General features: G+C 41.6%; 4 protein-coding genes across 10 annotated transcripts; 2 read left to right on the forward strand and 2 right to left on the reverse strand.

The window, feature by feature from the left end:
• Positions 1-984: 984 nt before the first annotated feature.
• On the reverse strand, positions 985-30,588 carry RAB22A (RAB22A, member RAS oncogene family). 2 transcript variants are annotated; one of them, XM_075012088.1, is made up of 8 exons: positions 30,458-30,588; positions 28,211-28,290; positions 18,913-18,994; positions 11,969-12,040; positions 11,762-11,868; positions 9,393-9,502; positions 7,629-7,758; positions 985-6,069 (listed from the first exon to the last, which is right to left on the reverse strand). In XM_075012088.1, exons 1-7 carry the CDS (start codon positions 30,491-30,493, stop codon positions 7,661-7,663), a joined length of 585 nt encoding a protein of 194 aa, XP_074868189.1. In that variant the 5' UTR covers positions 30,494-30,588; the 3' UTR covers positions 985-6,069; positions 7,629-7,660. The 2 variants fall into 2 exon arrangements, with proteins under 2 accessions (XP_074868189.1, XP_074868190.1); XM_075012089.1 differs by lacking the exons at positions 985-6,069; positions 28,211-28,290; positions 30,458-30,588 and adding an exon at positions 25,815-25,851.
• LOC142022339 (serine/threonine-protein phosphatase 4 regulatory subunit 1-like) lies at positions 30,527-75,085 on the forward strand. 6 transcript variants are annotated; one of them, XM_075012084.1, is made up of 20 exons: positions 30,527-30,654; positions 31,125-31,169; positions 40,845-40,977; positions 43,198-43,304; positions 45,453-45,595; positions 47,186-47,332; positions 50,458-50,565; positions 51,777-51,842; positions 54,150-54,308; positions 54,703-54,896; positions 55,766-56,220; positions 59,076-59,293; positions 63,433-63,525; positions 64,272-64,457; positions 64,772-64,933; positions 65,806-65,906; positions 68,613-68,733; positions 69,846-69,980; positions 70,997-71,138; positions 72,402-75,085. In XM_075012084.1, exons 3-20 carry the CDS (start codon positions 40,880-40,882, stop codon positions 72,554-72,556), a joined length of 2,790 nt encoding a protein of 929 aa, XP_074868185.1. In that variant the 5' UTR covers positions 30,527-30,654; positions 31,125-31,169; positions 40,845-40,879; the 3' UTR covers positions 72,557-75,085. The 6 variants fall into 6 exon arrangements, with proteins under 6 accessions (XP_074868185.1, XP_074868183.1, XP_074868187.1 ...); XM_075012082.1 differs by lacking the exon at positions 30,527-30,654 and adding an exon at positions 30,720-30,930; XM_075012085.1 differs by lacking the exons at positions 30,527-30,654; positions 31,125-31,169 and adding exons at positions 33,398-33,449; positions 39,722-39,834.
• A 2,087-nt stretch (positions 75,086-77,172) lies between these two features.
• ANKRD60 (ankyrin repeat domain 60) lies at positions 77,173-81,702 on the forward strand. The gene is made up of 4 exons (XM_075012160.1): positions 77,173-77,413; positions 78,530-78,660; positions 80,027-80,192; positions 81,389-81,702. Exons 1-4 carry the CDS (start codon positions 77,173-77,175, stop codon positions 81,700-81,702), a joined length of 852 nt encoding a protein of 283 aa, XP_074868261.1.
• Positions 81,703-121,627: 39,925 nt separating this feature from the next.
• CIMIP1 (ciliary microtubule inner protein 1) lies at positions 121,628-134,211 on the reverse strand. Its single transcript, XM_075012234.1, has 4 exons — positions 134,150-134,211; positions 129,751-129,832; positions 126,551-126,649; positions 121,628-121,783 (listed from the first exon to the last, which is right to left on the reverse strand). Exons 1-4 carry the CDS (start codon positions 134,209-134,211, stop codon positions 121,628-121,630), a joined length of 399 nt encoding a protein of 132 aa, XP_074868335.1.
• Between the last annotated feature and the right edge of the window lie 9,968 nt (positions 134,212-144,179).

Below are 144,179 nucleotides of genomic sequence, written 5' to 3' on the forward strand. Positions count from 1 at the left end.
CACAGATACAGCAGAATTTGCAGGAAAGCTATGTGGTTCTGCCAGAGATGAAACTGCACCAATCCAAAACCTTGAACACAGTCAGATGCCTAATGATGCAATTGTATTTCACCTTCCACATTATTTCCAAGTAAACAAAGGTAGAATCAAAAGAATTTAGCTCTTAACATTCTGACACATTTGAAAACAAGCATGATACTGACACTGATGTTCATGGAAGTATTTTTAGGTCATCTGATAATGAAGACATGGAAATGGTCAAGTTGGGTCTAGCACTGGGGAATTCAGAATCAGAAGAGGGAGAAAAACCTATACTGCTACTTCATTCAAGTGGGTGGAGCTACAGGGAAAGTAGTTTTTAAAAAGAGTTTAGAGAGCGCTACAGGGAAAGTAGGTTTTAAAAAGAGAAAAAAGCGTTTACAAGGCATCAAGATTCAATCCCAGGAGGAAAGATTGTTACAGAAGACATGTATTAATCTATCTTGCCAGCAGCCAAATTTACCATATACCAAACTATGTGGGGGGAAACACAACCAAACTAAAACAAAAACAAATGTTGTTAAAAAAATTTTTTTTTTTTGGAGACTTCTGTTAACTTTTTAAAGATTCACTAAGAGGAGATATGGCTACATGGCTTCATTGGATCCTGATTGTGAACTCTACTCAATTCTAGGTTCAAATATCTTTTAAAGTAATGTATATTTTATAGTTGTAGCAAAGACCGTTATTCTCTAAGGAGCAGCAATGGATTTAAACCTCTATTTTTATGCACATGGACACTCAAATGATACGTTTAGAGGTTAAGTTTGCAGCTCCCTGAATGGATCTTTTGCATAAGAACTGTTCTTAATCTCTCACAGATGTTTTTTAAATAGGCTGTTCAGTGTCTGGAAACGTGTCAGATTTATGATTAAATTCTCATGTGCTTGCTAACAGGAGGGAGTTTTGAGAGGAGCTCTCCTGGTGAAGAAGGGGACAGTTTACAGCACCTTGGGGTAAGTGGCTGTCTGGAGCGTGTGGGTGTTTGTTTGAGGCTTGAGTTTGTTTGTTTGGAGTGCTGAGCTGTGTTTGTTTGAAAGGCCATGTACTTATGCTGATAGTTGGAAACTGTGAGCCTTAATTAGGATTTGAAATCAAAAACTCTCTGCTTATTGGTTGAGCCAGAGCGAGGAACTATCAGGAAGGCCAGAGCTTTATAAACTCTTCCAGTAAGCGACCAAGGCATTTGCTAACAGGAAGGCGTTTTGAGGGGGGAGTTTAGATGGGGTGCTTAGAGGGCGCTAGTTACTTCTGACCACCTTTAGATGTAAAACTTCATAAAACTATATCCCAAACATTTAAATAAAAGCCCTGTATATAATCAAATTTATACTTAAGAGAAAATGCAGGTAGAAGTCCAGCAGAAGAGTGGGGCCTATCCTGTTTATCATGTCAAGTGTAACATGAATGATTACCTGCCGTGTGGGTGGGTGATGTATGTGTGCCCCTAGTGCAAGGAGCTCCTGACTTTCAGAGACCAAGTTTGGGCTTTGGAGGCCAGGCTGGCTGAAATGGAAGAGCGAAGGAAGGCAGAGAGATTTGTTGATGTGGCTTTCTAGGAAACTATAGTACTGTCCCACCTCCAGTCTGACAACCTCAGTGCTGTCAAGGAAGATGAAAGGCTCAACAGAAGAGAGCAGTCAATGGAAGCAGGGGGAAATCCCACAGTTGGGACCCTCCTTCCAAAGGATTTTATGGTATCCTCTCACACTGAGAATACTACTCTGGGGAATGGGACACCAGATGTTAGGAAAAGGCAGGAGTTACTAGTGGGTGATTCAATCATTGGAAACATAGTGGGGTTTGTGATGACCAGGAGAACCATATGGGGACTTGCCTGCCTGGTGCAAAAGTTGCAGATCTCTCCAGGCATCTAGATAGACTCATGTAGTGCTGGGGAGGAGCTGGTGGTCATGGAACATGTAGGTACCAGTGACATACGGAGGGGTAGGATAGAGGTCCTGCAGGTCAAATTTAAGCTGCTAGGAAAGAGACTGAAATCCAGGACATCCATTGTGGCATTCTTGGAAATGCTTCCTGTTCCACGTGCAGGGCCAAGTAGGCAGGCAGAACTTCAGAGCCTCAATGTGAGGATGAGATGATAGTGTAGGGAAGAGAGGTTTATTTTATTAGGAACTGGGGAAACTTTTGGGATAGAGGGAGCAAGCACAGGAGGGATGGGCTCCACCTAAACCAAGATGGGTCCAGACTTCTGGCACTAAACACTAAAAAGGTTGTAGAGCAGTTTTCAAACTATGATGAGGGAAAGCCGATTGGTGTGGAGGAGCATGTGGATCGGACAGAGACTTCTCTTGGAGGACAGTCCATTGATAGAGATTCTCTAGGTCTTAATCAGGAAGAAAGGAAGGGAGATGACATGTGCCAGATCAGACAGGAAACTCTCACATATAGAAAAATCTAATATCAGGGAAGGGCAGACAAACTGTCAGTTTTTTAAAGTGCTTCTACATGAATGCTATTAGTCTAAGATGGGTGAACTAAAGCACCTTGTACTGAAGGAGGAGATTGACATAATAGGCATCACAGAAACCTGGTAGAATGAGGACAATCGGTGGGACATAATCTTGCTGGCATATAAAATATATTGGGAGGACAGACTAGGTTGTGCAGGTGGTGGAGTGGCACTATATGTGAAAGATAATGTAGAATCAAAGGAGTAAAAATCTTAAATGAATCAAAATGTTCCATAGAATCAGTATGGATAGTAATACCATTCTCTAATAATATAGCAGTAGGGATATATTATCAACCACCTGACCAGGACAGTGATAGTGACTTTGAAATGTTAAGGGAGATTAGAGCCGCTATCAAAATTAAAAAACTCAGTAATTAATAGGGGACTTCAGTTATCCCCATATTGACTGGGTACATGTCACCCCAGGACAAGATGCAGAGATAAAGTTTCTCGATGCCTTAAATGACTGCTTCTTGGAGCAGCTAGTACAGGAACCCACCAGGGGAGAGGTAATTCTCAATTTCGTACTGAGTGGAGCACAGGATCTGGTCCAGGAGATAACTATTACAGGACCGCTTGGGAACAGTGATCATAATATAAAAACATTTACCATTCCTGTGGTAGGAAGAACACCTCAGCAGTCCAACACTCAGGCATTAAATTTCAAAAAGGGGAATTACACAAAAATGAGGAGGTTAGTTAAACAAATTAAAAGGTACAGTGACTAGAGTAAAATACCTGCAAGCTGCATGGAAAATGTTCAAGGATACCATAAGAGGCCCAACTTAAATGTATACCCCAAATTAAAAAACATAAGAGACCTAAAAGAGTCACCATGGCTTAACCAGTAGATCTAGTATACTTAGATTTCCCAAAAGCCTTTAACACAGTCCCTTACCAAAGGCTGTTGTGTAAATTAGGTTGTCATGGGCTAAGAGGGAAGATCCCTTTGTGTATTGAGAACTGGTTAAAAGACAGGAAACAAAGGGTAGGAATAAATGGTAAATTTTCTGAACGGAGAAGGGTAATGAGTGGAGTTCCCCAAGGGTCAGTTCTAGGACCAATCCTATTCAATTTATTCATAAATGATCTAGAGAAAGGGGCAAGTACTGAGGTGGTAAAGTTTGTGGACGACACTAAACTGTTCAATAGTCGAGACAAAAGCAGACTATGAAGAACTTCAAAAAGATCTCGCCAAACTGAGAGCTTGAGCAACAAAATGGCACATGAAATGTAATGTGTATAAGTGTAAAGTAATGCACATGGGAAAAAATAACCCCAAGTATGCACACAATATGATGGGGGCTAATTTAGCTGCAACTAATCAGGAAAGAGATCTTGGGGTTATTGTGGATAGTTCTCTGAAAACATCCACTCAGTGTGCAGTGGCAGTCATACAAGCAAATAGGAATTATTAAAGTGATAGAAAAGACAGAATATTTTACTGCCCCTTTATAAAACTATGATATGCCCACATCTTGAATACTGCATACAGATGTGGTCTCATCACCTCAAAAATATATATTGTGGCATTAGAAAAGGTTCAGAAAAGGACAACTAAAATGATTAGGGGTGTGGAACGTCCCATATAAGGAGAGGCTAAAGAGATGGGACTTTTCAGCTTAGAAAAGAGAAGACTGAGGGGGGATATGATAGAAGTATATAAAATCATTTGGGGTGTGGAGAGAGTGAATAAAGAAAAGTTATTTACTTGTTCCCATAATAAAAGAACTAGAGGACACCAAATGAAATTAATGAGTAGCAGGTTTAAAACTAATAAAAGAAAGTTCTTTTTTCACACAGTGCACAGTCTACCTGTGAAACTCCTGGCCAGAGGCGGCTGTGGAGGCTAGGACTATAAGAGTTCAAAGAAGAGCTGGATATATTCATGGAGGTTAGGTCCATAAAAGGCTATTAGCCAGGGTGTAGGAATGGTGTCACTGGCCTCTTTATCAGAGTCTGGAGATGGATGGCAGGACACGAGCTGCTTCATCATTGTCTTTGGTCCACACCCACTAGGGCACCTGGTACTGGCCACTGTTAGCAAATGGGATGCTGGGCTAGCTGGACCTTTGGTCTGACCCAGTAATGGCCATTCTCATGTTCTTATATTCAAAATGCTATTAACAAGCCTGATGAAAACCAAGGCAGGTGAACATACTGTGGTAAAAGATAGTAAGTTAGTGCAATATGGAATGGGGAAGGAGACTTCTGAAGCAGTGCCAACATCAACAGTTTGCTGGTAAAACCATGACACCATCTGGTGGTAAAATTTATGTAGTAGCTGCTCAAAATAATCTACTGTAAATTTTGATCAAATATTATATTTAGAGAAGAAACTAAAACAAAAAGCAATTATTTGAAGGATACAAAATACTTCCAGTGTGGGGTTGCAGTGAAAACACAAGAACACAAAATCAGCATTACAAAATGGTGATCTGATGCTTCCAAGTAAACACCCCATCCCCACCCAAACAGAATAATTTTGTGACCCAGAAATGAAACTCTGCTACAACAGCATACTGAAGTCTCAGAAGAATATACTCCTTGACATCTTTTTTGGATTAGCTTTGAAATAATTTAAAAAAAAATCTGTCTTAATTAAGTGGATAACTACATCCCAGTCTGTTATTTTTCTGAAGTCTGCCAGCTGGCTAACAAAAGACAGAATGAGCATTTCAAACAAGGCTGTGATTCAGTGATTGCCATTGCGAAAGGGCGTTCACTAACTGTATATAGTTAAAGTGGTCAGTTGCAAGCTTGCTTTGATATAACACTATCATAGCTTTTATAAGCAGAAAGTTTTGTAATCTGCCTGCTTCAAATGCCCCACAAGATTTCAACTGCATTATTATATGTCTTAAAGTTGAACCATGCAGCATGCCATTACATAATCATGTTTATTGTAAAATTTTTTGTTAGGGCAATATTTTTCATTGAGGCTTCAAGTCAGCCTCCATTTATGTGTGCACAGCTTTTTTGGCACACACAACAGACAATATATGTTCATAAACCATCTGCACATGCAGGAAGTTTGAGCACATGCTATTGCAGCAAACAAAAGTGCACCATCAAAGGACTGCATATTCACAGATGGTCACATTTTAAAAGCCTGGTCTTAAGAAGTTTTAATGCCAATATTTCCTTAAAAGCACATTATCCCTTTCAGAATATGCTTTCTATCACATCAAGTTACTACAATAAATAGTGAAATAGTTTTATTTAAGGATAACTCTGAAACAAGACTTCTGAATATGATTTAATCTGAAGTAGAAGCTGTTCCATTTCCAACTAAGGGTATGTCTACACTTACGGGAAGATCTAAGTGCTGGCAGCCAATATTCTGGGATTCAATTTAGCGTGCCTACTGAGGATACACTAAGTCGAACTGTCATGGCACCACGGCCAACCCAGTACTCCTGGCAGTTGCCAGGAGAAAGGGAAGTCGACAGCAGAAACTCTTCCGTCAACATTCCAAAGTGTGGACAGCAACAAAAATCAATTATTGATAAGTTGACTCCAGCTACGCAGTTCTTGTTGCTGGATTTGTACATCTTTAAAAAAAAAACAAAAACACAATTTTACCTCTTAGTGTAGACCTGGCCTTATTCTTTGAAATTTCCTTCAGCTAAAATACTTAAGATTGCTGTTTTACAAATTGCAAAATCAGGAACAAATATCACAGCCATGGCTTAACTTCAGTATCAATGCTTAAACTCATATTTAAAATACTTCTATTAGATTTTTCCTTTAAAATATGACATTCCCCATTAGCTCTGGTGGAAATTAAAAATAAATAATGAAAATAGCATAATAGGATATGGTCAATTTACAGTTTAATATAAAATGTAAGAAACAATACACCATAAGCTAAAAGCTGATATGCTTTAAAAATGCCAAGTACTTAAAAAGATAATTTGGGCCAGACCCAGGAGGTAACGATCTACGCTACCATCTGTGACTTGAATTTGCTTTCCTGTTTGTATTTTGTTCCACAGCCAGCAAGGATTGGTTGCAATGCAGAGGTAATAAGCTCAATGAACAATCCACATACTTCACCAACAGTGATATCTACCAGCCATTTCAAGAAGAAATGCAAATGTGATAGGATGGGTGCATCATCCTATCTTCTTCTGGCAGAGGTAACTGACTGCAATGTAAGACCTCACCAACCGGGATAGAATTGTTGGAGATCCCCAGGGACCCTGTCCATAGGTGAGGAATAGAAAGACTGAAGAAAGCTGATTTCTCAACTGCTTTTACATAATTTATAATACTTTAGGCATTGGTCTCAAATATAGTACACAAACACTTTACACATGCATAAAGAGCAACCCCCAGAATATTAAAGGCTTACTAGCACTCTAGACAGTATCTGTTTTCAGTCAGTCATGCTCAAGTTTAAATTTAAAAAGAGTTTCAGCAAGGTTCTTTTCCACCCACCAATTTGAATTGTAAAAATGCTTACTAAAACAAATAGGTGCTTTTAAATGATTAAGCTAGCCAGAAAAAGTAAGATTGTCTATGGTTTAAAATTGTTTGTTTGTTTGTATTACCATTAAATAAAAAGTGCAAGTAGGATCTGGGGACTTGATGGGCTGATTTGCACACTTTTACCAGTAACTTATTTTGTAGCCATCTACAACCAATTACCTCACTATCATTTGGCTTAGCTACATTTTAAATTGTTCATTATAGTAATGGAAGGGGTAGCAGAATAGCCTTATGATTAAAACCACAATTTCAAAATGGCTGTTTCCTTCCCCTTCCCCATCCCTCTGAGCCACAAAAGTGCTTGTTTCCCTTTTAGAAAGCATTACATGTAATCCTGATTACAGATTAAACATTTCAGTCCTACCAGCAATATATAGATATTCCTTTCAAGGAAGACCAAAGAACTGATGATGGATTCCCTTTGAATACAAGAGACTCTATGCATGTTCTGAGTAAATAGGCTGACATTATCATGACTGCAATGTCTTCTGTGAGCATACAGATGCCAGATGAGCTGGTCCATTTTTGTGGGACCTTGAAGTATGAACATCCAGCGGATAAGTATCTAAGACCAATAATATGTACCCAACGTAAACAATTTGCTTTCGATAACACCTACTTTCTAAACCAGTCTGATTTCTAAAGTGTCAGTCAACAACAGCGGGGTTTTGTCACTGAAGGCTGTCTTCTGAGTTTGAAGCCCTTACCACTAGAGGGAGGGTTAGTATCTGTTGATGGAATTCTATGACCTATAAAAAGAAAAAAGGTTATAGTAAGAGTTACATTATTTATTGAAACTACTTTTTATAGAGCATCTGATATTTGCAAAAACATTTACTCAATGGCTCATGCTTGTGAGGAAGCTTCTCAGAAAGGCAGGTTCCCTTCTTTACTGAAGGGATATGGAGCTTTTAGGATTTCTCACCCCTGCTCCGGCCCATTTTCTCTGTGTACAAGTGCCAAGGTATTCTAGCAGGTCTCACCCAATTTCCCTAAGCTTAATGCTTAAACAGTAAGATGTGGTTTGGCATTTTTAAAGTATTCCAAATTTATTACATAAAAAAGGCTAATTTCTTTAAATAATTCCTAAAGAATTTAAGTTGTAGTTAAATATTTTAACTGTTTTCATGGAGCTTTTTTAAACTTTAAAGTGAAACAACAATGGCAGCTTCATAAACATCGACAGCTGTGATGTGTCTATGCAAAGATTTCCTCTAACTTTATATTGTTTACTTGACTCAAAAGACAAAGTTGAGGAAGATATTTGTACATAAGTGCTCACTGCTTATTACAGTCATCTGAATTACAACTCAAATGGCTCACTGTCAGAGGACACTACTGCACTGTATTCCCTTGTATTTCTTGTATGTAAAAATCAATTTGGAATACTGTAAAAGACAGGTATTAGTGGTTTAATTGAGGGATAGGACCATCAAAAATTTCCTAAAGAGACTCCATGCAAAAATGTTTTGTTTTAAATCACATTTAGTAAATTGATGTGTCACAATCACAAGTTGTACCCTCACAACCTGAATGGTCCAGAACAACGGAATTTAACTGGACCCGGGAGGTGAAGCCTCTGAGCTTGCCTGGGGGACTGCCAGCCTGCTGACTGGGCTGCCTTCCTGGCCACCATCCCACTCTCTGCACCCAGACTGCAGGGCTTCCCACCACAGAGCTGCTGTGGGGAGGAGAGGCTTTGCTCCCAGCCCCCTGGCCAGGCTCCCTGCCACCCCTGGACTGCATTCAGAACTGCCAGTACTCCAGCTGGGCTCCCTGCCAGCAGCCCACAGATAGAGCTCCCGCCCACCAGCCAGACCAGCTCCATGCAGCTAGGGCTCTTTGGTCCAGATGCTCTCTGATCTGACTCTGCCAGATCACAGATGTTGCCAGACCTGAGAGGTTCAAGCCGTACTACTTCCCAGTAGTCAATTATGCTTTTGATAATACATTGCCCTAATCAAATGTTAATACACTACTCTGATTGGAAATACTATTTTCCCTTTTGTGTTTGTGTAGGTTTTTGTATCGCTCATGCATTTCCTTTCCTCATCCTTCAGTGACCTTAAACTTACTAATTGAAACATTCATCAACAGGTAAGATAAGATGATACTGACTTTTATGACATCAGTAACCTGCCTGCTATTTATCCAGTGATGTGGAGCATCACAGTAGGCTTACAATCTCCATGCAGAAATTTTTAGAGGTCATAAGAGGACCAGAAACCAGCAGATCATCTTGCTATCTGGTATCCCTACCAAGTGGTGACAAATATGAACCCAGTGTTCTCTCAGCAAAATACAACTACAAACTAATGCAGAAGTCAAGCTTTTCTTTAGGCTTCCTTCAGAGGAAAAAAGTATTAACTAAAGGAGTACTTACTAATTTCTATAAAGAGTTCATTTATGTTAATTGCATTTTTAGCACTGGTCTCTACGAATATGGCATGGATGGAGTCTGCATAGTCTTTCGCATCTTTTTCCATGACTTCTCTAAAAAGGAAAGAAGAGATTGTGAACAAACATTTGTAAAACAAAGAAGCATTAATTATCCCAATTTTAGAAAACTGTTCAGCTACTTAACAGTAGTTTCAAAAAGTGATGATTTAGTGTCAACTGCCTGGCATCCCATTATTTCCTCATGGAGAGGTGAATTCCTATCATCAGCTCTTCTTTTTCTTATTCCCTAGGACCAGACAATAGTGTGTCTTGGACAACAGTATTTGAATAACTCCATCATACTAAATTCAACAGAATCACCCACCACCCTTTTCTTCTCTGGAAGATATGGAAGTGTTTACTTCTTAAAAATACTAGAATGCAGCTCTTAAATGGGGGTGAGTGGGGAAAGGGGATATTACTCTCTGAAAAATGGTTGTTACTTCCAATATCTACATCATTCAATAGGAATCCAGACTTTGCTTACATACCCTAATATCCTGCAACACTATACAGCACAATGCTAGCAGAGTTTAAACCATTAATATTATATAGACAAAAAGATTCTTATAAGAACCTTTTTGTTTTCTAAGCCATACTATGTTGCATATCCTATGTATTTTCTGGTAGATATTTAATGCTAATGTCAAGCTTCACATTTACAATAAATGTGAGTAGAAAATACATATAAATTAACTTTGCTCTGAGAATTCAGGAACTAAAGTTAACTCGGAAAGTATTAATGTTACGTTTTTGCATTCACTTGTTACTGTGCATGCTGTCTTGCCTACTGAGGCTCAAGTCAGCAGTTTAACATGCACACTTCAGGTCAACAGGCATGCCCCCGTCCTCTTGACAGTAAAGAAAATTCTCAGACATAGAAAAACTGTCCATTATCAATACCCAAACAGATAAATAACCTTACTAATTTCTAACAATTATTTTCTCCAAAATTGGTCAATTATGTGTTTCATGAAGGACTCCATGTTCCAAGTTTCACATTCAATTGTTTCCAAGTTGCCAGTATCTTACTGAATATAAAGTGCACAATTGTCCTGCTCCTGCAAAACACCAACACCACCGCAGGCTCTAAAAGACTACTTCTCCTTTGGGCAGATACCAAACAAAATTTCAGACAAAAATGGAATCAAAGCAATTGCAGTTATAATGGAAACTGTTCTGTAACTTTAGTTACAGTGTGACTGGCAGTTAAGTGCTAAAATTCTTTAAGTCACAATGTTGTATTCACATGTAGCTTTAAATAGTTTGTATCTTAAATTTGTGATCCTATGCAATAAAAATTGAAGTCTCTAGAGTAGCACATACACAGCCTATGGGAGCAAAGTCCTAGGTCAGTCTGCCAAAAGTCATACCTAACCATGGATTTAGACATCAACATTTTAGTTACACACATTAAATGTGGGGACCCAAAAACTCAGCCATTTCAATGGGAAGTAGTGTATGTGCAACTTATGGTGTTGTTAATAGGCACCAAATTGTCCGAAGAGAGAGAACTTATGTTTGTCTTCAAGGATAGAGCATTCAGTATTTGTGTAACAAATACTTGGGCTTTTAAATAATTTACTTCATATCAACCTCATCCTTGGAGAATATGGCATGTTTCTAAAATACTTATATTGGCATTTATTAGATAAAAATAAATAACAGCCCCCCCAAATTTCAGTTAAGTGACTGAATTTTGCAGTCCTGTTGCCCTTGGGATCACAATGTCAACCAACTTTTGCAATGGTTCTTTAAAAACATATCTGCCTGTTTCAGCTAAGCCCCAAGCAAACAGAACAAAGGAGAGGCCAGAGACTAGGTAATTTGCCCACATGCTCTGAAAATTTACTATACTATACGGTATCTAAACTCATTCTCTTTTGGGTGTTTGGATTCATCAACCAATACATCAATAATAAAGATGTTGAGTTCAAATCTTTTCAAAGACTGGGCTGCCTCTAGAATTTTCTCCTCAGGATTTTATCCTATGTGTAGATCCATATTCCCCAGAGCAGTTCACACACTCATATTGGTGGTGGTAACAAACACATGAACTAGCAAGTCAGCAAAAATCCACTTAACCTTTCCCAGAAAGATCAACATTTGCTAATAAGAGGAAGCATTGCAAGCAGACATCAGAAGCCTTTGTAAGTGTGCTAGACATCTTGAAGTAGTTTTTAAAGAGACTTGTATTTTTAATTGCTGTATATCCTTCACAGGCTTGGTAAATATCTTATTCTTCCTGAAAAATATTTAGTACCATCACTGTGTATCTCAACTTACACCTGCACTGGACTGCCATCAATTTACCTTACATCATTTAGATCACACTTATTTCCTGCAATAGCAACAACAATGTTTGGAGGTCCATGTTGTCGAAGTTCTTTCACCCAGTTTTTTAATGTTGAGAAAGTTTCCTGGCATGGAGAAGGGAGACAGAATTAAGATTCAAAGCTGGCCAAATAAAACATGAATGAGAATGAATGTAGAACTATATTGCAGACCATCTCCTCTTACCTCTTTTGTGATGTCATAAACTATAATAGCTGCTGCTGAGCCTCGGTAATACATTGGTGCTAAAGCACGGAACTGTAGGGAGAAACATCAAATAGGATGAATTTAATGCTGTGCCCGAAGTCATATGGCTTATTGATTAGTTGATCCAATTTTCACTGCACCCATAGGCTGTGTCTACACCAGCGGGTTCTTTCAGAAAATCAGGCCATTTTTCAAAAGAACACGTGGAGCGCCCACACACAAAATAGGCTCTTTCGATACAAAAAAAAAAAAACACAAACCCAAAAGAATGCAGCTTTTCTTCAGGAAGCTCTCTTCTGCTCCCAGATCAGGAAGAATGCCTCCTTTCAAAAGCTTCTTTCAAAAAAGAGTATGTGTAGATGCTCTGCGGACACTTTTTTCGAAAGAACAGTCCTCCTGGTGCTGGATTTTTTGATCCCTGGCCTGTTCTTTTGAAAGAGAGGGGGTCCTGTGGACACTCTCTATTGAAAGAGTTGATCGCTCTTTTGACCCGTTTTTTTGTGTGTGGATGCACTCTTTTGAAAGATGATCTTCCGGAAGATCATCTTTCAAAACATTGCCATAGTGTAAATGTGGCCATATAGAAAAAGAGTTTAGGTACATAGAAAATGTATCCTTAAATTTACAGAAAGACTGTCAGTAGGATATAAATATTTCATGTGAAAGTCTTCACCAAAAGCTAACCAGTGAATATTTTTGGGTGCTAATAGTACAAGATTACTACAGCACAATGGACTATAATACAAACAAAATTTAAGTTTAGATTAGAGCTAGTAAAAAATAGTATGAATCCCAAAAGAAGGTAGAGTAAAACTTAAAATTTGTAAACTATTTTGTTCCTCCAAGACCACTCAAGTTTAAAAACTCAATTTTATGGTTATTATTCAGGTAGTACATATGAGTTCATTTATATGTGGAATGATGCTTTGAGGGGGAAGAGAACTTTCTATTCTTAACCTCAGTTTTAGGCATAGCAGGACTTACTAACAAGACGACACTGCTTTCATTGAAGGTACTGCTGAGTCTTATAGCAATGACAGATCTTATGTGAGAGGGGTTTCCAAGAAAGAATACAAAGGAAGCAATACCAAATGTCAAAGTCATGAAGCAATATTCTTGGACTTCATGCTATCCTGATCGCTAGTTCATAGTACTCAGAAGAGCCAGGTTGAGAAGGTCAAATTACAGAAGGAAGCCTGATAATTGTTGAAGCATGGGATGGGTTACCCCCATTAAAAATGTCATCTATACACACAGCATATATGCCTAATTTGCAAAATGGAGGGAGACAAAAGGTGGGATGAACTGAATACATTTCCTCCTTTTTGAAGTATTCATGTCCACAGAAGGAAGAGTAAAAAGAAACTGTACATTACCACCAATCCAGCACATCCTGAGAATGGCTTAAAAATAAATAAATAAAAAAAGACACAATGTTGTGGGTTTTTTTTTCATTTTGTGGTAGTTACGCTTAATGTTTTCAAGCATTTCTCCTTCAACCAAAAGAATTAGGGGAAAAAAATGTTGAGTAAGAATAAAATCTGAGTGAGTTTCTCAATCACCTGACCCTTGAAGCAAAGGGTTTAGGAAACACCAAATATCATAAGACATACAAGAAATTTCAGGAATTGGCAACACAATTGCTACAAATCTGAATGAGTCTGCAGTACACAAATCCTTGCATGAATGTTACTTGATGATTCCATAACAAACTGCAGTGATTTAACACATGCTTGGCATTATAAAGTAACTATTGTTTTAAATGAAGTGTTCAGAAATTCTGCTAAGGGAATTAAAAGCATACAGCTCATCTAGCACTCTGAAGTGTCAGTGGAAGAACAGAATAATCAATTGACATGCGGTGTTTTGATGTATGGCTTTATATACATTATTCATTACTTAAGAAATATATAGAAATAAAAATCATGGGCTATGTTTACACTATTACCCCCTTTTCAAAAGGGGGATGCTAACCAGATACTTTGGGATATCCCAAATAGGAATAAGGGGATTTTGAAGTGTGTGGGGTCCTTTTGAAAAGGACCCCATGTAGATGAGCTGTGTGCTGCCATTGTGCTAATGAGGCACTGCATATTCACTGCAGTGCCTCATTAGCATATCCCAAAGTGTCTCATTAGCATCCCCCTTTTGAAAGGGGGGTGCTACTGTAGACACAGCCATGAAGATACTGTATCTTTTCAAAAGACTTACCTGGTAATAATAATATTGTAGTTTTCTTTTGGTTAATATAATTCAAGTGAGAACAGTTCTATACAGCCTAAAAATTTCTATTGTTATAAAACAAAATTCCAACCATTTATATTTGTCTTAAAATTCTTCTGAGAGTAAGCCTTTACACAAAGTTCCCAGAATGAAAAATAAACCTGAGGAGGAGGAAGGGAGGAATTACGGAATACAACAACTCATCCAAGAAGCGTATAATTCCCCTCCTTGCTATAATAAATACCTAGAATGTAGAGGCAAACATTTGATAAACCACTGGTCGGACTATTTAACTACCTTGCTTTTTGATGTTCTATTTATACAGGGAAAAATTTAACATCCACTTGATATCGTATTACTCATTTCCTGCCTGCTAACACTTTGATTCTTTTCTCACATAGGAATAGTCAGCAGTTAAAATATTTTCCCTTTAACAGATATGACCAGAAACTATGTATTTTTTTCAGCTGTCTGTTCAAACAGCTCAGCTTTCTAGCTCTGCAGCCCAACTGTGCTTTGACACAGAATTACCAGTGAGAATCAATATAAACACAAGAATTTGGCAGCATGGACAATAGCCAAATCTCAGACAGTGGTTGAAGGTGATTTCATACTAACTTTAGTCAATGAAACAGTTACTTCTGGCACCTGAGCAGAAGTACCCCTAAATGGACTGTTAAATGTAAACAGGATATAATCCAAGATTAAAGTTCCACTCAGACTGAATATAGGAATAGAAACTGTGTCAGTGAGAGAAATGGAGTAAATAAATATGGATTGGGGGAATGAGGATGCCAGCAAGCCAGCACCACACTAACACAACATTTTCTGCCTTTGGGTTCCAAGATATTAGGCCTTATTGGAAATACAGTTCTAGAATGAATAATTGAAGTAGAGAGTAGGGTGAAGGACAAAGAAGAGAGGAAAAAATTTCTTAACAACCACCAGTACATTTTCATTTTTAAATAGGCCATTATTTGTAAGAATGGAAGCAGATACCCGAGACCCTTAAATTAAGGCATAATTTACATGTAGTCAGTGATATTCTGACTTATTATTTAAATCTCATTTAAAAGTTTGAACTGTTTTTTTATCAAAATACACCCAACGTGACAGTCAGTCAGTCATGGACAAAGTACATTTCCCAAGATCTTGATTCTTTTCCCCTCGTCAAATACAATTCAGGGACAAAGAAGAGGGAGATGTGTGAGAAATAAGTTTACATCAAGGGAAATATTGTGCTCTAGTTTAAAAATGCTTCTGCTGTTAATCAAGGTGTTCATGGTTACAAAGAGCTGTGCAGCTTGCTGCAAAGAGAACTGCTCACTGATGAGCCGTGGAAGGGCACTGTTAAAATACAGCATATGGTGAAACATGGGAATAGCAGATAATGGTTGGGAACTCAGTGGGTCGTATAGACCACTGAACCTGTGTTTTAAACGTGTTCAAATCCTGATGGCTCAGGTCATATGTAGTTTGATGCCAGATCTTGCTAAACGTGAGAAAGCCAAATTATTTATCCAAACTATAACAGTCATTACAAACTTCACAATTTCTGCTACAGAGGCACAGGAACAGAAAACTGTCACAGAATTATCAGGGCAGGAAATTCACTGATGGAAATGATCAGCAGCTCTGACTAGTCCTTTCTGTACTTGATCCAGCCCTAACTAATGTTTTTAACCCCCCCCCCCCCCCCTTTTTTTTTTTTTTTTTTTTTTTTTTTTTAAAGGCACACCAAGTTCCCTTGCTTTACAAAGATTCTGCAATATGATTTTCTCCACACTAATTTTTGACACTTCATAGCATGACACTTGTGTTAAAGTGACAACAAATTACACCTGACATTTTGTAAAGTAAAACAAGAACAAACAATATCAGTACTAGAAAACAAAAACAGAAAAAAAATGTTGCAAGTGCAACTATGCCAGCACATGAATAAATCTTGGTTCCGTGATTCATTACGGCACCACTCACTATCTTTTTAATCCTTACAACATTTAGTTTTCTGAGCCTGTAGGCATTGTCTAAATTAAGTAGTTTTCCAGATTGAATGTGGCCAATTTTCCAGATGGAATGTGGCCAATCAGAGTTATATGATTAATAGGATAGTTTATTGTTATTATTGCTAGATTAGTATTACAATTCCTGAAAGCTCGGTATAAAATGCAATACCACATTCGTTACTTGATATGAAGTCAAATATTGAATTAAAGAACCCTGTAAGTCACACAAAGTTAGGATAAGTAAATTTACCATGGTAGGTGTTCTAGTGGCTGCACAATTTGACTGATGGGCAACTGGAAAAAAAGAAAAAAAATCAAACGGAGCCCTGAGCTTGTGCTCTTACACGTGAAGCCACTATTGAAAATTGGGTTATTAGCAAGTGACCTATGCTATGATGTGGGAGTCTATATTTGACTGAATTGCTATGAAGCATTAATGTTTCCATGTTTAAAACAAAACCTTGTTTGAAAATAAATTTAAAAAAAGACTGAGTGCTTGGAAGCCACTGTAAGGGCTTAAGTATTGTTTGTAAAGGAACATTACGTAACTCTAAACATAAGGTCTGTGTGGTACCAAAGGTGAGGGAAGGGAGAATGAGGATACATAAATACAGGCAAGCTTGTTGATTCATCATTAGCAGTCAGGAGCACTCTGATGAAGAAACTAAGGCAAAGATGGGCAACTTGCAGCAGGCATGTGGCCAATCAGAGTTATATGTGCAGCCCGCATACCCCTTCTCTGCCTCCTTCCTTCACGTATCTTGTGCACTGAGGGCCCTGCACTTACTTACTCCTTTCTCTCTCTCACAGCACATCCAGAGCGCTCATTTGCAGTACTATGTCCCCCATCTTCCCTTTCCCTCCCAGAACTTGAATTTGTGGTGTTCAAGAGGGAGGAGCAAGAATGGGATGCACTTGGGAGAGGAGCATTTCTATTTGTTTTGAAATATTCAGCATGGCATGCATTAATGCATTTAAACTTATGCTTATATAGTCAGTAGACATGACTGATTTAAATCTTGCAGCTCACTGCAAGGAAGGAGGCCATTCATATGGCCCACTCACTGGCGCTGGTTACCCATTGTGAACAAAGGTAACACTAGCACCTTCTTACGAAGCATCAGAGTCCTAACATTTATCTTCTCCCCAAACATAACACTTCACCCTCCAGGTGTAGAGGGAAAAAAATACATATATGAAATCTGCATCTCTGAGTCAAAGGTGGGAGGGAGGATATCTTCATCTCTTCTACTAAGACAAAGTATTGTACAACTTGCAGGGGAAAAAAGAAAAAAGGCATTACTCCAAGAATAAATATAAAAACAGGAAACATGAACTTGATGAAACCTGACAGAACCAACTGTCAGCCATTTACAGATATACTTCCTCATAGATTGCCCCACTTTGGATTAAGCACACTACTTTCTCCTGTTAGTTTCAAACACAATTCAAATGAACAGAATGAAACTAATGTAGCGTGGAAGCCCTTTGCCAAACAGCTTGAGGCATGTTTATAAAGCTTATGTGTAAAGCTTTATACATAGTTGCAGCTACTGTTGTTGCTGTCTGTAGTTCATAAGCAAGGTGATTAGTATGCAGCACAAACATTTCCTCCAACTCCCTTTTTAATTTTGGTTGGTGTGCCTGTAAGTCTTGAATGAGTCTGATAGCAGAAATAGCTGTCAAGGTTCTTCTTCAGGAAAGACAGCCTGGTTAAAATTTGTATTTCAAATAAGAAACTTCAAGGCATGGGCTTCTAACACACTTAGATTAGAAATGGATTTTTTAAAATCAAGGTCCACCAACATTGCTGTTTCACATGGAACATATGAACACCTAGACCCCAATCCTCCACACACTTAAATGTCCACACAATTTTACTCTTATTAGTTAAAATATTGAAGGCAATGGGACTGCTCATATCAGTAAAGCCACACAAGTATGTACATTTGCAGAATCCATGCTTTAGCTTGTGCAATTAAATTGGGATGATCAGCAGTGCAGAGAAATATTCAAAGCCAAATAGAAAAGCTTCATGAAGTAAAACTATTGTGGAAACATACCACCTTGCAAGTCTGTTTTTGCAACCAACACTGTGCATTTGGTGACTATAAACCTGTTTTTCGTAATCACTCTTCATAGTAATAGTCCTGTTCTTACCTATATTTTTCTCAGTTGTCCCTTTTTTGTGGGGGAAAGGATAGCTCAGTGGTTTGCGTGTTGGTGCAGTAAATCCAGGGTTGTGTGTTCAGTCTTTGAGAAGGCCATTTAGGGATTGGGGCAAATAGATGTCAGGGATGGTGCCTGGCCCTGCCAAGAAGGCCGGGGACTGGACCCAATGACCCCCTGAGGTCCCCTCCAATTCTAGGAGATGTGTATCTCCACTTATTTCTTAATTCCTTTCTCATTTGCCAATATCCTTTTCATAATACCCTATTCATATAATATTGTTATAGTAACAGGAAGATCTATTGAGACTTCATTTGGGGTATCTTGACATTTTCTAATGTTGTAGTTCCCTAAGAGAGCTAAATTACCAAGGTGAAAGATGAAATTTGTTTGAATAAGTTATAATGAATTTGAAAAAAAAAATAGTTTGAAAGAGCCATGCATGAAAACATTTACACACCATTTATATAATTTGATCACCCAAGGTCTTTACAAACTAAGGAGGAAAACAACATCTTTACTTACTCGTTCCTGTCCAGCTGTATCCCAGATTAGGAATTTATGCAACTCGTTTTGATACTGCACAGTCTTCGTCATAAAAGATGCTCTGAAAGATTCAGTGCAACATCATCAAAATACCAATACAAAGGAAAAAAACTATTTGAGGTATAATTAGTTTATGTCTCCAAATCGTTATACATAAAGGACAATGACCTGAATTGATTAAATACCATAATTTTTCTTAAAATTGATCTTTCTTAAATAAGTGTAGCGCTTTTTACTCTACCTCTGTGCTTGAGAGTTTTGTTGACAAAAACTCAGAGCAGCTACACACAAAATGCATTTTGTCAACAATGTCTGTATACAAAAAAAGCTATGTAAACACTCAGCAGGGCTCTCTGTTGACAGACAGGGATTCCAGTTCACCTTGCAGTCCTGTTTGCTGAGCTTCCAGTTGGCCTTTCTGTTGACATAGCAGCAAGGCAGCCAGTCTGCTACTTGTTAAGAGAGCGGATTGCTCTTTTGATCCGCTTGTGCATGTGGATGTGATCTGTCGACTGAAGTTTTGCCAGAAGATCTCTTCAGACGGTAAACTTCTGTTGACAGATTGCTGTACTGTACACATAGTCTCCATAAAACTGTTTAAGACCATCACTAATTATTGTGCAAAAGACCCAGACAAGGATACATGCACCAATTTGCTCATATTTACACCACTTAAACATTAGTGAATTCCATACTAACAGATTATGGTACAGGGGCTCAGAGAAGGGGTAAGCCTTATAAATATGTACTTGCCTTCCTCTTACCTTTTGTACTGACTGTGAGAAGATGTAGGTTTTGAACTGTCAAAAGGCAGCTGGCAAGGGGGGGGGGCGTTGGGATAGCATTCCTCGCACCTCCCCCCCAAAAAGAATATTAAAGGATCTAGTGAAGGGATTGCACTTAGAATCTCTGCATTCGGCTCTTCTGGACTTAACATTGACAGGAAATTTCATTTAGGAGCTATCCTTTTCTGGGGAGTTGCTCAGAGCAGAGAGTGAGAGGACAGAAGACAATGCCGATATATTTTAGTAAGATTTTGAAAATGAGTAAGACAGTGGCAATGCTGTCCCCAAACACTCTCCCCATCAGCAATCTTTTTTTTTTTTAGCCAACTCCCTCATCTCTGAATAATATAATTTTTCTGTGCAGCAGAATGGCAATGATGAGCCTTCAAGATCCTTTTTAAAGTAATCTCTTTTACTTATCTGCCACGACCCAGTGCCGATCACTGGTTCTTCATAAGGGAAACAGCTTCCAACTCTGCCTTAAGTGTTACGGCTATTATCTACACTTGCAAAGAAACATTATACTGACTTTGGATCTGCAGAGTAAGAGTACAAGAAGCTGTAACTTTTTCATTTTTGGTGACATGTGTATCTTGTTAATGTATTGAGATCTCAAAGGCTATGTCTACATGGCAGGTCCTATTTTGGGATACAACAGTATCCTGAAATAGCTTCCTGTGTCTAAGAAATGTTATTTCTGGCATGCTATTCTGGCATCCCTGTACAGCACATGGCTGGAGAAGTACAGGGATGTCTCAAAATAGCACTTTATTTTGGTGTGTGGTGCCCTTTAGAAAGGGACACATACCAAAATAGACTATTTCAAAATGGACTTATTTCGAGGTTAGGCTGTTGTGTAGATATAGCCAAACAGTTTCTTTAAATTAGCTTTTGTCTTTCAAAATACTTCATATTTACAAGCTAATTAGCACAGGACTTCAGTGGGTCACACAGCAACTGAAGTTGTTTGCTGAAGTATGCTACCGAATGAAGACCTATATGAATTTACTACCTTAAAAGGAAAAAAAAAGTCTGATGGAGTGACAGAAGGGATGTGAATTTTTCAACTTTCAGATGAAAATCAAGGCCCTGATCCTGCAGTGAATTCTACACAGGACACAGGACCTGCACAGAGCTCCACAGAAATTAGGGGTCCACCCGTCCAAAGTCCATGGCAGAAATGAGACCAAAGCATAAATGTCTAATGTCGAATATTGCATCCTGGGCTAAAGTTCAGTGACCCAGACTTCAGAGTCCTTCTGGGCTCTACAGTATTGTCAGGTCACAGAAGTTCTGACTGAAAGACCTTCATAACTTCAGTTACATATTAATGGCAGCTACAGGAGTATGTCAATACACTGAAACAATAAGGGAGTAAATAGTTAAGATTAATGTATTTGTTTTTAAAAGGAAAGCAGAAAGCTCTGAAGTGGTCTCTGGAAGTTAAAACCTGTTCCTCAGAGGGTTTAGTTAGAGTCTAGCACAATCACAAAGATTTTGAATTTCCTTCATACAACCTGGACAAAAGGTTACAATGACCTTAATATGAGTTAGTGCCAAAGCACAAGAGTAAGAGACACAAACCTCAGTGGATTTAAAACATAACTAATTAATGTACTTTGTCAAAGGACAAAGGAAAGTAGCCATCATGTTAAAACATAAGTGTCTATTGTAGGCATTGCTAGTTTCTTAGATTATAACATGGTTGCACAACATGAATGAGGTGACGCGTGAAGACCAGAAATATGACATCCATTAATGAGGATTGTGTTTAAAATGTGTGGATACACATCTTAATTCAGCATCTGAAAAAGTCTTTTATACACTGCAGTTCAATGCACAAATGGACTAGATTTGCTTTGCACAATCTTAATTTTTTATTCTGCCACTTTTAAGTCTTTAAATCTAGAAAATTACAAATAAAGAAACTGAAAAAGCCCACAAATTTTAGTTGACACCCACATGGTTCATTGGCCAGGTTGGAACTGTTTAAGATACTGGACAACCTCTATCACTTGAGCTTATAGGCTAACTGAAAGTAGTAGTAGGCTGTCATACTGTGTGACCCATAAAAGCGGATGAGATTCACTTTACCAGTGGGTTTTACAAATAGTTGCTGGGAGAAGAGGAATGGTGAAACTCAGGAATTTGGGATGATATTCCAGACTTTAGATGAGAGTGTAGTCTATCAGGTATAGACTCTTCCATGTATTCTGCTTTCATGCATACAGAAACTTTTTCCTGTTTTGTCTGAGCTTGACCCCTTCCATTCCATCTCTGTTTTAATATGGTCTCTGCCCTAATAACATTGTCCAGCCAGCCATAATCTCTTTTCTCCTGAATTTGCAGGCTGAATCCTAGTTTATGCTACCATGGCTACTCTCTCCCCTTCCTCACAGCCAGTACCAGCTTCTGCCCCCTTACCTTAACCCCCTCTTCCAGTGGCACAATTTTAGGTAGCTGGATAGCCACTTATCATAGGTGTGGCCAAGTTTCCTGTGGTCCCATAAAGTTTGTTTACAGCCACCAGTCCCGGCTCTCAGTGTTCTGTGATGTTATTTATCTGTAATTTACCCCAAATGTCTTCTCAGAGCATGCTAACCAGTGAAGGCACAGATAATGCTGCTACACAATACTGACCACCTGTCGTTTGTCACATTCTCTCCTTAGGCACAGGTTAGGACCCTAGGGTGCTGGACTAGAGAGGTTCAATTTGTATTAGGTCAATCCTAGTCCAAAGTTTAAGCTTTATAAAGGATTTTGTAGAATCCACAATCACTTGCAATATTACCAACATTTTTAAAGATTACAACAAATACAATTGCGTTTTGATTTAAATCATCAGATGAAGCATTTGCAATCCAGCCACTGCAGCTCTGTACACTGTGTGAGAACCAGAGAGTAAGTAGTCTGTTTTGATTTGCCACTCTAAATTTACTTGAAATAATAATGAAAAGTAAAACAAGCAACTTAGTTCCTCTTTAGTGATTCTAAGGTGTTTCCCATTCTTTAACAAAAATAAATTTGTCTTTAAGAAAAGTCCACTTTTCTTAACTTTGAGCATTAGCATTGTTTCTGTTATTGAAGCAGCAGACACTGCTGATACCAAGGCAGCCAGGAAAAAGCCATTCTACAACAGCATTGGTGATGATATTCAGAGTCAAATTTATGATTGTTCATTTTTAAAACGTCCATGTTACCAATGATGTTAGACATGTATGGTTAGAAAGCAGTTCACTAAAATCGCCCAAGTCTTCCTGTATAAAAATGACTTCAACTCCCCTTCTATAAAACACCATGTATATTAAACCCTGACCAAAGTGAAAGTGAATTCTGGAACTGCAGAGCTCTACTGAAGACATCCCATTCCCACCCCAGAGCTTCAGATATAGGAACTGTTTGTATGAATGTCTTATCTGACAGTGATGACTACAGTGAAAGAAATGCAAAATGGGAGTGTCTTTTGGGTAGGTAGGCACCAAAACAAATGAGGCTTTACAAATCCAACAACATATAAAAGACTATGTCTACACTACAAAAATAAGTTCAAAGTAGGGCATGGAGTAAGGACTTCGAAGTTGGGAAAATGTGTATAGACTCTCTGTTGGCTACTTCGAAGTTAGTTCCTAGTGTAGACGCACCCAAAGTGTATATGAAGATAGTACTCTCAATGGAACACTGATGTAAAGCATTTTCCACATAAAACTCCTATTCAGTAGCTGCACTGCTGCATTCTGATAGAGTATGTTGTAAAGTCAAAAATAGAGGTCACCAAGTTTTGCATATGAGAAAAATGAAGATTGTCACTGTGGCAAGTGCTGTTAAAAAAGGCAGCTTTCTGTGGCTCAAAGTATTATCTGTGGCTCCAACGACAACCAGCAATCCAAAAATACCTCTGAACTGGAACTACCTTAATTATCCTCAATATTGGGGTAGACAGCAACTCCTGGCTGCTTGCCTCAACCAACCTGCATCACATCCACCTAAACTAGCCTGAGCTACAATTAGCTTGTGTGCTTATCCAAGAAATTATATTAGTTGGGGACTGGACAAGCAGAAATGGTGCACACACTGGAGAAATCTACTGATAAAGAGAAGCAGAATGTTTCCTGATTATTCCAATGGTACTAAAATCTAGCAGGTGGGCTTGTTTGCTGCAACTATTTGTGCATTCAACTGTGAAATTTGTTTGACAACTTTCATGCCAGAAAAATCTTGCTCAGATATTTACAAAAGTCATGCAAAAGGGACATGAATCTGGAATTATATTGTTTTAAAACTCAGAATATTCATGGAAATTCACCAGCTCTAGTTATTACTGCTAAGTACTCTTCTCTTTGATTACTTAAGGACTTGGTATACTACCTACTATCTTGCCCGATAGGCAGGTAATTTTGTTCCACCTCCTGCATTCAGCCAGGAAGTGATGGCACAAACTGCAAAGACAGCTTCAAATGAACTTACTTTAAAAAGGGGGACTATTTTCGGTAGGAGCTTCCAGTAACAAATGTTTGGGCAAATTTTGTTCATCAATACTAGTTTCCCCATAAACTATACTAACCTGTTTTTAAGTCTTGTAACCGTTAAGTATGTAGAGTGCAACACTTTAAAAAAAAATGTTGATGTTGCTATGGGCTTATGTCAGAGAAAGCAAGGTCAAAAAAAATCTTGCTGTTGGAAGGGAAGGTTGCAAGGTTCATATGGTGGTTCTCAGTTTCTATAGGAGTTTATTCAACAATTTCACAACAACCTATGAGAAAGCTTTGTCTACTGCACACACAAGCTTTATGAGAAAATATGGCAGAAAATTCCACTGTGGCCAAGTAGCAGAGTTGTCAGCCATGCCTTCATCCTGGAACTTTAAGCAATCTTTTAGATACTGTCCATCCAGACCATTGCACTTAGTGAACAGAATTCTGTGCTCTAGTAGACCTGAGAGAAAGTACAAAAAAAGATAGACATGGTGCACTCTCAGTAGTTTATGTTGCTGAGGAGACTTGTTGCAGTGTTCTTCTCTACCTGCAGTTCCAGGTATATTTCATTACTGTCATCTAAGTGGGACAAGCAGCTGGATGCTGTGGCCTTGGTTATAATGAAGCAGGATGGAAGAGGTTCTCCAGGCCAAATGGAGATGATAGGAAGTATTATTTGCAAATGCTACTATACAAGCACTTGGGGACAGAAAGGCCATCAGGAGCACTCCTAAACAATGGACTGAATTGACCATTTGTAAGAATGTATACTCAGCCAAAGGAGACTGCATTTTGACTGCAAATTCTGCCCTTCAGCACAATGTAGCTAGCTCAGGTTTATCTTAGACCAGCTGGTCTTCATCCATTAACTGATCTTATCTAAGCACTGGATTATTTTAGCAGTGCTAACATGGCTGAATGTGAGCCAGGATAACTGGCTGCAGAACTTTTCATTTCATCCTTCCAATTTACCTAGTGACTGCAAGTAGATGTTTGGACACACTTGTGCATGGATCCAGTAACAGGATCAGGGTCTTTGTTGCACTAGTTTCACAAGATAGCTATCCAACCATCAGTCCAAATAAGAAGATAGATTTTTAAAAGCATTCATACGTCTAGAGTTTCAGAGAGGTAGGTACCTTCAATGGGATTTGAAAAAAGAATCTGGGAGTTGAAGTGTCCATCTGCATTTTTAGATACCTAGATACCTTTAAATATCTGTCCTGTAATTAACATAGCTGTAGATAATGATTCTCAAACCTTTTTTCATACCAACACAGCTTTTCCATTAACACCCTGCCCTTCCCCCATCTCTAGGTGGGACTTCCCTGCTCCCACTTCATTTAGTAATATAAAAAGGGCAGAATACTCACAACCCCTCCATGAAAAACCTCTGCTATAGATTAAACAAACAGATAAAAACTTGTAGCCTTTACATTTTACCATAAAATTCTCTATGTTCTTACACATAGCTTTTGTTAATAAAAACAGAATTTCTAAGGAATATTCCTGTATTTAATCCAAATTTGTGAACAATAACTACAACGCAGAGAAGGAAAATTAGATATTTCAAATTTGTGGAAAAACACTCTGGATCTTTATTAGGAAGCGTTATTGTACTTACCCCATTTGCTAAGGGAATAAGCATTTTATACTAATCTAATTAATGAAACAGCTGGAAAGGAGAAAGAAAATTGATAAAGACATTTATCATTGTTAATATTTGAATCACTCTAGAAAAACCTAAGTAACTTTGTTTTTATATTACTCTGTAAAACCTTGAGCAGTCTGATACTTTACTCAGTTATTCTGAAGTTCAAGAATGGTACCTCAGTATCAAGTGCCCACAGACTTACAGTCTTCTGTTGATGGATGAGAAATAGCTAATGAAGTCTGCATCAGCAGTAGAATAAACTTGACTGTTCCTAATCAAGAAATTTTTTTTTTTAAATTTAACACTGTCCTATTTTATATTAAAAACATTTTAAACCTGTCCTACAACACAAAAACAAACTTCAGGAAGCCAGAATACTAACACTTAGCATTTTAATCATTTAGAAATATCAATGAGGCTACGATTTCGTAACGGAGGATGCTGAGGTGACAGAATCCATGACTTCAGCCCCAAAAGCTGGGAGCGGAAGGTTAAAAACCACCTCCCACAAGAGCAACAGAGTTGTGAAGTACCCCTGTTATCTGTGGCGGGGGGCCCCTGCAGCTCAGCATCTGCCTGGGAGGGGACAAGGGGACTTCCACAGTACTAATCTCCCATGGGTAAAAGGAGCCCCAGTGCTCCTAATCACCCCACAACTGCCCAGATCCTTTCCATTTTTTATCACCACAGATATTTTTAATAAAAGTTAGGGAGAGGTCATGGGCTTCCTTTTATTACCACAAAAATTCAAGACAAAATTGTAGCCCTAAATATTAGACGTTACAAAGACACTGCCAGGCAGTAAAAGATTATGTTTTTCAAAACTACCTTATTTCCACATGCAGTAGTTGTGACTGAGTATTCCGAAAAATTTTTCTGTATAGTAATCACTCGAACGCAACGGTTGCGTTCCACCTTGAATTTTGCATAAGTTGGGGATGGCTTGTGGCCCTGGGAGGGGCGGGGGGTTAAGCCTGGGGTGGGAGGGTGCAGTTGAGCCAGGGCGTGCAGGGGGTTGAGGCAGGGGTTGAGCCCGGCCAGGGGGTGGTGGGTAGGGGGATTGGAGCTGGAGCCCTGCATGCACACACGCCAAGGGTTGACCATGCCTGGGGGTGTCAACTGTGGCCACGGGGGTGGGTGGGATGAATGGAGTGAACTGGGGCAGGGGGGTTAGCTAGTGGGGGTGTAGAGCCTCATGCGCCTGCAGCAGCTGACAGCTAGAACCCCATGCACACTGGTGGCTGGGAGCCCAGTGAATGCTGGAGGGGGGATATGAGCTGGGGGGTGTTGATGTGGGTTGAGCTGACAAGGGGGTTAGAGCCCCTGCACACACTGGCAATGGCTGACAGCCGGAGCCCCACATGCAGGAGGTTGAATTGGGGCTGCAGCAGGGGAGGGGCTGAACGGGGGCAGTGGGTGCACTGGGGCAGGATGCTTGAGCAGGCAGGTGGAGGGTGTTTGAAGCCCCACGTGTACTGAGCCAGCTGCACTGGTGAGTGAGCTGGGGGCCACATGGAGGTTGGGGAGCAGTTGGCTCTGGGTCTGCAAGGGTTGGGGCCTGGAAGTGCACAGGGGGTTGGGGCACGAGGGTTGGAGCCAGATCCATGGGGGCTGGAGGGGAGCACCACGCATGTGGCTGGAGCACCCCACTGGGGGACGTGAGCCAGGGCACGTGGGAGGGTGAGCTGGGGGCAGAGGGTCTGATGGGGTGAACTGGTGCAGCTTTCAAGCGGCTCTGCTCTGGGAAGTGGGGGAGGAGGGTTTTAGCCTGCCTGGCTGCCCACAGCAGCAAGTATCCAGGTGGGCTAATAGCCTTCCTGCTGCCTTCCCAGAGCGGTGTCTAGTACCGCTCTGGGAAGAGGCTCTGAGAGCCTACCTAGCTGCCTGTGGCTGCAGAAGGCTAGGCAGGCTGAGAGCCCAGTAGCTTGTTGCACAAAACTAATGTTAAAAGTGAGTTTCTCACGACATGAAGCTGTGTAAAGTAGGGGATTGCTGTAAGAATACGGAGTCAGCCACGTACTCTGAGACCTTACTATATAGAGAAATAGAGGGTTATCTGTGTAACTTGATTTGCTTGCAGCTTTTACTACATGCAGTTTTTAAAGTCAAACCACAAGTAATTGGCTTAAGGCTTCACAGCAAGTCCATGTCAGTGCAAAGACTTAATGCAGGAGTTTGTACCTCCCACTTCAGCTTTCAGAACATGTGTTTTTTATGGAACTGCAATGAAATGTGGATAGATTTAACCACTTTACTCAACTTTTGCTACTTCATGCAGAACATGTTTTATATGTGACTCTTACAGATTAAATGATATATTCCTCTAGCTTTTCTATAATTCAAATACATTTTATTCAGTGTCTTACCCTATTGTTGGGTTGATGTTAGGGTCAAAGCTATCTTCTACAAATCTCCACACAATACTTGATTTGCCTACACCAGTGTCCTGAAAAACAACACAGTAGTTACACCAGAGAGAACTTAGTCACCATAACCACTTGGGCATGGATAGACCTCTATCCTGAAATAAGCTACTTACAGAAAGACTGACCCCAGTTCCCCTAAAGAATATCAGTGAAATTAATGGGGGGATCCAGACAAGTGGAACTACTTTTAGGATCAAGGCATTAGGAACAAAAATATTTTAGTGCAGCAAAATTGAAAGAGGGCCATAAAATAATATTGATGTTGAAAATAGTAGGTAATGCTGTTAAAGATACAGTATTCCAAAAACAGATAAAGACATTGCATAACTTGCTATAAGACTAACAAGAAGGTATAATGTTTGCCTCTTGAAACAGATTACTCTGTATGACCCCTCTTACAATGCCTCTCACCAAAAGTCTGCATAACACTTGGGAATTAGGAAATTGAATTAGGGATGTTTGCACAGCAGATAGAGAAAGAGCTGCTGGTTTATAACTTAGCTGCTGAAATGTAAAGTAATTAATACATACATCAAGAGTGTCACGCTATTATAAGCATTAGAAACACTCCAGACTCTGAGTCATTGAGTCCCACCCTATTTAATAAAACATCTTAAACATCTTCCGTGACATACCTGTAACTAACACACTTTTTAATCTTACAGCTACAGATGGAGCAAGAGAGGAGGAAGTCTACTTTGAAGGAGACAAATCAAGGCTAAAGTAGTTTTAAGCACCTCACAAAATGAACACCAGTTTTTGTTTGTTTTGAGTACTAACTACAACAACTAAAGCTTTAAAACATAAAGAAACAAAAGGCATGCTTCTAGTTACATCTACTTGCAGCACTAAGTTAAGATGTCTAATTGCTGCATTGACTTCAAAATGCCTTTCAGATGGTGATTTAGTTAACAAAAGCTGGACCCCTTTATAATCTTCAGATGACAGAATCAAGTATTCTACAGCTCAAATTTACAGCTTTAAGAAAGGTGTTTTATTCAAACATTTATCAATAGCTGGCATGGTAAAATAAGAAACCTGCTTTCATTTAAGCATTTTTTTCTGCAGGATTTGCAGTCCAGGTACAACAACAGTAATTTGTACAAAACTTAAAGTTTGTACTAATTCTCTTGAGGTTTCTCTCTCTCTCTCTCAGAAAAGAGGGAATTCAAAAGTACCTGTTAAACACTAAAATATGTAAGTGACAAAAACAGGATAACAATACAAGTCACAGAATAAAAATCTCCTGGCTGGGGAATTTAGAAGGGGAATTTTATTTTGCTGCTCTCTTCCTCCTGCTTTTCCCACTTCACAAAAGTTTTCACAGGTAAAGTTTGATGAAACAAGGGATCACCCCTCCCCAAAATCAGGTATTTAAAAAAAAAAATCAAGTAGATGCAGATTTCCCAGGGAGAGAGAACACGATTAATTAGAACCAGGAAATACACAGTCTAACCTGTCAAATTTCATTGCTTAGACTGAGTCCAAGATAAGCTTCTATTGACTACAGTTGGATTTGGTTTGGAGGATCCTTGATAAGGAACACTCCGATTTTGGAGTTAAGAATTTTTAAAAAATTTGTCTTTTGAGATGAAGGATTTTGCCACACACATTTCCAAACAAGATTAAAGTTTGACCCATCTGTTTCCAAGTCTTCTTCACCTATTATCTAGTGTTTGGGGAGTGCTTTGAAGCCCGAAAATGGGGCTGGTATCAAGCTACATTAATACAAGGGCTAAATATGATTCAACCGATCAAAGCCTTGGACAGCATAAGGGGGATAGGAGCATTCTGTAAAATAGAGGAGGCTTGAAAATAAAAGTGCGTGTTACTGTATGTCTCTAAGACGGACAAAAATTCTTCCCGGGGAAGAACGTTTTACCAGCTGCTCTGGGGGTCTCAGAGCAGCCCTCAAACACATGCTACAGAAATCAACACCAGAGCACAGGAAGAGAGGAAAATAACCTCTCGCTACAGGAAAACGCACCTTTACAAACCTCCCTCGCTTGAAAGCAGGTATCAGGGGCGTTCATGCCCATCTGCCCTCCCACCCCTTGGGATGATCCCCTCTAGCAGGGAGAAAGGGAAACTCCCCCCTTCCACGCGGCCCCCCAAGACCACCGGGGGCGGGCTCTCCAGCAGACGCCCCTTCCCTATCCACACAGCTACACCCAGTAGGTCACTTACCCCCAGCAAGCAAACTTTCAGCTCCCTCAGAGCCATGGCCAGGGAGTGGTGCCTTAGAGAGAGCCAGAGGCGCAGCCCAGCACCACCATAGCCCCACCCTGCGCGCACCCGCTGAGGAGCTCTCCTGGGCACAGGCCGCGAGCTCGCCACAGGAGACACCTCGCCCCGGCCAGCTCCCCGCCAGTAACGCCTCACAGGTAAGCCCTGCTTCTCAGGCGCCACACGCCAGACGCCATCTTGGGCAGCCCATTGGAGTCACCTGACCACCCCCCTTTCTGCAGGGCCGCACTTTTTTGAAGGCTGTACTTTTCCTGGTTCTCCTGGGCCAGCGGGGCTCTGGGCGGTATTTGCCCCCCTCATCCCAGTCAGTACTTGTTTACTGCATCTTAGGAGGGGGGGTTCAGCCGGGGGTCAGGCCGCGCCGACAGCTCCGCCCCCCTCCCTCCGTTCCCATGTCCATTCCAAGATGGCTGGTAAGCGGCTCTCGCTCCTCTCCTTCCTGCTCCCTGTGGGGGTGTGCGGGTGTGTCGGGGGTGTGCGGGGGCCCCAGGCCAAAGCGCCGTGTCACCTCGTGCGTGGCTGTCTCTCTGTCTCGCCTCGCTCCAGAGAGCCGTGTCAAACCAACCCCCCGTGTCTCTCTCTCTCTCTCTCTTGTTTTTGCTTGTAGGGATCCCTTTGTATTTTGTGGATTTGCAGGATGACTTAGATGATTGTGAGTAACTGTTCTTTTGTTTACTTTTTGTTTGGGTTGGACTCATCCTCTTTTCTGCCCCACCCGCCTCCCGTCTCGCTCCCTTCATCATCAGCCCCGTTTAGGGTGAAAGAAAGAGATTAGTTAGATGCATTTTACTGATGGGGGGCGGGAGATTAGAGGAGTTTAGGGTTAACACTCACACTCTCTCTCATCAAAGTGATGCTTTTGAGTTTTCAGGTTGCTGCTGGCAGAGGAGACTGTAAATGGGGAAGTTTGGGGGCTTTAAGCTAAATTTTTAAGCCGCCTCGTCCCACCCAGCTGTTGTGATTTTATTTTTTTAAAATGCCCGTTGGCCAAGTAAAATCCTTTATTGAAACATTGGAAGGGGATTGGGGGGCTTTAAAACTATTTATAATTATTTCATTTTAAATGGCTCATTAAAACACATTACAGACAGATGCAGGCATAGGAGGAAGGGCATTAACCCTGAAGAAAGGAGGCTTGTCAGATCTGAATTTGTGGGATGGAGACCTGCCTAACAGGGAAAAAGTGGAGGAGTTGGTACAGAACCTTCATAAGCTATGATACTTTCAATGAAGGACGTGTCTGCATTTTTAAAATTAATTCTTGCACGTCTAACTATAACCCCCAAATGGCAATCTGTCATCATACACAGAAGATACAAGGTATTTCCTGCTTATTGAAGACTAGCACATATTTGAGCACTGCAGAAATAATACTTTAAAAATTGTTGCATTGCTCCCAGTGGAGGAACCTACATTCAGGTCTGTGTGCTTATAAAGTTGAGAAAGTGAACAATGTGATATTTTTTTATTGGACTGTTTTGGTAAGAGAGAAGTTTTTAAGCTCATACAACAGAGCTTTTCTTCATGCCAGGTTTATAAATTTCATGTTAGTTCTGTTAAAGGATGTTTGTAGCAGTTGGCCTAATACAAGGACTTCTTGTGGTAATTTGAATGAGATTTTTAACAGATTAATTGAAACGCGCAAGGACTTTTTTTACAATGTGTTTATTTGTTTTGTGTATCTTATGTCATTGTGAATGTTACAGAGATATAGAAAAAGACATTACTTTCTGTGATCTAGAATCAGTCTCAAGTGCTAGTGAGGGATATTAGGGAGTTCATGGTCAACCTGTTAAAACTCTTCCCCTCAATCAGTTTTCTACTAACGTCTCATTATTCTACTGAGGTCTGTCTTGTTGAGGTTGCCGGTCTCATACATTCTCTCTTTAACATCTCACACTGTGACTTTATAAAAAATGTGATTGCAGTGATTTTCAGAACTGCCACTGATTTGTTTGGAAGGAAAATTTAAACATGGATTCATTTCGAGTCTGCTTTTTAAAGCATCTCCTCTAATAATGGCAGATTTTTACAGAATGCTTCCATGTGATATTCAAAATCTCCCTCCAAATTGTTTATATCCTCCCTTATTAGGTCCTGATTATGTATTGAACTCTGCACAGCAGATCCTTGTGCCTATATAAAGCATTGTTGAAGGATCTGAATCCACGATCCCAATCTGGCAAAGGGATGTGGACATCAGAAGCTCTGCTGAACTCAGTAGGACAACTCACATACTTAAAGTTGAGGACTTATGTGTTTAGTGGCTTGACTGCCATAGACTCCTAGGATGTGCTTATATTGCAGTAAAACTCAGCAATAGGACTGTCAGCTGATTCAGACTTGGGGAAGGAGGAGGGGTAGCAGCTCAGTTTCCAGAGCTATAAAATTGAATGTAGATATTTGGGTTGTGGTGGAGCATTGGCTTCAGGGCCCACTGAGGTACTAAGTGGCAATTTGGATGGCAGTTTGGGTTTATCATTTGAAAATAATTGTGTTTTTAAAGTTGTTGCTTTTGGGGGACCTGTTTTGTATTGCTTAGACCAGCATTTGCAACATGTGGCTCTTTAAGGACTTCTTTGTGGCTCCCAAAGTAAAGTTTGTGGCTTACAAAGTTTTGTTTTGTTTTGTTTTGTTTTTTAAATCTTGTGATTATTTTCATTTAAATGGTGAACATCTAAAAGCCAAAAAATGAATAACTCATATCTAAATAGGAAATGGTATGTGATCTCATAATGTTGGATACATCCGCCTTTAATATGTGCAGTACATTGTGGGATATGATACTGTATCTGTGTTTTCATCATTTTGCTAATACAGACTTGATTTTGAAAAGGAAAAGGAGGCGTGCAGCATTCCTGTTGTGAAGGGCAACACACATTTTGAGAAAGAAAACTGAAATTATATGTGAAATAAAATTGGCATAATTAAGGTAGGTTTGGAATGGCTTGAAAGAAAAGGAAAATCGAAGATGAAAACAGAGAATTTCAAACTGAATGGACCCAATTCTTCGCATTTATATCGAGTTGGTCTGAGCTCCCTTTGTATCTCATTTGCAATGAGAAATTCACCACCAACAAAAAATTCAACCTTGAGAGAAAATGTAAACAGTTCGCAAACATCCTGCAGTAAACATTACAAATCATTGTGTGCACTCTTCTTAAAATAGGGGTTGCAAAAAGTATGATTTGACGTTATTTATTAAGGACTGTCTTGCATACATATGCGTTAGAATCATAGAATAGTAGGACTGGAAGGGACCTCGAGAGGCCATCGAGTCCAGCCCCCTGCCCCCACGGCAGAACCAAGCACATCCCTGAAAGCCATCTGTCTAACCTCTACTTAAATATCTCCAGAGATGGAGATTCTACCACCTCCCTTGGCAATTCGTTTCAGTGTTTGATCACCCTGACAGTTAGGAACTTTTTCCTGATGTCCAACCTGAACCTCCCCTGCTGCAATTTAAGTCCATTGCCTCTTGTTCTATCCTCAGAGGCAAGGAAGAACAAGTTCCCTCCCTCTGCCTTATAACACCCTTTTAGATACGTGAAAACTGCTATCATGTCCCCCCTCAATCTTCTCTTTTCCAAACTAAACAAGCCCAATTCTCTCAGCCTTCCTTCATAGGTCGTGTTCTCTAGACCTTTGATCATTCTCGTTGCTCTCCTCTGGACACTCTCCAATTTCTCCACATCCTTCCTGAACTGCGGTGCCCAGAACTGGACACAGTACTCCAGCTGAGGCCTAACCAGCGCAGAGTAGAGCGGGAGAATGACTTCTCATGTTTTTTTCACAACACACCTGTTTATGCATCCTAGAATCATGTTTGCTTTTTTTGCAACAGCATCACACTGTTGACTCATATTTAACTTGTGGTCCACTATAACCTCGAGATCCCTTTCTGCTGTACTCATTCCTAGGCAGTCCTTTCCCATTCTGTATGTGTGACACTGATTGTTCCTTCCTAAGTGGAGCACTTTGCATTTGTCCTTATTAAACTTCATCCTGTTTACCTCAGCCCATTTCTCCAGTTTATCCAGATCCTTTTGAATTATGACCCTATCCTCCAAAGAAGTTGCAACCCCTCTCAGCTTGGTATCATCTGCAAACTTAATAAGTGTACTTTCTATGTCAATATCTAAATCGTCAATGAAGATATTGAACAGAACTGGTCCTAAAACAGACCCCTGCAGAACCCCACTAGTTATACTTTTCCAGCAGGATTGAAAGCCATTAAGAACTACTCTCTGGGTACGGTTATCCAGCCAGTTGTTCACCCACCTTATAGTAGCCCCATCTAAGTTGTATTTGAGTAGTTTATTGATAAGTATATTATGTGAGACCGTGTCAAATGCTTTACATTGTGGCTCTTGAATTACAGTTTTTTTACTGAATTCAAAAAAATGGCTCTTCTTGCTATTTTGGTTGCCGACCCCTGGCTTAGACAATCCTGGCATTTGAGCAGGGAGAGAGAGGGCAGTTCAGAGACTGTAGTATAAAAATTATCTTAAAATGAATTGAAAGTTACATGAAATCACCTTTTAAAGTGGTGAAATTTGGGAGGTTTAGATTTCTAGGGTTATGTTTTTGTTTCCACATCAGCTTATATGAATATTTTTGGGATATTGATTTTAAAGAAATTAAGAGAGGGTTATTGCTTGCTTAAGTCTGTGTCATGACCTCAAACAACACCAAGGACTTTTGCTGATCAGGGGATTTAAATTGGCAGCAGATTGGTAATACATTTGATTGTGCCCATGTGTCCCGGCTGGATTTGCTAGACGTTTCATAAAGCTTGGTGCATCCCACCTTTTAAGTCCCATTAACAGAAAGGGAAGACAAAGCAGCTTGGTCTGCAGTTTAAACTCATCAGTAGAGCAGAAAATTTGTTGTTGTTTTACTTTTCTTTGCAACAATTTAATTCAATAATTAAACCTCAATAATTCAACAAGAAAACAGTCTATTTGCGTCTTTAAACTGATGATGACGGTGCTCACTTGTTGCCAAGTATGATCACCTTTAATGGGAGTTGTGGATCCTCAGGTGGCTGAGATAGCCTACCCTGGAACCATAAATTCTATTACAGTGATGACAGATGTTTCCAGCTACACCAAGAGGCTGTTGACCATGACATTGGAGAGGCCTCTCAAGTACTTCCAAGTGATTTCTGCAGATTGTCCAGGTCTCAGATCAATACAACAGTATTGTGAGAGTAACAGCTTGATAAACAAGAAGCTTGGTGTCTGTTCCAACATCGTGATCTTCGAAAACACTGTGCTGTAAATGAGCAAAGACTGCACTGACACAGCTCAGATGGTGTTGGATTTTTGCATCAATATCTTCTGTCATCAGCTGTGTGCCCCGCCTTCCCTTTGAAGTAAATTAGCTGTATGCCTTTCTTGAGGAAGGATTTGACCCTACATTTATAGGATATCCTGTGTCAGAAACCAACTTTGTTATTTTAAATTTAATTTTATCTCTTCACAGGAAGTCTGCAGTTTGCTCCAAGAGCCCTCATTTATAATGATACTAGAGGAGCATGGGTCACTTTCTGTAACATATAAGTATTCTCTGATATTAGTGATGGATACGTCTTTGTGAGGTTTGGGAAAAAAAGACACCCTTTGATTAATACATATGGGGGTGAAATTTAATCTCTGAAAACAGATATCAGTGTCATATTTTCAGAGTTGTGCTGAAAATAGCTATCTACTTAGTTTTGATATTTGCTGTTTGATGCTCCGAATTCTGTACCCATACCAGTTCAGTCCTTATTTATACTGCAATCTCACCCTAACACTATCATTGGTAGTAGAGAATTTTTGTTTGGTTTATTAGATCAGTGAGGGCATCTCTGGGTGAAATGTTGACCTTTATTAAAACTAATGTGGTAATAAATGAAGGGTGAGAACAGAAGTGAAGGTGAATTAGCCTTATTAAATGCAAGTGTTTGAAACCTATGAAGATTGTGGTATTCGAGAGCTTGGAGAGCATCAATTCCAGCGTAGAAGTAATTTTTTAAATCTACCGGCAATTCCAAATTTGAATATGAATAGAGAGATATATAATGACTATAAAGAAGTGTTGTGCGATTGGTAACATCCCATTTGGAGGGATTTTAGTTGTAGGCATTTCAACTATTGGGAAGGTATTTTAATCTTATTAAACAATAATACTTTTATATAATATAAAGCTTTACTTCTTCAGAGTATTTCGCACAAATCAGTTAATCTTCACAGTGTCCTAATGAAGTAGATTGAGTATTATTCTTCACAATTTATAGAGCTGGAAACCAAGAAGCAATTAAATTCTTTCGGGCTCACTTTGAAGTATGTTGCAGAAGTTCCACTGATTTCACCTGGAGCAGGACAGGGTCCAGTGTGTCTTCCCCCATCCTCCATTCCAGTGATGGAATCTGTCAGAGTTAGGGAATCCTAGATCACAATCTATTAGGTTACACATGCATCAATTTAAAATTGAAGCATAACGTAGTATACCTTATCAATAAATGCAGCAAATAACTGACCACTCAATATGTTTATCATGTTGTCTCAAGAGCTGCTTAATTTTATATGTGCAACAGTAACATTTAGCATTTCTTGATCTTTGAAAGACTGAACATAAGCCTAGCCATAGTGGGTCAGACCAAAGGTCCATCTAGCATGATGTCCTGTTTTCCAGCAGTGGCCAATGGCAGGTGTCCCATAGGGAGTGAACAAAACAGGTAATCGTCAAGTAATCCTCCAATGTCAACTATTTGCAGCTTCTAACAAACGAGCTAGGGACACCATTCCTACCCATCCTTGCTAATAGCCATTGATGGACCTAAGCACCATAAATTTATCTAGTTCTTTTTTGAACCATGTCAAAGTCCTGGTCTTCACAATGTCCTCTGGCAAGGAGTTCCATAGGTTGACTATGCATTGTGTGAAGAACTACTTCCTGTCACTGATTCATTTCATTTGGTTACCCCCTGTTCTTGCATTATGAGACCGAGTATATAACTTTTTCCTTATTCACTTTTTCTACCCTAGTCATGATTTTATAGACCTTTATCATATCCCCCTTTAGTTTTCTCTTTTCTAAGGTGCAAAGTCCTGTTTTTTTTAATCTCTTCTTATGGCAGCTGCTCCACACCCCTAATCATTTTTATTTCCCTTTCTGAACTTTTTCCAGTGCCAAAATATCTTTTTTTTTGAGATGAGGTAACCACATCTGTATGCAGCATTGAAGATGTGGGTGCACCATGGATTTATATAGAGGCACTAAGATATTCTCTGTCTTCTTATTTCTCCCTTTTTGATGATTCCTAACATTCTGTTTGCTTTTTTGGCACATTAAGTGGATGTTTTCAGCAATCTATCCACAAGACTCCAAGATCTCTCTCTGGATTGATAACAACTAATTTAGTCCCCAACATTTTTTACACGTTTTGAACTATGTTTTCCAATATGCATTACTTTCTATTTATCAACATTAAAATTAATCTGTCATTTTGTTGCTGAGTCACCTCGTTTTGTGAGACCCTTTTGAGAATCTTCACAGTCTGCTTTGGACATAACTATCTTGAGCAGTTTTGTATAAAATAGGTTTAAAACTTGAGAGGCATCATTTGAGATATAGTAAGGAGTTCTGGGGCAAACAATAGAAACACTGTAATTATGACCACAGTCATGACATAGATTATATTACATGTGTGGGTCCCATGCATAATTCTTAGTAAAATGGTTTCAACAGGTGCAGAAATTGAAATTCTAAGGACAGAGTAGAAGGTATAGTTGAATAGAGGTAATCTTTAATACACCTTATGCATCTAAATTTGCTGTTCAAGTTTATTTCTCTAAAAAGTAAAGTCAGAAATATTTTATCCAGTGCATCAAATTATACCTATTATTTACATGTGGTGTATAATGTTTACAGAATTAGAAGCCAGTGACAACAGGTGGGGCGAAGGACAAATACTGTCAGAGTATTGTGAGGATTCTCAAATCACAAGATAATCACACTTGCATGGAGATGTTTATAACTTACGTATCTGCAGAGGAAAGCTCCCAAATGTGTCCTCACACTAGGGGAAAATTACTAGTATTTATTACAGAAATTATGATCCAGCCTGTATTGCGTGCCAGAAAATAAATGAAAAATAAGGTGGTGGAGGTAATATCTCTTATTGGATCAACTTCTGTTGGTGAGTCAAGAAGTTGATCCAGTAAAAGATAATACCTCACCCACCTGCTCTCTGTAGTGTGCTGGGACAGACATGGCTACAAGGATACTGCATGCAATAGTGGAAATGAATGGTAACTTTTCCACTGTGTTGTTGTATTAGCTACTGTTTATATGATTTATTTAAAATTATCCAAATTTGTGTTTCAAACCCTCTGCATTCAAAAAGTGCTAAGCTTTAAAAAAATCACAAGATTAATTTTATGATCATGAGGTTTATTTAAAAAATTAATCATGGGTTTTAGTTGCCTTCTGGGTTTGAACCTTTACATTTTCTAAGCTTTTCTCCCCTATAATAAGGGCTAGAAACTTTTTTTTTCAGTGAAAGATGAGTCCCTCAGGTATCTAATTGCATGGGTTGAGGAGCTACAGCTTCAACAGTTACACCACGTAATGCTGAATAGTAACAGGGAGGTAGCTGTGTTAGTCTGTACTCTAACAAAACAAAATAGTAGTCATGTAGCACTTTAAAGACTAACAAAATGATTTTATAGGTGATGAACTTTCATGGGACAGTCCCACTTCTTCAGATCTGTCTCAAGAAAGCTCATCATCTAAGAAATCATTTTGTTTGTCTTTAAAGTGCTACATGACTGCTGTTTTGTCTTGTCACATAATACATGCTTCAGGATGTATTTGTAAGATTTTTTTTTTTCCCCTCCCCAGTAGCTGCTTTTTTGGCTTGGGTTCTAGAGCCAAATCATCAATATTTTTGTAGAAGTGGAATATGCACTCACATTAAAGTTCTTATTTCCTATATGATCAAAACAGTCTGCCAGGTTCTTGTGAGATGTATCCTTAAAATGTCAACACTTGGTTAAAATTTAAACAAACGTTATTTTTTTCCAAGACAAAATCAAGCTTTTAATTATGAAATGTGTTTGAAAGCACTATAAAACCTAACATTAATATGAATATCTTTATGGGTTAAAGAAAAATGAGAAGTATTTTTGTTTGAATCTAAACATTCACTTACAGGGTGTGGGATGTAACTCTGTAGTACTGAGCATGAGAATCTGAAAGTGAAACTGACTAGTCTTCTTTCCTGAAACTGAAGGGCAAATGTAAGCAAACAGCAGAAACTGTGAAAAGTAAGATGATTTTTATAATTTTTAATAACCTAAGGTGGTATTAGTAATAGGTAAAGACAAGTTTCTTGAATAGGATTTTTAATGTTCCAGTATTGACTGAATAGCCTTCAGGAACACATACAAATATTGAGACCTTTAAGGAAGCCCTTTTTCCAAAAAATAAAATAAACCATAAAAAGCTTATAGAAATTAATTCTGGATCTAATTATGAAATCACATTTTTTGTCAAATTGCTATCTCTAAAAGGTGATTATGTAACTTGGGTGTGTCTACACAACAGCACTTTTTGCTGGCATAGCTACTCCAGCGAAGCCCCCTAGTGGATATTCAAGGTGTGTCAGCAAAAGCAGTTCTCAGGGTATAGTTACACAACCTCCCTGTGTGACACTGGGTTCAAACACATTCTTCTGTTGTTACCTTTGAGTATACACCTGCGATTTTGCTGACATGGTTATGTTGATTGGGTGTGCATACCCTTCCTCCTGTCACTTCCAGAGTTAGGGCATATTAAGCCTCAAGAAAGAACTTTACTTATATGGTGGAGTTTTGTGTTTTCCAAATATAGACCAGGTAGTGCCGAGACTTTCAAACCCATCAACAGGTGTTAGATACTATTATTATCTCTCATTAGTTGCAGTGGGAAATAGATGTCTGGGTGGCTTTGGAAATTTCAACCTATATTAAATATATATTGCATATGTAATACATACATATTACATACAAATTGTGGCTCTCTTGCTGTCACTGTTAAAATTCCCATTTACTTCAATCAGACTGACTTCCCTTCAGGATTCATCTCTAAAAACTTAGTTGTTGAAGTCAGTGCAGGTCTGACCACTGACCTTGGTTAAGTGAAGAGTTCTATCTATCTGAGCAGTTCTAAGGACTGTGCTGGTAGGTGGCTCTGCGATGTAGAATATTTCTAAAAGGGATACAGTCTGTGAGTTGTATTTAATGCTGTTGATTTCTTTTCTTGATGATGAGTTTTTTGTTTTGTTTGTTTTTTAAAGTTGGGTTTGAAGACTATGGACCAGACTGTGATAGCATGAGGATAACTGCATTTTTGGACATTCCAGGGCAGGACAACTTGACTCCACTGGCTCGTTTGGAAAAATATGCTTTTAGTGAGAACATATTTAATCGGTAAGGACATGACAATTAGATTGATATTCTTAAAGACAAAGCTAGAAATTTCTACATTGTGATTTTACTCCCCTGAGTTTTGTATTCTGAATATTAATGTGGATTTTAAATTAAGAATAAAATATTATATTATCATACCTCTTGTGCATTTTTAAATATTTGTTTAGTAGTTTTTATTGCACTAGAAACAGGATCATTGTTGTACGTTATTTTTACAAGAGCACAGTTTTCAGTTTTGTTTGCAGTAACATAGCATCTAAATCCCACAGTTCTATACTTGATTTGGGATGTAGCTCATTTTTAAGCCTGGAGATTTATTAAGAAGTTTAGCCATCATTTTAAGATGCTCATTCAGTAAAGACAAAAGCAAAGTACTGCACTTAAGAAGGAACAATCAAATTTGAAATGGGGAATAATTGCTGGAAAGGATGTAGGGTTAATAGTGGACCACAAAGTGAATGTGAGCCAACAATATGATGCATTTGCAAAAACTGGCTAATACCATTCTGGAGTGTATGTACGATCATATGAAGTAATTGTTTTGCTGTACTTGGCACTGGAGGCCTCAGCTCGAGTATTGTATCCAGTTTTGGGTGTCACACTATGGCTACGTCTACACGTGCCCCAAACTTCGAAATGGCCATGCAAATGGCCATTTCGAAGTTTACTAATGAAGCGCTGACATGCATATTCAGCGCTTCATTAGCATGCGGGCGGCAGCGGCGCTTCGAAATTGACGAGCCTTGCCGCCGCGCGGCGCGTCCAGACGGGGCTCCTTTTCGAAAGCACGCCACCTACTTCGAAGTCCCCTTATTCCCGTGAGCTCATGGGAATAAGGGGACTTCGAAGAAGGTGGCGTCCTTTCGAAAAGGAGCCCCGTCTGGACGCGCCGCGCGGCGGCAAGGCTCGTCAATTTTGAAGCGCCACTGCCGCCCGCATGCTAATGAAGCGCTGAATATGCATTTCAGCGCTTCATTAGTAAACTTCGAAATGGCCATTTGCATGGCCATTTCGAAGTTTGGGGCACGTGTAGACACAGCCTTGAAGAAAGATGTGCTCAAATTGGAGAGATTTCAGAAGAGTTAAAAGATTTAGAAAACTTGACATCTAAGGAAAGGCTAAAGCAAACTGGGTACATCTAAAGCCGGGGTGGGGAACCTTTATCGGGTCGGGGCCACTGACCTGTAGATAAATTAATAGGGGGCCACAGAAGTGAGAAGCAAAAAACAGAACAAAACACGTCACTGATGTGCTCCCGACTGTATCGTGACCAGGGCTGTGGTGGGCAGGAGGGGGGATGTAGGAGAGGGTGGGGGTCTGGGTGGGAGGGGATGCAGCAGCAGGCTGGGGGGTGTGGGTCAAGGTGAGAGGAAGGATGCAGGAGGTGTCTGGAAAGGAGAGGTTAGGGTAAAGTATGGGGTCTGGGAGGGAAGAATCAGGATGGGGGTGGGAGTGAGGGTCTGGATGGAAGGGGGGCCATAGGAGCTGTCTGGAGGGATGGGGTATGGGTGGTGGAGGGTGCACTTACTTTTGTGGCACCCCTAAATACATGTGGCTCTGTGCTCCCTCCCCTCTGTTACCAGTCACCACCCCCTGCTGCTCTGATTGGTCTCCCGGCAATGGAGCCCATAGCCACCTCCTGCCTTTTCCCCTCCCCAACCCCAGTGGAGTCCATGGTCTGGATCCAGACCACTGCGTGCCATGAGACTTGGGCCTCCACACTGTCCATCGCACCACAGGCTGGATACCATAGAGGGGAGCCACAAGCTTTGAGGTCCAGATCCAGACAAGCTGTGGGCTGCCTGGGGGTTCCCTTCCCACTCTTTTAAAGAAGACTGAAGAAATACCTGATAAGTTTCCAGTTTTGATAAGGGCTACGGTAAGGAGCATGATGGTCAGTTATTCTCCCTGTTCATTAAAGGTAGTTAGATGTTAGGAAAAACGTTCCAACTATAGGGTTGTTAAGTGCTGAAATGAATTTCCAGGGGAAGTTATGGGCTCCTCATCAGAGATTTTTAAGAAGAGTTTAGACAAGGCTTGTCAGAGAGGGTCTATAAATAATGGCCCTGCCTCAGTGCGTGGGACTGGATGAGATGACCTTTTAAGATTCCTTTCAGTGTTGCATTTTTATAATGTTCTTCCCTTCCCTTCTCACCTCCTCCCTGCCCTGAAAGCTGTCAGCAGGATTCTAAAATGTACATTTATTGTGTCCCTTCACAGACAGATTATTGCCAGAGGTCTGCTTGATGTCTTTCGAGATTTCAGTAGTAATGAAGAAGATTTCTTGACAGTAATGGAGATAGTGGTCAGACTGTCCGAAGATGCAGGTTTGAGATTCAATTTCTTTTTTTTAAACTCCTTATTCAGTATTTGACTTTCCTGCCACTACTTGGTTTGGCTTGACAAATACTGCCTAAGGATTTGTTGAGCTGGAGGGACAGATCTATGTACCTTGAACACATTGCGACCTGCTTTTTAATTCAGCTTTTCACTGTCTCCTTGTGAATGTGATTTATGCTGTCTTTGGAGTGGTATGACATATGTTAGTGACTGACAGACAAACTGTTGCCAGAAGCAACATCACGCAACTCTTCAGCAGCCAGGGTTATCAATGAACTCTTCTCTTCTCTTAGTTTAGAAATATCCTTATTGTGGAATATATGTTTGATCCATCTGACTTTTCTGAGGAGAATGGAGAAGGAACGTGAGTGTGTTTAAAGCACAGAGAAGATGATGCAAAACACACTTGATTAAAGCATGTTATGAATCTTGTGTGACACCTATAGAGTTTGAGTATTTCACAGTGGTTAATGCATTTATCCCATAACATCCCAGAGGTAAAAACATGCTGTTTATCACCATCTTGAACATGGAGAACTAAGACCTAGAGAAGCTAAGTGATTTGGCCAAAGTTACAGAAGAAGTCTTGGGAACAGCTGGAACTTGAACCAAGATTTCCCAAGTTGTAATCCAGTGTTTTAGCCCCTAGACGATTGTTCTCTGGAAGTGGTTAACTGCCATGAAGATTGGAATACTAGATTTGTGGTTTTTGCATATTGTTCTATTGACTCTCTTAAAGTCCACTCCTGACTTAAAATAAGAAGGCAAAGTCTGTAAATAGAAAATGTATAAACTAAAACACTTGAACCAAAAATTTCAAATTTGGTGCCTAGTTAGTCACCAGAGCTACTGAGGGAGTTTAGGTCCCAGATCCCATTAAAATCTGGTGGGTGTTAGTTGCTTGACTCCCTTAGATTCCTTTGAAAATCATGTCCTTAAATCTATATTCCATCATTTAAATTAGCACCCAAGATTGAAAAAAAAATTCTCCTTACATTTCTATGCTTAAGAGTAGCGATGGTAAAAATATGCATGCCCAACCACATTTTGATCATACTGTGTATATTATTGTGGGCAAGTCAACATGAATCAAAGAATTTTGCATTTAAATTTCCTGATGTTGAGGGGAAGTTTACCTTTGGAAATGTAACACTGCATTACTGTATTGTTTTTGATTACACGTAATTTATATACATTTAATATGACAACTTCTGTATAGGATTGTTTTCTTTGTTTTATAGTGTGCTGACTTGACATTTGACATGATTTTACATTTTCTTTTTCTGCTTGTTTCTTTTAAACATGTCTGTCTCTCAAAAATAATAAGAAAATGTTGATTGCAATGAAGATCATGTCGAGGGAGAAATAGCTTTTAAAATACACATCTTTATCTTGTCAGTGATTATGCGATTAATAGGGAGACAAAGTTTAGCTATTAATTAGTGATTGATTACTTTCTCTGTCACTCTGTGAAGAGACTAAAAATGTTGCATGTCAAAGGTCAGAAAGTAAAGCACATGCTCCCTATCTCTGTGCTGTTTGCTGTTGTGGATGCTGGTGCTAAAATGCAGAAAACGTCTAAGTACTCTTCTACACACCAGTTGTGTAGTGACTTTTTTATGGTGCTTTGCAGGTGATATGTGACACTTGTTTTTATTATTAAATTGTAACTGAGAACGTACAGGATGCTTTTCAAAGAATGCAAAAAAAAATCCAATGAATCTTACTAAAAGGAAAACTGTGAAAATGAGCGTGTTCCTTTTCTTTTTGATTGTTAGTTATTTCCTCATGCATTGGCTCATAGGAAAATGAAGTACTGGCATACAAAACTGTAAGAAAGTTTAATTATAATGCACAAAAAGTCCAGCTTCTCCAGGAAGATAGCAATCTGTGTATTTGAAAGTATGGCTTTAAGTCTCTCTGGCTGATGAGAGATTATGTTTGAGACTGAATTCTCAGTTTAGCTTTATGCCCAGGTAATCTAAATGGTGATACTTCAAAAAAGAGGATTATTTTTATTTTATTTTTTTTTTATTGCTCTTCATACTTTTCCAAAAAGAAATGGTATATATTGAATGTATCTGGTTCTAACTTTAAACATACTAAAGCTGTTTTGATTTTCTCTGTGCTGTCAGAGCCTACTGTGCGGACCGAACTGATGGAACAAATACCTCCCATTGCAGTTTTTCTGCAAGAAAATCGACCAAACTTCCCAAAAGCATTTTCTGACTACTTAATGCCCATTTTAGTGAGATACCTCACAGACCCTAACAACCAGGTAGGAAATCTCAGACTGTAAAAGTCAAATACTTAATTCAGACTGGCATGTGGACCTTTCACAATAGATATATTTTAATATCTATTAGTAATAATATGTAGATCTTAAATAGCACTTTGTAGAGCTGAAAAACACTCTAGAAAGGATGTAGTACCATTTTACAGATGGAGAAACTGTAGCATGAAGACAAGAATTACTTTCCCAAGGTTATCCTGCAGGTCAGTGAGAGTCAGGAATAGAATCCAAGTTTCCCTAGGCTGCGTCTACACTATGAGACAAATTTGAATGTATTAATATCGATTTTGTAATTCTGGAATTTGTAAGTTAGAATTTGATCATCCTCACCTCCCATATGCTCCTTACAGAGTAGACTTATTGCTGTCACACTCAATTGGCAAACATCGACTGTTGCAGTAGTGCATTGTGGGAACCTATCCCACAGTTTCCTCATGCCTGTAGCATTCTGGGTATGCTTGCTGGTCTTTGACGTCATCTTCCCATGTTTTATTTTCCTCATTCTGCTCCCTTGGTAAGCAAATATCCATTTTTCCTGCTGAAAGGAAGGAAAAGTAGGGCATCCACAGAGATGGCAAAAATGTTTACAGAAAAGTCTTTCTTCTGTAGCTGAATGCTCAACTGGCTATCCACCGAGCGTCCCCCCTCCCATGATTGCATCTGATCCCTGAGCATGGGAAAGACCCACACTCTGTGGCGCCTGGGGGGAAGGGAAGAGGGTTTGCACAGAAGTGTAAACCACTGAGAAGAAGTTTCTGAGCATATTGTGCAAACACCACCCTCACAACAGCCTTGTTGCCATGTAGTGCGGCAGGGCAGCAGCTGGAACCAGGCAGTGCAGAAAAAGAAAAAGGAAAAAAAAAAACAGGGGTAGAGACAGAGCCAGGAACTGCCTGCAGGTGCTATTTGTAATGGGTAGATGTGTTCACAGCACTTATTGCAAAGAAAGACATTTTTCAGGCTCTCTTACAAACATGAGCACACAGCCAAAGGCTTATTGTTCCTGCTTTGAAATTCATAGTCTTCCTGTTACCTAATTGCGGAGCATCTGTAGAGCAGCAGCCAGTGCTGAGTAGTAAGAGGCATTGTGGGTTACATACGGGACACCTCTGGAGGCTAATAAATTTGATTTTTAAGACGTGATGCTTCCACACTGGCCTTTAATTGAACTTTTGAATTTAAGGTTGACACTATACCCATCAAGTAATGGCGATATTGTTATCTTGATATGAGTGGTCCCAAAATCAAGCTAATGGTATTTAAAGTGAAGACAGTCACATGGTAATATCGAGCTAACTGCCTTAAATTTGAATTTATCTCATACTATAGTTGTGGCCCAAGTCCCAGTCCAGTGCTCCAGCTAGTAGGCTAGTACCCAAAGTTGGGTTAAAAGCGCTCTAATTTTTATGTTTTTGGCTAAGAAAAAGTTTTAATAAAACTAAAATAATTTTTTTTTACTGTTTTCTTGACATTTTACCCTCTCGTCTAGAAGAATAGATATTGACTTCACTTTTATAGTTCTCATAAAATCTTGCATTGGCGGTGTTTTTTTAATCTTATTTTCTGTATTACTAGGTTAGAAAAGCAAGTCAGGAAGCACTGCTGATACTGCTAGAACAAGATCTCATTGCTCAAAATGATATTGAAAATAAGGTGTGCCCAATTCTGTTGGACCTCTCTGCTCCAGACAGTGACGATGAGTACAAAGTGGAAGCAGTGAATGTAAGTGGCAGAGGAAGAAAAATTTTATTTTAAAATTGTATCCCCCGTTTAGACACTTTTAAACTGGTGTATAAATTTGTCAGCGGAAAACTCTGGGAGATGGACCTTATGGTCAAACTTTTAAATTGCTAATTAAGTAAACTACTTAACAGAGAGGTTTGCTTTAGTTTTGCCTTTACTTTCACTTACCTGTTTCTCAGTTGTCCAGAGAAGGTCTCTCAGCTTGTCTCCCAACCCCTTTCTAGAACCTCAGTATGCATGTCTTCATATGAGTTATAAAAACATCCCCCCGAAAACCAACCAACCAGACACAAACCAAAACTAGTGAATGGGAATTACATTAACTTGAATTCTGGAATTTGCTGTCTTCCAGCCTTGGCCAATGGTGTAAAACTTTTCTAGATCGAGGAATATGAATTGATTAAGGTCCTCTTTTGTAAACCTTGGACTAGAATTAAAGTTTGAAATAATGGCCAGGAGGAACCTTAAAAGTATGATTTCCATGTTGTATCTCTGTTTTATTGGCCAGTATTTTGAGACACTAGAAACGAATCCTCTGTAAGCTTGGAATATCAGCTTCAAATGTGGTAAGCCATTTGGGCTTGTACCTATGGGGTCTTTAGTAACTTGTAGTATCAGGCCTTTTGAGGCCCCAAACTTGTATTTATTGTCATCAGTGTGAGTTGTGCCATGACCTTGAATGGAAGCAGGTTTGGGTTCTTAAACACTAATTTTTCTTTCTCATAAGGAATTTTGAGTAGCTCGTAAGAGTTCAGCAGATAAAGTTGAAGGGGTGAAGAAAGCGAGATGTTAATGAGAAGAACAGTGTCACAAAAAGAGGTTTTTTTGGTCTGCCAAAGATAGAAGCAGTTTTGTAAACCAATTTTAATAACATTTCAACTAGAAAGTTTTCTGAGCTCTGTACAAGAGATCAGACAGAAGAAAATTTTGAGCCCTGCATCAGTGAAGTGTTTGAGGAATCCTTTGGACTTCCCTGCTTTTGAGACTGTTATTTTTAGTGACTCTTCTTGGAAAAGTGTTTGTACGTGTGTGTGTGCTTGTAAATGTTGTTGTACCCCCCCTTGTATAGCTTTCAGTCATACAGTTAGTCAGACTCTCCAAATCTTATTTTCTAAGTCATTGTCAAGACTAGGTATCATTAAGGTACGAACAAACAATTATAATTTGAAACCCTGTGAGGCTACATCTACACTACAAACTAGGGAAGTGGCCATTGCGGCAGTTGTGGGCCCCTCCCCCCCCATTGTTTTATGGACATATCCTGTAATATGAGACTGTCAAAAGGCACAGCTTCAAAATCACCTATATAAAAATATAGCTGACTTAACCGTCCATTTAAGGAAATTAATAGTAATCTGTCACAGAGGAATATTTTTTTCTGTATATAAATTTCTTGGTATGTAAAACTGTAAGAAGAATGTTATGAATTTGTGCCCTTTCCTCCGAATGCAACATCAGTTAATTTAAAATCCTAGAGCACTGCTGAAATCAGCTTTTGTTACTCACTTCCTTTTTTGTGCATGAACACCATGTTAACTAGAAGCGCAGTTAAGTTCGTAGGGAAAAATCAGTATTCCTTTATTTGAAACAATCAGAATCATTTTATATTTTCAAGGTGTTAAAAATTTTCTAGAAACTGAGAACAAATAAAATACTTGGCAGAATCCCTTAAGTTGTTACAAAGGTCATTATTTCCCACTATGATCTCTTTCTGACATCTTCAGATTTTTATCCTGGTTCTACCTATGGTTCTTGTTAACTTTAATAGAGAGTACAAATACCGATTAAAGTCTTTGGTCTCAAGCATCTTGATGAAGACACAGATTCTATTAATTTAGAAGAAATCAGACTTAGCTTCAGAAGAGACCTGACACTTGGCCTCTAAAATAGCTTTACCAGCTAAATTCCTCTTCTCTGTTTGGGAGTTGATTATTATTCAGGGAGACTTCCAGCATGGCATCTGAATACCAGATGTCTTTTTGAAGGATGACAATTCCATTTAAAATAGGATTGCACTATATTCTTCCATAGTTCCCAAGTTGATTTTGTGGAGGTAGAAATTACATATTTTTTTGAAAATATTAAAATAAAATGTTGACAAATATTCCATCAACAATATTTGTGTTAATATGTGATTCCTGGCTCTATGAGACACTAACCTAATCAATGGAAAGATACCTGGAAGCCAGTAAGCCCTCTCTCTTTCTCTCTAATCACAAATACTCGACTGAAATATGCTAATGAAAAGATGACTGAAAGTTTACATGGCTAAAGTAATTAAATCCTATTGGTAACATGGTTTGTGGTGATCTTTGAAACTGACAGCTTGAATTGATCAGATTTTAAAATGAAGTTTATAAATTAATAGCTAACTGAATTTGTATTCCATTGAGTTGTTCGCTAGCTAATGTATATAACCATGTAATCATAATTATTGTTACCATTGTCTTTCCTGTACCTACTGTGTCCTGTGGTGGACAAATTCACTTGTATTTTGTCTTCTGTTAGGCCCTTATGCTACTAAGTTAAATTTAAACACAAACTTTAAACTTTGAGCAGACCTATTGAAGCTAAGGAAACTACTTTCATTCCTGAAGTTAAGCATGTTTTAACAGTGTTTTCAGAATTGTGGTTTTGAACAGCACTTACCACAATGGAGAATCAATCATTGTACAGGCCTCCATCACTACTGTCACAAATATTTATGTGTAATCCACACTATGATACAGTTTGAGAACTCTTGGATTAAACCAAATATAAATGGTTGATTTCTAGAAATCATCCTCTTCAATGGAAAAAAAAAGAAATCTCAGTCCTCTAATACAGTAATGTATCACATTGGCACAACCATGTAATAATGTGGTGTCAATTAATTTTGTTGTTTAGTAATTTCTGGCAAGTGGGTTCCTAAACAAGTGCATGAAAATATTCAAGTAACCAAAAGGAAAATTAAAAATAGGATGTAAATTTAAATCATATAATTGTTGTATTGTTACATCGTAGTTTGCTTTTTGCTTTCAAAACAGTTGTTTTTAAAAAGAAAACTTGACCTAAGTGCTTGGTGACTATCACATGAATGTTCCCCCCCCACTTCTGTGTTATAGATAATTTGTAAAATGGCTTCTATGTTGAGCAAAACTACTGTTGAACATATGCTACTTCCCCGTTTTTGTGAGCTGTGCAGTGATGGGAAGCTGTTCCAAGTCCGTAAGGTTAGCATGACTTGTTTCAAAACTGAAACACTTTAAGTGCATTCTACAGTATTTTTTACATCTACATCAAATTATCTTTACGCATAGTATTGATGATAATATGATTTCAAACTAATGGCGCCTCTGATTTGCCTTTTTTCAACATACAGAAATTTCTTGTTTTAATGGAAGTGAGATACCCTGTCTAGAGCTAAATATAGGCCTTGAATCAGCTATACGTGTAAGCATGTGCTTGCAATTGTCAGTCAGGACCATAGTGAAGATAGCTTGGTCAATATAGTCACTGAAGGGATAGCTCAGTGGTTACAGTATTGGACTTGTAAACCCAGGATTGCAAGTTCAGCCCTCTTGAGGGGGGCCCTTCCAGGGTTTGGGGCAGAATAGACTAAAAAAAAAAAAGCATGGTATGCATGGTGATGGGTCCTGCTGTGCATGCAGGGGACTGGATTTGAAGACCTCCTGAGGTCCCTACTAATTCTAAAGGAGGAGGGATAGCTTAGTGGTTAAAGCAATGGGCTTGTAAAACACAGGGTTCTGAGCCCAGTCCTTGTGGGGACCTCCCAGAGGTCTGGGGCAAGTTAGAGTTTGGGGAGAGGGATAGCTCAGTGGTTTGAGCATTGGCCCACTAAACCCAAGAGTTCAGTCCTTGAGGGGGGCCATATAGGGAGTTGGGGCAAATAGATTAAAAAAAAAATCTGTCAGGGATGGTGCTTGGTCCTGCTGTGAGTTCAGGGGACTTGACTCGATGACCTGCCAATGTCCCTTCAAGTTCTATGACATAGGTACCGACTTGTATGCATTATTCGTCTATTCCATTTTTGGCAGCTGCTACTCATGTCTTTAAAACAATTCAGGCGGTGAACTTCTGCAGTCCGTTCGGAATTCACTGAAGTTGATGAGACTTCTGACTGACGTAAATGTCCAACCTATGGTGTCATTGATTTCAACAGTGCTGTTTATGTACCATAGGAGTCTGCCCAAACAAATCTCTGGGCCATGACGGAAGCCTTAGTATTTATAGGATTTAAATTTGTCAGTAGGATTTGTATAGTGAAAGGATATGCAAACTTCAGAATCCAACTATTTGAGGCTTACAAATGAACAATAAGGAGGAAAATTCTTGTCTCCAGTCAGTAGCAAAACTTACATTCATTTCACTGTGGCCAGGCACTCACTCAAAACCTTTTTTTGATACATATATTTTTTTTAAGGTTTGTGCAGCTAGCTTTGGTGATATATGCAATGCAGTTGGACAAGAAGCGACAGAGAGATTTTTGGTAGGTAAATTTTAGAGCTACACAAAAACATTTGTATTTTGCTTGAGCTTTCGTATCTCCCTTTACAACTGAAAAGTCTGTGTGGATTCCTGGAATGCTATGGGCAGGGGCTCTCCAGTCAGTCAGTCAGTCTCTCTCTCTGTCTCTCTCTGTCTCTCTCTGTCTCTCTGTGTGTGTGTGTGTGTGTGTGTGTGTGTGTGTGTGTGTGTGTGTGTGTGTGTGTGTGTGTGTGTGTGTGTGTGTGTGTGTGTGTGTGTGTGAGAGATCACTCCAGCCCACTGGTGGCACTACTCATTTAATCTGACATTTTAAACATAATGGTTAACTTGTTAACTAATTAAATGGGATTTTACGTCCTTATCTTCATGGTTTCAAAAGCTTTTGTTTTTGCAAAAATCCTTTTTGATTTTTTTAAGACTGTGTTTATGCTGTAAGTGAGGGTTCTTTTCAGTAAATTTATTAAATTATCAGGAAACAATAAGGTTGAAATCTCAGCAAACGCAACAAAATTAAGTTAAAAATAATTTTACATTTTATACAGGTTTGTGAGTGCCCTAGCAACTTCTGTGGTTTTATAGTGCAGTACATATATATATTAAATATTTATTTTCTTTTTTGTCCTGATGTATAAAAGATACACACAAACCATAGGATAAATGTGCAATAGTTGTTTCTCTTTATGTAGTAGTGAGTAGTTTTGTCAGTGCACAGGCTAGCTGTACTTACTGTGAGAGTCCTGATAAAATACTGCAGTTTGTGCCAACATTTTGAGTGTGTGTGCTGTACAGAGATGTAGAAAATAGCATTTTAACAGAATCGGAGAGATATTTTCCAATGTCTCATTTGGCAGTAATTTTGACAGCCACTCCAAGAATTTGGCAAGAGGTCAAGGGCTGCTCTCTTCCATGATATTGATGAAGGAGGTGCAGGGTCTGTGATGGAGGCTGAGTGTAGAAGGGAGCTTGGGGTAAGGGATTGGGGTGTAGGAGGAGGTGTTTTGCCTGGGAGAGAGTTGAGTGATTTTGTGACTTGAGGCAGGAGCCTGGGGCATAGGAGGGGATGCAATGTCTGGGAGTGGGTATGGGTACTGGAGAGTATCCTGACATGGAGGAGGAGTACAGGGTCTGGAATAGGCTTGTGCCCTGGGGCAAGGGTGTAGGAGAGGGTGCAGGGTCTTGGAGGATATAGGGGTGTAGGAGAGGGTGGAAGGTTGTGGGGAGTGAGGGGCTCTGGTGCCACAGACAGGCTCTGCTGGGAGGCGCTTACCCTGGCTGCTCCTGGCCAGCAGCCCAGCAGGTTCCTCAGTTAGGCCCCTGCTTTCCATGCTCCTGCACACCACTCAAAGCAGCTGTGGGGCCATGTGCTGCTCTGAACACTGCCAGCATGGATGGTGAGAGAGATTTGTGAGCTGCCTGTCCTGCAAACAGGTAGCTGCCATTGGCCAGAAACTAACCAATGGGAGCTGTGAAATTGTGCTCGGGGTGGGGGCAGTGCATAAAGCCTCTGCATCCCCTCCCTCAGGGCTCTCAGCATTCAGAGAGCTGCTCTAAGTAGCGTGCAGCACTGTGGCAGTCTGGGAGCCTCAGTGAGGCTCCTGCTAGGTCATAGGTCAGATCTGGCAGCTTAGCGGGCTGGATTTGGCCTGCAGGCTGTATTTTGCTAACACCTGGTCTAATTAAAGCAGATTACTTTCTTCTGCATGGAGCCGGCTATTTTCCCTTTGCTAGACTTGTTAAATAAAATCCCAGAAACTTGCGTGAGTGTGAGACAGACAAAAAAAAAACAAAGGTGGTGGTGGGGATGGATTGTTCAGAAGCTAAACGCAGTAGAGGACTTGAATGTTCCTGAGGCAGTATTCCCAAATGAGGAGCTGGTCTGGTCCTGAATAGGAAGATTGTTTTGCAAGTTGACACTTTTATTCTTCATCTCCAACATATTTTCAAGCAATGTTGAAAGCACAAAAGTATTTTTAAAATGAGCTGCCCTGCCCTCAGACTAGAAAGAAATGCATGGGACTAGAAACAAGCTTAAAAAGTGATCCTTATACCAAGATATACTTGCAGAAAAGAGAGTTTGGTACTACGCAACTTAGAATATTGGGGGAGGGAAATTTTGAATACTTCAGTAATTAATATAACTAGAGTTATTTTTCTTTTCAGTCATTACTTTCACTCTTTTCTCACCCATTGTGCATATAAACTGTTACCAACTACTTTTTCCAAATAAATAAACCAACAGAAAGTTGTCTCTTGTACTGCAGCTTCAATACCTGCTTCAATTATCTATGGTTTCATTCATTTTTGGCAGATTCCAAAGTTTTTTGAACTCTGCTCTGATAGTGTTTGGGGAATGCGAAAAGCTTGTGCTGAATGCTTTATGGCGGTGTCTTACACCACTTCTCCAGAAGTTCGCAGAAGCAAGCTGTCCCCTCTCTTTATCAGTCTTATCAGTGACCCTTGCCGATGGGTAAGTAGGTGGTGATGTTCCTCTGACCTAAAAGAAATTATGCATGCAAAATACCTTTTTAAATTACAAGTATTTGTAAGTGGCCTGATTCTCGGCTCCCTGCAGCTTGCAGGACCCAGGAAACTGACCAGGTCATGGCTGGTCAGTTGCCTGGGTCCTCCTGGTGGTGGGGAGCTGGGAACCAAGCGGTAGTCTTGGCAGCTGCAGGCACTTAGGCAGGCTGACAGCCGCAGAGCAGCTTGAAATTGTCCTTATCTTGCATTAAAGCAAGTTACGCACAACCTGAAGCTGCATATTTCGAGGGTTTACTGTAGTGAGAAGTAAATTTGACCCACATTTCATATTTGTAGCATGGCTACAAAATGTCACATCTTTATTTTTGTACTATGTACAGGTTCGTCAAGCTGCTTTTCAGTCCTTGGGCCCATTTATTTCTACCTTTGCAAACCCTTCTAGTGCTGGTCTTTATATTCGGGAGGATGGGACCCTCAGTATCCGAGCATCAGCACAGAATATGATTTCCAGTTCCTGCCAAACAAGCAATATTGCAAATGTCGCACCAGCCAATCTGAACCTTGTATCCTCCAGGTAAAGTTATGGTTGTAGTGCGAAAAGGGAAAAGAAAACTGATTAAAATATTTTTTCCCCACAGTATTTTCTTTGTGTTTAATTTTGTTTGATAGGATTTTGTGCTTAATATATGAGATTAAAATTATGACCTTTAGGCTATGTCTACACTAGCCAAAAACTTCGAAATGGCCATTTCAAAGTTTACTAATGAAGCACTGAAATACATATTCAGCGCCTTATTAGCATGTGGGTGGCTGTGGCACTTCGAAATTGATGCGGCTCGCCACCACACGGCTCGTCCAGATGGGGCTCCTTTTCAAAAGGAGCCTGGCTACTTCGAAGTCCCCTTATTCCTATGAGCAGATGGGAATAAGGGGACTTTGAAACAGCTGGGGTCCTTTCGAAAAGGAGCCCCATCTGGACGAGCTGCGTGGCGGCGAGCCACGTCAATTTTGAAGTGCTGTGGCCGCCTGCATGCCAATGAGGCGCTGAGTATGTATTCCAGCGCTTCATTAGTAAACTTTGCAATGGCCATTTGTATGGCCATTTCGAAATTTTTGGCTAGCGTAGACACAGCCTTAGTCATGTAGATGTAGTTTCAATAATGGTATAAAATGGGAACAATCCATACGTCTAATGTATTGTCAGAAGGTTAAATCTAGCTGCTACTTTAATGTGTCAACAGTAATTTCTTGGAGGGAAAGGGGAAAGAGGAGTGGAAAAAAATGTGTCGAAACTACAGGTGAAACAAATAGTTGTAAAGTAGAACTTGTCTACAAGTAGACAAGCTACGTTGCTTGTAATAGCTGTTTCTGCCTTATTTAGAGTCTGTTACTGTTCTAGGATCTTTACCTTTTGTTTTCCTAACAGTACGTCTCTGTTCTCAGTTCAGAACAACCACTAGAAATTAAACCTGAATCGTTAACTGAAGGGATGTCTGCAGAAGCCAACCCCTTGATCTGTGCTGAAAGCCCAAAAACAGAGCTACTGAAAGAAAGTTTGAACAGTTGTGCTAGTCCTGAAGGGGATCTGACCAGATTGTCCCAGAGTGACATTACCACTGCTTGTATAATCAAAGGTATTAAAGACTGTCACGTGAGCGATTGCCAGAGAGTGAACTCAAGGTTCCAGTCTGCTGAAGATGTCTTTAATAACTTCCTGTACTGGCGCCTTCCACTCCCTGATATCAGCCAGGATTTGGAGCTGTTTCAGTCTCAGACTGAGAAGCATGAAGAAGGCTGCTCTGTGTTGAACTCTCTGCGTAGTAACTGTGTTGCCAGTAGTGAAATAAAAAAAGTGCTGGAAAGCTTGCAGGAGCACATGGATGATCCAGATGTTCAAGGTAAAAGCCTACAATAGTAGTGATGTGTGGAGATATAGTTTCTGATGCTTCATGTAGGGAAGACTTGAACACTCTTCAAAGCCACTTATTGCAGCAGCCTTCTCTTGCCTAGGGCAGAGTTTCTGAACCCGAGGTTTGGGACCTAAAAGTGGGTTGACAGAATGTTTTGAAGAGTTGTGTAATGGTAGTTCCTATGTTTCCTGGCCCTGAGGTTGGCTGGGCTTCCTTGCCTTCTCCTTCTGTAGTCCCTACGCCATTCAGGTTTGGCCTAGACATTGTGATGGCAGAAGTCTGAGTAAGCCAAATGTGAGTGAGTGGCATTGCAACCTTGTGAGCCAGGGCACAGCCCAAATCTGAACAATTGAATCCAGTCTGTCAGGGAGAGGAAAACAGAGTGATTCTGTAACATGGAGGATACTGTGCTCAGAGCAGAGAGCCAGCTCCAGCCAGCCCCACAGTACAAGAGCCACCACTGTGGAGGAAGTGCTGAGCAGGACCCAGTTACCGTGGCAGGAGGTATCTGACCAAAACCACCACAAGACCTCCATTCCCAGACTGTTTACTGGCTTGTAGCTTGCCATAAACATTTTCAAATGGACTGATAGGTACTGACACCATGGGTGCTCTGGGATTGGAACACCTGTGGGGAAAAATTGGTGGGTGCTGAGCACTCATCAATGATCAGACTTCCTCCTCTTCCCCTGCCCTTCCAGGACTTCTGGAATGCCATGAGCAGCTGATTCATGGCACTCAGGAGCTCCAGGAGGGCAGGGGAAGCGTGGGGGCATAGGCTTGGACCAAAGGATGGAATGAGCAAGAGGAAGGGGTGAGGTCTGGGGCTCAGTGTGTGTTGAGGGGGAAGGATGTAGCACCCCCTGCTAGAGAGAGAGGCAGTGCCTTTGAATGGAGCCCAGAATTGTAGAGAACCACTGGTAAAAGTGAGTGGCAAGGACAGAAGACAAAATAAGAAATGTAAGAACAGAGAAAAGAGAGAGCTTCATGATGAAGGAAAGAGCAAGAAGTAATGTGAAACTGGAGAATAAGAGTTGATAGCAGGGTGGGGAGTTGCATGGCTGCTACATATGCCTATGCAATATGAAATAAAGAAAAGGGTTTGGAGTTACTAACAACAGAGGAAGACTTAGACAATTAAGTCTGTATCTTTTCTATTATCCTGTAACATCCTTGTTTTTCCACCATTTCTCAGCCAAGCTTTCCGAACAAAAAGATGTCTGGGTGCTTCCGAGCAAAGCTGCCAAACCCATCTTAGATACCTCTACCTGATCTGATCCTCTCTTTTCTTTTGCTACCATCTCATCTCCTCACATCTGCCCTGAAATGGCTGTTGGTTTTGGACCTAGTGTATGCTATGATGTTTCAGTGTTAATATCTGTCACCAGGGGTTGGAGCAATGTGAATATTTTGAAAGCTATTTGAAAATCTGAGTTCTGGGAGCATTTTTTTGTTCATATGTTTACAGAATGTTGCATTACAGAGAAATGGAGCTGTGTTCAAAACTACATTAGATGAATCCTGGCAAAACATTTTTGCTGTTGTTTTGATTCAGTCCTGACAGTTTGAGATACTTTAGCTAAATATTGCCTCTTGCTTACAGTTGATGAGAAATTGTTTAATCTGTCTGTGTGATGTTTTGCAGCTCACCCACATCAATAGTAGGTTCAGTCACTGCCTGCCTTGTAACTTTTGGGGTCTGAATGTTGTGCTGCAGGATGACACCAACAGCCCTTTCAGTCCCAAGTCTCCCTTAATCCATCCTCCTCAACTTCTTAATTATGAGAGGCTCAGGCTTTTCCTCTGGTTCATCACCCCCAATGATGTGAAACTAGCCCCCTTCTACCCTCCCTCCAGCTATCAGCTCATTTTGATGCACATACGCACCATACAGGTTATGTAAAAGAGATCTGCTCAGGGTAAAAGAGTGAAAGATGAAATAGTAAGGGAGAACAAACATATACAAGGTATACAGTAAATAAACACATACCACAACTTCTGCCATTTACACTTGTATATTAGATACAATTCCTTTTCTGTTATAAGTTACTGTTGTCTTTAAACAGTTTCCTAGAATACCCCCTACCTGCAGGGGGGATCCAGAGTTTCACAGGCAGCCTCTTCCCTAGAGACTGACCCTCAGGTTCTGGATGAAGGCCTACATTTCAAGTTTCCTTCCTAAAAATGTTTCCCCCAGAACCCAGTCTCCTCCATGGTAAGTTGTTTTAAGGATGGGGAAATATGACCTCTCCAACAACAAGAAACTCTGGGTCATGAGAAATCTGTCTAGAGGGTGGAAACAGATCCTTATATGTTTCTGTTGGAAATGGTAATACTAATTCTAAGTGTGTGCTCCCAGCTTATTTGAGAGCTTTTGCTGAAGAGTTAATACTAGACCTTTTTTTGCACAGGTAAATATTTCCTCTCATTTCTATACATTTCATTTTGTGTATGAGTGTTTTTAAATCTCCTGATATAAGTAATTACAGTTTTAATACTCTTAGAGCACAGAAAGGAAATTAAGAATCTGTATACACTGTGCTTGTGAAGCATACTAGAACGATGTGTTTTGTAGAAAGCTCTAATGTGTTTTGCTGTAGCTGCCCTGTGTAGAAAGCCTGTTGGTGTGCTCTAAAAGATACCTGCTTCAGGTGGATGTCATCCCATTTCACACAGAACCACATTAATGTGAACTATTTACCATTTGGAGGGTACCAGTAGGTGCTACACAGGGCAGTTAGAGAGCAACCTCCTAATGCTCGTTATAAATCACATCTATGTGGTGCACTTTGCCAAGTGTAGACAAGCCCTAAATGTGCTCCAAATCTCTTATCTTTATACAGCCCAAGTTCAAGTGTTGTCTGCTGCACTCCGAGCTGCTCAGTTTGAGTCCATCAATGATTATGCAGCCAAGCATGCAGATGAGAGCAGTGGCAAGGTTCAGAATGAATTGTCCACTTTTGAAACCAGCCATACTATTGTGGAGAAGAAGACTTTGTCCTCTTCATCATTCCAGGAGGATGTGAGCAACCAATCCACTACCAGTATACTGAAAAGCACAGTAAGTATACACTCATTCTGTGCAGATAGAAAAGTAAGTCCTTAGTGCCTGACAATGTCTATGTCTCTTTGCAGAAGACTCAGCAGGACAGTAGCTGTTCCTGATTGCGAGCTGTAGACATTTTTATAATATAATTTACTGTATCTCTCTTACAATATAAAACAAAATGTAAAGGAGCTTATTATTTCCAGGAGCTTATTTTTGTGTAGGTTCAGTAGCATTGTTAAAGTGGTCTTGAGATCTTCATGGAAAACAAAATAGGAATATTTTCTGTTTCTGAAGCAAATATGTCATTTATTTACTTACTTACTTAAAATATGTTAATCTGACCTTTCTATTTAAAATATTCGACGCAGCTTACAAATTATTTAAAAAATACAATATATCGAAAGATTTAAAGTACAAATATCCAAAAGGACACAAAGCCTACTAAAACACTTCAAAAGAAGGAGTGCACACAAACTCAAACACCAAAAAAGCACCAGTAAAAAGTGTGGCAGTTAGCCTGGCACTGAAACAATGTTAATGTTGGCTCCATGTGAATATCTCAGGGGAGGTAATTCCACAGCCTGCGAGCAAAGGCTGTGAAGGCCCTGTTCTGCATAGATGTTAGTCTTATCACTCTAAGGCTACGTCTACACGTGCACCCAACTTCGAAATAGCTTATTTCGATGTTGCGACATCGAAATAGGCTATTTCGATGAATAACGTCTACACGTCCTCCAGGGCTGGCAACGTCGATGTTCAACTTCGACGTTGCTCAGCCCAACATCGAAATAGGCACAGCGAGGGAACGTCTACACGGCAAAGTAGCACACATCGAAATAAGGGAGCCAGGCACAGCTGCAGACAGGGTCACGGGGCGGACTCAACAGCAAGTCGCTCCCTTAAAGGGCCCCTCCCAGACACACTTTCATTAAACAGTGCAAGATACACAGAGCCAACAACTAGTTGCAGACCCTGTGCATGCAGCACGGACCCCCAGCTGCAGCAGCAGCAGCCAGAAGCCCTGGGCTAAGGGCTGCTGCCCATGGTGACCACAGAGCCCCACAAGGGCTGGAGAGAGAGTATCTCTCAACCCCCCAGCTGATGGCCGCCATGGAGGACCACGCTATTTCGATGTTGCGGGACGCGGATCGTCTACACGTCCCTACTTCGATGTTGAACGTCGAAGTAGGGCGCTATTCCCATCCGCTCATGGGGGTTAGCGACTTCGACGTCTCGCCGCCTAACGTCGATTTCAACTTCGAAATAGCGCCCAACACGTGTAGACGTGACGGGCGCTATTTCGAAGTTACTGCCGCTACTTCGAAGTAGCGTGCACGTGTAGACGCAGCCCATGTGGGGGAAGAGTGAGCAGAGCCCCCCCACAGCTGACTTCAATCCCAATCAATTTTCAGTGCTCGTAATTTTTTCATTAAAATTGAGGTAGTCATAGGAAGGTGCCAGAATCTTGCTTGTCCCCTAAAATAACATATTGAACACTACCATGTGTTTTGTAACTACAACTTAATGTAGTCTTTAATTCCTCCACAGTGCAGAAGTAAATATTTTACCATCAGCTTTTTATTAGTAATTCACAAGAGCATATGCTTCACAAATTTAGGAACTGATCTTGGGTTGATGATCTCCAGAAATGTTTTCCTACAAACCAGTGAAGAAACCAAAAGCAATATCTTGAGGGAAAGACAGGAGAATAAGGCTCCAGCCACACAGCAAAGTTATTTCAAGATAATAGTCGTTGTTTCTAAATGACTTTGTGAGCATCTACACTACACACACACTATTTTGAAATAAATTTGAAATAGCAGGCATGTTATTTTGAATTCCGTAAGCCTCGCTGCAGGAGGAATAACACCTATTTTGAAATAAGCACTATGCATCTGGACACAGAACAGCGCTGTTTTGATATAAGCCATAATGACATCCAACGGCACTATTTTGAAATAGGCACTATGCATCTGGACATACTATTTTGAAATAGCTGGGTGCTATTTTGAAATGCATCCTTGTGGCTGCATCTACACTACAAAGTAAATTGGAATTTATTAAAATCGATTTTATAATGCCTTTTTTTTTAAATTTGATTTTGAGTATCCTCACTTCCCACAGGCTCCCAACAAATTTGACATATTGCTTCCACACTGAAATCACCAAACATCAACTGTTGCAGCAGTGCATTGTGGGAATCTATCCCACAATTCCCTCAGCCCTGCATTCTGAGCCAGGAGCAGCAGTGTTGTCCGTTTCCCAGGTCCCCGCAGCTTGGGGGACCCAGGAACCTGACAGTGCAGCAACCCTGGTCAGTTTCCCTTCCCAGGGGTATTGAGGAGCTGGGAGCTAGTTGCAGCAGTGCTGTCAGTTTCCTGGGTCCCTGCAGCCTGGGGGACCCAGGAGACTGACAGTGCAGCAGCCTTGGTCAATTTCCCAGATCCCCCCCAAGCTGTCAGATCTGGGAGCCGGGTCCAGCACATAGCTTTGTGGGATGCATATGGAACACTTGTGAAGGCTAATAAATTCAATTTTAAGACATGGCACTTCCACACTGGCCTTCAGTTGAACATCTGAATTCAAGCTTCATGCTATACTCCTCAGGTAACTGCAATATCATAATCTCGATATTAGTGCTCCCAAAATCAAAATCACGGTACTTACAGTGAAGACAGTCAGATGATAATATTGAGCTAACGGCCTTAAATTCGAATGTATCTCATACTGTACATGCTGCCTGTGTGTAGCTGTGTTATTTCGAAATAAGCTGTTTTGGAATAGCTATTCTACAATGCATTATTTTCAAAATAATACTGCTTTGTAGATGTAGCCTAAGAGTTTCCAGGAGTGTACTCCAAAATGAGTAAATCTTCTATTAGTGTATTATTTTTTCTGATGTAAATATTGAGCTGTTTTGTCAATGTCTGCTAAATTTGCAGAGAAAGAACAACCTTTTGCGTATAAATGAGAACTTATTTTCCAGTATCTGAAGGATATTGGGTTGATTACAATTAAAATTAATTCTTAATTACACCTTTTAAGTGTGTTGAAAATATTCATCAGTTGCGCGATCTGAGTATGGTTCTGAATTCACACAATAGCCGCATCTACGCTGTAGAGTTTTCTCAACAAAACTGGGGTTTTGTCAACAAAACTCATGGAGGGATAGCTCAGTGTTTAAACCCAGGCTTGTGAGCTTAATCCTTGAGGGGGGGGCATTTAGGGATCTGGGACAAATAGATTAAAAAAAAAATCTCTCCGGGACCGTGGTAGGTCCTGCTGTGAGTGCAGGGGACTGGACTAGATGACCTCTGAAGATCCCTTCCAGTTCTATGAGAGGGGATAGATACTTAAAATATATCTTGTTGAGAAACTGTCAACAGAACACACCAGTTTTCTCAGGAGAGTTCTGTTGCTTCCATATGGGGTGGAACACCTCTGTCAACAGAATTATAGTGCAGATGCTCTGTAGGGCCTTCTGTTGACAGAGTTTCTAGGGAGCCCTCTGTCTGCAGAGCTTCTGGTTGGCCATTTTATTGAGAGAGGGCCAGGCAGCCTGGCCGCTCTCTGTCAACAGAGCAGATTGCTCTTTCGAGCTGCTTTTATTTGTAGACACAATCTGTCTACAGAGGTTTGTCGGAAGATCTCTTCCTACAGTAACTTCTGTCAACAGATAGCTGTAATGTAGATGTAGCCATTGTGAATATTAAGATAGAGGAGTTATTTCAACATTCATCTTCTCACTGAAGTAAAAATAATCTGGTGAGTGTCCCATGGACATTTTAACAGTAATTATTGCTTTAGTGGGTCAATAATTAGATGAGTAGTATCTGTTAATTGTTTGGTCTTGATTTGAGCTGCTTTCGTGATGCTGAAAATTTGCGTTTTCTTGATTAAGAGATTGAATCGAATCTGTTTGGAGAGGGTGACTTTCATATGGCCAAATTCTTCTTGCATTACTCTCCTGAGTAATCGTCTTGACTACTTACATTGGTAGATTCATCATGATTTGGCCCTTACAGACCTGCTGTGCACCTGAATTCTGTTACTCTTCAGCTTAATGTTCTTTCATTACAAAAATACTGTTCAGTGTATCTGAAAAGCGTTATGCTATCTAGTTTCATCATAAGTACTATGTCCTTTTACAGGAATCAGAGGAACAATACAATGGGACCTTTGAATTTTTAAAGAAAGAACGACATAATAATCCGCCTACTGAAGACAATAAATCAAAATTACAGGTGATTTAAAATATTTTTGAGGCCTTTCACTCAACTCTATGACATTTCTTTGTTTGTAATGTGATAAGTTGTAAACACTTCAGCCAATCATTTCCAAAATTTCAGAAAATATTCTGTGTTAATGAGCAGAATCCTATGGATCCCCAGAAAAATGAATGGAAATTTTCTCCAGTCAAGCCTGCAGAGTACACAGTTGATGCTGAAAACAGTGATCTCTCTCTGGTGTCCCATCTGGTGCCTGTATATCCCAAGCAGCAGCTTGATATGCTGCATGGACTGTGTGTACAGATTGACCTGCAAGCAACCAAGTGTTTTTCATTTTTATATTGCCAGAGAAATTTGTATGAACTGTGACTGAAAATCTAGCTGTTAGGTCTAGCTGTATCAAAGAACTGCATGAGGCACCCAGAATGATATTATTCAGTAATAAAAGACATTTGCTGTCTTCATGATTTCATACAAAATGTCAGTAACGTAGCACAGATTATTGCCTGTTGCATAATCCACCCAAGGCATAACAATAAAATCCAGCCAAGCCAAATTTGTTGTGCTAGGCCTGACATAGGGTGTGGAATATTCAGTCATCTCTTATTTTGCCCTGGTGTTTGCCTGTTGTGCACCTGCCATCTCTTTGGAGGCAAGAGAGAATGTTGTGATAGAGTAGATGTCTTTTCATACTGATGGTATCTTCCTATTTATAAAAAAAAAAAACAGTAATGTTAATAATTTCCTATCTTTGTCTGTAGGATATCATTCCTCAACCTTTGTTAGACCAGTACTTGTCAATGACTGACCCAGCTCGAGCCCAGACTGTTGACACTGAAATAGCAAAACACTGTGCATATAGTCTCCCTGGGGTGGCCTTAACTCTGGGCAGACAGAACTGGCACTGTTTGAAAGATACATATGAGACCTTGGCAGCAGATGTCCAGGTAAAACTGCATTTTCAAATATGCGTTCAGAATTCTAAGCAAATTGTATAATTTAGAAATAGAGGCAAAGTATTCTGTGGCTTACGAGAAATAATATCCAAAATGGACTGAATAAAATTTTATGACCAATTTGGAATGTTGTGCCAGTTGCACTTTTTTATTTAAGAAAGGAATCTTTACAGTACAGCACCTGGCTTTTGTGAAGTGAATGCTGCTGCTTCTGCCCCTGCCCTTCATAACTGGACTTACTGGACTTCTATTCAAGAATTGCCTATCTAGCATTTAATTTAGATTTTATTCTTAACTATTGACAGTGGAAGGTCCGTCGGACACTAGCTTTCTCCATACATGAGCTAGCTGTTATACTGGGAGATCAACTAACAGCAGCTGATCTGGTGCCGATCTTCAATGGATTCTTAAAAGATCTGGATGAAGTACGCATTGGAGTTCTTAAACATCTCTATGATTTTCTGAAGGTAGGAAATTCTGAAGTTATTAAAATTTCTGTTTCGTTTTGTTAAGCAAGTGGATACCTACATTTTTCTTGCAGCCTGCGAAGCTTTTTTTCTGGATTTAAATGTGCAGTTTAATTGTTTGGGGTTTTAGATTTTTTGCAGAGAAATTAAGTTTTTAATTAAAGATCTTCCACTTTCTCTTCTGAGATTCAAACTAAATTATTCTGACAACCTGACTTGGTTTGCTTGCTTTTGTAAACTGTTGGAATGGGTATGATTTCAGAGCACTGTAAGTGCCTAGCAAATAGGCCTATGATAAATTGAGAAATGAATAACGGGATCACTCCCTTTCCAAGGTAGGCCCTGTGATGTTTTTTTGTTTAAAACAAAGTTTTTGCCCAGTCTTGTTTAAAATGTCTTTTGGTTTACTTGAAAAAATAAAATGTTGTGCACTCAGTTGATGGCCGGTCTGAATTTGTGTTCTCTATTGACCTAAGCTGATAGAAGAAAATGTGATTAAAATAAATCATTTTAAGGATTTTGTGACTGTTGGGCAAAATGTTTGTGCACTCTTTGAGTAACTGTACAGGCAGAAAAATCTAAGTAGACCTTGTTTATGCAGCGACCACCCCCCACCCCACCAGGTGGCCATGAGAGACTCTGGAGTTTAGTTTTCTGGAGGAAAAGCAGGTTTCCTGTGAATGGCAGTCTGATATAAAGAATTCTTTATAGCAAGAAAATGGAAATAAGCTGGTGGGAAAGGAAATGAAAAATAGAAGAATGACCATGAAAGAAGTGAAGAGTTTTTGTAAATTTCTAACCATAACTTTGAACTGCTGGATTAATCGATTGTATTTACTAATCAGTTGTTTGTGGAACAACATTTTCTGTAGTTGCTTCATGCAGACAAAAGGCGTGAGTACCTTTACCAGCTTCAAGAATTTGTTGTGACTGATAACAGCAGGAACTGGAGGTTTCGTTATGAGCTGGCAGAGTAAGTAAAACTCATTAATGTGTGGGTTCCATTACCTTTCATGGTAATATTTAGAATTGTATTACACCCTAATGTGAGTAAATGGCAGTAACTTTCTATTTAAAGGAACATGAAGACTATTTTTAGGTTAAAAATTTTAACTTCGCTAGTGCCAGGAGATCTTGTACAGTAACAACAATTTAGATTACAAGATTGGTGAAACATTATGAGCCTTAGCCCATTCTTTAGGGATCATCTGTTCGGTAAGAGGGTAGGTCAATATCCATTATTATTTGTCTCAGCTGAGCCAGCCAAAGGTGCTAGTTACAGTTATGGATTTATGATGGGGACTCTCTCCATTAGAAAAACTGCATCACCAGCATATTTCACATAGGTTCGTATCTTGCTGAGCCATGCTCTGACAGCATTTCTCATTGTTGACACAACAATGGGAGTAGTGAATATGAGTAAGGAAGTAATTTTACATCTGTATACAGCATTGGTAGACATTTTAGAATACTGCATGAAGTCTAGTGTTTGCACTTTAAAGAGGATGCTGAAAATTTAAATGGGTGTAGGAAAGAGCCACAAAAGTGATATAAGGCAGAAGAAAATGTGTTACAGTGAGAGTTCAGTCTGTTTAAATTTTCAAAAAGAAGATCAAGAAGTGATTTGACCCCAGCGTGAAAGTATCTTCACAAGGAGAAAATAACAGTTAATAAAGGAGCTTTTTATCTAGTGGAGAAAGGCATCACAAGAACAAGTACTAGAGTACTGAAGCTAAACAAATTCAAATTAGAAATAAGAAATATATTTTTATCAATGAGGGTGATTAACCATTGCAGCGAATTACCAAAGCAGGTGGTTAGTTTTCCCTCTCTTGTTGCCTTGAGTCAAGGCTGGATGCTCTTCTGGAAGATACTCTGTATTAATCCATGTTTATTTTGGTCGGGCCAACCAAGAATGGTCCCTTTTAATGATAGACGTGTACAAGTAGAGTAGTAGCAGATGGAGTCAGGTTATAGGCTTGTTATGAAAAATAACTTGAGCAAAACGTAATGGTCTATTGTATACAGGAGGTTAGACTAGATAGTCATAATGTTCATTAAATTAGTTGTGTGTCAGCAGCAATAGCTAGTGACAGGTCTGGTCCTTTTCAGTTCTAGGCTTTATGTATAAATCAACACTATGTGGGGGTGTGTGTGCTTCTATAAAATCATCTTTCAGCAAATTTTTTTTACTAGTGTTGTTTTGTTTTCCCCCATTGTATTAGTTGATTCATTTTTGGTGTTTTCACACAAGTGGGAGTGGAATGAGGACGGAATAGGGTCTAGTAATGTTTCTATTAATGAGGGTTTTGTTTCAATGTGATTTTAGGATCTGAATGGCTGGCCTGTCGGTTTTTTCTAGCTACTTAGATGCTTTTCATAAACTATTTTAATTCATAGACTTCAAATACTTTCCTTCATAAGAAACTTAATTCAGTATGCTCTGTTTGGCTTGTTGAGGTTTTAACCCCAATATCATGCTGCTGGTGTAGAATTATTCTTGTAATAGAAATTCAGCAAGGAAACCAGCAGTGAGAATGTTCTGTATGTTCTCTGACATCTAGTGGGAGAACTTTGTAATTTTGGTATAGGGGTTTGTTTGTTTATTTGTTTTTTTGCTGTGATTGGCAAACCTTCACCAATTGCTTGTTGTTCCTATGCCTATGGTAAGTTCCCAAGAATGATGCCACTGTAAGTAGGATTTTTGCATATTCTCTGCAGTAATTCAAATACTTCTCATCGTAACTTCCTAAGAGTGTGTGTGATTATGTTCTGCAAGTAGGAAGAAATTTCCCTTCATATCATAAAAATTTCAAATTCCTCAACATTTTCATCTAATGAATCATCTTAAAGTATTAGTGAGGAAGAGATGAGGGAAAGAAAGATAAGGAAGCTGAGAATCCGTAAGTAACTTAATGGCTACGTCTACACTAGCCCCAAACTTCGAAATGGCCACGCAAATGGCCATTTCGAGCTTTACTAATGAAGCGCTGAAATGCATATTCAGCGCTTCATTAGCATGCGGGCGGCTGCGGCACTTCGAAATTGACGCGCCTCGCTGCCGTGCGTCTTGTCCCGATGGGGCTTCTTTTCAAAAGGACCCCACCTACTTCGAAGTCCCCTTATTCCCATCTGCTCATGGGAATAAGGGGACTTCGAAGTAGGCGGGGTCCTTTCCAAAAGAAGCTATGTTGGGACAAGCCGCGCTGCAGCGAGGCACGTCAATTTTGAAGTGCCGCGGCCGCCCGCATGCTAATGAAGCGCTGAATATGCATTTCAGCGCTTCATTAGTAAACTTTGAAATGGCCATTTGCGTGGCCATTTCGAAGTTTGGGCTAGTGTAGACATGGCCAATGTGCAGTTTCTGATAAATTGCTAGTGCATAAGAAAATTATGTGAAGTTGCATCATTAGTGCTGCATTTGTGTGTATGTGTGTATATAATATAGTTTTGAAATGTAATAGTTCTGCAATGTGCATGCCATGTATAAATTTTAGTCTGGCTGGGAGACTAAACAGAACAACAAAATCCCAAAGCTTTACATGTTAAAAATGGCTGTTTTCCCTGATTTTTAACAGTTTTGGTCATGAAACCAAAGTGAGCTTCTCCCACCTTTAGCAGGAAGGTTGTAAAGAAAAAGGAGAGGAATGTTTTGACTCAGTGATCCTTTGTGTTCCAGACAGTTGATCCTGGTATTAGAACTCTACAACCCCAGTGACGTGTATGACTACTTAAGGCATATTGCATTAACTCTCTGTTCAGATAAAGTTTCAGAAGTCAGGTGGATCTCCTTCAAACTGGTATGGGATTTTACTTTTTTTTCCAAAAAAAATTATGAAGACTATATTTAATAGCAATCTGATTACTTGAAAAGCTTATTGAAATTATACAGAAACAACAGCTATTATGAACACATACGTTTCAACTAGACTGGTCCAAAATGAAGAGACAATTTTTCATGAAGTATTAGGAAGTAGTTTCTCTTTTCCAAAGGTGTGGGTTTTTTTTCATTTCAGTTGCCCAAAAATGTCTGCAGAGAGGAAAAAGGGAAGTAGAAAGGAATAAGAAGAAAAATCCACCAAATGATAAACTTATTTTTAAAAAAATCTGTTTTGAAAAAAAGTATTGAATTTTTTTTAAATTGTAGATTTTATTTTGGAAAAAAATATAGCTTTATTTTAATTTAAAAAGACGTTCCAAAAACTTGGACCAGATTTAGTTTCAGCATCTTCCCTGTAAAGTAATTTTCTCCTGGCAACGTGTTCACTTTTGCACAGACAAAATGTGAAATTCTGTCCCCCTCTGAAGTCAGTAACAAACCTCCAATTGACCTCAGTAATGGAGGGATTTTGTGCAGACTTTTTCAGATTTTTTTTAACAAAGACCAAATCAGAGGTTTCTAAGCACCATAGTTTAAATAATTCTGGCCCAGAATCTGTTATGTTAGATTTCTGTTTTTAGAATTGTGGCTAAATAAAAGTTTACAGTATGGAGTGGGCTGTAGGTATATTGACTAAATAATAATTTTCTAAATAATGTCAGCCTGCTAAATACATGGTTGACCAAAAGAACTATCAGCAGCTCTGCTAGGGCGCTCTGGTCCAGCAACAGCCATGGTGTCACTGGGAATATTCCAAAGTACTGTTGTACCATCTCCCTTAAAACTAGAGCAAAATGGGACAGTTGGGTCAGGAAGGCAGCTCAAAAATGATTTCATCCCTTCTTGTTCTTCGTTTTTCAGGCCTGTGCTGTCTAAGTAAAACTTACCTCAAAACAAACACCACTATCAATTTTAGTGATGCCTATAGTTCTGCAAAGGTTTTGGTGTTCCCAAGTAATATTCTTCAAGTAAAATGGTGTCACCTACATGCTGGTATTCACTGTATAAATCTTCCCTTGGATCTTTTTGCAGGTTGTGGCAATCCTACAGAAGTTCTATGCAAATAATGCAAATGCATTGGGATTAAATTTCATTAATGAGCTAGTCGCGAGATTCCGTCATTGTTCCAAGTGGATTGGAAGACAGGCTTTTGCTTTCATTTGTCAGGTTGGATCACCTTTTTACATGTATGAGTCTGTATCAACAAATAATTGGGAAGATTTATTATTCTGTCAGGAATTGTGTTCAGAATTGATAAGGAAATATAGAGTCATTCACCTCCAGAGTATTTACGAACTATTCCAAATCAGTAATGCATCTTCTCAGGGTGGTTCAGTGGCTTTTGTGAACTGATGTGTCCGAAAAAAAGCAGTCCTCAGAAGTACCACCCTCCCTTATCAGCATTCTCAGGAAGAAAATCAAATAGAGATGAGATTGAAAACAAGTGTTTTGCAAAACCCACTCAGAGGATTGGCAGAATCTGTTGCTCTTCTGTGTCAGGGAGTACACAGCTCATATGTGCTCTTTGAATTAGTGGTGGTTGTTGGATGCCCAGAGTTGTTGAAGAATGGGTATGTTTCTGAAGTGACTAAACGTGTTTGTTGCAGAAAGGAGGAGGAGAGAAAGTGGTCACTGACTGCCCTACTCTTCAGTTTGGTGGACACTTTTAGTACCAGAAAAGGCCATGCATCATTTTCTTTTAGCCAAGGAAATGATTCGTAGTAATTGGTAGTTGCAAGGCAGTAGGAAGAAGAGAGGCAAAAGTATTCATGATTTCCAGAGTAAATATTGAAAGCAAGTCCGTTTACTTCCTTGGGCCAACTTCAGATGAATCCTGACATCCTAAGTTCATACCTAGACAGGGTAAAGGGACCCAATGATAGTTATCTTTGATTGGGACAATTGGATACTCTGTTTGGGGTGTCCTTCCAGAAATTTGCAGGAGAACGAAAGGCCATTAAAAGAAAACTTTCATCTTGTTGTAAATGTAAAGTTAGGCTGCTTGTTTGGCGCAGTATACATTCCAAGGTGAGGAATAGATCTGATATAGCCAGGTAACTAACATTTTTAAAATACAAACTAAGCTTGAGGCAAGTTGGAAGGAATGGGATATACTTGTTTTTGTTAAAGATAAAGCAAGGTGACTAATCAGTATATCTTATGCTCTGCTCTTCTACCCACAGGCTGTAGTAGAAGAAGAATGTATGCCTATTGACCATTTTGTTGAACACTTACTTCCCAGTCTTCTGAGTCTGGCTTCTGATCCTGTGCCAAATGTAAGGGTTCTGTTAGCCAAAGCTCTCAGGCAAACACTGTTGGAGAAAGGTATGCCAAACTCATTCTTTTGATGTATGAACTAATTTCTCATTAACTCCATCATTTCTGTAAAATCACTGCTTTTCACAAATTGTCTTGCCCAACTGATAAAAAGAATGTTTGGATTTACTGTATAGCAAAGGCAGAAACTAGTATACTGTACTTCTGGGATCCTACTTTTAAACTCAGTTAGAGCAGTGCTTGATATCAGAGAGATAGCCGTGTTAGTGTGTAGCTTCGAGAACAGTAAGAAGTCTTGTGGCACCTTATAGACTGACAGATATTTTGGAGCATAAGCTTTCGTGGGCAAAGACCCGCTTCACCAGATGCAAATTTGACTCCATTAACCATGGATTAAACAGAGACTGGGAGTGGCTCGCAGTTTCTCTGCTCTGGGTGCTGATATATCCCCATTAGACTCTGACAAAGGCTCACATCCCCCTGTCTGATCTGACTTGTTTTTTCCTCTTTTGGTAAGTGCTGTTGATATTGGGCCATTTCCACCTTGCTGAATAGACCTTGTCAGCTCTGGCCCTCACTCTTACTGGGACCCCACTCTTTAAATACCCCTCTGAAACCACCCCCCCCAACTCATGCATCTGATGTAGTGGGTGTTTGCCCACGAAAGCTTATGCTCCAAAATATCTGTTAGTCTATAAGGTGCCACAAGACTTCTTGTTGTGCTTGATATCAGTTTGCGAAAAGAACACTGGTTTTGCTTGTTTTGGTTTTATAAAGAGAGATGCACAGAAGTCTCCTTTCCCTACTCCCCATCAGAATCAAATAGGTCAATGGAAGTATATTGATAGTACTTCAAAAAATGAACATGACAGCCTGCCAGTTTTCCTTTCTTGCTGACACATTTCCACTTGGTGCCAGCAAAAGCAAAGAATCATTTATAGAAATATTGAGTATTCAATAGAGAGCTCTCCCTTTGCCAAGTCCTACGTGAAAGAAGTTAAGAAGTTAAGAAAATCAGAGCCGCCTTTCTCTACTTCGCTGCGCTTACTTCAGCTTCTCAAGGGAGGTTAGCCTCCAAGTTAGACACACTTCTGTGAATGAAGGAAGAAGCTAACACTAATCCCACTATACATGTTGTTTTTGATTGATAACGTCAAAGAATAAAGCTTTAGGGTTTTTGTTTTTGTTTTTTGTTTTTAATTTCACTTCTGGCAAAAGGTAAGAAGAATTTTGTGATATGCTGGAAATGTACATTATAGCACAGCTTTGATTAAAACTGTTTCCCCCCACTTCTTTCCCTACTTGTTCTAGCTTATTTTAAAAGTGTTGGCAACCCTCATCTAGAAGCTGTGGAAGAGACTGTTCTAGCTTTACAGTCTGACAGAGACCAAGATGTATCTTTTTTTGCCACTGTAAAACCAAAACTGAACAATATGGACATAACTTCCCTTGAAGAACAAAATTAAACTATTCATCTATTTACTACGCACCCCGGACATCACAGTGGTGACTCTCTTCATGTTTTTTGAGGAAGCTAGAATCAGGCAATTAATTGCCTCCCTGGTGTAACACAGAGTTCTTGTTGGAAATGCCATTGCCTTCAATCAATGACCACTTCTGTATCTACAGGTGGGCATCAGATGGGATGACTACATTTATACTTTTGTTTTTTATCTTGCAAACATGGATTGTAACTGATACCTACAAAAGATCCAGCATTGTATATATTCTCTTACAAAGTTGCACATGTGCAGCCATTTCAGTATCATCTGTTACAGTAATATATTTTTAAATACTGTATTTAAAAAAATTCCAGTAACAAAACAATTTGTTAGAAACCCCCTCCAAGTTTGTAAGTTTAAAAACTTGAAGTTATTAAGCTTAAGTGTAGATGCTTCACTCATTTTATTGTGGTTTTTATATTTTGTTTATAGTATTGCATTTTATTATTTACCCCAAAAATGTATATATGTAAATAACTCCTGGAACTTGGCAAAAGAATTCAAAAAATTTAATCCCACATTTTACTTTACATAACACAGGTGGCATGTTGGAACTAAAGCATGTCTTACTTCTACTTTTAATATGCCTGTGATATTTTTAAAATCAGAAGGCTTAACTTTGTCTGTATAGTGGTCAGTTTTTATTACTTTGTCTTTTGTAAACTGTAGTATATTTAACATGTTTTCTTTACTTTACTTTCTGCCGTTAATCCTTGGTCTCCTTTTCATAGTGCTAGCACTGATTGGTGTACTGTTAATTCTCCTGGAAGTAGCTAATTCTACTTTAGCAAGGTTAATTTTGTTCAAGGAACTCAAAGATCACAGATTATATTAAATTTCCCCCAAAAGAAGTTAATATTTATAAATTTATAAAAGCTCTGCAAAGTGTTTAAGTAGGGATGCATGGGTGTGGGAATACATTGCAAGCATACACACATCTGTGACTTGAAAAAGACTCTCTAGTTCAGCATTCAGATCCGTTGGAATCTGTCCCTTTGTAATGAAATGAGAGAGAGAGGTTCTTTTGTGGTCTGTTCCACACAATGCTGATTTACCAAAGTACAAAAGTTGACCTATTTTACTTCATAAATTCTGTTTGTTGTATTGTAGCTCTTGTTTTCATTCTTTGGATTGAATGCAAACAAAAAAATGAAATGGGGAAAACCAAGAGTACATTAATTTTTCAGGATATTGAGTTATTCGCATATCTAAATAGGAACTTTAGTAGAAAAGGGTAGGATGATAGTCTCTTCACTTAACCTTGTAGATTTGCAGAATCTTGTTTCAGATATGGTTTTCCCTGTTTGCAAGGCTTGAATGAATATAGGACCTGATCCAAAATCTAGTGAAATCAATGGGCTTTGAATCAGAACCACAGCCTTGGCTGAAGGCAAGTGTTTATATATGGCATTTTTGGGAAATGGATGTCATTTAATGGCAAGTACATTACTGTATTCAGCATTTGCCTAATGTGTAAACAGACCAGTGAAAGAATAGGTCCTTCTATTTTATTTCATTGTTGTTATATGAATTAGTTATATTGTCTGGAAGTTAAAAATACTTTTTCTTTTAAAACTGGATTGTCAGCCTATAGCAAGTAGCTTTCCCAATCTGATTACTGTGGGGTGTTATTTTTTTGAGCATTTCATTTTGTATACATATTTACCTAACTTGTTTTACTTTATAATGTATAAAATGTGTAATAAATAGTTTGCTTGCAAGACCATAAAATGCTTTTAGAAACTCTAGTCATAAATAATATTATTGCTATTTCAGAAAACAGTTTAAACTCTGTAAATTCCACAAGTTCCGCCCTTAATTTTTTAAATATAATTTAAAACAGATGCCTCTTCAGTGCAAACCAATTTTTATGACTGCAGTGTCTCAGCAAAACAATGCAAATTATTTTTTTTGTAGTTTTAATATCTTTTTCTAATGCTAATATTAAAATATGCTAGTATTTTTAAACAGTTCAGATTTTCTAAGATTGTTCTGACCAGCTTTTATTTTTGTTGATAACTAACAGTTTGTTAAATTTCTCAGCACTGATCATACCTTTTTAAACTGTAGATCTGTTTTAAATATACTGTATATAAACTGATTACTTTGAACATTAATACAACCCATATTGCTGCTTCCATAATCATCTTAAAAAGTTAACTTGTCCTGCAATAACTTACTGGAAAACATACACTTCTATGTGTCTGTGGAAAGTTGGGATTGTTTTTCGTGATGGTATTCTTAGACTTGCTTGTAGGTCAACAACTAAGTTCACTAAATATCCAAAACAAAAAAGTGTGTTTTAAATCTTTTTTTGGCACCTTTCTACTCAAGAAATTCACATCCACTTGAAATGATGTGATATTTTGCTTTAGTGGAGCTTTTAAAAAATTGTTAAAACTGTATCGTTGCATGCGCCAGAGGGGAAAAACATAGATTTTCATTTCACTTCAGATAACCTGCAGTTCTATTAAACTAATTCACTTTTTCTAATGTGTGTGTTTTGTTTTCATTTTATACTGGAAATATTACTGCACTTTACCACTCCCCCTAGGCAAAAGAAGATTAAAGCTGTGTATTCATGCAAAAAACTGTATTTTAGAAGCCAGTTGGAGCAAAGTGAAATAGTCAGGCCACTTTCACAAAAGTAGCAAGAATATCACTCTGGTCTGGTATGGCTAAGGTCTGAAGAAGTGGGTCTGTCCCACGAAAGCTCACCGAATAAATTATTTTATTAGTCTTTAAAGTGCTACTTTACTGCTTTTTTCTTTTGATCACTCTAAACAGTTTTGACTAAGGGACATGAGAGTAACATCAGTGGTGCAATATTGCTTAGATGCTATACAAAATTCTCAGGCACTTACAAGCCAAAGCATGATAATCGTGTTGCGTAGAATTGAGATTCACTGGATCCACTATACGTGATATGCACTTGGCAACTAACAGGATACTGCCCTTGTGGCAGTAGAGACACACTGGAAGTGCCACTGATTCACCGGAATATAGACTCTGTGTAACTTTCTATTATATTTATCTCAATAAATCTTATGTCTGTTTTATGCAATGTTTGGCTGTGTCTACACGTGCCCCAAACTTCGAAATGGCCATGCAAATGGCCATTTCGAAGTTTACTAATGAAGCGCTGAAATGCATATTCAGCGCTTCATCAGCATGCGGGCGGCAGCGGCGCTTCGAAATTGACGAGCCTTGCCGCCGCGTGGCGCGTCCAGACGGGGCTCCTTTTCGAAAGCACGCCACCTACTTCGAAGTCCCCTTATTCCCGTGAGCTCATGGGAATAAGGGGACTTCGAAGAAGGTGGCGTCCTTTCGAAAAGGAGCCCCGTCTGGACGCGCCGCGCGGCGGCAAGGCTCGTCAATTTCGAAGCGCCGCTGCCGCCCGCATGCTGATGAAGCGCTGAATATGCATTTCAGCGCTTCATTAGTAAACTTCGAAATGGCCATTTGGATGGCCATTTCGAAGTTTGGGGCACGTGTAGACGTAGCCTTTGTGTGGTAACTGTCTTATGTTATAAATAGCCTGTGCAACTTGTTCTTCTTCACCTACTTAAAATACACGTACAATTTTAGGGGTTATAAAGTGGAAATCATGTGATTAAAAATAAACCACATGCAGCGCGAAACAAGAATATAAAATATCCTGGTACGTATTTGCAATGTTGCAGAGTTACCATTGCTGTAGGAGACTTAACTTAATATTGTAACTTCCTCACTTTTTTTTGTTCTTTTTTTAACGGTTCATCAATGGAAAGTTTTCCATGTAAGAGACTAGGAGACTGAGTCAGAAGGCGAGGTGGGGTGAGGGGAGGGGTGAAGGAAGGTGTCACAGGGTCTGTTCACCTCTAAGGGCACCCCCACTTCCTGGCCCACCTGGGATTTAACTTCTTACAGATGCTGCCCCTACTCTGGTGGTCTCTGCACCCATCTTCTCTCACCCTGCAGCCCCTTTTGCTCCAGGAACTGTCACTTTGTCTTCATGACTTGGCCTTCTGGCCATGTTGCTCTGTGTTTACCTCTTCCAGGGTATCAACATTTTTCCTCAGTGCCAGTCTCAGGCAGTTTTCTCATTCATTTCACAAAGCCATTTCTTCCAGGGTTGACAGGAAACCTGGGCTAGCCCTCTACTCTGGGTTCCATCTCTGGGTCTGTCTAATCAGCAGCGAAACCTTACTACCCTCCTGAACCCTCTTCTACCTTTCTGGCTTCTGCAGTTTGCCTGCTCAAACTCCTTCCTTCCAGGAAGAAGTTGTAGGCTGCTTGCCTCTGCAGTCCCAAACATGCCTCCCTCCTTGCACGGAGTGATTGCAGACTATTCCCCTGCTGCTCCCAGCTGCCCTCAGACTAGTGAGCTTGGTTCAGGCCCCTGTTGTTGCCATTAGAGGAGCTATGATGAAGCACTTATGCTACTGTGATTGAAAAATGACATCACACTTAAGCTGCCTATCTCAATATGATGTCATGTTGTTCATGCTGCCCAGATGTAGTAGGAAAATGCTGATGTTATCCAGCTAACTTCATCTGGTGGGTGTTTAATAGCAACAGCCCATTGGCATGAGGAGAGAATGGCCACCACCAGCTCCAGCCCCAGCTCCAAGTGGGGAAAGGCCCATGAAGTGGGTCTGGGCAGCTCCGGCAGGTTGCCCCACCGGCTCTTCAGCATCAAACTCCACCTAGCTGAAACTAGCGAGACCTTTCCTTTATCTGGGTGCTACAGTGATTTGACTGTGTGGAAGCTGAAACATCATCTGGAACTGCTGACTGGTGTCCCCCTGCATTTCCAGCGTCTCCAGTACTTGGATGAAGGTGTGGACTTCTAACCTTGTGTGGGTCTTCAAGCTGGGCTCCTTGCTATGTCAAGTGTCCCCAGTACTTTCCTTAAGATCAGAGGTCCACCCCACCAATTCCAGTGACAATGCTGTCTGGAGGAAGACCCTTCTTTCCTTTTCCCCACTCCATACCTGGAACCCTTCTTTTGCATCACCCCCTAGCATTCCGTCCTCCAGCTCTGGGATACTATGCTAGGCTTGGAAATTGCAGTCACCTGTAGCTGCTTGGGGAGCTTTTCCCAGTGGGCAAACTCAATTTTGGCAGAATTCAACGTGTTGTTATATTTAATTGCCTAGTTGTTAAGGCTGGGATGAAACCCTTCCACTGTGAACGGAGTGCAAAATGGAGCTGGGACCTCATCTTGAGTCTGCAGACAGGCCAGCCTGCAGCACAGAGAGACTAACAAGATTTTGGATCAGTCTCCATGCTCCTCTTTAGAACCTAGCGAAAAGGATCTGTTATTACTTTTGCTGTCAGACTTCATGTTTTTGGAAGGTTTATGTAAGTGTCAGGGTGTCCTCCCCAGAACCTACCTGTATCTTAACACTTATTTTAAGTCAAAGAGTTCTTTCTCCCTTTTCTGCCCAGGCACTTTGTTTTCAGAATAAAAAACCAATTATGTGCGACACACATGCACCACCACACAGACATGTTCTGTGTATATTTGACTGCATCCTTTACCTCTTGCCCTCCCCACCACCATTCCAACTTTCATATGTCACATGTTATCTTAGGCCCTGATCCTTCAATGAGCTCTCTTTTGAAATGGAGCCTTTTTTGCATTAGCAGGGATTTGGGGTTATAAACTATTCCAGACAGGGAGCGTGTGTGTGCACAGCATGAGCTCAATAGGGCCTCAATCCTGGATGGGGCATCTGGATGCCATTGTAACCTATTTATTAAACAGTAAATGAGCAAACAGCAAAGCCAGATCAAAGTTCTGTTTACTAGAGGGAAACAAAAGAGATTTTCATATGGATGATTCCCTTGCTATGAGATCATTAGATGGTGGGTATCTCTCCAGTTAATGTGCATGTTCCTTTCTGTCTTCATAACCCAGTTTTTTGCAAACGTTTTTTTCATTCCCTCCAGTAGATCTTCCAGATGTGTCTACATTTAAAAACAATGATATTGTCCCTGGTGGAACAATTACGATGCGCATCTGGAGACAAGATGGCTGGGGGCTTCTTGTGGCAGCTGCTGCTGAAGGAGATATTGCCCAGGTTGCTTTCCAGTGCTTTTGTAGATGATGAGTGAGCTGTGTGAGAAACTGAAAAAGGAGGATTGTTATATGTACTAGATGACTGTGTTCAGTCAACCACAGTCCTGGGGAGTCTGTAAATAGTGTTGTAAGTGAAAAAACAACCAGATGATCTAGAACTCCTGCTATTGGTAAAACCCGGTGAAATATTGATCACAGTAGTATTCCAGGATTCAATATGCACATCCATTTCTGGGAGATGCTTATGGACAACTGGGAATCCAAAGAGAATGGTCTATGGCCATACCATTGAGTTGACATCTTTGACTGCCTAAGTAGGCTTTGGCTGGCTCAGTTTTGAGATGAGAGATCTCTGTGGAACACATGGTCACGAGTGATTCGGAATATGGCATTTTTCACTTTGAATGGGAAGATATTTGTGCTGTAAACTCAAGGTCCTGAATAGCTGTGATCCTGAAATATCCCATGGCAAGTCAGGAGAGCTCTTTAACCTAGCTGTTTAGTTGGCTAAACTCCATCTTGGATAATTACATTCTGCTCCTCTACATTTCCCCAACTGTTTGACATGGATACAAAGGTGTTTTCAATTTCCTGTTGTGCATAGCTGTATAATGTCACAATGTACTTGTAAACTGCTATTGTATTTTGACCCAGAGGTGTCCATTTCTCTGTTAGATAAAATGAAATAGTTTGTAATGTCAGTTAATGTGTCCGTTTGAAGGCCTGATCCTATGTTCCTTTTGTATCCAAAATTTGTACTCATTTTGTACCAACAATGCAGGCAAAATAGGAGTGGGTGATAAATGCCATGGTGTCTTTTGATATGAAAGATGCAGTGCATTATTTTATGCATTATAATTTGAGATGGTCAAAAAAAATCAGTGAAAACTTTTTTGGACCAAAAATTGGCTTTTCAACAAAATGCTCCTGTGACTGTCACAAAGTCATGAAATGTTACCTGAGGGATGACAGTGTTACATCATGGGAAATGTAATCTGACCAGGAAACCCAGCTTGTTTAGAAGAATGAGAGCATGAGGCACCATGGGTGTGTTTCGGACTTAAAATATTTGGCTTTTGTTTTTTCACCAAAATCACATTTTTCTATGCATGTGGGTGAGAGGGGAAATTTTTCCCTATCATCTATAATAATAATTCCAACCTGCCAGAAATCTTGACAATCTAAAGTCTCTTCTGGACCTTTTCTTTTTTCTCATTCCACAGCACAGGCAGCTACCTGCCAAAAGTCACTTTAAATTTAGAATGTAAGACCCTGTAGTTTGAGTCTTTATTAGTATCTACACACTTTTAATATGGCAATTGATTGAATAATCAGTATTTGTCTGATATTTTTATTTATTTTGCTAGCTAATAAGTTTAGAAGTTGCAAAGGACTCTGTATGCTGCACTCCAAATTCACAGTTAATGGGACCATCAGAGAAAAAGGAATGGCTTGCACATCGGGCATTCGTGGCGTTGTATGTCACCAGCCACAGAGGTCACGCTGCAGCTGTAGAATTTCTCCTGGAAAATGGTAATATTCATTCATTTTAAGGGGCCATTATGATTGTGTAGACTGATTATTTGCATAAGGCAAGGATTGTATTTTACTCAGTGATTCCTGAATCAGGCGGAATGACTTGAGCTTGAACTAAAGCAAACTTTGCAAAAGGCATTCTGTTTGGATGAAGAATCCACATCAGTCCTTGGTAAGCAGCTCCTGTAGTTTATTACCCTCAGTGTTAGAAATGGGAATCTGATTTCCAATTTGAAGTTTTTCTGTCTTCAGTTTCCAGCCCCTGAATTTCATGGTTATGTATCGTGTTTTAGTGCAGCACCTGTAGTCATTTTGAGCTGCTGGGTGGCTTCAGCAGCCACGGAATGGGGAGAGTCCCAGAATGATCCAGTTAAAGCCTGTCCTTTGAGTTTGCTTGGTCACAAATAAAAGTAAATTAACTGCAAACCTCTACGCAATAACCCCCAGAGATTTTCCTTGCTGGCAGCCAGCATGGAGGAGAGAGAGAGATCCTTCCCTTTAGACCAAGGATGGGCAAAACTACATCTGGGGGCTGGATCCAGCCAGCCAAACATTTCTCTGTCCCACCTAGCTGATTAGCAGAACCTGTGTACTTACAGCCACCAGCACGTGCTCTGCTGTGGCTCCTCCCCCCACATTGTTCTGTCTGCTGCAGAGTTGTTCCCAGGATTCACTGCTAGATGTGCAGAGGTGGAGGGGATAGTGCTGAAGTCAGGGTGTTTATCTGCCCCGTACCCCATCTCTGCAGAGCTGGGACTGGGGAGATGGACACACAGAGGAGCTGCTCCAGTCTGAACTATGGATTGTAAGTGATTTACTGAGGAATGCAGACCAGAGGAGGGGGAAGACAACAGAGCAGGACAGATTTCCCTTAAAGAGACAGGATGGCTTCTCTCAGAAGCTTACCCAGCAGCAGCCAGCACACACATACACTGTCACACATACCCAGTCTGCCACACAGTTGCTGTCACATACACACTTCAGCAAACACTCAATGTGTGTCACAAAGTCTGCCTCTCATAATGTTTCTCTTTCACACTCCTAGTCTCTCTCTGTAACCCCCAGTCCCACCCCTTCCACCTGAGACCTTGCCCCTTTCCTAAAGAGGACTTAATTTTCGCTTTCCTTGAACATGGTAGGAGAAGGGCACTCTCCTTGTATCAGGTTCTGAGGGTGCCTTATGTTCTCCACAGGTGCCGATTTGCATTCTAAAACTCCACGGGGGAGGACAGCTCTGCACGCAGCCAGCGTCATGGGCCAATGTGACTGCATTGATCTACTCCTCAGATGCGGGGCACAAGCCTTTGACCCAGACTATGAGGGACAAACAGCAGTGAGCCTAGCCCACCTCTGGGGCCAGAAGCAGAGCGAACGCAGACTGTTCCATTTCCAATGGCAGCAGAGAGCAACTATCCCCACGCCACCCTCCCCAAATCGGAGTTTATCTCAGAAGTTGGATTTCAGGACACAGAGGTCTCCCTCACGTGCTAAAATACACATGGGTTAATTCATTTGGCGCTGTACAGTTTCATAGGAGAGTCGGTAATTCTTCCAGGAAGCCACTGGGGGGAAAAATATCCGTATGGTTCAGGTAAGGAGTGAACTCTTGTGTTGGTGATACTGCGACTTGATGACTGAATGCTTGACAGCACAGCTCCCAGACATGGTCTTAACTTGTTGGGCTATAGGGATCTGGAAAATTGTTACACTGATGTTTCATCCATTTAATTAACACTCCTTAGCAGTGAGAGCTCAGACCTGCCTGTGAAGTTCCTTTGGAATGCTCTATGTTGGGATAATCTCCTGAGTGTTTGGCACTAGCCAGAAGAGTGTTGTCTCGTAGGTGGAGCAGGAGGATTAGGCATTAGGATTCTTAGGTTATTAACTGCATTCTGCTGATTTCTGATGCAATGTCAGGCAGATTACTTAAGTCTTGCTTTAGTCAGATGGGGGAGAGGAGGTTCTGTTCCCATAACTGTGTGTAATTCAGGTGTGCAGAGAAGTGGCAAAGTATAGCCAGTGGCTGGTGCAATCAGAGTAATTATGCATGGAAGTTAGGCAGGCTCTCAGGTCCCCAGCTTTGAAAAACTCAGGCCTGGAGGCCTGAGTTTTCCAGTGCACCTGAGGGCATAATGCACCCAGCTCTCATTGACTTTTAAGAGGTGCTGGGCACTTAACTTGGATGCATTAAATATATACCCATTTTCTCTCATATATTTTTTCCCCATTTTCACAAACCTCCTGCCAGATCTTCCATGAGCTATGCTCCCATTTAGGCACCTAAATAAGGGACAGATTTTCAAAAGTTCTTATTCCCCAGCACCTCCCACTGAAAATCTGCCCTTCAGAATCAACAAAGAGCTCCAAATCTTCTGATTAGGCAACAGATGTAGTTGTCAGTGAGAACTGAGCACTCCTGAAAATTGGGCCCACAGCCTGGGTATCCCAGCACACTTCATAGAAAGCTGCAATGCAATTCGTTCTCAATTCCCTTTGTCCAGCCAATGTTTTCTTAGTTTGCTAAAGGTGTAGCCCAAAAATATCCAATTGAAATAGTCCTCTGTCTCTCACCACCCTCCACTTGGAGCTCTCCCCAGAGCTGCCACCCCCTCAGGCAGCTATCCGTCCCTGATTGGCCGCTTCCTGTGGCTGGTGCTGTAGCTTCCGTTGGAGGACTTTTCTATGGCTTACTTTTCTGGGGTGGATTGCGACAAGGCCGCAAGCCTTCAAGGAGCATGTCAGAGTCTGATCTCCCACCAGATGTCTACAGTGCTCTTTTATAGTCCCAGCGCCCAAGTCAGCTGAGGCTCGATGTTGTAGGTTTCTTTTATCACAGGGTACACAAACCCTCTGTGCACTTCATGTTCAAGGCAAAAAGTTACCTAGCTACCCAGGCCTGCTGAGAGGGGGAGGGGGCAGCTGCCCCAGGATCCAGTGATTCAAAGGGGCCCCAAGCTCCGAGCCACTGCCACTGCTACTTCAGCAGCTGGGTCTCAAGCTGCTTTGAATTGCTACCAGAACATCACTCTGCATGGCTCAGAATGCTGGAAGGGGAGGCACACAGAGGTCTGGGTGTCACTAAAGGATGAATGTTGGAGGCCCCGCCCCTTCTGCCTGAGGCCCTGCCTGTTCCTTGGAGCTGCACCCCTCTCCACACCTTGCCCTGGAGTTCCCAATGGCTGTTGTCCCCACTGCAGACACCTGACTTTGAGACTGCTGCCTCACTTCTTGCGTCTGGATGGCTAAGCCACAGAGCAATCTACAAATCAGCAAAAGACAGATATTTGGTCAATTAACTCTCATGCAGGACTGACCAGTAAGCTGCCTCTGGGCACATCTGTCACATAAAGTCCTATTCAAAATGCAGGGGAAGGAGGTGAGGCCACCTTGAAACTAACAGCCCAGGGGTGTGGCACTCAGCTGGGAGGTGGGCAGCCCAGACCTGAGTTAGGGGCATGGAGCTGTCCCTAGGAGGGGAAGTCCTGGAGGCTCCACTCTTTCCGAGTGGGGAAACCATCTGAGAAACTATAGAGAGGGCACCAAGATGTTCCCTGGGAAACATGTACCTCATAAGGGGTTTGATTGGCACACTGTGTGACTCAGCCTTCAGAAGGCTGAGTAGCCAAAAAGGCAGAAGGATTTAGTAAGTACAGGCACAGGCACTCAGCCAGATGGGCTCTCAGACGAGGTGAGTGCAGCCCCCTTGTGCTCCCCCTTCGTGAGAACTCAGAGCCCAGGCTCCACTCGGTGCCCAAACATCCATGCTGTTATTTTATAACCCTTGAGTTCTACAAGCCTCGTAACTGGCCCCAGGTGGTTTAATTGGCCGAATTGTCCTGATTGATTCTAGCAGGTTCCTGTTGGTTCTGGATCAGCCTTTGCTAGTTTATTCTGGGCACAGGGATTTACTCAATCTAGGGCTAATCTCTCTCCCCACTCTCACTCTTCTGTACCTGCTGGGGACATCGGCTGGAGGATCCTCCATGGCGTGGTGAGCACAGGCATGAACTTGGCATGGTTCACCCTGTCCCCAACACATGTACCTTTTGTGGTGTGAGGGGGGCCCTGGCGCACATCTGTCTTGAATGCATCAGGCCACAGCCCCTCTTTAGACTCTTTCAGAACTTCCTGTTGAGGTTCTGGCTGCTCTTCTCCCCACACCTACTAATTCTTTCACACCTCATCCATGGCCCCATAAAGTCATGGAACCTCCTTGGCAACTTCCTCCTGACTATGGCAAAGATGGCAATTTGTAAGACCAGGGAGAAGAGGTTAGCTGGGGATTGGAAGGGGGGAAAACTGTGAATGTGGGGCCTAATTTCACTCCTCTAACCCTTCACACATCCAGGCAGAGCTCCTCTGGGTGGCATCCACCAGCTCCCTCAACACCTTTGGGGACTGGTGGGTGCTGTCCAGTGCTTGGTGTCCCAGCCAGCTCCCTCATTTTAACCCTATGACTTCCAGGTCTGTCCCTGTTTTCTTTTCAGATGTTCCCTGTAATTGTTCCCAAGCCCAGTGGATCCCCCCATAGGGGCAGTCTTTTAGCTGTGGGTGGTCTTGTGCCTATCTACTTCTCGTGTTCTAATAGGATCACTCTTCTGGAGCCTGACCCTGTCACGTCATTTTCAGTTCCTTTTGTGTCTGCCCATTGCCTCTCAACATCAGGCTCTTAACCTTTCTGCACCACACTTAACTACATCTGTAAAACAGAGATGTTAAGTCCTACCTAATTCTCAAGACTCTGTAAGGCTTAAATAATGAATGTTTAAATCTGTGGGTAAAAGACAGCATGAGGATAAAGCAGCATTTCTGTACCGTCGACACAAGATGGCAATATGATCTCTTGCTCTTTCACACTCATGTGCATGTGCTTGTTTGCTGCACCCTCACACCATCATTCCACTCAGGGGTCACCATACCACAAATATACTGTGGGGTGGACAGATTCATGAAGAAACAAAGTTTATTATACATATGAGACATGTACGTCCAATTCCCACTGCAACTGAATGCAACTACATAGGTTCAGTTTCACTTTATAAAATCAAAATTTTCCTCCAACCCCTTGAATTTTAAGTGTGTTTCAGTGGCCAGGAAAAACTCCAGGGATTTTTTTCCGTCTTATTAGTAAAAGTTGGATGATGGAAATTGCATGGTAGGAAATTATGAAATCATTTTTAAAGTTCACAGCAGAGGGCACTCTGGGATCAGACATGATGCAATAGGTGAACTCTTCTTTAGAAGCAGGAATATTAGTAAAACCTGTGTTTTGGGAGCAAAAACATCCTTATCGGAGTTACCTGTAAGCTGTGTGCTTATGCAGCCATTCAGGAGAGAGTCAGATGTTGCCATCTGATTAACAGAGTGCTCATAACTGGGTTTTTTTATTGCTACTGATGGTGTGCATTTGCACATCTTGGTACACACAAAAATTTATTCTGTACATGGACAGAAAAAAATCAACATATGGATGGAAAAGATTAGAGGGGATGTTGATCCTTAGTATTGCATTTGAAATCCCAGGGAAGTCTTTATTTTAAAGGAAGTGGTCACGCTGTCAATGTAATTTTGTTTGCCATTCATGCTGTGGAAAAACACCACTCTTTTTTCCTTCCCTCATGTGTGATTCAGATACATCTTTATTGTTCCTGTCTATTGTATGCAGAGTTTGGGGGAGATAGCCAGCTCCCATTGGCTTTCTGGACCTAATGAACATGTGCACATGAAAATTCTATGTGATAAGTTCACATAGGTCCCTGAGCCACGGCTCTCACAAAACAAGGGTAAACAAGGTGTAGGGTGCGAGAAGGTTTTGTAATGGTGTCATGAGAGCAGTCCGACCCCTCTGTGAACCCTCAGAGAAATCCTAAACAAACCAGTCTGTATAAGGTGAAAAGCTGCAAAACAACTAACCATGACAACACCTGCAAAACAAAGCACGCTTGCCAACACTTCAAGGCTATGCTGGCAGTAGGCCACAAGAGATAGTGATAAGGAATGTATAGGCAATTTTAGGCAATCTTATGTTAATGAGTTAAGCTTTATCAGCTAGTGTTAGCAGGCCTGTTACAGAGCCTGTCCCCGAGCGAAGCTCTGGTGCTTCAGGTCTTCCCCCACAGGTGACTGCAGCGTCTCCGAGGCTCCCATCACGGGTGTCACGCACTTTCAATAAACCAAATATAGCACTCACCTTCTCGGTGCAGCCTCGTTTCCGGGGAACGCGAGCCTGGTTGGCTACAATTGGCGCAGCGAGCAGGGTTCTCCAGGTACGATGCCTTTTTGGTCAAAAGCGGGGAAGGCAGGGAAGCCAGCGCTGGCCCAGCAGCGCATACCAGGATGGCCCTCAACGGAGCGATGGGGGCCGGTAGCGCAGATGGTGGCCTGTTGGGCAGCCCCGGCAGACTGGCCGGAGTTGCAGGAGGCGGCAGGTGTGATGCTGGTACGGGTAGCAGGGGCGTTGCGTCGGCTGTGGCTGAGCCACTGGCCAGGGACGGAAAAAAGGGCGGTGGGAGAGGTAGCATGGCTTTTCCTAACTGCCCTCCGGGCCCTGGATGATGAGCTTTTCCGCCTGCAGAAGGTGCTGGCGGGGAAGGAGCAGGAATGTCATGATTTGGCGGATGCGCGGGCAATAGCACAGGAGGTGGCTACCTTGCAGTCCGAAAGGACGCAAGAGTTAACCCATCGTTGTGAGGTGTTGGCGGCAAGAGTTGCGAATCGGTGGCACGTGAAACTGGTGTCAACGGCCCAAGTGCCTTGCGCTAGCCACTTGGGACCCTGAGACCTGGGATGGTAACATCTGAATCTCTTCCTCGTCTGAGGAGGAGGAGGAGGTGAACGGGGAGGCTGTGCAGACCGACCTGAGACAGGCGCACCCCATTCAGGAGCTGAGGGAAGAAGGAGGTCGCTGCAATGAGGTCTGGCGAACTTTTAAGACAAGTGAGTTGCAGGAGATGGTGAAGAGTTTTAAGCAGGAGCCAGGGGAAGGCCTGTTGGCCTGGCTAGTGGGTGTGTGGGACAATGTGGGTAACACTGTGTTGCTGCTGCTTGCGGAACTCCACCAGATGGGCGTGTTGTCCCAGGATTCACAGGTCAGACAGGCGCTGCAGACTATGCAAGGTATTACTGATGCACAGGGAAATGCCATGGAAGCGCCGTCCCTGTACCGCTGGTTGACTGCGGCAGTGGACCAGGTCTGCCCCTCCCCAGGGGAACTGGAAGCACTGGTGAGGCCCTGGCGTACGATCCCAGAAGGGGTGAGTGCGCTGCGGCAGCTGGGCATGGCGTGGGCTGTGGCTTTCATCAACATGGGATCAGACAATATAGGGGTCCATAAATCCATCAAGGCCACTCTGTTACGCCTTGTTCCCCTCGAGCTGAAGGCCTCCCTGATGGCCGTGGTCATGGCAGTGGGCGGGAATGTAGGTGACTTGGTTGGAACGTTGATGCAGTTAGAGGCTGTCATAGGCACGAAAGCGGTCCGTGCCACAAAAGGGAAAGGTGGTTGGGCGGGAGCCCCTGGACAGGAGAAAGGGCACGTTCCGGTGACCCGGAGAACCATGTGGATAGACTTGCTGAAGGCAGGAGTCCCTGTGAGGAGATCAATGGTTTGCCAACACCAGACTTGTACAAGCGTTGGTTACAACTGCCGCCTACCCAGCGGAGCGAGGATGTGGGTGCCTCCAAGAGGGCTGGTGAGACCCAGGCACCACAGAAAGGTACAGGAGCTGGGGGGAGGACTGAGCCCAGTGCCCCCGTCGACTGGACCCTTCCCCCTAGGAAGTGACGGGGAGGCGGGTCCCCTGTGGTATGGGCTGTGGCGGCGCGACAGGTAGAAGGGGACCGGCGCCCATGGGTCCCGTTAACCATCAAGTGGCCCCGGGGAGGGGAGCAGCATGTGTTAGCTCTGTTAGACACTGGAGCCGAGGTGACCATTCTGCATTCTACCCAGACACGGTGGTCACGCGGTGGTCTATGGGTCACGCGGTGGTCGTGCAGGGCCTCGGAGGAGCAGAGACCACCGCTTATTCGGTGGAGGTCAGCCTAACGCTGGGGAAAGCCTCTCCCTTTCGCGCGACTGTGCTGGCTGCACCCTTAGGTGAATACATCATTGGCATGGATGTCTTGCATGGCCGGTGTGTGGATACGCAGTATGGGCTGTTTGCCTTTGGGCACCCCCGATACATTCGGGCAATCAGAACTGTGGAGCCCCTGCTGCGGGGACATCCCAAATGGGACCCTGTGCGCCTGCTGGTCCCCCAGACCCGGGTGTCAGTCAAGCAGTACCGCATTCCTGGTGGAGAGCACAAGATCAGTGACACTATTGCTGCATTGCTAAAGGCGGAGATTATTCGCCCCACTCTGAGCGCCTTCAACAGCCCCATCTGGCCAGTGAAGAAGCCGGATGGATCGTGGCGCATGACAGTGGACTATCGAGAACTCCAATAAGGTAACCCCGGAGCTTACGGCCATAGTTCCGGACAGGGTTACCATCCTGGATCGCATCACTGTGGCGGCCTTGCCATGGCATGCAGTCATAGACCTGGCCAATGTGTTTTTCTCTATTGACATTCATCCCGAGAGTCAGGAGCAGTTTGCCTTCATGTGGCTAACAAAGCAGTACACGTTTACCATGTTACCACAGGGCTTTAAGCGCTCCCTGACGATCTGCCATCAGCTAGTGTAGGCTGATCTGGAGCGCCTGGACCTTCCTGACCAGATGGCCTGCTACCACTACATTGATGACGTTATGATCTTGGGACCAGATGAACCGACTGTTCAAGCTGCCCTAGACACCATTGTAACAGGTTTGCAGGAACGGGGGGTGGGCTATTAACCCCAAGAAAGTGCAGGGGACAGCCACCAGTGTGGTCTACTTGGGTGTACTGTGGATAGGTACAGACAAATGCATTCTGCCGAAAGTGCAGCATACCATCCAGGCGTTCCCCACACCCTCGTCTAAACAGCAGTTGCAAACCTTTCTGGGCCTTCTCGGTTTCTGGCGTGCTTTATTCAGCACCTTGCTTTTCTTATGCGTCCTTTACAGGAGCTTGTGCACAAAGCCACCCAGTGGAACTGGACAGAGAAGCACCAACGAGCCTTTGATCTCTGCAAAGAGGCGGTGGTGGCACACGCCCGCCTCACTGCACCGCTGCAGGGCCAACCGTTTGAACTGGAGGTAACAACCGTCAGCGACGTGGCATCTTGGGGTCTGTGGCAGCAGGTAGGAACCCAGCGAAAAGAACCGATCGGCTTCTGGTCACGAACCCTCCATGGAGCCAAAGGTGGGTACACCCCCCTAGAAAAGCAGATCCTAGCAGTGGGGTGGGCTTTGCAGGACACTGAGTGGGTCACGGGCATCGCCCCTGTTACAGTACGGACCCCGATCCCCTTAATGGGATGGGTCACAGATACCTCTGAGCGTGCACATATGGGAGTGGCCTAAGCAGCTACCCACTTCAAGTGGAAACACTACTTACAGCAGCGCATGCGCTTGGGAGCCCCCACACTTACTGTTCCACACACCCTTCTCCTGGGAACCATTACTTTTCAGCATGATCCCCAGCTAACGGATGAGCTACCCACCGTCGACCCACCAGTAGCCCTCTCGCTGGTGGCGGAGGCACCTCCGTTGGATACCGTGCCTGAGGAGAGGAGAGAAAGCATCTGGGTAAACGATGGGTCTGCTACGTACACCGCAACAGGATAGAGACAATGGCAGGCAGTTGCATATGCTCCCTACAGGGATGACATCGCCTTTGCCTGGGGAACAGGTAATTCGAGCCAATGGGCAGAGTTGCGGGCAGCAACGCTGGCGGTGGAAGCTGGGCAAGCGGAGACCTTTATCTATACTGACAGCTGGGTAGTTTACAAGGATCTGTGCACCTTGGTAACAACGTGGGAAGCCAAGGAATGGAAGATAGCGGATCGCCCCCTCTGGGGTGCTGACTTATGGCAACAACTCTTAGCTTTTGCTCGGCAGCAGCCCCTGGCGGTGCGGCACGTTGATGCCCATACCAAACAGACGACTTGGGAGGTGCAACTCAACGCAGCCGTGGATCAGATGGAAGGACATACAATCACAGAACGCACCATGGCCTTACACGTGGAGTCAGGGCACCGAGGCGCTCACACAGCCCGCCAACACGGCTTGACCAAGGGTGAGAACCTCCCCCTGGTAGCGTATCGGGCGGCCCGCCTGAAATGCACTGTCTGCACCAAACTGGCCCCAGTAGCGCTAGCGCTAGCCACAGGAAGCGTACGCTGCGGGCACCTGCCCTGTAGTTAGTGGCAAATCGATTACATCGGACCGCTACCTCCATCGCGCTCGTGGCTGTATGCACTGACCGCCGTGGATACCTATACTGGCCTGCTGTTTGTACATCCCTGCAAGCATGCAGACGCTGCTGCTACGATCACAGCACTCACTCGGCTCAGTGAACGGTATGGTGTCCCACTAGCGATTCAGAGCGATCAGGGCACACGCTTCACTGCCCAACGCGTCCATGACTGGGCGGCCGACCTATGGGTATCCTGGACATTCCACATACCCTATACCCCCACCGCGAGTGGGCTAATTGAGCGGATGAACGGACTCCTGAAGGAGCAAATCTGCAAACTGACTCCCACGAACACCCTGAAAGGGTGGGGGGAGGTGGTACACCGTGCTGTTTTCCTTCTTATCAACCAGGCTGTTGGACCCACTACGCCCTATGAGCGCCTGTGCCTTGCCCCTGAGCAAGGAGTTGTAGTATGTGTCGGGCAGGCCCCACTCCCGGGCCAGGTGCAAGTGGAAGGATAGTGGGTGGTGCTCCTTGCTGGGACTCCGGAAACTGTAGCACCCCAACCACTGCCGAACCCTGGGCGGGAGCAGACGTACTTGAGTGTACCCCCAAGATCCTCTTTGCTGTTAATACCCAGGTACTCGGGTTAAGTTGGGTCCCAACGTACTGGTCAGTCCCTGGCCCACCACTGACTGAACTATGGTGTTACAACCACACCGACCAACCTGTTGTCTGGGAAGTGGGGCAACCCCTAGTCGAACTGGTCCCTGTGACGCCCACAACGGCACACATAGAATGTGCCTGCACACCAGCGACCAGTGCACCTTTGATTAGTGCCTGGCACCGTGGTGCGCCCTTTGGGGCTATACAAGCAGTTACTATCCTAGCAGAAGGCTCGGGCATGGCCGTGGTCCTCCCTGACGGAGAGGACTCCCTTCACTGTGTTTCTTCCCGCAGACTGACACTACGGACCCTGTAACCATGGCCTGGCTGTGGCGCTGGTACCTCTGGAGTGCTGTAGCAACGGCCTCAGAGTGGGGCCCACGTCTCAGTGACAGCTCCAACGTATGGGTAACGTTGGCACAGACTGCCATCAACGCGTCTGCCTTTTGTCTGCCCCACAGTATGGCCGTGGGACAGCTCATGGACACATGCTTCATAGGTGTCAGTGCTACTCCTGCTCTCTTGCAAAACTATACCCTTTTGCGTAACTTTGCTTTCACTGCTCTCATACGCTGTTGTCAAGTCTGTTCCACAGGTGCACGCTGTGTTACCAGAAGAGCATCAACCACCTCACTTGATTCCTATTAGCCTTGGAATTCACAAAGGGGTCGCGGGGAGGAGTGTAGGGTGTGAGAAGATTTTGTAACGGTCTCATGAGAGCAGTCCGACCCCTCTGTGAACCCTCAGAGAAATCCTAAACAAACCAGTCTGTGTAAGGTGAAAAGCTGCAAAACAACTAACCATGACAACACCTGCAAAACAAAGCACGCTTGCCAACACTTCAAGGCTATGCTGGCAGTAGGCCACAAGAGATAGTGATAAGGAATGCATAGGCAATTTTAGGCAATCTTATGTTTATGAGTTAAGCTTTATCAGCTAGTGTTAGGAGGCCTGTTACAGAGCCTGTCCCCGAGCGAAGCTCTGGCGTTTTGGGTCTTCCCCCACAAGTGACTCCAGCATCTCCGGGGCTCCCGTCGTGGGTGTCATGTGCTTTCAATAAACCAAATATAGCACTCGCCTTCTGCGTGCAGCCTCGTTTCTGGGGAACCCGAGCCTGGTTGGCTACACACGGGTTCACATTTCTAAAGCATGTGCATAATTTGCACATGGAATTACCTGGATTCTGGTAAATATTCCATATTGCTTGCACCAACCATGCATAATTCTAACAATCTGAGCGTTGATTTCAGTAATCCAAGGGATCTAACGTAACTGCTTAGCAATGTTCTGCTCTTTAAGGAAAAAAATTAGGAAGTGAGATGGTTTTCTGGAAACCTCTGACTATATTGCTTAATAGTTTAAGGTTTTAAAATGCAGTGGTAAAATGGCTGCTGAATGGGAATGGTAGGTCTGGTGTTGTATAATTGACAATCAATGGAGTGGATGTGAGAGATGGTGCTGCTAGCATTTTGCTGAAAACTTGCATATTCTCAAGGAGACTATACAGCTGGTGTCCCTGGGGATCCTTTATTCTTCCTTCCTTCCACCTGCAGGGACTGTTGTTTAATCTGTGCCCAAGATCCTATAAAAATGCAAAGGATTTGGAGCTGCCCCTGAGCCATTTGTGGTCTGAGGAATGATAACAGGTGCATTAACTTCTGGGGTCAGAAAAGACCAAGGGAGTCTGCTGAATCTATGGATTTATCAGCACTTTTTGGGGTTTTTGCTTTAACAATTCGAAAGACCATAAATTCTAGCTCAGTGTGGATGAAAGGAACGTTGCTTGTTTGAAAATTGGGGAGAGAACCATGGCTTGATGCTTCTCAACACATCTGTGAAAGAGTGTTGCAAGGGATAGAAATCACTAAAAAGAAAGTGGGTTTTAGTGGCTAATGAAGGGGCTGGGAGTCTGGGTTTCTGGCTGCCGTTCTTAGTTCTGCCACTGTTTTATTACATGATGTCAAACAACTGTTCTTGGGTCTGATTTACAAAACATCAAGAGCCTGTGATGAAGTACATTAGACCCCTGAGTTATGTGGAGGTTGCGTTCTTGTGCAACCCTGTGTAAGTCACATTTTACTTGGGTGGGAGACCAGAAACTAGCACAGTAGCACTGGTCAGTTTCCTATCTCCTCTGAGTGGTGGGCAACCTCCACTTAAGTCGGGGTCTATTGCGCTAGTCAGTTTCCCCCCTCCTGTCCCTGGCAGGGAGTGGAGCCTGGCTCCCAGCTCCCCACCACTCACAGGATACAGGGAACTGACCAGTGCTGCAGTGCTGGTCAGTTTCCCCACTCTCCTGAGCAGCAGGAAGCTCAGGGCCAGGTGCTGATGATTCTTTCAGTGGGGTGTTCAGTGACTCAACTCTCCAGCTGAGTCAAGCATACTGTCTCTCCTTCCAGTGTATACAATCTCTAGCTTTTGCTCACAGTACTGGTATGGGGACCACCAAGACTTTCTTCCTGGAGAAATTGCCTTCTTTAGTAGTTCAGAAAAAGCCCATCTTGGTGCTGACCATTAGTATGTTCTTTTTGGCAGCCCTCCCTGGACTCGGTCTTTGCCCAGACCAGCAAAGCCCATCACAGTATTCTCACCTGGTCTGGCTAGATTCTGGGCTCATTCTGTCCTCACTTACCTGCCCATGGTCCTGCTGCAATTCTAGCCAGGGAGTCACCCACTCCTTGCTCCTCAAGCTTTAGGCAGCAACTGACTGGTCTGTTTCTGCTGCTTTCAGGTCGCTGACTGATCACTCCAGCAGCCCCTCTGACTGCTTCTCTCTTCTTTCTGAGGTGCAGTGAGGGAGGGGCCAGGACTTACTTCACCACTTTCTGTATTGGCCTCTTTAAACTTCTCTGATATGCAATGGGCTGTACAGCTGGTGTGTGTGGGCATGAGGAAGTACTCCCAACTGAGATGGAATCCTAGTGTGGCACAGGAGCTGTACATTAAGCTTCTACATATGTACTCTTGCAAAGGAAGCTTAGCTGGGGGAATGGTCAGTGCTCTGGCACATACTCTGCTTCTGCATAGCTTGGACAGACCAGAGAATGTCTAGGTAGGAATCAGGTGAATCTGTAAAGGTAGGTAATGAATTCAATATGACTGATAATTCCATATCCTCTAAAACAACCTCCACTCTATATAGCCATGTGTCTTTCTGTTTGTGTCACCCACGCCCATCTGTAGTGTTGCCCACTTACCTCTGGCATCACAATCACACCTCTCTGCAGTGACCTCTTCCACATGAAACTTGGTTTTGGGATCACAGTTACCTCAAGTCATCAATGAACTCTGTGGCTCCTAGGGGAGCAGCAGAGGGGATGGGAGAGTTAGGACAAGATTCCTTTGAATGTTACAGGTCTAGCTACCTGTTAATTTTTTCACTGATACAAGCTGTTAATGGTATCAAGGCATGGCACACTTGGTTGATATCAGTACATGGGCACATTTTGTCAAGGACCGTACCAGAGACAATTAAACATAGCAGTAAGACCCTCATACCACCACCAAAATCAGTTGTGCTCTCAACTATAATAAGCAGAAAAGAGCAGAAGCCAGGCACACATGACTGGAGGGAGGTAGATCTCCAGACATTGTTTTATTAGAAGGTACTTGAGGCTAACCACATCCACTCATTTTCGTTCGGCTGCAACAGAAATACTGTCTGCCTCAGCCAACCCAACACAGCCTCCCATAACACTACTTATCATAATATGCATCAGGGCAGATTTAAATGTGGGCATCTGTAAATGGAAGTAGAAATCAGCTGACCTCCTCCATTCCTATGTCAATATCCTGAGTCAAAAGAGAGAAGAAAAACATCTAAGGATTTAAAAAAACAAACTCTCAAGCAGTGATATTGTAAATAGGGGCTTTTTCCATGTCATGCAGTAACACTTTTCACTTGCGCATGGAAATCTTTGTTGGCTAGTTTGCAAAACTTCTAGTTCCTAAGAGCACTTGCATGCATGATTCTTGTTCTCCAAATTCCCAGCTAGTCTATGCCACAGAGTCCCTTCATTTCCCTATTGCCTACATATCATGGGATTCAGCTCACCACCACAGAGTTTTCCGCTGTTTCTTCTGGAAATGAGCTCTATCTATCCCTCAGGGTGTCCTCTACAAGTGGTGCCTCATTGCTGTCACTTCTGTTCCATTCTCTGTCCAGACCTGCATTAGTCCTGATTTGCCTTCCAGCTGTGCTATTGTCCCTCCCCTCTCCTGGAGCAGCAGCAACCCATTGTCTTGTCAATTGCCCCAGGGTCCTTCCTACGGCAGTCCTCAGTCTCGCCCAGGGCCAGGCAAAACACAGCCTGTAGGCTGGATCCGGCCCACCAAGTTTCCGGATCTAGCTTGTGCACGAAGCTGACCCATTTGGCTGCAAAACTCTGTTTGGGAGAGGGATGGAAAGTTCCTGTGCTGCTCCTGCCGCTAGCACAATCCCATTGGCTGGTTTCTGGCCAATGGGAGTGGTTTAAAGCACTTCTAAGAAACTTGCTGGCTGCTTGCCAGGAGCCACCTGGGTAAGTTTCCTGGCCAGAGCCTGCCTATGGCACCCCAGCCCCTCCTTCCAACCCTCTATTCCCCAACCCCACATAACCCAAGCCCTCTGCCCCTCCTCCTGCACCCATATCCCCTCCCAGATCCTGCACACCAATCTCCTGCCCTAGGTCACAACCCAGCCCCCCTGAACCACAGTCCCCGGCCCCAGGTCATAACCACCTCCTGCACCAAAAACTGACTCGCAGACCCCTCCCCTGCACCCCAATCCCTTACCCCAAGCTCCCTCCTGCACTCAACCTCTGTTCCAGACCCTGCAGCTCCTCCATTAATATCCAGGAAGAGTGCAGCCCTCAACCAGTTCTCAAATTCATGACATCCCCAACCCCATCAAAAATTATTGTCCACCCCAGGTCTAGCATCTTACTCCCAAGGCAAACTGCAGTCTATCCTGGCTACCTTATCACTGGCAAGTGTTGGAAGGGAGGAGTATGGGCCTGCCTGCTACTCTGGGCCCCACACTTTAGTTGCACCCTATCACTGCTCCTCCAACTCTAACACTGCCTGCTTCCTTCAGTCACTCCTCCACAGCCCCAGCACCTTTGGCTCCTACCTCAAGCTCTCTTTACCCAGGGTCTTGAGCCTGCTAGACATAGCAAGGCCTCTCCCAGTGCTAGCCGTGCAGTCCTCTAGGAAACCAGACTCCCTTCTCCTTCCCTGCTCTGTGGCTTCCCTTTTACCTGAGTCAGCTGTGCCCTAATTACTTGCTGCTACCTACCACGCAGCCTAATTATTTATAGTCTCACCACAGGGTGCCTGCCACTCAGTCTCCCCAAGGCTGGTTTTAACCTTTGGGGGGCCAGTGCAGGGCAGATGCCCTGTCACACTATGCTCTTTTGGGGGTGGAACTTGGTAACCATAAATAACAGTTAACTAATCATCTAAGCACACCTTTTTCTTCTCAGCAAGCTCCTTTTCACATCTGCCAGGTTTGGCTCAGGTCTTAATATGGCCTTTGGGTGAGATTCCCAATGTTTGCTTGGTGGCTGGTGGTTTAGTGTGAATGACTCAGATTTACCACTGAGAATATAATCCAAAAGCCCTGGTTGCCATGCTGTTCCTTGGATCATGTCTCAAAGAGGCCATGTGTGAGGCTTGATTCAAAGTTTGCTGAAATCACTAAGAAGGAATCTTTCAACTGACTTCTGGAGGCTTTGGATTTAGCTTACAGTGACCAAGTCACTGCTCTGATGAAATACAAGCTACAAGAAAAACACACTTCCCCTCCCTGTTGCAATCTGTGTATTTGTCTGTTAATGAGATCCATCCAACAGAGACCCGAGATTACTGTCTGTCTTGCACTTTGTCAAAGCTTGTATAATTTGCTACTTTAATGAAGTATTTTATATAGAATAGATCTAGCCGTTCAGAGTCATTATGAAATCTGTCCATAATGAGATGGCCTGCATTTAGCAGTAGGCAGTTTGGAACCATTGTGATACTTCTCCACTGCATTCATTCCTTAAAATCAGTTACATGAACAAAACACTTAAAATTCTGGAGTACAATATGGTTTTAAAAAAAGAAAAATCTCCTAATAGACATCAGGAAAGTTGTGATGATTGGGCTCTTAGCGATTGTTTTTCTCTCCTTTTGGAAAGAGAATTGCAGTTAGCTTGCAATCTTCCTGACATTGTTCGTGGAAGAAGCAGACAAAAAAGTGCCAGCCAAACAGAACGACTGCAATTTAGTTAATTTCATGCAAAACAGACTCAGCATTTAAGTTGGGAACTACTGAGCATAAATATAGTGATTGAGAAGCTTAATATTCCATATATATAAATGGATGAATTATTAAAAGAATTGCAAATATACTCCATGCACCTGTCTCTAGTGCTTAGTTTGGGAAGATGCATGCGGTGAACCGAGGCTTCACTGACATCAATAGGGTTATGACTTGAGCACTAACAAAGCATACAAGGCTTAGTTTAAGAGTTAAATTAGCTCTGGAGTATAAACCTAAAATTATATTGTCTTGGGCATAAATTCATTAAAGTTGCCCCCTCCCTCAATGTGGGGAAGATACTCGTTCTTCCTTCCTAGGCAGGGAGGAAATTGAGAAAAGCCCAAGATGAACTAACTTCTCAACCTGAAAGAGGATTTGCCCATGGCGGGAATCTTTTGTTTTGAAATTTTGACACCCCCTCCCGTCCCTTTTACATGGAGAAGTACCAACTTTTCAAGATAGTATTCTGTACCAGCTGACAAAATCACACGACAGTGCGGTATCAAAGCAGCATCCCAGGAAACTTCTCAGGAAGGTAGGGTTACCATACTTGACCTTTCAAAAAAGAGGATGCCCCTAAGAGGGAGGGTATCTGTATCAGCATCTACCGACTCATGTTGTGTGAATGTTCTGTATATACTACAACATAATCATACAATTTAATAAACACTTGCATTAAGAAATTTTTTTCCCCCTCTTCCACACCCTTCACCCTCTCCTCCTTCTATCCTATGTAGCTGAGTTGTCAGTTTTTGTTTCATTGCTTCTCACTTGTATCTTCGTCATGCCAGTTTACTTCCATGAGAATTTCCAGATCTGAAGAAGTGGGTCTGTCCCATGAAAGCTCATCACCTAATGAATTATTTTGTTAGTTTTTAAAGTGCTGCATGGCTGCTTTTTTATTTTGTGATGATAATACAAGGTGAGTTGGTAGATACTGATACAGATTAACTCCCTCTCAGGGGTGTCCTCTTTTTTTATATGACCTTTTTTATACGGTAACCCTACAGGAAGGAAGGTAAATCATATCTACAAATCTTACTGTCCTTCCCAGTAGCCCATCCAGGCTGAGTATACACTGCCTGATGGGCATTACTCAAGTGTAAGCCACAATTGTGATTGTTACATAATTAATGTATCTGACTTCAAATACAGAAATGACACATTCATAACATTGGATAATCACACTCATTAAATTGTAACCTTTCCAGTGATCTCACGTGACCCATCTTGCATGAAGCTTGTCTGAGTTAGGCCATATGTATATAATTCATAAGCATATCTCTATGAAGAATATTTGGCGTAGGGTCACTGCCTATTTTTATTTTCCTCCGTTCCTTGCTTCTTAAAAAGTATTTGATTCTGCTTGTGCGCCCCATGTGAATTCTTTGGATTAGATTATTTGTTAGCCTTTGCTAAAGGAGAATTCAGAATAAGATCAGTGAGTGTTAACTGTATGGGAAGCCTAAAGTCTCTCCATCATTCATTATTAATATCTCTCCAGACATAAGTTATCATTTCTGACACCAGGTGCTAAATCTCTTAAAGTATCCAAATGACTCATTTTAAAATTAATTTAACTTCTAAGCTAAGTCACTGACTTGCAAATTCTCAATGTCGTCTATGGCCAAAGAGAAAGCACTGTAATTTTGGGAAGGAGGAGCTGGATTCCTCATAGGTTACCGAATGGTTGAATTCCTGCTCTGTGTGTGTAATGTGGCTCAACTCAGTCTACTTATGGAACTACAAGTGGCGCTTCCGAAATGATAGCAAGTCTTTTTGTAGAACTTACTGGAGGCTGCTTATCTTCCTAACAGTAAATTTGTGTATGTTCTTTTACAAAGGCATCTTGGTGCTATTGCAATGCAACCAGTTAGTAACAATAATGGTTCTGTATGCACATACCTCTTGAGACCAGCTCCAGTACTTTTCTTAGATGAGGCTCCCAATGATTTCAATAGGAATTTTGCCTCTGTAGGAACTGCAGAGTTTGGCCTGTATTTCTATTGTGTAGCCACATTTCCACTTTGGACCAACAAGATGGTTTAACTGGAAGACTTACCTTTTTGATAGGGATGGTACTAACGTTTAAACTTGGTTGAGATTCTGGCTCAACTGAAGTCAATGGCAAAACTCCCAGTGACCAAAGAGAAATGAGGTTGGGGTTTCACCTGACATTTAAGCTAATGCAGGTGAGGTGGATGATTTTTGTTGTTAAGAGCTCCGAGTTCAGTTCAGGGCTGTGCAGTTGGTGCTCTGTATGACCATAGGCACAGTACTTAACTTCTCAGTGCTTCAGTTTCCCATCTATAAAATGGTGAGCAGATTTCTGTCCTTCACAGGATACGTTCACTAGTGTTTGCAACATGTTTGGATGAAAGAGTGATGAGGGCCGTATATCTGCACACATGGAGAAGCTGATGGTAACCAGTCAGATACAAGTGTTTAGTTGTATGGAGCAAAAGGGTTTGGATTTCCCTCAAACTTTCCTAGGTCTCAACACAATATTCCAGTATTCTGGTTGCATCATTTTATATCCTGAGTCTTTTAAAAGTCATCATCCAGTCTGCACAGTTCCTATCCTACAATGGTGTTGCTTATGAATGTTTCTCTGCTTTCATATATTTATTTGATTTCTAAATTGGCTACATCCCCTCTTTGTCCTGCATTCAAATGCGATCAGAGTTCTGCTGTGAGGAACAGGTTGACCATCAACATTCAGAAGAACTGACGACAAGCAATCTTCAGAAAGAGGCTAAAATAGCCTTCTAATATACTTTTGGCTTCTCTTTTATGCTGGTTGGTACCTGCCTTAGATTTCAAATGGAGGATTAGCTGAGGTTAGTGCTGTGGAGCTCCGTATTCCATATCTCATTCTACTTTCTTTGTGCATTGTATCCCTTCTTTCAATGTCAGGCCCAAATGTTGGCTTTCCTATGTTGTAAAGAAAAAAAAATTCAGGGAATAAAAAAATGTTGCAAAATGTGGATGACGTTGTGTTGTGTATTGTAGAAGGATTCCTGCATGTATAGCAACTGATAAACGAGCTGGCGACTTTCAGAAAGTAAGTCTTAAAATCTGACATCTCCAGTTTGGATGAAGAAAGGCAAACACTCCACTTCTAAACCTTTGCAGCAGAATTTGTAATCTACTTCAACACATGTGGTTTTTCAGGTAAACAAACTACTATGGAAGTCAAGTCAAAGTCAAGGTATAAAAACTCGTTGCTTTATATGCTAGGCTATGAGTTAGAGGAGTGATCTGTAATACAGAAGTTGTCTTATATCCCTGATGAGTGTTTGTATGCATAATTCATCTGCATGCATTTGTTTGAATTCTAGCCTCTATTGATTGAATTGGTCCCTCCTAATAAATAGGATAAATAAATCTGATGTGAGTTAAAGCAGGTACATTGATGTGTTATATAGAAAATATTTAAATTCATTGTCATGACCTTGAGCAGGATGTAATTTCAAAAGTGACTTAAATATGCTGATGCAAGAAAGGGAGTTGAGAGAGGAGGGAGAGGGAGGAACAGAACAAACACATTCAATGTGATTTGGATATGTCAGGATTATGGTCTGATAAGTGGCTTATGCAGTTCATTGCAAAGAAGGGTGAGGTAATTAGGCCAGAGACCAAAAGTAATTAGAGTCTGCAGCCTAAGAGTGAGGACAATGCAGAATACAGATCAGAGCATGGCAAGAAAGGTAGGCATGGGAGTGGGGTAGATTTTGTTCACAAGAGATGGCCTAACAGACAGCAGGACACCTCTTCCCTTCAAGAGACCACTTCTACCACTGTTACTATAGGAGGGGTGAGCAAGCTTTTTAAATCAGGCCCCACTTTTTGTCCCTGCAATTGGCAGCCCTGCCCCCAGCACCCAACCTGTCTAATGTAATCCACATTGATGTAAATTTTGGTTATGTTCTTACAAAAAAACCCCCCCAAACAAACAACCCTTTTGGCATGTGTAAGAAAGTAAATATGTAGAGTGTAAAAATGTTATTAATGGGTATGTAAATGTGAATACACAGACATGAAAACAAAAACATATTTCAGCATTTTTAATGAGATGGATGAGCCTGACACCCAGTGGCCAATTGTATTGCACTCTCCTTATGAAATTTCATGCCCCCCTCCCGGGTGCCGTCCCCAGACTACAGCATGGCTGGGATTCTGTTGGTAGAAGATCATCTGCTCAGTATGACTGTTTCATGAACTGGTTTCTAGATTAAATTGTCCCTCTCTTGTTTTATTTACCCTTTGTTGCCTAGCACCTTGCTCTGTGAGACGGCCAGTTGATTTCAAAGGAAGTAAATGTGGACTAAAACCCATTCAGCATAGGTAAGGAGGAAGAGAATTAGGTCTTCTCTACTGATATAAAATCACCCAAGACTCTTTTAATGTTCACGTCTATGTTCTACATATTTGACTATGTCAGAAATTCACCAAGGACTTTGAATGGATCCCTGCTAGTCCAGTTTTAACAGAATACCACCTAAATTTGACTTGCTTATTGGTCAAATAGGTATTTGCTTTCTTCTCCAAAGGAGCTGTTAAATACCTAATGAGCTCTCTGACATTTCCATTGCATCTACGTATGATTTGATCAGATAGAACCTCATGCCACTTTTTCTTGTTGAAAAAAGGAAAGCCATATTTTTTCAGCATGGCTACCAGCTATCAATCTGGTAAATGTGAACATGTTCTAAAGTACTGCTGATGGACAGATGTAAAGTACTATTTATAGAAGCAAAACAAACAATAGTTAGTGAAGTGTTTCCAGCATTTGGAATTTCCAGATCTGGTGAAGTGGGTCTGTCCCACAAAACCTCATCACCTAATGAATTATTTTATTAGTCTTTAAAGTGCAACAGGTCTGCTTTTTTGTGCTGGGAAGATACAGACTAACATGGCTACCTTTCTGTGACTAGGTTACCAAGGTTATTGAAATACTGGGTTTCCTCTGTTTTTCCTTTTAAACTTGTTTATGTATATCTTAATATTTAAAACCCATCTTCATTCCTCCACCCTGCTGTACTATGTGGTTTAGATCTCTCTTGAAATGTAGCCAAAAAGCTTTTGAAACCTAGTCAAGGGGAGAGAGAGTTACAAAAAGGAGAATTGGTATCTCTTTTTAAATTTGAGATATATCGACTTGTTTAAAACATCACTTCATTTTATTAAACAGCACATTAACTGCTCCTATTTAAAAGTCTACCATCAGCATTGAAATTATTTTTCTAAATATCAGTTTTGCACTTAGATTTTTTGTTAAACATCTTAGAAATTTAGATATCACTTTTCATACCAAATATTTTTAACCATTGCCATTTTATCTGTATCAAGAAAAAGCCCCATAATTGGTGATTTTAAGTTTCTGAGTCACCCCAAAAGATCAGTCATATTTACACTGCTGTTAGGAAGTGCTGTACCAGTCCTGTGGGTTGGTGCAGCATTAGACTGAAATCTGGGATGGTCCATGTAATCTGGGATAAGATTTGAGCTAGGAAGTGTGGTTGCCTAGGCATGTTTGCAGGGGAGTTTCTGTCATTGGGAAACTATAGCAAGACCTCACTCAGCAAAAAAAGAGAAAATGAAACAAGTAAGAAAAAATGTTCCTTCCTTCTAAGTCTGTTCAGCCTTCAAAGCTCTGTCATTAACACACTAGTTCTTCTGGGGGAAGGATCCATGTGCGCAGTTGTCCCAGTGTGTGCCTGTGTAAAAAGCAGCATCAAAACTTCATAGACTAACACAGAAGAGGATTTAGGCGTGGTCTACACTAGACCTTACAGTCAACTGCAGATATTCAATCTTAGCTCCAGCAAATGCATAGATAGAATCAACATATCTGCAGTCAACTGTAATATCTGTCATCACTGAGGCTGGGTCTGCACAAGCCCCTTCCTTTCGAAAGGGGCATGTTAATGAGCAGATTCAAAAGATGCCAATGAGGTGCTTCAATAAATATGCAGCGCCTCATTAACATAATGGTGGTCGTGGCAATTCGAAAGTGTGGCTTTTCAAATTGTGCGCTGCCCATGAAGACAGGACCTTCTGAAAGGACACCCCCCCCCAGTTATTGAAAGCCCTTCTTCATATCTGGTGTTAGGAAGAAGGGCTTTCGAAAACTGGGGGGGTCCTTTTGGAAGGCCCCGTCTCCACGGGTGGTGCGCAATTCGAAAAGCTGCACTTTCGAATTGCTGTGGATGCCATTATGCTAATGAGGCGCTGCATATTCATTGCAGCACCTCGTTAGCATCTTTCGAACCCCCTCATTAACATGCCCCTTTCAAAAGGAAGGGGCTCATGTAGATGCAGCCTGAGGGAGGTTGATGGGAGCATTTCTCCCATTGACCTCCTTTACTCCTCATGATAGCAAGGAGTACAGGGGATCAATTGTGACCTCAGAGAGATTGATTTTGCCTTTCTTTACCAGACATGCAAAATCAAACTCCAGAAGGTGGACCCTGATGGCGTGAGTCTTTCCAGAAGTGAAGACAAGCACTTAGGGACATGTTAAGTGCTCTCAGTTAACCACCTCCTGGGCAGCTAAGGTAAGTTGCTGACTGGAACTTTACCTAGCACTCTAACTCTTAGCTGCCCATGGTTGGGAGATTGCAAGCCTGTCTGTTGATCAATCTGTGTGAGCATGCATTGTGAGCAATGTGAAGTTCAATTTTATATGACTGAGGGCCACATTCAGATAACAGTTCCACAGGCATAAATGTGGAGTAGCTCCATTGACTCCAGGCTGACTGGAGGTCAGAAGCAGGTCCTCAGGGTGAGTGGGAAAGGGAACACTCAGAAGATGCCTGAGATACAAGTGATAATGTTTCTATTCTGGGTCTCTTAGGGTTTTTTATCCTTCTATTAAGTTGCTGTCTAGTACAACTGGCACTTCCTGTGACCACTGGGAGCATAATGTCTCACAGAATGCACTTCATGTGAGTGGTTATTCTGCCACACTTGCTACTAGGTCTTATCTCTCTATAGTTGCCTGCTAGTCATTCTCTGTTGTCCCTTATGCCCTTCTGACTCCTGTGTCTCATAATGAGGGTGACAAAGAATTGTCTTCACATCCTATTGGTGTGTTTTCATTCACCATCAATCCTCCAAGTGGAGTGGTCGTTACTTGTTAGAACTGGTGACTTTTTTATTTTTTTTTTTGTTGTCAGTTCAGGCTGTTGTCACAGTGTTAGCTTATACCCTCTAGCAATTTTATTCCTTATTCACATGCACTCTTAATGTCCTTAGTCATTAAACTGAGAAATGTTAACCTTGTCAGAGCTAGTGACTGGAAGCAGAAAAGTCCATTTAGTTCTCAGGGGGAATGAATTCTAATTTTCTGCCTGTCAGAAACTGACATTTTACATATTTTCCTCTCTTCCCCACACCCAGTTTAATGCTAAATTTAAACATGTGTGTCGTAGGAAAAGACCTTTTCCTCATGCTAAACCCCTCAAAGCGTTGGCAAATATCCACAGTGTGAAGCTCTTGACCAGTAGCTGCTGCTGGAACTAATTTCATGTGCTGAAGAGAAAGGGAGGTGTGAATGAAAAGTTGCAGATGAGAGGTCTCTGCAAAGGCCACATTAGAGTTGCATGTCAGAAAGCATTGGTTTTTTTTTGGTTTTTTTTTTTTTCAGATAAAGTGGATGAAAAACAACTCATCAAAAAGTAAAATAGGAAACAAAGAAACAAATTATGTTAATCAAGCAGACTGGTATCTAATATTTGTCGTTCTGATGTATCACCTCTTATTTAGTGTCAGAGAATTGGAAGCCTTTGGCAAGCACTTCGGTTGAGATGAAACATGTCTATGGATATCAGGAGTTCACTCTTCTAGGCTCAGGTAATAGCCCATGTCTTGACAAATATATATGATACTGTGATTGCGTATATGCGCCCCATACAGGCCTGAAAGAATTAATAGAAGCCTGAGGATCTAGTTAGCCCACTTTATTGCACCTGACAGGCCTGTCAGGCTCAGTTCAGTGTTAAAGCCAGCAGAGGGAGGCGGCAGCTGGGTGGTTGCTGTAAGTTCAGAGAAGTCATGGAGGATGACCTAGGCCTGAGGAGATGTTATCCAAAGTCCAGGAGAGCAGCTGGTTGGCACTGGTCGCCTGGCTGCAGAGGCAGAAGGAGGATGTGGACATAGGAAGTTAAAAAGGAATAAGTTGCAGAAGTCAAGATTAGCATCTATGGTGGGCCTCTACAGTGGGGCAGAACTTGAAAGAGTGCTCCCCATGGGTTGTTGTCATAGTAACAGCAATGAGCACAATGGTAAATTAGAAAAAGACAGAAATTTCAGGCCTGCAGAGGGGCCAGTGAATTGGTTAGTGTTTTATTGTTTTGACAACACCAGAAGAGACAGGACCTGAACGAAGACCCTCAGTGGGGCAGGAGACTTTTGATTTGCTACCTGTGTTTCAATAGGAGTGAAGGTCCTCACAGTCATGCAGGACATGCGAGGGTTGATGACAATGCCACAAAAGAGAACTCCATGATGGTAAGACAAACATTTACTAGAAAGAGCAACTGACAAAATCTTGTTATTTGTTGTGTTGCTTCTGTGTTGTATTGACTGTATTGTCTTTAATAAGCAATTTTAAATTCTAGTGTACTATTGTTGCAGTAATGTTGAGAAGCCTGACCAAGATCAGGGTGCCATTTTATATAGTGCAAGGTGCTGTACTTATATATAGTAAGAGATGCTGCCTCAAACAGTGTGCACTCTAAGTACAGAAGAGGATAAAGGCTAGAATGAAAGTTGATTCTCCCCATTTGGCAAATAGGCAACGGAGGTAAAAGGAGTCTGTGCCAGGAACTGAACTCTGAACTTGATTTCCCCTCCATTGCCTTTCCCAAAAGGTTATCCCTACTTTCCCTGTTATAGCTGAAGGTGGAATTAGGATGAGGTGTCATATAGGCACTGCACATTTATAATGAGCCAAATTCTGACCTTGTGGGCTTGTGTCAGTCAGTGCATTCAAAGAGTGGAGATAACACACTAGACGCAAAATGTTGTTAGTGTTTATTCTGTGAAGCACCCACCTCTTAGGGTGAAGTTCTTCCATTCCCTTTCATGTTTTAACTGGACAGGGGTTGGCTGTAGAGTGGCATAGAGATGACAGTTCATTGTTCCCTTAGTTGGGTGCTGAGGAAGCAGTGGTTGAATGTTTTGGTGCAGTTACATGGCTGTGGTGAGTTATCCCAATGCTCCCAAGCACTGCATATACTCAATAAATTAAGTGTTTTTGCATTCAAATTAATGTTTTGGCACTCAAATTATTTAGTCAATACAATAAACAAACAAAGCATCCCATGAAAGTGGCCTGTCCAATTCCTTCATTATTTGAGGAAGAAGGGAGAGACTTGGATGCATGTATCCTATACTTAGCGTATATCTGTCTTGTCCTGCTCCATGATAACTCCCTGGATATAGGCTGGCTACAAATGCAGGTAAAATTAATTCTGGTCTTTTAGGCAACTAAAAATTTATTCAGAAGAGCAGAAGGATTTTGATGGGCTGCTTTCTGTGCTAATATTTGCCAGTGGGTGGAACTTTGATCCAGTGGGTGAGGTCCTAACCTAGGATTTTGAGGCCTGGGTTTGGTCCTCTATCCTGCCAGTGATTTCCTGAGTGATCTAGAGCACATCACTTAGTTTTTCTTGCCTCATCTCGAAAATGGGCATAATACAACAATGTGACTTGTGAAAAATTCATGTGGCAGCAGTGGGGCCAAGGTGTTGTGAGTGTAGGAGAGGTTCTGGGTTGGGGACACAGTGCTGGGGTGCAAGGGCTCTGGTTGTGGGTGGGGCTGGGGAGTAGGGGTTTGGAATGCATGAGGCAGGCTCCGGGTTTGGGGAAGGGCTCCGGGCTGGAGGTTGGTGTGCAGGAGGGGGAACAGGCGCTGGGCTGGTGATGTGGGCTTTGGGGTGGAACAGGAGAAGATGAGGGCTGGGAGTTGCTCAAGGTGGGGCAAGGGGCTGGGGCTCAACTTAGCTGGGCTGCTTCCTGCTGGGGATGGCAAGGAGGGGTCCCTTCCTCCCAGGCATGTCCTCCCGGGGTGTCCACCCAGCTTTGAAGCAGTAGAGCGAACTAGCCACATTATTCTGAAAATATATTTATTGTTCAAGCCAACTAGCCCCACTCAACCAGCCAAATAGCCACACATGGCTAGTGTCCAGCATGTTGAACACCACTGTCTGAGGGGGAACATAGTTAGCAGAGTATTTCTCACACAAAATCTTGCAGCGCTTTGCAGCCAGGCTGGCTGTCATTTTCCTTTCATGGGGTAGACATACTGTCAGTTTACCTCCTAGGTGAAGGACTCTGAGTTGCCTCCCACCTCAAGGTAAACCAGAACAATCATTTGGCTTTTTTCATAAACAGAAACTTCTGCCCCCATGGCCTGTTTTATTTTGTTGTTTTCCTTTCTTGTCAAGTTCGCAATCTCTTATTTTTCCACTTGCTTAATATGCAAATAGGCCTACAGTGTGGGGCTTTTGATAGACAAATTATCAGACTGGGAGATGTCTGTTACCTCCTGCCTGTAAGGAACGTTTCTGAGATATGTTACTTCCTCTTGACTTGCCTTAATATCAAGACCTTAAGAGCATATTTTAGTATAAATATATAAATCCCTATATACATTACACATGATGGATGACCAGTGGGCTACTAGCTCTCAGTAGAGACCTCACATGCCACTCTTTGGTGCACTATTATGCATATAGCTGAGCTGGGGTACCTTAGGTCACAGCTATACATGAATATCCGGTTTCTTGTGAAAATCCCAGTAGGTGTCTTACCAACTCAGCACTCCTGTGTTTAACAAAGAGGAGAAAGAGCCCATAAGACACTCTCTTTAAAATAAGCACTGCAGGCAGCAACAGAGAGGAAGCTGTGCTAGTCTATACACTATCAAAACAAAAAGCAGTCAAGTAGCGCTTTAAAGACTAGCAAAATAGTTTATGAGGTGAGCTTTCGTGGGACAGACCCACTTCTCCAGACCATAGCCAGACCAGAACCAGAACTTTTTCTGGTTTGTCCTCCCTGCTTACTGTTTTTGGTTCTCTGTGTCTTAAATATTGAGTCTGTTCTGGTCTGGCTATGGTCTGAAGAAGTGGGTCTGTCCCACGAAAGCTCACCTAATAAATTATTTTGCTAGTCTTTAAAGTGCTACTTGACTGCTTTTTGTTTTGCAGGCATCAAGTTATGCCAGTAAAATCAGAGACTTTCCTCATTTGCTTAGCATTGGTTGAGAGAGGCTCCTGTGATGTTCCAAAACTGGTTCTGTGTAGCTTGCCAGTACGGTGAAACATTCAGCCCCTAATCCAAGGGGAAGTCAGAATTTTATTTTTCTGTATTATAAATTCTTAGATTTCAGTCTCTGGCCTGGTTCTTGAAAGCACAAAACATCTGCAATTGCAGTTTGGAGCAGAACATTTACTAGTGTCTTTAAATAAATAGAGAGAGAGAGAGAGACTAAATATTAGTCCATAAAGGCTAACAATTATATTTGCTGCAGGACTGCTTGCTTTGTTTTGCAAAGATACAGACTAACACAGCTACCCCTCTGAGACTAAATATGTTGCTTCTCTTTATGAAATAAACATAAAACGAAGCTAGCAACTGTGGGAGCACAAAGAGTTGCTGCAGCTGACATTAAAACAAAGGACAGAACCATGGCTTAGCAATAGGAGGCCAATGCTGTTTAATTTCTCTAGACAGGAACTTGCAGCTCACTGGTTTGTGTCTCACCCCAGCTCTCCAGGATGACAGTGTTGTGTTGGATGCATGTCAGCAAGGAAAGAGAAGTTTGTTTGGCTCCCCATGAGGAATAAAAAACATTAAGCGTCTCTCACTTCCTCACAGAAGGTGGAGAGGGGTTTTGCAGCCTGCCAGACATGGGAAGGCATTGTCAGGTTTAGGTCAGGCTGTAACACGGGGGTGTGTGGCTCTCTCAGCAGGACAGATTAGTTTGATGTCAGATGGCAGCCTGGAGGCAAAGTGCAGAAAAGGCGAGAGACACCAGAAATGAAGAGGGGGAGGCCAGGGAAAATAATTGCTGTTTCCTTATGGTGCCAGACTGTTCTCACTGACAATAAAACCAAGCAGTCCTGTAGCTCCTTAAAGACTAACAACAGCTCATTACCTAATACATCAAATCGTTAGATCCTATAGGACTGCGTGGTGGTTGGTTTGTTTGTTTGTTTGTTATGAAGCTACAGAATAACACAGTTACCTCTCTGAGACTACTCACTGACAGTGACCTTTCTGGAATGCAGAGTCAGAAAGATGGGTTTCTGTAAAGAAGCCATATCACGGAAATTGTACTGAAAACAAAATGGCCATGTTTCCAGTCCTTAACCTAGAGCTCAGGTTGTGGTTGTCTCTCCTTGAGCTCTTAAAACTATTTCTAATAAGAGTCCTGTTCAGACAGATATACCAATTCTGATGACAAGGCTAGATCCTACACTACTTACTGGGTCAGAGTCTAGGAAGATGACATTGAGAGGCTATTCATATGAGCAGGGGTTTCAGGGTTGGACCCATTCTTTGCATTCCTTGCCATTGTGCTTTACTATGATATGTATTTCCACAGTGCCCCACAGAGTCTCAGGATTAAATGACAAGTATCAGAGGAGTAGCCGTGTTAGTCTGTATCTGCAAAAATGAGAAGTCCTATGGCATATTATAAACCAACAGATTTTTTGGAGCATAAGCTTTTGTGGTCATCTGACAAAGTGGGTCTTTGCCCACAAAGGATTAAATGACTCACAGCATACCTCTGTAAGGTTGATACTAGGTGCATGGAAATATCTCAGATAAAGGGTCAAATTCAGAGCTGAGTCTAAATTGACATATCTTACACACTTGGGGACCGTCAGGTGTGTGTTGCGCTAATGCAAAATAGCTTGCTTAGACTGACACATCACCTCTGCAATTTACCCAGACTTTGATATTGCCACATGACGAAGGCCACATCTACATAACCTGGAAGATCAACCTGCTGAGGGTCAGTCTTCCAGGGCTCAATTTCATCTGCCTGGTGGAGGCACACAAAATGGACCTAACACAGGTTGGCAGTTGACCTATCAGGGATTGGCAGTTGACCCCTGTACTCCTTGCTATTGAAAGGGATTAGGGAGGTTGATGAGAGAAACTCTCCTGTTAACCTTCCTTAGTGGGGACAGCCAGGTAAGTCAATTGCAGATAAGTTGATTCTAGCTATGCAATTGCTGTAGCTAGAATTGCATATCTGCTGTAAACTTACCTGCCTAGTGTAAACCAAGCCTAAGTGACTCATGGAGCTGGAACTTAGCAAGATGCATAAGATCTCAGAGGGAATGAGCAGCAGAGTTGAGAACAGAAGCCCTGGCTCTAAGACATGAGCGCAAGACCAGATCCTTTGGTGATTCCCAGTACCTGGACACCCTAGCTGCATCTACACTAGCAAGTTCTTTAGAAAGATTTTTTGAAAGAAGGAGGCTCTTTCGAAAGATTCCATGGAGCATCTATGCACAAAAAGCGTTCTTTCAAAAGTAATCAAGAGAATGTGATGCTCCTTTTGAAAGCTTCTTTTGAAAGAAAATGTGTGTAGACTCCACAGGCCCTTTTTTCTGAAAGAGCAGTGCTCATGGGGCCTTATATTTCTGTCCCAGGCTAGTTCTTTCGAAAGAGTGGGGGGCTGTGTGGATGCTCTGTATCGAAAGAGCAGATTGCTCTTTTATCTGCTTTTTTTTTTGTGTGGATGCTCTCTCTCGAAAGAAGTTCTTTCGGAAGAGATCTTTCGCAAGGGCTTCTTTTGAAAGATCTCTGTAGTGTTGACATAACTCCTGATGATGGTCTGTTGAGATAATCTCCTTCCTCCCCTCCATTCTGCAGCAAAACAAAAAGTCTCCTGAAATGTTGGCTTTCCTGCTCTGCATGCCTGAAAGCTGTGAAGTGCATCACAGCTTGACTGAATTCCACTAGCAGAGCTGTGCAAAGAGTTTATACTTGAGCATGGACTCAGCCAGCTCAGACTCAGCCTGAATTCAAAGTTTGCTGTGTTTTGTCCTGCTGGCAGAGATATAGAAATTATAGTAAGGTGAGTAAAATCCATTCAGAAGGGTTGGCTCAGTCCACAAAAGACAGGGGTTAGGTTTCAAATTTGGATCATTGTCCAAAGTTGGTATGGGGTTGAGTTGGAGCTGGGCTCTGATTCAAGAGACCACCCCTTGAGTGTTTAGAGGGCCTAAACACTCTTTTGTGAAATCTGCTATATTTTCTCTGTGTTGTGCTGCTGTATTTTCTTCTAAGCAGGGGACTGAATTAGTTTCTCTACAGAATACTTTAAAATAATGGGATTTTGATGACCATGATTTTTCCTTGTCGTTGACATTTGGAAAAGAAAAAAAGATCACCACTTACAAAACATTCAGGCCTTTTCCTTTTGAAATTGTGGGGAAAGGGCCAAAACAAAGCCAAAAATTTCAAAGTGATATTTTTTATCTGTTAGTGTTGATAATGGAAATGTTTGTGAACCAAATGAGAATCTTGTGTTTTTTTTTCCACCTGACAGAACACAATTGTCTTTTTTTTGACCATCTCCAATAATCTGCCTGTAGCCTGACCTTTTCTTCGTTATTGGCACAAGTCAGGGGTAATTAATTTAAATTATATGACTTTTTGTTATCCTTAGGGGTGCTCACTAAAAAGGATGATTTAACATATTGTACTGTTTTGTGTCTGGATCATCCTTCCCATAAGGCATAGTCTATGTTAGGTATTAATGGTTACAGAGGAGGAAGCATTTTCATTCTATTTTCAGCACTATTTTGACATGCTCTTGTCTTGAAAACAAAAGATTGGGCTATTTTCTAAACACACAGCAAATGCTCCACATATGCCCTAATTAACCCAGGACTGTGGTAGACTACTTTGAGAGATCAACTTCATTATCATGAAAAAAAATTGGAGGTGCTACACTGTAGAAAGTGTATTTCAGGCATAGTATATTTCTCTTTGCTTAGCTGCTCATGATGCTCTGAAAGTGAGGATTTCCAGAGAAGGTCATACTGAGTCACCTGTCTAGCAGGAGCTTTTCATGATACAGTAAATATAGCTGCATTTGTTTAAATGATTAGACATTATGATTAACCCACTGCATTTATTATAAAGTCTGATCCCATGTGATCCCTCTCAGAATATCTGGTGAGTGTAATGCCTGGAAGTGCATTGAGACCCCTCTACCTTCAGGTACACAGAGGCGGTCCTACACTATAAGCAGAGGTGGAGGGTGCTGTGAAATGTGTAGGGGTTTAAAGTCACTCCTCAGTGCATAATTAGGAGCTCTGGTGCTTTAGTGTCTTTTTTCAGTATGGATGGTCAGGTGATGCAAGAATAAAGTGGCATCCAGGGGGCTGCCATCACCTTTGATTTGCTTTCTGCAGATTTCTACACTCCCATAGGAGCCTGTAAAACCCAGTGCTCTGTGTGAGGAGTATCAAAGGGATACCAGGCCTGTCCTGAGGGGGGCTAGGGCTGAGGGCAGCCCCTCCCCATGTCCCACGTGTGGGGCCCAGGGCAACTGCCCTGCACTGCAGACCCCACCTCATCCCCCCCACTCCATTCCCACTCTGACTCCTGGCCTCCTCCCCAGTCAGCCTGGCTGCGTATTACCTGGGGCAGTGGGTAGAGTGTGGATGGCAGTGGCTGCAGCAGGAGGTCACCTCCCCCTCAGCCTCCTTCTTCCCCACCACAAACTATGCAGTGCTCCACTGTGCCATCCTGGTGGATTGCAGGCCTCCTAGCTGCCCTCGGACAAGTGGGGCTCACTGGGCCGGGAGGGTGTGGCACCGCAATGCAGAACAAGCTGGCACTCATGAAGTGGGGGCAGGACGAGGGGAAGCCACCACCTGTGGCGGCTGCTCCTGCTGCTGTCTCTCCCATCTCCTGCCCCAGGTAACCCTCCCTTCCTCCTGTCAATAGGATGGCTGGGGTAGCTACCACGGGGCCTTCAAAAGCGCGGGGTCTAGGGCAGCTGCTGTACTTCGTCCTATGGACAGGGTAGTTCTGAGTGGTACCACTATAAATCTTGCTGCACTGAGATGAGTATATACCCTGCAGTACTGTTCAGATCATATCAGTGAATAGCCATTTGTAATCTTTATGGAAATAAATCCTGCACTGCCACGGATAGACAAGATCACCTTTAAACACTGTATTTTGGACTATAGGACAGAGCAAGAGTTCAGTCTTAAAGCCCTAATGCAAAACTAGCTCCAACCCATCTGAAAAACAATGCCCCTATCCAGTGTTTTCCTTTAGTACTATAAGAACTAAATCCTTGGACTATGTTTATACAGGCTTTTTAGTTTTAAGTGTTTCCCATATTGTTCACTGCTGATCATTCTCCCGTACAGAGGGGTCCTCAGTGAAAGAAGACTAAAGGGTTGCAGTTTAGCCATCCACAAAGTAACCTATTTACAAGTACATAAGAACAGCCATACTCGGTCAGAGAAATGGTCCATCTAGCCTACTAGCCTGTCTACCAACACCGGCCTATGCACAGCCAGGTACAGCTTGAGCCTCTCTCATTCGGTATTGTCAGGACTTAACTAGTGCTGGATGAGAGAATTTGCTGGACAACAGGAGGTCAATATTGTCTAGCAGTATTACCATCACTTTCATTGCTCCCTGGGTGCTCAGAAGACATTTAGGGGTAAATTACAGCTAAATAACAGCACAGAGAGCCAGGAGTGGTGGCTGTAAACAAACGTCATGGGACCATGGGAAACTTGGCCTTGTCCATGATAAGTCAGCATCAAATTTATTCTGCACGTGGATGAGGAAAATCTGCACATGGATGGGAAAAGATTAAAGAAAACATTGCTAGTGAGAGTTATTTTCCAATTAAGAGGTCTCCTTGCCCAGTAAGTCCATCACATATACGCACACTGCAGCTCTCAGACTGTACAGCAGCACTTGATGGGAGACTTGAATTCCAGCAGCATAGCTTATTCAGAATCATCCTTTGCCTTTCACCTAATCAAAATCTCTAACCTTTCATGCGGAGTGAATCTTTCAAACCAAATACCAATCTCCCAAAACTAAATCCCAAACAAATCATCTTGTATTAGTGCAATTATGTGTAGCCAGTATCAATTCTAGGTTTTCCATACGTATTTTAAGAGCATAAAAATGAACACTGTAAATGAAAAAAGCACCATGTTTAAGTTACCTAATTTTGTGGGTCTGTGAATAAAGTAACCAGTGCTTGTGGGCATGTTAATTCTATGTTAAAAGAGAGTAGTGTCTGGTCAATTGTAGCATCTGGTCAATTGTAGCTGAAATCCACATCTACAAAATGTTGTATGGTCAATTATATACCCCAAAAGTTAAGTACAAACTGCAAGCGCACACTTGTGCATGCAGTTCAAGTAATTATGTGGCTAAAATACCGGGATCTGCAAGTGTTCATGATTGTTTTCTTAGCGTAGTTAATCATAGGCCTAGCTCCACAAAGCATGCTATGCAGGTATTAACTCTTGGGTATCTTGCTGCCCCCTGGAAATGAAAGCTCAGAGGAAGGTACCCAGGTTCCCTGTGATTTGCATGGGGAAATTAAGCATGTAAGAATGGGATTCACAGAAGCCAACAAGCTGATGGAGGTGGTGCTTAAACTAACAAGTAGGAAATACCCAGGAAAGAGGTGGGATCTAAGCCCTCCAAGGCAGTTAAGTCCTTCGTTCTATACTTGGGAGATTAACCATACTCTGCTTGAGATCCCCAGTTTGAATCTTCTGTTGGAGTTAGGCTCCTAAATCATCAGTCCTTCTTGTGTAAACAAAGACCTTGCTCCCCTGCCCCATTATGGCCAATGGCCAGTGGTTTGGGCACTGACCTGGGATATGGGAGACCTGTTCTTAAATCCTTTCTCTGCCTGATGTCGAGCAGCGTGGATCAGATCTACCATATTCAAGGAGAGTGCCCTAGCTCCTAGGGCATTCAGGCCTTAGCCTCTTTCAGGGTATGTCTACATTTGAATTGGGAAGCGTGATACCTGGCTTTCATATGTGTACCCATGCTAGTTCTGCTCGACCTAGCCCCTCAAAATAGCAGCGTGTCCAAGGTGGCTTGAGCAAGGCTAGGGAATACACACTTGAGGGAGGTAGGACTGCTCTCAGAGTGGTAGCCAAACAGCCAAGAGCCACAGACACGGTGCTATTTTTTGATGCTAGCTCGAGCAGGACTAGCAGAGGAGTGTCGGTGCACCCTAGGAATCATACCTCCCAGCCTAAATGTCCTATTACAGCCATGCCACTTTATGTGAAATAATTCCTGGGGTGGGGACGGCAGGAAGAGAGACACACAGAGAGACAGACTCTAGCTCAGTGGCTACCAAATGCCCTCGCATGGAGAAAAATCAGATCCAGACCCCTGCTCCAAGTCCACCCACGCTTCAGCGGAGTGGTCAAATCGCTGGTGTGTTGGTCATAACTGAACTGACCCCCTCCCAAAAACTTCCAGGCTGTCCTTTTTTCTAAGATGGGGGACAAATGTCTGGTTTGAAAATCCTGCCAGAGCTTAGGCATGAGTGAGGGTTCTGAGCAGGTTTGCTGTGCCTTAGGTTTAGGTGGCTTTGTGCATGCCCAGTGGTGGAAGCTTTGAGGTGCCTCCAGGATGAGGCTGCAGCTGCATGGTGTGTGCGTGGGCAGGGGTCGGGGTAGGGGCGGGGGGGTAAGTGGTACTTAAAAGTTGCATTTAGGCACTTTAGGTGTGTAAATCCTTTGGGCTTCTTGCCCATGCTGACTGTACACATAAACAAGGCTTTTGTACATGCATTTTTAAATGCATCTATTTTCTGCTTAAGAATACTATTATTAATATATAAGTACCTTCTCTACAAACAATGGTTAAAGGATAGGATGGTTTAATGGTCTGTGAAAATGTTAGAAAACTAGGGAACCATTAATATTTATTATTTGGCTAATGTGATTAGTTAATTTGTATTAGAATCAAAGGCTTTGAGAATTTCAACAAAACTTTAAAAACAGCAGATTTTTATATACGCAAATGTAATTTTGGGCTAAACATAAGCAGCCTGTGATTTTTGTGTGCATTCAAGCTTTATTCATGCTGAACTCTGTATATGAAAGGTGTACAAACAGAATTACAAGTGTCTTTGGTTTTGCTGGAGTTTTCAGTTTAATCATTTAAAAATCAGGGAGTTCATTGCATTGATGTTCCCTACTGTGTATATTGAGTTTACTAACTTACTGACCTTGGAAATGGTGTGCTATTTTACAGTGTGCAATGACATTTATGTGCTCAGTGGGGCTCCAATAAAGAGGTTAATTTTCAAAGATTATATGTCAAATTTGAAAAAGCACAAGGTAATTCAATACTTTTGCGCTCATGGTTGGAGCAGTTGACCGGACAGGTATCTATTACAATTATAACAGAAATGGTATGAAATATAAAAAGACAAAAGAGGAACCTTTTGAGGAAAACAAAAAAGTAAATATAATGAGAACATTATAAAATTATTCTTTCTAAAGTTTAATTAAAAAATCTCCACTGATTTCTGGCTCAAATAATGATTATCAGTTTAGAGGAAGTCATTCAAATTCTGTGCAGGAGTGTTTGAACATCACTGGTAGGTTACCATTAAAAGGACTCAACAAAAGCAAACTAAAACACAAATGTCTTCTCTTCATTTTTTTTCCGGGTATCTATCAGATATAAATTCCAGCAATTTACAGTTGCAGATTGGCAAGCTGGGAGTTATTTTGGGTTTGTAAAATGTTGTCACTCTTGTTCTAGTTTTGCAAATTAAAAACACAGGAATTGTTTGGAGCTGAACCTCAGTTGATGCAAATCACCATAGGACACAGTCTGCCATTTCTGGTTCTTTTCCTGTCTGTCTGTACTAAAAATTCAAAATACAATTTCAACAGTGTTGTCTTCCTTTTCTTGGCTCCATCAATGCTGGCATTTTAAATAGTGCCCTCTGAATTTTATGTGCCTTTTCAGCTGTTATTACAGGGTCATACCAGATTGGAATTAAAGGATTAGTCTACACATTTCTTTAAAATAAATCCGAGAACCATTTAATGGAAAAATTGTTAAATATAATCAAAATGGGACACCTTCCTGAAGCAATATAAACACAGCTATAGCAAAGAAAGAAGGAAGACATTGATCAAAAACATTGACTTCTAGAATGGCCCTGTCTGTTCACTGAACACTGGTTTTTTTCTTTTTAATGCTATGTAGTTTAGTAACAAACTTGAAATTTAAGATATTCCTTACTCTGGTTCTAAATTGTTTGGAGTGACTTCGCATAGGGGTTCCCATTCTCTGGGTAAGCTTTCCAAAGGATGTGAGTCATGTCTCCATTATTTGTAGAAAATATGGAGAAAGTCAAATATTCTTTTGTGGGCATTTGGTGTGGGCTGTTAAAGTAAAAAATAGATGGGCTGTTTGATCATCATGAGTCACTTCTTGGGAAGCAAATAAGAAAAACAACCACTAGCTGCTGACCTACTGCCATTTGTGCCAGTGTGTTGCTGCTGACTCAAGATGTCAGCACTGATAGCTACAGAATGTACTAGAGTTTTGATAGGAATATTACAAGTGGAGGATTTGGGGGTTGGGGTGATCATCCTGAATTAATTTCTGGGATTTTTAAACTTGTACTTCTATGTAAAATATCTTCAAGTTTAAAAGCCTGCAAACAGCTGTAAATTCAAACTGATCATGAAAATATGGGCCTGGAAAGGACTTCACAAGTTCATAAAATCCATCCCCATGCTCTAATGCAGGGCCAAGTAAAACTAGATATTTTCTCGTAGCTGTTTGTCCAACCTATTCTTAAAAACTTCCAGTGATGGGGATTCCACATCTCCAGGGGAAAGCTGTTCCATTATTTAACTATTCTTAGTTACGAAGTTGTTCCTAATATCTAATCTAAATCTTGCTTGCTGCAGATCAAGGTTCATTTAATCTCCATTACTTTGTGTTCTACCCTCAGTGGATATGGAGAATAATTGATCACTGTCTTCTTTATAGTAGCCCTTAATGTAAGTAAAGATTGTTTTCGGGTCCACCATCAGTCTTTTTTCCAAAACTAACCCTGCCCATCTTTTTAACCTTTCCTCATAGGTCAGGGTTATTAACCTCTTTATCATTTGTTTTCCCCTCATCTGGACTGTTTCCAGTTTATCCACATCTTTCCTAAAGTGTGGTACCCAAAACCAGACACACTACTTCAGCTGAGGCCTCAACAGCGTGAATAGAGAAGGACACTTACCTCCTGTGTCTTAGGGTATGTCTATACTTACGTGTGTGTGTCAGCGCGCTGCTCTTGATCTTCTGGGTATCGATTTTGCCGCATTTGTGAAGATACAGCAAAATAGATTTCTCTGGGTTCAGCTCTCGACCCTGGTACTCCACACTGATGCACAGAGCAAGGGACATTGGTGTAAGCCTGAAGATCTCTGATCTTCACCAGGGAAGAAAGTTGATCCTGATACGTCAATTCTAGATGCGCAAATGGCATGGCTAGAATTGAGTATCTGGGGTAGACTTTGATCCCTAGTGTAGACCAGGCCTTACATATGATGGTTCTGTTAATGCAATCCAGAATTACATTATCCAGTGGTTTTTTAGTGCTGGTACTTGCTGGTACTGAATATCAGCACTTCAGCAGGCCCAGTCATTGGACTGGGTGCAGGGTGGGGGCAGGAAGCCAGCTGAGTACTGGCTCCTCCTTGGTTTTTTTTTTTTTTTTTTTTTTAAAAAAAAAGTCACCAGTATTATCCTTTTTTTTTGCAATGGCACTACATTGTTGGTTCATAGTCAATTTGTGACCCACTATCACCAGTAGATCTGTATCTGCATTACTACTTTCATATTCAAATTTGGCACATAAACACGTGGTTTGAACTGGGATGTAAATTTTCTGGGACGTTATAGGGGCTCTTTGGCATACTTGGCTTAATCTAACTCTTGACTCCCCCCACCCCCCCCCACCCCTCTGCTCTCTGATTTGCTCACCTTGATAATTTTTTTCTGATTTGTCAACTTTGACTATTTTTCGTTCTCTGTGCCTTAAATATTGAGTCTGTTCTGGTATGGCTATGGTCTGAAGAAGTGGGTCTGTCCCACGAAAGTTCACCTAATAAATTATTTTGTTAGTCTTTAAAGTGCTACTTGACTGCTTTTTTGTTTTGATACCACCTAACCAGTTATTCTTCATTTTGTAAAGGCCCTTTAGTGACCATTCAGCTAGATGATGTGTATCCAAGTGTTCACACATTAAGGCTGTGGCCACACTTGGCCAAAATTTTGAAAGGGGCATGCTAATGGCCAAATTGAAGATACTAATGAGGTGCTGAAATGAATATTCAGCACCTCATTAACATGTTCCTAGGTGCAGCACTTTGAAGGTGCCGCATTTCGATGGCACACAGCTTAGCTCCAGGGGGCTCTTTGTGAAAGGACCCTGCAGACTTTGGAATCCCTTTATTCGTGATAAGGGGATTTTGAAGTCTGCGGAGTCCTTTCAAAAAAGGCCCCCTGTAGCCGAGCCTTGTGCGATTGAAACGTGGCGATTTTGAAGTGCCGTGGCCAGCAGCGTGCTAATTAGGTGCTGAATGTTCATTTCAATGCCTCATTAGTATCCTCTGATTTGGCCATTAGTTTGGCCCTTTCGAAATTTTGGCCAAGTGTGGCCACAGCCTAAAAGAGGACTGAACCCTGCAATAGCTTGTTTTCACTGGGGTAGCTAAACCACTATATCTTCACAGGGTAAATCATAATGATGATCCACACTTCACCAGTGTAAAATGTGCCTTGCATTGGAGCATGGCTCAGATATATTGTAGAATTAAGGTCGTTGATTTCACAAATAAAGAAGCCCTGCTCTAATAGCTTGACTGGAATCACACAAGTTATTCCACCTTGACAGTACAGGAGCATATTTGTCCCTAAATATAAATCCAGACAAGTGAGACTGGCCCCTGATCCCCACATTTGCTAACTCCACAATGTAAAGTCCTTGGTACTAATAAGAGCAAGAAGAAACTGGTACCCACTAGAAGTCAGTGATTTTCCAGCACTGATGGGAGGAACCAGTATGCACAGAATGATTTGAGACTGACTGAAAGAACTGACTCAATGCTCAGTAAAGTCAATAGGAATCTTTCAAGTGATTTTAATGTAAGGTGGATCAGACCCTCACATATATCAGGTGGGGCAGAGAAATCTCTTGCAGGTTTGCATTCAGGACTAATTTATGGGCAGTACCAAAGTGTTTTTAATTTTAAACCTGTGCATGTTATATTGTAATTGAGAGACTAATGTGTCTGTTTGATACATAGGGACACAGGGCACAACCTGTAAGTTCTCTAAACATCACACAACAAGCTTTTTCAATCAAAGAGTGAGCAGCTCCTGTAACATGATGGCTGTCCAGTAACCTACAGGCAAAGCCAGTGGGTTTGTATGATTTTTTTTTTCAAAACCACAACATTTCTGAAAAATTACTGGGAGAGATTTTTGTTTCGTTTTGGTTGAAACGTGAGATGTTGTCTTTGCTTATGTAAAACTTTGAACTTTGCTGGATGGCTTTGGGGGTATTTGAATGCTATACAAATACTTGGATTTGGCTAACTTTGTTTCCCGTGTCAGTTTATTTTAAAACCATTTCGGAGTCTCTAAGCATATCTAGATGGATGTTGCCAGATGAGAGAGTCCTGTATTTGAAAAGTTCAACTTCTCTCTGTAAAGTGCACACAATGCAATATACAATTTATTTAGTAATTTATGGCTTAGTTTCTAGCACACCAACTTGTTGTGGATAAGTTGTAATGAAGACTATGTAAGTAGCACCCTTCTAACTATCTTCCTAGGATTCTTTTCAGGAAAATGTATTGCACAATGTGTATTAGGTGTTTAAACTGGAGCTGATTTCATGGAAAAGCATTCCAAAATGTACACCAACAGTATGTTTACAGTAGACTTCAATAAAATGATAACTCACGTGCTAAATTTCTTACATACACCTCTTACCTAATATATTGCTGAAGTGATGCACAGACATTTATGCCCTCATATCAGTTTGTGCAAATCTTAAATTTGTTAAACTGAATATTAACTTAGATTTAAAAAGGCTCAATATGCCTATTCATTATTTCTTAATGTCAGTCAGAGGGTTCATCAGGCCACTTCAGATCCTTATGAAAGGCACCTTTGCAGCTTCTGATCTGATAATAACGTTCAAGTTCCAGCCCTGGCACAGATGATCTCCAGCCTATAAATCCTTGAGTTGTTTTAGGGATTGGAGGTGATGGGTAGACCTGAAATAATAGTAAGTATATAGAATCTAGTGATTAAAAGTATTTCTTGTTTATTTCTATTGTACTGCCATGCAGCATGCTGTTTTGTATTCTAGTATTGATGCAATGGCCAAGGTCTTTTAAAATAATTTTTAAATAAAAATTGATAAATTCTAACTTTACTTCAAACTTTAAATAAATTCTCTCTTTCAAGTAGTGCCAATTATATGTTTCTCCACCTTGCATGGTGCTGAATAAATGCCAACTTCTATTGAAGTCAATGGAAGTTGATGGAACTAAGGACCTCCAAGAGTTGACTAGCACACTAACAGATTGAACCCATAATACAGAAGTCATCCTTAAAAATATCTAGAATATGTTGGGGGCCCAGTCTGCAACAAAGTATGCAGGAAACATTTTTAATAGCAATGGAAAATATTAAGAAGTTCCAGTAATTTTTTTTTTAAACTAAAAGGCTTAAAAGTTATTGCAATGCCTCCATTAGTGTGTATGGAAGAAAATAAGTTAGTTCAAAGGTGCAGAAATGTAGCACTTTAACAACATGAGAGTATTGGAAATGAAATTGATCTGAAGAAGTGGGTCTGTCCTATGAAAGGTCATCACCAAATAAATCATTTTGTTAGTCTTTAAAGTGCTATATTTCTGCTGCTTTGTTTTGTTGAAGTATAGAGTAACACAGCTACCTCTCAGTTAGTTCAAAAGTAATGAGCAAAAGATAATGCGAAGTTTAAAGGAAAGCATTTCTTTTACCATCGAGTTTTCAGTTTTTATCAACATGCCAATGATATTTAAAGTTCTCTACTATTGAACAATAACAAGCAAAAACAATTAGCTTTTATATAATTAGGCAGGGAAGAGTTAAGTGTTTAATATATTTTAGATGATAGCTTTTCAGCGTTATCTTTGTTTAATAAATTACTAGAGGCTTTGTTTGGTTTTCACTGTTAGAAGCAAAATTTAAGCCCGTATTTTAATTGTTTCCTAACTATGTAACATTGAAATAATCTCTAGTTAGGCAACATTTCTAAACAAAGGAAGCAGACATTTCCTTACCAAACTGGATGTACCATAGCTAAGAAATAATTGTTCTAAGGCCAATCACTGAAGATACTACTGAAAACACTGGCTTTTGCATCAAGAACTACTTATTCTTTAAAGTCTGTTTCTAGCATAAAACATAGTTATGTATCATTAATGAATAAGAAGGAAAGAAAACAAAAGCCAGAATTCTCTGTTCACTGCTAACTTGGACTGAATCATCCCTCTAAGGCACATTAGAAGTGCCCTCTGTTGTACCACTTTAACAGCTGGGCACTTACTCAGAAATACACAGGGAGAGAACAATGTTTCAGTTTATTCTTTTGCCAGAGTGTTTTTTTTTTTTGTTTGCTTCATTCCTTGCCCAAGGCTGAAAAATGTTTTTGATATTTAGGTGGAGCACTTCCTTTGAAGAGGTGATTTTGTACTGCCATAAATGCCACCCACTGAGCAGGCTAATGGAGAAAACTATGTTCTACTTCTGCTTTGCAGGAAAGAGAAGGGGACGAAAGGGCAAGAGGATTATATATCTAACTCAACCAAAGTAACAAACATATTATTACTGTGCATTGCCATGGGAGAGAGCAAATGGGATCATTACTAATCAGGGATTTAGAAAATCTTAATATGGATCTTCACGTAAAAGGGTCAACTGCAGCATAGATCAAAAACTAATTTTTGCTCTCCTTGGATGATTCATATATCAAAAGTCAAGCCCTGGCCTCTGTTTCTGTGCATGCACCACTGGCTGCTTATGCAGGTCTTGCAGGTGGAGACCAACATGCCCAAGACAGGTGTAGGTGCAGTTAATTGTGCCCTTGAAATTAAGGGTTGGTTTACAATGCAGATAAGAGGTATAATTCACAGCTCAGGTACCTGTGCATGAACTAGCCCTGTTTGAGCTATTATGCTGAATAGAGGCCATTGGCGAGGTGGATTACAAGGTTTGCCAGCCTGATCTGCGGAAGTAAGAGCAAATATATCATATCAACTTATTGAAACCATGGCAAGACCAAGAAGTGCAACTGGTTGCTCTGGGAGCACCACCCCAAGAGGGGAACCCACAAAACAGGAATCTCCCCTGAGTTGACCCCAGACTGATGGGCAGAAGTAGCTGACATAACTGAAAGAAATCATGATGTGTTTTCTACAGAGCCTGGAGGTTCTGAATCTGAACAACTGAGGTTTACCATGATATCATCACCATTCCCGGAGTGAAGGTGAATGTTAAGCTCTACCTGCTCTTCAATATCTTCCAGTCACTCGGGGTATATTTACATAGCAAAGTTATTTTGGAATAAGCTATTCCAGGAGAGATTTTTCCAGAAGAGTTTATTTGGAAATAATGCTGCTACACACAAAATGCATTTTGAAATAGCCCTCAGTTGATTTGAAATAGTGTCTACACACAATAGAGCCTATTTTGAAATAGAATCATTGGACTCCTTTGGACTCACTATGACCTATATTGAAATAGGCTCTATTTGCTGGCTGTGGCCACACTACTAAATGGGAAGAAGAGGGTTTCAAAATCGGGGTCATTTTGAAAGGCCACCGGCTACACAGACAGTGTATGTTTTGAAACTGGCACTTTCAAAGTACACATGGCTACCATTATGCTAATGAGGCACTGCATATTCATGGCAGCACCTTGTTAGTATCTAACCTATTTATCTCATAGAACTGGAAGACCTTCAGAGGTCATTGACACCAGTCTCCTGCACTCACAGCAGGACCTATCAGTATCCATGAGAGGCTTTTCTTCTGTTTTTTTTTTTTTTTAAAATCTATTTGCCCTGGATCCCTAAATAGCCCCTTCAAGGACTGAGATCACAATTCTGGGATTAGCAGGCTAATGATCAAGCCACTGAGCTATCTGCTGAAGTGGGTCATTAGCATGCCCCCTCCAAAAGGACGGGGTAGTGTGGCCACGGCCCCCTGTTTAAATGGCCACTATTACAAAATAATTATTTCAAAATAGGAACTATTACTCATGGAATGAGGGAGGTTTACCTATTTTGAAATCAGCCAACCTGAAGGACTTAACGTTCACTTGTGTAGGGCCTGATTAAATGCATCCTAGAATACTCAAGGAGCTGACTGAAGAGAGATTTGCGCCACAAACTATCATCTTTGAAAAGTCATGGAAGACAGGAGAAATTCCAGAAGTGTATAAAGAAGCACATATGGCACCCATCTATAAAAAGGGAAATCCAGGATAATCCGGAGAAAGATATAAAAGTCAGCTTAACTTCAGGACCTGGAAAGATAATGGAGCAAATACAGTAAAAGCCATGTTATCTGGCACTCTGATAATTGGCATGCTCCATTAACTGGCATCTGCTGGGGCTAGCAGGGTGAACAGCCCCAGCTTGAATAACTCAGACATTTGATTATCCGGTAACCCCTGTTCCTCAGGGGTGCCAGATAATAAGGCTTGTAGTGTAATTAAGCAATCAGTTTAAAACATCTAGAAGATAGTACAGTGATTAAGTAACAGTCAGCATGGATTTGTCAAGAATCATATTGGAAGGACATAATGAGCGAGATTCCACAGGGATCAGTTCTGCATCCATTCCTCTTCAATGTGCTCATCAATGAGTCAGATAATGGCACAGAGAATACGGTTATAAAGTTTGCAGATGATTCCAAACTGGGAGAGATTTCAGGGTGTTGGAGGATAAAATTCAAAATAATCCTGAGAAATCTGAGAAATGGACTGAAGTAAATCAGATGTAATTCAGTAAGGACAAATGCAAAGTGCATTGCATAAGGAACCATCAGTTGCACACATACAAAATGAGAAATGACTGCCTAGGAAGGAGTACCGTGGAAAGGGATCTAGGGGTCATAGTGGACTACAAAGTAAATATGAGTCAACAGTGTAACTCTACTGAAAAAAAAGCCAACATTATTCTGGGATGTATTAACATGAGAGTTGTTTGTAAGACATGAGAAGTAATTCTTCTGTTCTACTCTGCACTGATTATGGTGCATCTGGATTACTGTCCAGGTTTGGGCACCAGATAGCAGGGAAGATGTGGAAAATTGGAAGAGTCCAATGAAGAACAGCAAAAATGATTAATTCACTAAGAGGGCTCAAAATGAATAAAATCCAGAAAATAATTTGTTTAAATAAAACCAAAGGATTCACTTTTACAAAGTTGTTGAAGATGAAAAATGGCTGTTAAAGTGCATTATAATAAATCTTGAAATCATTGAGAGATGGTGGGGGGACTTCCATCATGCTTCTTATAAACACTACTTCTTTCCTTCCACCCCACCTTATATGATTGCTCTATATACTACATACACTCTGTTACTAATGCCTTTTCTGTGGGGGGGAGGGAGAATAGGAGCCCGTACTCAGCTGTCTCCGCCCTTGGCCCCCTGCTCCCAATCATGTGGCTGGGGCTACCGAGGTGCCAAAACTCTGTACCAGCAAGTACGGGCACAAAAAAGCACCATATGTTACACAGGAGCTTAAAGAGGAGGTGCTTTACCAACCATAATAGTTTGTGGTTGTACAGTGAAAACCATACTAACAAGCACACCCAAAGAGCAATTCTCTGATTTAAGTAAACACTTAAAGTATCCTTCAGGTTACCAATAAAATTGAGTCTGACCTTTAGTAGACGATCCACCTCTGTTAGGTGAGTGACTTAGTGCTTGGGTGGCTGCTTAGGAAACATTTACCCTATATTGCAGTTTTTAAATTTATTATCTAACCTTAATATATTTTTCCACTGGTGTCACAGGTCGGATTTGTAAATGTTCTGGAAGCTCTGCCCTGGGCTTAGTGTGTTCTTGCTTTTCGTCTTTTATCAACTAAAAATAGAATACCAACATTAATCAACATTAACACTTGGGGCTAAGAAATGTGGTGTTATAGCATTTTAATATCTGATAGCTATATTATTCCCATCACAGTGGTATCTGTACACTATATTCTTGGCACCCAATAGAGGGCTCATTTATTATACAGTTTTGGAAGCTGTTCTAATGCACGTTTTAGTTTCAGAAAGGACTTTAATTCTGAATTTCAGACAGGCTGAATCTTGCTGAGTACATTCAATTCTTTCTAACTTCACTGAACTGAAGACACCTGCAAACTTGTTTTGTGTGACCATGAATTCCCAGGGTCGCAGACAAGCTCCAGTGTGGAGCATGCAAGAGATCCATGACCTTATTGCTGGGTGGGAGGAGATGAAGCTGTGCAAGCAAAATTATGAAGCACTAAAAGAAATGCACACATCTATGCCAAGATCTCACAGCGTATAGTAGAGAAAAGATATGCCAGGGACACTCAGCAGTGCTGCATGAAAATAAAGTCACTCAGGCAGGAATACTGGAAGACAAAGGAAGCAAATGGACATTCTGGGTCATTGCTGCAAACATGCCACTTCTATGAGCAGCTATGTGGGGTTCTAGGGAGAGTCCCAACCACTGTCTCCAAACAGTCCATGGATACCTCCCAATAGATTTCTCAGGCAGCCTCTGGCAAAAGCAGGGAAGACATGGTGGATGAGGAAGAGGAGGAGGATGACAATGGAGCAGTTGATTTCACTGGCATTAAATTTCCCTGATTACTGTCACATAAGTTATGGAGCATACAGCAGGCTGCCACAGTGTTGCTTTCCATAAGGTCTAACCAAGAGAGGAGGCTCCTGAACTTGACTTTTAAACAGCCAAATGCACATTCTACTACCATTCTGCCCTTGCTCAGACTGTAGTTGAACTGCTCCTTACTGCAGTCCGGGTTGCCTGTGTATGGCTTCATGAACCAAGGGAGCATGGGGTAAGCTAGGTCACCCAGAATCACTACTGTCATCTCCTCATCACCAATGGTGATTTTCTGATCTGGGGAGAAGGTCTTATCCTGCAGCTTTCTGAACAGACCAGAATTTCTAAAGATGCACACACCATACACTTTTCCTAACCATCCCATGCTGATATTGGTAAAATGGCCCTTGTGATCCACTAATGCTTGCAACACCATTGAGAACTACCCCTTGCGGGTTATGTACTCTGTGACATGGTGATCTGGTGCATTCCATCTACGATGCTGGGGTAGTTAGGGAACCCCATCATGGCAAAACCATCCACTATATTCTGCACATTTCCCAGAGTCACTGTCTGTAGCAGAAGGGTATCAATTGTCTTGGTTATCAGGATGTCAGCTGCCCCTGCTATAGAGTTGCCCACTCCAAATTGATTGTCCACTGACCGGTAGCTATCTAGCATTGCAAGCTTCCACAGAGCTATTGCCACTCACTTCTGAACTGTTAGAGCATGTCTCATTCTGGTGTTGCTGTGCTTCAGGGTGGGGAGGGAAAGCAAGTCACAAAGTTCCATGGAAGTGATCTTACACATGTGGAAATGTTGTAGTCACTGCTGATCATCCCATACTTGCAGAACAATGCTCTCCCACCAGTTTGAGCTAGTTTCATGGCACCAAAACTGGCACTCCATGATGTACAAAGCATCAAATGCAGTCAGTATCCGCCTGTACCTCCTCTCCAGTGTGTCACAAGTCCTCCTCATAGTCTTCATCACTCTGAAGGCTGCAGATGCTCTGCACATACTGCAGCACAATTCGTGAGGTGCTCATAATGCTTGCCACAACAAAGCTGGACGGGTTCCATGCTAGCCTTGCAATGATGTCTGCATGGATATCCAGTGAAAAAAAAGGTCTGAAAATACTTTTTGACATTGCTGTCCAAAGCGGGGAGGAGGAGAAGATAAGTGCATTTTGGTAGTCTGACAACTCACACTCAAAACTGTTTTGTCCCATCAGACACTGAGAGCTTAACTCATAAGGGAAGGGGCAGCAGGAACTGTGGGATAGGTACCCACAGTGCATTGCTGACAAAGTCACAGCTGTCAGCTGTCAGGGGGCTGTATTTCATCAACTTCATGTGCCAGTGTGGACATACACCCTCGACTTCACAAAATAAGGTGCTAAAAATTGATCTCAACAAATCTGACCTAATTTCCTGTTGTAGACATACCCTGAGGCACCTATGTGCATCTTCAGGCATCTAAATACCTTTGAAAATTTGGCCCAGAGAGATTAAAAATCTCATCCAAAATCACACAAGTCAGTGGTAGAATTGGGAAAAGAACCCACACGCCTGACCAATCAGTGGTCTAATTATTGGACCATAATATATAAACTTGTAAAACTGCATCTACTTTCTGCTATTGCTGTTTGTATTCTCATTTGTTGCAATTTGTATTAGTTGCACTTAATCATTCTCTCAAGACATTCAGAACAGGAAATAGCATGCAAAAACTAGTTTTACACAGACGACTGTGTCAGATAATCCTTTAAGTGACTTGTATTTTACTGAATTTAATCTGCATCCTGTAATGTTTAATATACAGGCCATGAACCTGTTCTTATTTAAACCAGTGGGAGGTTTGCCATTGAATTCAGTGGCACCATTAACCCTATTTTAGTAGATTATTTTACCACATTGTAAATTTCCTTACTGAAAATTAAATTACCTAAATCTTTGCCCCTAATAATCTCTTATGGACCAATAAAGAGGAAATATTCTCCTGCCAGGGCAACTAATTCCTGTCACCACCACCACCACTGAGAGTTATGTGCATCAAGAGGAATCTTAGGCTATGTGCAACATAGAAAGTATGACTTGTCATTTTGTTCAGAAAAAAACTGGAAACATCACCTTAAAGGACCCCTATCTGTTAGTACTCATAGGTCTCTAAGTTCCCAGTGCCTATCTACACTTATATGCTCCATTCATGTTGTCTGCAAAAGAAGACCAAGATTTCTTGGAGAGAGATGTTTTGCTTGCGTTTCAATAGTATTGATTCTTAACAGAAACTCAGACCTAAATGTTCTGGAGGTATGCTATTCAAAAAAATATTTCATACACACAGTACATCATATTGAGTTTTACCTCCTCAAAAGGTGTTGTTAAAAATCCCCATTTGATGGACCACTTCTTTGCAGCTTCAAGTTCAGATTCAATGTGGCATTTCCTGAAATGACAGAAATAGTGCTTGAAAAGACTTTCCAATCAATCATTAAAATAAAAAAACTAAAGTCACAAAACACAATTTGTGGTTATGAGACATGTAAATTGTGAAGTTGTAGGCCTTCAAATCAAAAGTTTCTGCATTAAAAACTTAAGGCTCAAAAGATCTCAGCCAAAGATCTTATCAAGAAGAAGTAAGACTGAATGTTTCCTCCTAAATTAGATTCTTACTTAGAATTCATGCTTAGATGAAGTCACAAAAACATTCTCATTTGGGGATCCTGATTCAATAACACTGGCAGATTTTGTCACGCTAATGGCCATTAATCCATGAGAAAACAACTGTATGAACCTGTCAATGACAACAGACCTGATTTTATATTTCTTATGTCTAGAGTAACCATATATATCTGTTAAGAGTAAACTGCAGATAAAGTAGTTTAATAAGCACACACCAAAATAACTATGAATGTTGTTTACCGTCTAAGCAAAATTTGTGGGAAAGCTCTTTTCTATTAAGAATTATTACAGTATTTACAAACATGTTCCTCTACCCCAGACACCCACGCTCGAAACACTGGCACCAATTAGACTTGGTCATCACCAAATGCGACAACCTCAAAAACGTCCTCCTGACACGCAGCTACCCATAGTGCCGACTGTGATACAGATCATTCGCTAGTCTGCTCCAAGCTCAAGCTGAGACTCAAGAAGCTGCACCATTCTAAACCAACTGGAAGGCCCCGCATTGATGCCAGAAAGATGGCAAACTCAGAAAAAGCTGACATGTTCAAAGAGACCCTTGAGGAGAATCTGTGCAGCAGCCCTGGGGGGTGCTGATGCGACATCCAGATGGCAACATCTGAGGTACACAATTTACAATACGGCCTTGTCAGTGTTTGGAAGAAGAGCTGGAAACACAAACAACTGCTTCGAAGCTAACTCCAATGAGATGATTTCAGTCATTGAAAAGAAGCACGCTGCACTTCTGGAGCATAAACGCTCACCAAGTCAGAGTACCCAGCAAGCACTCAGAATAGCCAGAAAAATAAGACAGCAGACAGCCAGGCGCTGTGCCAACAATTACTGGCTTAAGCTATGCAGCAGTATCCAGTCCTGTTCTGACTCTGGTAATCTCAGGGGAATGTACGAGGGCATAAAGAAGGCAATGGGACCCATCCAGAACAAGATGGCACCTCTGAAATCCAAATCTGGTGAAGTCATCATTGACAAAGCCAAACAGATGGAGCGATGGGTCGAGCACTACTCCAAGCTGTACTCATGCGAGAACACTGTGGTTGATACAGCCCTTGATGCCGTCAAGCTCCTGTCAGTCATGGACAAGCTGGACCAGGAACCAACTGTGGTTGACTTGAAGAAAGCTATTGACAGCACTGCAGTAGGAAAGGCCCCAAGCCAGGATGGTATACCATCAGAGGTAATAAAGTGTAAAGTGTACCTTGGACGCACTCCGGAACCCCTACATAAGCTGCGCTGCCTGTGCTGGACAGAGGGTGAGGTTCCACAGGATATGCGGGACGCCAACATTGTACCTTGTATGAGAACAAAGGAGACAGAAGTGACTGCAACAATTACCGTGGAATCTCCCTCCTAAGTATTGCTGGTAAATTGTTTGCTCGTATCATCCTCAGCAGACTCCAGAAGCTCACTGAGAGGGTGTATCCTGAATCCCAGTGTGGATTCCGAGCCAAGAGGTCTACCATTCACATGATCTTCTCCCTGAGGCAGCTGCAGGAGAAATGCAGGGAGCAGAGGAAGCCACTCTATGTCGCCTTCATCAACCTGACCAAGGCTTTCGACTCGGTCAGTAGGGATAGATGGTTTAAACTGCTCCACAAGATAGGCTGTCCATCACAGCTACTCAAGATGATCCAGTCTTTCCACAAAGACACGAGAGGAACCATCCAATGTAACAGCACATCATCGGATGCCTTCAGCATCAGGAGTGGCATCAAACAAGGATGCATCCTTGCTCCGACATTGTTCAGGATCTTTGCACTCCTCCTGAAGCATGCCTTTGGATCCTCAACAGAGGGCATCTTTTTGCACACAAGATTTGACGGGAAACTGTTTAATCTTGCAAGGCTGAAGGCTAAGTCTAAGGTGTGGGAAGTGCTCATTAGAGACATGATGTTCGCAGACAACGCTGCTGTAGTGACACACACAGAAGGCCAGCTTCAAAAACTGCTGGATCAGTTCTCCAAAGCATGCAAGGACTTCGGGCTTACCATCAGCCTAGAGAAGACAAACGTACTTGGTCAGGACGTTGCTGAATCTCCATCAATCAGCATTGACAATTACACGCTAGAGGTCGTCCGCGAGTTTACTTACCTTGGGTCCACCATCATCGACACTCTGTCGCTGGAGTCTGAGCTAAACAGGAGGATTGGAAAAGCAGCCACAACTCTGTTCAGACTTAGCAAGAGAGTGTGGAACAACAACAAGCTGTACACTCACACCAAAATGCAAGCATACAGAGCCTGCATCCTCAGCACCCTCCTCTATGGTAGCGAGTCTTGGACCTTGTACACCAACCAGGAAAAGAGGCTGAATGTCTTCCTCTTGCACTGCCTCAGGTGCATTCTTGGGATATCATGGAAGGACAGAGTGCCCAACAACGCTGTCCTCAAGCAAGCTGGAATTCCAACCATGCATACCCTCCTCAGGGAGCAGTGGCTTCGCTGGCTTGGCCACGTCCACAGGATGAATGATGGAAGGATCCCAAAAGACATCCTGTATGGTGAGCTAGCCTCTGGCAAAAGACTTCCCGGATGCCCCCAGTTGCACTACAAAGATGTCTGTAAGAGGGACCTCAAGGAGGTAGACATCAACCCAGATAGTTGGGAAGAGCTGGCAGATGACCGCAGCAGCCAGAAGCAGGAATTACACAACAGCCTTCAGAAGGGCGAGATGAAGATCAGACAGGTGGCAGAGGAAAAGCGAGCCTGTAGAAAGGACAGCAAGGACCTGCCAGACACCCACTACATATGCAGCAGATGTAGCAAGGACCGTCACTCTTGTGTGGGCCTCCACAGTCACAGTCAATGCTGCAAATGACGATCTTAAATGGAGTTATGAAGGGCGCGATCCATAGTCTATGCAGACTGAAGGATGCCTTGGAACTGCAGAACTGGAACTGTTCCTTTATTTGATTCACTGAGTGATTGTTGGGGACGTGTAAAAACGATCAATTTGAAGAAACAAAAAGGTCTTAATTCTAAAGGAATTTGCTATTGTATAGCTGTGCTCACAATTACATTACTATACTTCACATGATCATTTATCTATTTTTTCTGATCTTACGTAAGGACTTTGCTTGCTATTTTTCCCAGTTACAATTGATATCTACCACTTTCACCACTATACATCTTACACATATATTATACATGAGAAAAAATGAGTATAACAAGAATCATACCAATGACAGCAGAGTACTACAAGTACCGATAAATGAAACACATAGGTAGCCCCTCTCATGTTCATGTCCCATCTGCTTAGCTCTTCTCTTCAGAAGTATACTTGCTCATGCTTTTTTATTTTAATTAAAATAGGTATCAAATATTTTCAGGTATTTTACACAGTGTAACATTTATCAGGCAAAATCTGTCATATATATCCAAAGATGAGGTCAAGTATGGAGAGAGGGATGGGAATATTAACAAAGGCAGTGCTATATGTAATAGGTAATACAGATGAAGCAGGAGTATTTATCAAGAAACCTGAGATGGGTGGAGGTCAGTGGAACCAGTGATGGGAGGAAATGAGAGCTGGGATAGCGAAGATCACTCGGATAAGGTCCTGGGAATGGGCGTGAGATGTGCAATGGGGAGCCACAGGTACCAGAACTATGTCTGCAAGATTGGGAGAAGGCACCATGTGGGATGGGGTGAACAATGTGTCAGAGGAATGTGTGTGTTTGGGAAAGAGGTTATGTCTAGAACTGGGGTGGGCATAGAGGCCCCAGGGTGAGAGAAGAGGTTTGGAGATGGGGATTAGGTGTCTTAGATAGAAAGGGTTGGGGGAGGAGACCCCAGTGTTGTAGGGAGGAGATTGGGGTAGAGACCTGGTGGCAGGAAGGAGTGAGTCAAAGCAAGGGGCTGGGAGAGGAAAATCAGGTGGTGACCCTGGGCCGGGGGGAGCTGGAGCCAGAGGTGGGGAGAGGTGGTTGGGAGTAATGACCCAGGGGTGGGGAGCCAGAGTGAGAGAGATGGTGTTGGGGAGGAGATTCAGGTGTAAGTGGCTGGTAGGAGTGGGGTGAGCCAGAGCACGAGGAGTATGTGTGTGGGGTGAGGGGCCTTACCAGATCTTATCCTGGGCCACAAAATTGAATTGCTGGGTGGGGTTGGTGCTTCTCTGTGCCATGATTTGGCACAACCACCCAAGTGCTCTCTCCTCTTACCTCTGCTACTAGTCTCCCCCCACCCCTACCAGCTGCTGGGCTAAGCCCCTGGTGGCTCTGGTACAGGCCAGTGACTAGGACTGAGCCAGCCTGGCTCTGCCCTTTGCCACCTCAGGCGTTGCTAGGAGACAGCAGTGTGTTCAGGCTCCAGGGAGAAGTGAACAAGGCCTGACAACCAGCTCCCAGGCTATCACCACCCTGCTGCTGGGATCTCCCCATGATCAGCAGTACATCTCAGCATCGTCCCTCCCCTTGCAACACCCAACCCACTCACCACTAGCCAGCTCCTCAGCACCTCTCCTTACCCCCACAGTGTATTGATCTTTCCCAAATCCAGCTCAGCGTCTTCCCTCCCTGATGCTGGGTCCCACCCTCAGCCACGGAGCAACAACCCTTCAAGCCCATAGGCTGCTGATTGAGAATAAGAATGCCAAAACCTCAGGCCCTAGCCTGGGAGCCACTGAGAGCTATAGCTGACACAAAAAGCCAGCCCAATCCACACACCACTGTAACCCAGAGCCCCAAACCCTAAAAACCTGTAGAAAACCACTCTTAAAACCGAGCTTGCCTATTCCAGAAACCATTGAGAGCCACCACCCTCTTGTATGCCCTCAAAACACTGACAGTGTTCAGCACCCTCCCAAAAGATGCCTGAATCCAGTAACCACTGTTAGTCATAACCCTACAAGACAACATAACCTCCCTAATTCCCCACAAATCATTCTTAGCACATGCCAACCTACCTTTTCATTCCCCCAGTATTTATCCTTCATGCAACAATTAGATTTGCTAATTATTTTCATTTAACAAATGGAATTTATGCACCAGAACATTGCCAAGGTATAATTTTATAGGGTGTTTCCCCAAGTTCAATGGCCTTATTATTTATTCTGATGATCTTCTTGTTATTCTTCCCTCCCTCTGCTCCCCAACACTCTTATTAACAGACTTGTAATTTAAGTGTTTGTTATTTTACAGATGGTGTTTTTCTTCTCAACCCACAGAATCCCTAAAATGTGTTCGTCTTTGTAAAAGTGGCAAAAACAAAAATGAGGGACAGAGCAAAAATAGCGGAAGGGAAATCTTAAAGGTGAGAGCACATGAGAGGGAAAATGAGGCTTTTGTGTTTCTTGATGATGTATGAAGAAGTCCAGTAAGAATTCGTTTTCATTTTGAAGATTTTCTACTGTTCTTAGTTTACCTTAAAAAGTCTACCCTGAAAGACTAATGATTAGAACAAGGGTCAGCAGCCTTTCTAAGGCGGATTGCTGAAATTTGACCTATTGACCTTTATGTACAGGCTGAGTGCCAATGATACTTTTTTAAATCACTAATAGTCCTAATTACAACAGCTTTGTTAATAAATAAAGATGCAGAACTTTGCTCTTTAGGTGGTGGTTGGTAGCATCAGCTGCTCTTTTCTTAATCCAAAGGTGTCATGGCTTTGAGCAGCTGCCTGGCTGCAGGAGGAAGTGCGGGGGAAGGCTGAGTTCCACCTCACATGCCAATGAGAATTGGCTCATGTGCTACTCTTGGTATGCATGCTGAAGGTTGCTGGCCCCTGGATAAGAGAATTAGCAGGATTTTGACATCTCACGTAACAAGGAAGTGAAACCAAAGCATCTGAGGAGGAAAGGGGTTTTATTCTGTCAATTTACACCTCTGTTTTTTCACTTAGTTTATTAACTATTTAATGAAAACACCTAAGACAATACCTCACTTTTTTTTTTAACATAAGTCCTTGAGATAAAGTCTAAAAGACTCTCAGGCCCTATTACCCAGCCATGCACTGAGTCCTTCGGCAAAATCAGGGACGAGCCTATTCAGTAATGTTATCTCTAAGTTTTTTAAAAAAGGGCAAAAAGAAACTTTGCTGTCATCATCACCTTTTGATTTTCTGTAGAAGAAGCAGAAAAAAGCATATTTTTCTTTGCAGTGCACCTTTAAAATGTTGCACGGCAAGAAAAATTCCTTAACATACAAGAAGTTTACTGCAGTCCTTCCTTCTCAATTTGTTGTACAAAGTAATAGGCAGTGAAATAGCATCATGAGGTTTTTGAGACTTGGTTTAAATCTCAACATGCAAGTTTATATCACAGTTAAGAATTTTATAAGAGTGATATTTTAATTTTTACTTAGTTTGTAACGGAGGTGAAAGACCTTTCACAGATGCTGTTTATTATCTTGGTAGGAATCAACTATCTAATCTGTTCTATGTCTAGAAGCTAGGTCATCAATATCGGCAATGATGGATCTTAGTTCCTACTTCCTGAATTTTTAACTCACTATCCTCCAATTTATTTACCAAAACTATGTATTTGTAGCTGTCAAACTTTTACTGGAAGGTTTGAGAAAGAAAAGACTCGACATACTTTATGGTTATATGTGGGAACTTGAGAAAATATTTACAGCTTGCAAAAAGTTCGCTATGTTCCAGTATATTAATATTTTTGGCCATCTATCAATTTTTCAGCACTGTTTTTCTTCTTGCAGTTGCTTTATAAAACATTTCAACAACAAATAAAGCCAACCGGCTCATTCCACTTATGTGCTTCCATAGTCCCTCCCCTGGCTTTTTGTCAGAAAACTGTTTTGTGCAATGAATTATTAAAACCTAACATTGCTTTTTCATGATATGCGATGGATATTTTATCCATTCTGTAAAATGAATGGAAGGAGGGTTGAAGCTAAACCTACCAGTTTGCAGGCAACAAATTTGACTGGTTAATCGCCAAATTATTTTTTTTCCTAAGGCAAGGAACTTAATGGCCTTGAATACCAAAAGACTGTAAACACTTTCAATGGTCCTTTTAGATACACACAAGAACTTTTATTTGTTTAGCAGAAAAATAAGTACCACTCCGTGCACCGAAAATAGCCTTTACTATGGCTCTCTGGGGGCTCCAAAATCATTAACTAACTAAAATGCAGCAGCATATCTCATTGGGTCTAGATCTCTGATTCTATACTGTGCCTAATTATCCATTCGGTCAGCAATTAAATCCATGGAGTCTCCAATCACACTCAGAAAGGTTACTCATTGTCCTATTTAATTAGCTCCTGTTGCTTAGTCACATTTATCTCCTGGAACTTTCTTAATGTAGCCTATGCCACTGTCTGGGAGAAAAATTATCTGTTAATAAAAATAATCAAAATCAGAATGTAAATTCAAAAGCACGGTAAAGGAATTGCTTTAATTCTCTGTCATATGGAATGAAACTTCATATTTGAACATTAATACTAAATTATAGAAAAATATTTGCCACCATTTAATAATGAATCAGAGTTTTCAGATATGAGAAAGCAGCAAAACATGAAGATAGATATTAGGACATTTTTCCACTTTTTTTTTTTAATTCCCCTCCTTTACATACATTTTCCTCCTCCATGACTGTGTGCAAAATCATATGTGTAGTTATGAACATAATTCTGAAAATCTGGGACTGACTGCCTTCAAGATCTGAAATCCATTTATAATTTTATGCCTAAATTGGTGGACACACACTGTATTTGATGCTCTGTATATTTTTTCATTGGGGAAAAGAATCTAAACTCATACACAATATGACCATGGCTACACTAGCTCCTGCCTTTCCAAAGGGGTATGCTAATGAGCCACTTTGGCAGATGCTAATGAGGTGCTGCTATGAATATGCAGTGCCTTATTAGCATAATATCAGCAGCGCGTGTTTTGAAAGTGCCGCTTTCAAAATGCAAGCTGCTTGTGTAGGCAGGGGCCTTTTAAAAGGACCCCCAGACTTCGAAAGCCCCTACTTCACATTTGGTTTTGCGAAGAAAGGGCTTTCGAAATTCAGGGGTGTCCTTTTGAAAGGCCCTGTTTACACGAGCAGCATGCATTGCAAAAGCGGCACGTTCAAAGAGCATACGGCGGCCATTATGCTAATGAGGCGCTGCGTATTCATAGCAGCACCTCATTAGCATTTGATGAAGTGGCTCATTAGCATACCCCTTTTGAAAGGTGGGGGCTAGTGTAGCCACGGCCTATGAGATAATCTCTTCACTTAAGTTACATGCCATGACTAGGGTCCAGTTCACATGGACTCTATATAAGTAGCACTTAAGTACTACTTAGGAGTGTTTTCACACCCACCCTAGTGAACTGAGATAAATGAGTCTATTGTGTGCCTGCTATTCAAGTGGTACAGATATAGGCACTAAGTATTTTTCCTTTTATTGGACTCTAAAGTATCTATCCTGTAATTTCCAGCTTCAGTTACAAAACTGGGCTTCTTATTTATAGCTAAAATTGGGTTCCTGATGCCTGTATTATACCATGTCATCAACTGAAGAAGTTTTACAACACTTGCTATCTTTTCCAGGAGTGTTGCTGTGGATGACTTTCATCAGAGGTTAGTAATGCAAAAGAAAAGGAACTTTTGAGGGGGCTTTATATTTTGCTAACTCTTAGTCCATCAGTACTTTGGATTATTCAGGAAAAAGTGAAGTGGTAATTATATGGCTAGGTGCATGGCCACTGTCCTACGTGCTTTGTACTGCACAAGCTGGAAAACTGTTTTAAAGGGATAGCCAAGAATCCCCTTACACAGTGAACTCTTCCATAACTGGCATTCTATCATCTGGAATTCTCCAATAACCGTATTTTATAAATCAATAAATTTTAAAATAACAGTATGTTAACTATAAGTACATTTTAATTATGTTTTACATAAGTACAGCATAGTGAAAGTAAATACAAATAAGTACAGCAAATACATTATAAGTGTACAATACCACTGTTGTTGGTAAAGTACTCTGCATACATATTTGTTTGTTTCTTCATATTTAATCTTGTTTTTCTTTAGGGTTATGCATTGCTAGGTATACCTCTCTATTATCCAGAACATTTGAATATCTGGCAACCTCCCAGTCCTGGGGCTGCCAGATATAGAATACTCTCCGGTGTAGGGGAAGCCTCAGGTGTTGTAAAGATAAGATAGCTATTTTACTCTCCCACAAGTGTAGGTGGTGTGCTCAGATTAGAGAAGCATCTATTGAGGGCAGGTGAACATGTGACCAGAGTTTATGGTGCTCTGGCATGGCAGAATAGTTTCTATTCAACTGTTCTATCTAGTGCAATTTAGAAGAGCATTTAGGCCATAACTTATACAAGGAACTTTTTCAGGTCTTGGCAGATCCAGGACTGGAGCAGCATAAAGATGGCTTACAGGCATCCTCCTCATCCATCCCCATTTTTCGTAAGAAAATGATATGTGCTTCAGGACTGACTGTGCAAACTCAAATATATATTGTGAACAAAATTCTGAACATGAAAATAATTTTCTTCTGTACAGCCTAGAACTGCTCAAGGAAGGAAGCATATGTCACTAAGAAAAAGCTTTGAATTATATGTTTGTCTTTAACTGACATTTTTTGAAAACACCTAACAGTAATTCTACAGATCTGTTATGTTACAGTATAGGAGGTAAGTTTTATATAGAGAGATATGTCTCACGTACAAAGTTCTCTCTTTGTGTCTAGCTCTATATATCATCACCCCAGGGGTAAGACATCTTTAGTTTTTTTGAAGGCCTGTATTTCTAACTGTAAAGTTTGGCACTTCAATGTATGGGTGAACACTTAAAATGTGGCTTGACTTTTCCCAACCTTGAACATCCCCAGTTCTCACTCAAGTCAGTGAGAGCTTTGGGTGTTCTGAAAACCAGGCCTCTTATTCAGTTGCTGAACTGTACTTTAGTCTACTTTTAGGCACTCACATTTCAGAATATTCACCAATTACCACTGGAAATTCCGTGCCTGTTGCCGAGATGTTATTTGGGTTGCTAAAAGTGTAGGAGCTTAATAGAAGAGACTGTGTGCATAACTTCAGCCTGTTTTCCTACATAAGCTGGAAAACTGCTTCAAAGGTTAGCCTTTATTTCAGTTTAGGTAGCTTAAATGGTACAACAGTACTTTGTTATGATTGCACAGAATCATTAAATCATAGACTCCAAGGGCTGGAAGGGACTTCAGGAGGTCATAGAGTCCAGCCCCCTTCCTAAAGCAGGATCAACCCTAATGAAATCATCCCAGCCAGGACTGTGTCAAGGTGGGACTTAAAAACCTCTAGGGACAGAGATTCTACCACCTCTCTAGGTAATGCATTCCAGTGCTTCACCACTCTCTTGGTGAAAAAGTGTTTCCTAATATACAACCTACACCTCTCCCACTGCAACTTGAGACCATTTCTCCTTGTTCTGACATCTGTCACTACTGAGAACAGCCTCTCTCCATCCTCTTTAGAGCCTCTCTTCAAGAAGTTGAAAGCTGCTATTAATTTGCCCTCACTCTTCTGCAAACTAAATAAGCCCAGATTCCTCAGTCTCTCCTCATAAGTCTTGTGCTCAAGCCCCCTAATAATTTTCATTGCCCTCTGCTGGACCTGCTCCTATGCATCCACACTCCTTCTGTACTGGGAGACCCAGAACTGGGCACAGTACTCCACAAGTGGCCTTACCAGTGCCGAATAGAGGGGAATAATAACTTCTCTAGATCTGTTGGAAACACTCCTAATGCACCCCAATATGTCATTAGCCTTCTTGGGTACAAGGGCACACTGTTAACTCGTATCCAGCCTCTCATCCACTGTAATCCCCAGGTCCTTTTCTGCTGCTGCTTAACCAGTTGGTCCTCAGCCTGTAACAGTGCTTGGGATTCTTCCATCCCAAGTGCAGAACTGCACACTTGTCTGTGCTGAACTACATCAGATTACTTTCGGCCCAATCCTCGAATTTATCTAGGTCACTCTGGACTCCATCCCTACCCTCCAATATATCTACCTCTCCCCCAAGCTTAGTGTGATCTGCAGGTTTGCTGAGGGTGCAATACATCCCTTCACCCAGGTCATTAATAAAGATTTTGAACAGTACTAGCCCTAGAACTGATCCCTCAGGCACTCCCCTTGAAACTGACTGCCAACCAGACATTGAACTATTGATCACTATCTGTTGGATCTGACCATCTAGCCAGTTTTCTATGAATCTTACAGTCCATTTATCCAATCTATACTTCCTTAACTTATGGGGAAGAATATTTTGGGAAACCGTATCGAAAGCTTTGCTAAAGTCAAGGTAGTACCATGATTTCCTGGAAGTAGACAAAATACTGTCAATGCAATTTACTGGTGGCTCTACTCCTGTATAAACTGCTAAGACCTGTCACGTCATGAATACATTAATTAAAGCATGGGATATTAGTTTGAGCAATGGTCACAATGTTGTTGGTGTCACAATGGTCACTATTCAAGTTTTTCATAACATTTAGAGCTAGCATTATCTTAATGTGACTGTAATGATTCCGTTGCTTTTAATAATGGTGTCTCCACTTTCTCAGTTCTTCTGTTCATAAAATGACACTGACCACTACAGTCTTGTGTGAGCTTTTCTGCAGATGATGCTGGAATAATTTTAATTCAATTTGAATATTTCCTAGTAACCCTTCCTATTTCCATGGATACTTCAGTGTTCACAGCACCATACAAGCTTTTGTCTTTTCACCTGCAGAGGGTTATGCACATCTATAATCTGGTTGACAGAATATCCATGTGTAGCCAGCCAAAGAAGATTATTTTTTCCAGCATCATAGGGGTTTCTGCATATGTGGTCCTTTGCATAAAAGCATGGTCCTTGACTCTTCAACCCTATCCCTGAACATAGTTGATAGATCCTGTAGCAAAGAGCCTGCATAATGGCTTTTCACTGAGATCTGAAAGAAGACACAACAGGGGCAGCTAACTTCCAACTTGTGCTTAGAGAGGATATTTTTGTCCATGTCTGAAGGCAATACTTGTAAGCCTAATGCTTATACATGCTAGAATACCTAGGCATAAGGGCCGTGTCTACACTATCCAAAAACTTCGAAATGGCCATGCAAATGGCCATTTCGAAATTTACTACTGAAGCGCTGAAATACATATTCAGCACCTCATTAGCATGCGGGCAGCCGCGGCGCTTCAAAATTGACGCGTCTCGCCACCGCGCGGCTTGTCCAGACGGGGGGGTCCTTTTTGAAAGGACCCCACCTACTTCGAAGTCGCCTTATTCCTATGAGCAGATGGGAATAAGGGGACTTTGAAGTAGCCGGGGTCCTTTCGAAAAGGAGCCCCATCTGGACGAGCCGCGTCAATTTCGAAGCGCCGCGGCTGTCTGCATGCTAATGAGGCACTGAATATGTATTTCAGCGCTTCATTAATAAACTTCAAAATGGCCATTTGCATGGCCATTTCGAAGTTTTTGGCTAGTGTAGATGTAGCCGAAAGCATGAATTAAGGATGAAGTGAGAAGATTTAACTTTGAATGTGTTGGATTATATGGTTTGAAATCAAACTCTTAATGTTATTTCAAAGTGGAATTTTGTGAGGCATACAGTTCAACTTTCAAATCAGGAGAGAGTTACCTTTTTCTTTCTTTTATTTTATTTTATTTTTTTGGTGTATTAGTTAGGGAGTCTAAGACATTTTAATAGCTTTCATATTCCACTCTTCAACTATATTATTGCAGCACAATAGTTTCTTTGCATGAGAATTACTTAAATGATTCAAAATGGATTGAAAAATATATTTCAGGTTTTAATTTTATGCACAGAACATTAATGAGCAGGGCCCCTTAGAGATTTGCTGTCAGTTTAACATATTCACAATAATCTCAACACAGATGTTATTCCATCTAAATCCTTTTAGAGGGAAGAAACTGGTAATTTTTCCTTGGAGTATGTCAGAAAATATATTATTGTTGAAATTACATCTTGATCCTAGAATGCTATGTATAATATCATTGCTAGGAAGAATAAATAGCACTTTGTTTCTGAAGTAATATGCACATGAAACTTTTTTTTAAATCTCCAGTAAGTGCAAAAACAAGTGATCTTCATTTTGTTAGTCTCATGCAGTTTTGCTTCCCTTGTGGATGATCATAGGCAGTGATGGATTTCAGCTTCTAATTGTCTTGTAATGCGAAGAAATGTTTATTATTAGTTTCACATTTTCCTATACACAAACGACAACTCTAGCATGATAAAGTTGTCCTTAGCTCTGTCTGTCTGGATATATCTCGCTGGGCATACTTTGAGCAAGTAAATTAGAAATATTTGATGAAAATTAAATATTCTAAATTACTAATTTCTGTTGCAGGACATTAAAAATTATTTCCTCTGGAACAAACACACTTCAGTCCTGTCCTGAGCCCTGGAATGTATCAGTGTTCTTTTTCCACTCAGAACATAATAATAGGTTGGATCTATGATCTATATCGCATGGTGTTCTGTCTCCTGGCTGTGACCAGCGCTAGATGCCTCAAAGGGAGTGAACAGTACAGGGCAACTGGGAGTATCTGACCCCTGTCATTCAGCCCCTGTTTCTGCCAGTCAGAGATGCAGGGATGCCTAGAGCAAGGGTGAGCAAACCTTTTACGCTGGGCTCTACTTTTCATCTCTGCAGTTAGAAGCCGCACCGCCCCCCCCGGTCTCATGTAATCCAAACCAATGGAAATGTTGGTAATGTTAATATGAAAAAACCCCTTTGGCATGTGTAAGAAAATAAGACTGTAGAATGTAAAACATTTATGAATTGGTCTATAAATGTGAATATACAGACATAAAAACAGTAATACATTTCTACATTTTTAACGAGATGGATGAGCCTGACACCAGCAGCTGATCATGCTCCACCCACCTTATGAAATTTCATGCACCTCCGAGGGAGCGCAACACCCAGTTTGTATACCCCTGGCCTTGTGCATGGCATTGCATATCTGGTCATCCTGGCTAGCAGTAACCATTGACAATCTGTGAACTTTTCTAATTCTTTTTTGTATGCAGTCATACTTTTGGCCTTTTATCACTTCCCCTAGCAATGAGTTCCACAGGCTGACTCTATGTTGTGTGAAGATATACTTCCTTTTGTTTGTTTTCAACATGT

This window comes from Carettochelys insculpta, chromosome 17 (genome assembly GCF_033958435.1).
Source record: "Carettochelys insculpta isolate YL-2023 chromosome 17, ASM3395843v1, whole genome shotgun sequence".
Classification (NCBI taxonomy): domain Eukaryota; kingdom Metazoa; phylum Chordata; order Testudines; family Carettochelyidae; genus Carettochelys; species Carettochelys insculpta.

What these genes read in the sequence shown, in the direction of transcription:
- RAB22A (XM_075012088.1), bottom strand. Translation starts at nt 30,493, where the DNA reads ATGGCTCTGAGGGAGCTGAAAGTTTGCTTGCTGGGG. An exon ending in AACATCAACCCAACAATAGG is followed by an intron (nt 18,995 to 28,210) that starts GTAAGACACTGA and finishes TGAATCTTTCAG; the next exon opens with AGCATCTTTTATGACGAAGA. An exon ending in TTTATGACATCACAAAAGAG is followed by an intron (nt 11,869 to 11,968) that starts GTAAGAGGAGAT and finishes TCTCCATGCCAG; the next exon opens with GAAACTTTCTCAACATTAAA.
- LOC142022339 (XM_075012082.1), top strand. An exon ending in ACAATAAATCAAAATTACAG is followed by an intron (nt 63,526 to 64,271) that starts GTGATTTAAAAT and finishes CTTTGTCTGTAG; the next exon opens with GATATCATTCCTCAACCTTT. An exon ending in CTTTTGCTTTCATTTGTCAG is followed by an intron (nt 69,981 to 70,996) that starts GTTGGATCACCT and finishes TTCTACCCACAG; the next exon opens with GCTGTAGTAGAAGAAGAATG.
- ANKRD60 (XM_075012160.1), top strand. Translation starts at nt 77,173, where the DNA reads ATGGCCACCACCAGCTCCAGCCCCAGCTCCAAGTGGGGAAAGGCCCAT. An exon ending in CTGAAGGAGATATTGCCCAG is followed by an intron (nt 78,661 to 80,026) that starts GTTGCTTTCCAG and finishes TTATTTTGCTAG; the next exon opens with CTAATAAGTTTAGAAGTTGC. An exon ending in AGAATTTCTCCTGGAAAATG is followed by an intron (nt 80,193 to 81,388) that starts GTAATATTCATT and finishes TGTTCTCCACAG; the next exon opens with GTGCCGATTTGCATTCTAAA.
- CIMIP1 (XM_075012234.1), bottom strand. Translation starts at nt 134,211, where the DNA reads ATGGCACAGAGAAGCACCAACCCCACCCAGCAATTCAATTTTGTGGCC. An exon ending in GTGGCCCAGGATAAGATCTG is followed by an intron (nt 129,833 to 134,149) that starts GTAAGGCCCCTC and finishes CTGTCATTTCAG; the next exon opens with GAAATGCCACATTGAATCTG. An exon ending in CAGTGGAAAAATATATTAAG is followed by an intron (nt 121,784 to 126,550) that starts GTTAGATAATAA and finishes CTATTATTTCAG; the next exon opens with GTCTACCCATCACCTCCAAT.